Source organism: Amblyraja radiata, chromosome 38 (genome assembly GCF_010909765.2).
Source record: "Amblyraja radiata isolate CabotCenter1 chromosome 38, sAmbRad1.1.pri, whole genome shotgun sequence".
Taxonomy (NCBI): domain Eukaryota; kingdom Metazoa; phylum Chordata; class Chondrichthyes; order Rajiformes; family Rajidae; genus Amblyraja; species Amblyraja radiata.
Window position 1 is genome coordinate 655,529 of NC_045993.1, and position 121,065 is coordinate 776,593.

Below are 121,065 nucleotides of genomic sequence, written 5' to 3' on the forward strand. Positions count from 1 at the left end.
ACAGGAGAATCCACAATGTTTAAGAAATTTGTCAAACTCGTCCGGCTCTGACTCATCATCTGCCCCAGTGGCATTTTCCTGCGTCTTTGGAGGGAAAGTTCCTCGCAAACAGCTGGCCATCACATCAGTCAGCAGATGTTTCATGTTTTACCCTTCACACCATCTGGAGGAGATCCAGGGCCACAAGTCCCACCAAGTTGTTCCTCAACAGCTTCTCCAGCGCCAGGTGTGGAAGGTCACAGAGATCTTGGAGCAAGATTGGCCTTTGGGATCTTCAACTATGTGTCATTCCATCCATGGTGACCATCAAACTATGGTACCTGCTGTCTCGGAAACTGACCTGTTAAATGGAGTCTTGAAGGGTCACGATCCAAAACGGCGTCTGTCTATTCCCTCCACAGATGCTGCCTGACCCGCTGAGTTCCTCCAGCTCTTTTTCTTCTTATCGAGGAGATTGAACCTCACCGATCTCCGACAAGATCTCGGTCTGGAAGCACATCTCGGTCGCAGTCTCCCTCCCACGCCATCGTCTTCAAGGCTGCTCGCAGAGCGGTCCAGGGGCGCTGGATCTACTCGGAGCTAACCTGACCTGTAGATGTTTGCGCGGAGCTGGACTTGCGGGGACTTAGCGCCGGTGAGTGTAACCGTGAACACCATCAATGGAGCAGAATGACACAAGAAAGAGACTCCCCGCCCTCACCCCCCTTCATACTCACCCCTCGCTCCTCTGGACAGGGCGGGTAGGAAGGAAGGAAGGAGTGACCCCTGAGGGGATATTTTATTAAATTGGGGGAGAGGGGCGAATTCTTTGGCCTTGACCCTTGGTCGTGTCCGGAACGCAGACCCGGTCCGGCCGGTGAAGCCTCGTGGACCAGTGGATGACCAGGGCGATGGATTGTGTCTTGAAGGATCCCTGGCGGGAGCGCGCCGCTGTCCACTCGCCGTGGGGGCGCGCGTCGAGGTTCTTCTCCGGCCATCGCCCACGGACACTGCGGACGGCGGCTGGACAGCGCCGCCTTTTATAGATACCGCCATGTCCCGCCCCCCTCGCTGACCATTGGTCCGCGCTCCAGCCACGGCGTTCGGCCATGGGGTGGACAGACCATCCGATTGGCGGAGACCGCCGTCCGTCAAACCCGACAAACTTCAGCGCCAAATTTCAGCGCGTGAAGGACAGCTCGAGCCAAGCGATTGTCCGCTCGCTCCGGCCACGAGCCCCGCGTGACCCCCCCCCACACACACACACACACTGGCGCCAAGCCGGACACTGAGGGGAATGAGGGAGATGAGGGACACTTGAGGAATATTTTAATAACCATTGGTCACTTGAAGGACACTGAGGGTCATTTGGTCACTGAGGGACTTCCACACTGAGGGTCATTGAGGGATCACTGGACACTGACCGATGTTGAGGGACACTTGAGCGGATGAGGGACATTGAGGGGATGAGGGACATTGAGTGGATGAGGGACCATTGAGGGGATGAGGGACATTGAGTGGATGAGGGGACATTGAGGGGATGAGGGACATTGAGGGGATGAGGGACATTGAGGGGATGAGGGACATTGAGGGGATGAGGGACATTGAGGGGACATTGAGGGGATGAGGGACATTGAGGGGATGAGGGGACATTGAGTGGATGAGGGACCATTGAGGGGATGAGGGACATTGAGTGGATGAGGGACATTGAGGGGATGAGGGACATTGAGGGGATGAGGGACATTGAGGGGATGAGGGAGATTGAGGGGATGAGGGAGATTGAGGGGATGAGGGGACATTGAGGGGATGAGGGGACATTGAGGGGATGAGGGACATTGAGGGGACATTGAGGGGATGAGGGACATTGAGTGGATGAGGGACATTGAGGGGATGAGGGACATTGAGGGGATGAGGGGACATTGAGGGGATGAGGGACATTGAGGGGATGAGGGACATTGAGGGGACATTGAGGGGATGAGGGACATTGAGGGGATGAGGGACATTGAGGGGATGAGGGACATTGAGGGGATGAGGGACATTGAGGGGACATTAAGGGGATGAGGGACATTGAGGGGATGAGGGGACATTGAGGGGATGAGGGACATTGAGGGGATGAGGGACATTGAGGGGATGAGGGACATTGAGGGGACATTGAGGGGATGAGGGACATTGAGGGGATGAGGGACATTGAGGGGATGAGGGGACATTGAGGGGATGAGGGACATTGAGGGGATGAGGGACATTGAGGGGACATTGAGGGGATGAGGGACATTGAGGGGATGAGGGACATTGAGGGGACATTGAGGGGATGAGGGCCATTGAGGGGATGAGGGGACATTGAGGGGATGAGGGGACATTGAGGGGATGAGGGACATTGAGGGGATGAGGGGACATTGAGGGGATGAGGGGACATTGAGGGGATGAGGGGACATTGAGGGGATGAGGGGACATTGAGGGGATGAGGGGACATTGAGGGGATGAGGGGACATTGAGGGGATGAGGGACATTGAGGGGATGAGGGGACATTGAGGGGATGAGGGGACATTGAGGGGATGAGGGACATTGAGGGGATGAGGGACATTGAGGGGACATTGAGGGGATGAGGGACATTGAGGGGATGAGGGACCGCTGCTTATTGAGTGTCTGGTGGATGCTGAGGGAATGAGGACACTGAGGGAATGAGGCACGCTGAGGCGATGAGGGGCACCGAGGAACTGCGGGACAGACGATGCTGAGGGATTTAGGGACATTGGGGGGGTGGGGCCAACTCCCGAGGGTGACCCCTCGCACAAGGGAAGGTCCACTCTCCCAGGGGGCAACATGAGTTCAGGGGAAAAGGGAGATGTTGGTACTACTGCGTATAACACTAGCAATATTGGTTTATCCCCAAAGAACCGCAGATGCCAGTTTACAAAACAAGACACAAAGTACTGGAGTAACACAACCGGTCAATCTACAACAAAAGTGCAGAGTGAGAAGGGGTTGTAGCTCTGTCTGATGGTGCAGATTTCTGTACCTTTCGCCTCACAGCAGCAGCAGGGAGAAGAAGGAATGACCAGTCTGTTTGTTAAATTTGGTATGAAGGCCAACATGCCATTCGCTTTCTTCACTGCCTGCTGCTGTACCTATATTTTACTATGAATTTCCAGCTGTAGATGTCAAGTTGGGGTTGTTCAATTGTTGATGATGTTTGGAGATAATTAAGTGGTTAAATAAATCATAAGGCCACAGCTCCATTATTCTGTTTAAGAAGGATCTGCAGATGCTGGAAAATCGAAGGTAGACAAAAGTGCTGGAGGAACTCAGCGGGTGAGGCAGCATCTATGGAGAGGAGGAATGGGTGACGTTTTAGGGACGAAACGTTGCCTATTTCCTTCGCTCCATAGATGCTGCCTCACCCGCTGAGTTTCTCCAGCACTTTTGTCTACGATCCATTATTCTGTAGTGTTGCATTATATTCCCCACACACAAGCAAAGCTCCTTGAGCTAGTCTCAGTACAACCACAAACTGCCACACTAAAGTGCTTAGAGACAAAACATTTTTACCATTGACCAAACCTCAGACGTTTCATCTGTACACATCTATCTTCCTGCGGCAGCTGAGGAAGCACAATCTGCCACAGGCAATGATGGTCCAATACTACACAGCCATTGTAGAGTCTGTTCTCACCTTCTCCATCATGGTCTGGTTTGGCTCAGCCACCAAGCACGACATCCGGAGGCTGCAGCGAATCGTCCGATCAGCTGAGAAGGTTGTTGGCTGCAATCTTCCCTCCATTGATGAACTGTACACTGCAAGGGCCAGGAAGCGAGCGGGTAAGATCATCTCTGACCCCTCTCACCCTGGCCACAAACTCTTTGAATCACTTCCCTCTGGAAGGCGACTCCGGATTGTCAAAGCTGCCACAGCCAGACATTAAAATTGTTTTTTTCCACGAGTAGTTGCTCTACTCAACAGCCAACAATCTGTAGCCTCCCTTTGCTCTGGTAATTTATTTAATTCACATGTTTAATCAATAATGTTTTATTATTAATGTTTAATGTTTTATGCGCCATTCCTAACTATCACTGTATGTCGATAGAATTGATAGAATTTATTTGCCACACAACCAGGGTTGGTGGAATTTGGGTTGTCAGCAGCGATACAATAATAAAGAACACACAACCACAATAAAAATGTAACACAAACATCCACCACAGCATTCATCACTGTGGTGGAAGGCACAACATTTGGCCAGTCCTCCTCCATTTCCCCCCCGTGGTCAGGACCAGAGTCCAGAGTCAGTCCAGGATCGGCTCTTCCTCACCGGAGACCGCGGCTTTAAGTTGTTGTAGGCCGCAGGACGGTGGTCAAGATTTAAAGTCCCCGCCGCAGCCAGAAGCACCGTAGACTGCAGGGCCGGCGGTCGAAGCTCCACTCCAGGGGTGATGGTAAGTTCACGCTGGGCCCACGGTAGAAGTTGGCCGCGGGCCGGCAGTGATGGCTTCTTCTTCCCCCCCCCCGGGTCCCCCACGAGGGATCCCGGGCTGTAGACGCCGCACCAGCTGGAGCTCTGCAGACCGCGGCTTCAGGCTGCCGGCTGCCCCGGGCCAGCGAAACGGAGCGCTCCCCTCCAGCGAGCCCCAGCGAGGGCTCACCCGCTCCACAACGAGAGTCCGCGCTGCGCCGAGCGCGTCTCCAGGAAAGGCCGCGCCGATCCTTGATGTTAGGCCACGGGGGAGGCGACCTGGAAAAAGTCGCCTCTCCATGGAGGAGGCGACCGAAACGGTTTCCCCCTTACCCCCCCCCCACACCACCCCCCCCCCCCACACCACCCCCCCCACACCCCCCCCACCACCCCCCCACACCACCCCCCCACCCACACCACCCCCCCCCCACACCACCCCCCCCCCACACCACCCCCCTAAAACATACTAACGCGCTGCTGACATGGCTGCTGCCAGAGCAGCGCCCCCTACACGTTATGTCATGTCATGTCATGTTGTCACTTGCGGGCGGAGCATCAAGGCAAATTCCTTGTATGTGATACTTGGCCAATAAACTTATTCATTAATTCATCCTATATTAAGGTGCTCTAGAATATCACTCGACATGCACTTCACAGGAGATAGGAGTCAGTGGAAACCATTTGAAAGACATTATTAATTGTATCTACGGTACACTAGTTGTTGACATCAATCTATTCATGTTTAGTTTAGTTTAGTTTTGAGATACAGCGCAGAAACAGGCCCTTCAGCCCACCGAGTCCGCACCTACCAGCGATCCCCGCACATTAACACTAACCTACACAAACTAGGGACAATTCCTTACATTTATACCAAAGCCAATTATCCCACAAACATGCACGTCTTTGGAGTGTGGGAGGAAACCGGAGCACCCGGAGAAAACCCAGGCAGGTCACGTGGAGAACGTACAGACAGCACCCGTAGTCAAGATCGAACCCGGGTCTCTGGCGCTGTAAGGCAGCAGCTCTACCGCTGTGTCACCCTGACATGTTTTTTTTAAATGGGAGAACAATCTCCGAAGGATAAATTTATAACAGGAAGCTGTTCTCGTGTCCTCTGAGCTGCACATCTGCCCCAACTCAATGGGCCAACCAGGCTTCATTGTAAGGAGTCTCGACCTGAAACATCACCTATTCCTTTTCTCCAGAGATGCTGCCTGGCCCGCTGAGTTACTCCAGCATTCCGTGTCCATCTCTGGCGTAAACCAGCATGTGCAGTTCCTTCCTACACAGATCAGACTTCATTGTTCGTCCTACCCTTCCTCAGATCCCTGTCTCCAGACTGGTCTCTTGTTGAGTGGAATGGACAAGGATGTCGGGGTGGGATGGAGAGGTCTCGTGCCACAGTTGCCGATTCAGAGGGGAGTGGTGGGGTGAAGAGACAATAGACAATAGGCAATAGGTGCAGGAGGAGGCCATTCGGCCCTTCGAGCCAGCACCGCCATTCAATGTGATCATGGCTGATCATCCCCAATCAGTACCCCGTTCCTGCCTTCTCCCCATATCCCCTGACTGCGTTATTTTTAAGAGCCCTATCTAGCTCTCTCTTGAAAGTATCCAGAGAACCTGCCTCCACTAAGGCAGAGAATTCCACAGACTCACCGCTCTCTGTGAGAAAAAGTGTTTTCTCGTCTCCGTTCTAAATGGCTTACTCCTTATTCTTAAACTGTGTGGCCCTTGGTTCTGGACTCCCCCAACATCGGGAACATGTTTCCTGCCTCTACCGTGTCCAAGCCCTTAACAATCTTACATGTTTCAATGGGATCCCCTCTCATCCTTCTCAACTCCAGAGTGTACAAGCCCAGCTGCTTGACATGCACTCCACAAGGAGAGGTCAGCAGGCGGTGGGTCTAGAGGAGCAGATGATCATTGGCCATCTGATTCAATGGGTTGTGGAGGGAAGGGGATAGGTGTGAGCAGTTTCTTGGAGGTTTCACCACTTGTTCAGACAAATACTTTTCTCTCCCTCTCTCCCCCTCCCTCTCTCCCTCTGTCTCTCTCCCCTTCCTTCCTTCCCTCTCTGTCCCTCTCTCTCACTCAGAGGGTGGGGCTGCCAGAGGAAGCTACAGAAGTGGATGCAATTACAACTTATTAAAGAAATGATATAAGGACAGGAAAGGTTTTAGAGGGATATGGGCCAAATGCAAGCACATGGGACAAGGCCAATATGCCAAGTTGGTCAAAGTGGGCAAGGTGGGCCAGAGGGCCTGTTGTTCATCTCAATGACCCCATGACCAAATACCACAGTTATTCACACTGTTTGTTTTAAAGTCACAAACACAGAGGCTGGTGGCAAAGACACTGATTTAGTCAATTTAGAAATTATTTTTCAAGTAGATTCTGAAATCAGTGTAAAAGCTTTTTTAATAAAAGCCTTTATCATTGGTGGAACTGTGTGTTCCAGTGAGTCATTGCCTACGCCCCTTAAGTATAAGGATAGTACAGTTGTGAAAGGTTACAGCTGCTACATAGCCAGGCGTTTATACGGTAATATCACAGTACAGGCTGCAAATCTTGGTCCTGCATCTCAGCTCCCCCACAAGGAAGATACGTCTTGTTAATTCTGAGGCAATCTTTAAATGCCCCCTGTCCACCTTCCCCTCTCCTTTGTCCTCTACCACTCATTTCACTCCTCTTCTTCTCTCCTTATGGACAATAGACAATGGGTGCAGGAGTAGAGGCCATTCGGCCCTTCGAGCCAGCACCGCCATTCAATGTGATCATGGCTGATCATCCACAATCAGTACCCCGTTCCTGCCTTCTCCCCATATCCCCTGACTCCGCTATCTTTAAGAGCCCGGTCTAGCTCTCTCTTGAACGTTTTGGGTCGAGAATCTTCTTCACTTTCCTTCCTGTCCCACGACATCCAGGAGAAGCCTGTTGGCTGCGGGCGGGAGAGGTGTGGCTGTTTGCCGAACTGTGACTCACAGTATTGGAATGCATCAGTAAACACACGCCATATCACACACGCTGTACTGTAGCACACATATGTAGGAAGGAACTGCAGATGCTGGTTTAAACCGAAGATAGACATTAAATGTTTGTGGCTGCAGGAGTCAGTACTTTAGAAGCTATCCTAAGAAATCATATGTATAAATTCATATATGACTAAAAATGTAATTATTGTGGCCTTGTCAAATATAGACCGTAAGGTCTGAATGACAATAAAGGTATTCAATTCAATATAAGGTTTAGCACTACACGCTACGGATCCCAGTTGTGGAGAAACTGGTATCGTTGTCTCGTTGTAGGACATTGATCATTCTTTTATTCTGGATTTTAATTCATGTATTGTGTTCATTTTTTAATATATAATTTATGATGCTTTTATAAGTGATATACTAAGCTTTTACATGTATTTTATGATGTTTTTATATGCAATTAATTTTTATGTAATGTTGTTCCTTGTCTGGACCTTGAGTCTGAAATAAATTATATTATTATTATTATTATTATTATTATTATTATTATTATTATTATTATTATTATTATTATTATTATTATTATTATAATTATAATAAAAAGCTGGAGTAATTCAGCGGGACAGGCAGCATCTTTGGAGAGAAGGATCTCGACCTGAAACGTCACCTATCCATGTTCTCCACAGATGTTGCCTGACCCGCTGAGTTACTCCAGCACTGTCTTTGAGACACCGGTTATTCTGGATGCCAAACATTCGCCGGATTGTTGTCTTGTCTCCGTATCGCGAGGAGCAACAGGTTTGATGAGCTGGAGACCTCATTCCTAACATTACTGACCAGAGGTACCTGACAGACCAGACCTGCACACAGCACGGTAGCTGTGGAGAACATGGACAGGTGACATTTCAGGTCGGGATCCTTGTCCAGAATGATGGGGTAGAGGAGACAGCTGGAACAGAGAGGTGGGACTAGTGTAGATGTGATGGGTTGGTCGGTGTGGGCAAGTCTTGGTGAAGGGTCTGTTTACACACTGTATGACTCTATAAACTAAACTCAACTAAACTAAAGAGGGGAGAAGGAGGGGTTGGAGGGGGGGGGGGGATGGGTGGCCTGAGATGGGGGGACAGGAAAGAGAAAAGTGGGGGAGAAGAGGGGAGGATGGGGGGAGAAGGGAGTGGGGGGATGGGGGGAGAAGGGGAGAGAAGGGGGATGGGGAGAAGGGGGGGGGATGGGTGGCCCTGGGTTGGGGGACAGGAAAGAGAAAAGTGGGGGAGAAGGGGGGAGGAAGGGGGGGGGAGGGGGGGTGATGGGGGGAGAATGTAGTGGGGGGATGGGGGCGAGGAGAGGGGGTTGCTCTCTAACCAGTGGTATTTAATGTTGATACCGCTGGGCTGTGAGCTACCCAAGATCAGACACACACAGTGAGCTGTGAACATTAGCTGTTTAAGAAAGAACTGCAGATGCTGGAAAAATCGAAGGTTAGACAGAAATGCTGGAGAAACTCAGCGGACGAGGCAGCATCTATGGAGCGAAGGAAATAGGTGCCGCTGAGTTTCTCCGGCATTTTTATCTACCTTTGTAAACATTAGCTGGTGCCTCTACTGCAGACTTTAAGGTAGAGCCTTGCCCTGCCTCTCCCTCAGCTCAGCGTTTGGTGAAACCTGCCTCGCAAACGCGACCACACTCACCCAGCACCCACAGCACCCAGTACACACAGCACCCATTCCCTGGAGCACCCAATACCCGGGCATGGACACTACTCACCAATAGCAAGGTAGGAGCAAGGTACTTGCTCTGGACATTTATCGGTGACTTTAGTCGCGGCGACAGACGCGTTGTTGCTTTAAGGGCCTGTCCCACCAGAAGATGCCGCAGCGCGGAGACAAGTCTCCACTAACTCTGACACTAACAGGGCACGGGCAGTGGTGGCTGCTGGTGCAGCGGAGTGTACTTTAGTATACATTAGTGTAGTTTATTTTAGTTCTGCCAGGGTACAGGGGGACAGATCCTGACTACGGAGTTTGCTGTCTGTACGGAGTTTGCACGTTCTCCCCGTGACCGCGTGGGTTTTCTCCGAGATCTCCGGTTTACTCCCACACTCCAAAGACGTGCAGGTTTGTAGATTAATTGATTTGGTGTAATTGTAAATTGTCCCCAGTGTGTGTAGGATTGTGTTAATGTGCGGGGGTCGCTGGTCAGCATGGACCTGGTGGGCCGAAGGGCCTGTTTCCACGCTGTGTCTCTAAACTAAACGTTGTTCTGGTACCAGCCTCAACTACATCCTCTGGCAGCTTGTTCCACACACTCACCGCCCTTTGTGTGAAAATGTTGCCCCTCAAATTCCTATTAAATCTTATACCCCTCTCATCTCAAACAAAAGTCTTCTGGTTCGAAAGAAGGGTCTCGACCAGAAACGTCACCCATTCCTACTCCCCAGAGATGCTGCCTGTCCCGCTGAGTTACTCCAGCATTTTGTGTCTACCTTCGGTTTAAATCAGCATCTGCAGTTCCTTCCTACACTAGAGTGATCGACGTGTGTCCCAAACAGAACAATGATTCTTACTTTAGCAGCACAGCACAATATGTAACACATAGCTCTGTAAACAATATCATAAACGAGAGAATAAAAGTTCCAGCGATGTATAGATTCCGCGGCAAAGTAGTTTGTGCAGCGTTTGGATGCAAAGACGAAGAGTTCTGAAGCCTGATCCCGTTTTAGTCCAAGAATGATAAATAATGAACCAGTACTTTGTTAAATAATAAATAAATTATGGATAGAGTTTGGAAAGGCTTGGATAGAGTGGATGTGGAGAGGATGTTTCCACTAGTGGGAGAGTCTAGGACCAGAGGGCACAGCCTCAGAATTATAGGATGTACCTTTAGGAAGGAGATGAGGAGGAATTTCTTTAATCAGAGGGCGGTGAATCTGTGGAATTATTTGCCACAGACGGCTGTGGAGGCCACAAGTCTGTGGATATTTTTAAGGCAGAGATAGATAGATTCTTGATTAGTGCGGGTGTCAGGGGTTATGGGGAGAAAGCAGGAGAATGGGGTTGGGAGGGAGAGATAGATCAGCCATGGTTGAATGGTGGAGTGGACTTGATGGGCCGAATGGCCTGATTCTGCTCCTCTCACTTATGAAAGTTCCACTTATTCTAGGTGAGAGAGTCATGGCCGGCTGTCTTTGCTGAAAGTGTGTGCGGAGACAGAGACACAGAGTGACAGAGACACAGTGACAGAGACACAGAGACACAGAGACACAGAGACACAGAGTGACAGAGACACAGTGACAGAGACACAGAGACACAGAGACACAGAGACACAGAGTGACAGAGACAGAGAGACAGAAAGACACAGAGAGACACACAGAGACACAGAGTTACAGAGAGGTAGGGACACAGAGTGACAGAGACACAGAGTGACAGAGACACAGTCACAGAGAGACAGAAAGACACAGAGACACAGAGACACAGAGTGACAGAGACAGAGAGGTAGAGACACAGAGACACAGAGGCACAGAGACATAGAGACACAGAGACACAGAGACACAGAGGCACAGAGACACAGAGACACAGAGACACAGAGACACAGAGACACAGAGACACAGAGGCACAGAGACATAGGTGATAACATGTGTGTGTTACAGGAGAGGCTGTTAGTGGAGAGGAAGGAGGGAAGAGGGCATGATGTCGGTGGAGCAGCACTGCCCGCTGGTGAAGAAGCACAGCCAGAGTGACCTGGTCAGCAGACTGAAGAGCCGCAGGGTGCTCGGCATGGGCGTGAAGGCGGCGGACGGCGAATTCCACCGATCCAAGGTAAGGGCGATCCTCTAACCGTCGGCCCCAAGCCTGTCTTCACGAAACGTCACCTATCCATGTTCTCCACAGATGCTGCCTGACCCGCTGAGTTACTCCAGCACTCTGTGAAACGTCACCTATCCATGTTCTCCACAGATGCTGCCTGACCCGCTGAGTTACTCCAGCACTCTGTGATACGTCATAGAGTTGGGAATAGTTGGCAACCATTGCCCACTGGCCTGCCAGAGATCAGTCAATCAAATAATTTATTGTCATTCAAAAATACACCAACAAATGCAAGTCTGAATGAAATTCCGTTGCATCTGGCTCACCGTCCAACATAAAATAAGAAAAAGATAAAATGGATAAAAAGATAAAATAGATAATAGTGGCGGCACATTATATGGAATTCAAGAGTCTGATGGCTCGGGGGTAGAAGCTGTTGCAAAACCTGGCCGTTCTGCTCCTTATACTACGACACCTTTTGCCCGAGGGCAGCAGAGTGAACAGTCCATGATGGAGATGTGTGAGGTGGTTTATAATGCTGTTGGCCTTGGACAAGCAACGTTTGCACGCAATGTCCCAGATTGAAGGGAGAGAAGTCCCAATGATTTTTTCAGCCATCCTCACCACTCTCTGCACGGACTGCAGAGATATTTCACCCTTTCTCCCCATTTATCCACTCCTTCCAGCGCCCCAAACTCTTACAACTCAACCCCCAGCTCCGTGGATACATTTCCTCCCTCCCTCCCTCCCGCCATTCTGTACGGAGTTTGCACATACTCCCTGTGACCTGCGTGGGTTTTCTCCGGGTGCTCCGGTTTCCTTCCACACTCCAAAGATGTGCAGGTTTGTCGGTTAATTGGTGTCGGTAAATTGTACATTGTCCCTAGTGTGTGTGTGTGTGTAGGATAGTGCTAGTGTGCGGGGATCGCTGGTCGACTCGGTGGGCTGAGGGGACTGTTTCCGCGCTGTATCTCTAAACTAAACTAAACTAAAATTCTAAGAGTTGCGGTAAACTTGTGGTGAAGTTGAATTTTCCGTTCAGGAAGGCGTCTTTGCTGAACTGCAGAGGGTGCCCAGATGTGGTTGGGCAGATTCACGCAAAACATCCTCCTCCACCCTCCTGCCACAACTCCTCAACTTCCTGCAGTTGCCTCGCAAACCAAGAATCTAATATTGAAACCCACAAAGTGCTGGAGGAACTCAGCGGCTCAGGCAGCATCTGTGGAAGGGATGACCGGTGACCAGTCAAATCGGGACCCATCTGTGTCTTTATTCATCGAACCATGTTCCCCATTAATCTTGGTCTTAGTGGGAAAGTAGGCAAAGAGAAGGTGGAACAGTCCAGCACAGGAACAGGCCCTTCGGCCCGCAATGTCCGTGCTGGATATGATGCCAAATTAAATTCCATATCCCTCCATTCCCTGTGCATGTCCATGTGCCAGTATAAAAGCCTCTTAAACACCACTATCGTATCTGCCTCCACCACCACCCCTGGCAGCCCGTTCCAGGCACCCACCACCCTCTGTGTAAAAATACACCTCCTTTAAACCTTACCCCTCTCTAACATTTCCCCATTCACATTACAGATCAGTCAGATGCTGGGCAATGAATTCAAGTTTGCTTTCCACGAACCCTTCGGCCTCAGGTAATGGAGATGCCAGAGGTGAGAGAGGCGTCTGACAAGAGGTATCACCGTCAACAGCGCTGCACATCCCCAGTACCGCACCACAACTGTGCAGCCTCCCTGCACTCACAGAGATAGTCCACAGTGATGCACAGAGAACCTGCCCCTTACCTGATGTGTCCCTGACTTCCACTAGTGGGAGAGTCTAGGACCAGAGGGCACAGCCTCAGAAACAAAGGACGTACCTTGAGGGAGGAGATGGGGAGGAATTTCTTTATTCGGAGGGTGGTGAATCTGTGGGATTATTTGCCACAGACGGCGGTGGAGGCCAAGTCAAAGGCAGAGATTGACAGGTTCTTGATTAGTGCGGGTGTCAGGGGTTATGGGGAGAAGGCAGGAGAATGGGGCTGGGAGGGAGAGATAGATCAGCCATGATTGAACGGGGTAGACTTGATGGGCCGAATGGCCAAATTCTGCTCCTAGAACTTATGAACATTAACAGAAGTCCCACACGATTACGTCATAAAAGTCTGAAGAAGGGTCTCGACCCGAAACGTCGCCCATTCCTTCTCTCCAGAGATGCTGCCTGTCTGACCCGCTGAGTTACTCCAGCATTTTGTGTCTATCTTTACTACCGATTACTACCCAATGACTATATTATATAGAAGATAGACACAAAAAGCTGGAGTAACTCAGCGAGACAGGCAGCATCTCTGGAGAGAAGGAATGGGTGACATTTCGGGTCGAGACCCTTCTCTCCAGAGATGCTGCCTGTCCCGTTGAGTTACTGCAGCATTTTGTGTCTATCTTTGGTTTAAACCAGCATCTGCAGTTCCTTCCCACACACGAGTATATTATCCATATATATATCTAGATACGTGACTGTGTTTAGGTGCGCGTGGAGCTGCTGAAAGGAGGAATCACCCCTCTCTCTCTCCTCTCATTGCAGGTTCTGGCAGTTCATGTCCGCACTCACCTTCTCTGCCCTCGGGCTCCTGGTCAGTTCTCACTTCCAGCTGCCTCAATGTTCATAAACCGTGATCCTAAATACACGGGAACACCGTGAATATCCCGCTACACATGACAATAAACTAAACTAAACTAGTGGGGAGAGGGGGAGAGAAGGAGCTGGGGAGAGGAGGCGGGGGTGGAAGATGGGGGAGTGGGAGAGAGGGGGAGAGAAGGAGCTGGGGAGAGGAGGCGGGGGTGGAAGAGGGGGGAGTGGGAGAGGCAGGAGCAGGGTGCGGGGGACCTGTGTAACAGCGGGGGGAGGGGGTCAGTGAGAGGGGTCAGGGGGACCTGTGGTCAGTGATCGTGTGGTCAGGGAGGGGTCAGTGGCAGGGGTGAGTGTGTGGTCAGGCGGGGTTGTGGTCAGGGGGGGTTGTGGTCAGCGGGGGTTGTGGTCAGCGGGGGTTGTGGTCAGCGGGGGTTGTGGTTGGGGGGGTTGTGGTCAGGGGGGGGATGTGGTCAGGGGGGGGATGTGGTCAGTGAGGGGAGGTTGACGTGTCCTCTCCCCCACAGACTCTCACCTTTCCCCGGTCTCTCGGTGCTCGGCTGGACACGGACGACGGTGGGATCTGCGTCTCTGCCCTCAGGCTGCACGGCGCCGCCATGATCAGTACGTGACACACACACACTACCAAAGATCTTATAGCAAAATCAACTCAAACACTGCTTGTGAACCATTTAAAAATAAATGATTTAAAAAACATTAAAAAAGACAATTACCAGAATCAAATTTTATCGTTGACAAGAAGTATGAACTGACAGATTTATGAATCTAACCCACACAAACTGTTGCCCCACAACATTGATTACACTGCGATTCGGGTCAGGTCAGGTAGGCTCAGGTTACTAAAATGGGCGTGGAAAAATGCCCATGATCCCCTCCATAGCGTACTACACGTCAGCCCATTACATTTCGCAGGAGTTGCCTATCTTGCTCCGCTATAGGATCTTTGCACATTACACACACGGGTGGAGAGAGAGTGAGAGAGATGCAAGGATAGAGAGAGGCTGCTACCAGACATGCAGATGCATGCATGGATTGTGTACCGCCGAGTTCTCTACCTTGTGTTCCTGTCCCACCAACACCTGTCCCACCAACACCTGTCCCACCTATGATGTTGATGCTTCACCTGTCTTTGGTTACCTGTGCCGTGACCATTCTGTTTGTCCACCAATGCCCAGGTATCTCCCTCATCCTCTGGAGCGCCGTCTGGACAATGGAGAAGGTGATTATCCGCTGGACGCTCCTGTCTGAGACGTGCTACCTGGCCGTGGAGTTTCTAGGTGTGTTCGCCGGGGTCAGCTGTAGCCGGAGGTCATAAGGTCATGCGACAGGAGCAGAATTAGGCCGTTCAGCCCATCAAGTCGACCCCGCAATTCAATCATGGCTGATCATACATGTGTTAGCGGGGCCAATGTGGTCAGGATGGTCTTTAATATGCCGCCCTCTGACCTGTGACCCCATGCCCTCTAACCTGCGCCCTCTGCCTTTCGACCGTCTGACCTGTGACCCTTTGATCCGCAGCCCTCTGACCCGCTGACCTATGACCTGCCGCTCTCTGACCCGCTGCTCTCTTTGTTCCCTCAGTGACGCTGACCGCCAGTGCTGACCAGGATGTCTTTTCCAGAGTCGCGGCCGTCCAGCTGGTGGCCTTTGGCCTGTCCGCGCTCCTCTCGCTTTTCTACTACGTCCAGGTCGGCCGCAAACCCAGGAAAGTCTAGGATCAGCGAGAGTGGGCCCCGCATAGCAACGGGCCCCGCGTAGCAACGGGCCCCGCATAGCAACGGGCCCAGCAATGACAGCAAGACCTATCCCCCCCCAACATCGCCAATGTCAACGGGGAGAGGCTTGACCACCCCCCTCACCCCAACCCCCTCACCCCAACCCCCCCACCCCAACTTCCCCCACCCCAACTTCCCCCACCCCAACCTCCCCCACCCCCTCACCCCAACCCCACTCCTCCCCATCCCACCCACATCCCCTTCCCAGATTCAGTTATTTCTTTTAAATTACTTTGCCAAAACCTGTTTTTGTTTTTTTTATTCTGGGGTATTGTGTGTAGATTGATGACAAAATAAATAAATCTAATCCATTTTAGAATAAGGCTGTAACGTAACAAAATGTGGAAAAAGTGAAGGGGTGTGAATACTTTCTGAATGCACTGTATCCAACAGTATATTATAGATATACGCTATGATACACATAAACTATAATATAGATATAACATATCATAGAGAGCAACGTTGCATCATTGAATGAAGATTTTTAATTAGCCTTTCTTTGTGAATTAAAATGTTGCTGGTCTCTATCTGGTACATATTATATATTCACGTACATATATCGGTGTCAAACACTTAATCTGTCAGTTTATTGATTGAGAACAGATAACACAAAGGTGTGAGTTGTCGCCATGGATTCATGCATTACAACTACAGGGAGAAGGACAAACGTCCGGAACCTTCTGTGGCCACGTCCATCAGAACCCTGGCAGCCCCAAACGTGACGATCCCTGGTCATAGATCTCCCAGGTAACGTCACACACTATGGTCCCTAGAATCATAGTCGTACAACACGGAATCAGGCCCTTCGGCCCAACTCATCCATGCTGACCAAAAGGCCCCCCGCAAAGCTGACCCCCACATGCCCGCGTTTGGCCCAGATCCCGCAAACCTTTCTTATCCATGTACCTGTCCAAATGTCTTTTACAGTTTAAATGCTATAGAACCTGCCTCAACTACCTCCTCCGGCAGCTCATTCCAAACACCCACCACCCTCTGTGTGAAAAAGTTGCCCCTTAGGTTCCTATTAAATCTTTCCCCTCCACCTTAAACCTCTGTCATCTGGTTCTTGATTCCCCGAGTCTGTGTAATAGACCAGGACACAATCTATTCCTGCTCATTATTTTATACATCTCTATAAGATCATCCCTCATCCTCCAGCGCTCCAAGGAATAGAGTCCTAGCCGACCCCAACCTCACCCTGTAGCTCAGGCCCCTCGAGTCCTGGCAACATCCTCGTAAATCTTCTCTGCGCTCTTTCCCAGCTTGACGGCATCTCCCCGAGAACAGGGTGATTAAAGCGGGGCACAATACCCCAAGTGTGGCCTCATCAAGGTCTTGTACGACTCTAATGTAACATCCAAACCTCAAGAGTCAAGGGAGTTTTATTGTCACATGTCCCAGATAGGACAATAAAATGTTTATACTCCATATCCTGACTGATGAAGGACAGAGAATTCCACAGATTCACAACTCTCTGGGTAAAGCAGTTTTTCATCATCTCCATTCTAAATGGTCTACCCCTTATTCTTAAACGTAAATGCTATTCCCACTTTCTCATCCGCTCCGTACACACTTGGGGTAATTTACAGAGGGCCGATTAACCTACAAACCCGCACGTCTTTGGGATGTGGGAGGAGATGGGAGGCTAGCTCCACGCATGTGAAATCTGTCACATCCCCTTCTCTCATCCTGACAACCCTGCAAGTGCTTTTATCCTTCCGTGGAAGAGCCAGTTATAATTCTTTAAATTAAATCACAATGAAGACTGAAGTCAAGGTCCCACTCTCCCCTCCTCATGGTCTGGTAACTACTCTATAACGACAGTGCTTATACCTTTACATGGAGATCACAGTAACTGTGTTGCAACAAGCTCGGATTAAATTCTCTTTTGTTTAAAATAAATCAGAATTAAATGGACGGACTGCCAGACCTTGTGAACCCGTTCACTTTTAGGGCGGGTTAATATTGCACCAACACCGCTGAGATACTGGGGGCAGAACTCGAACGTTCTCATGCCCCCCTCCTTTACTGCAGCCTGGGCCAATACTGGGCCATCTCCTGGTCACCTCCAGGAACCTGCACAGGTACGGACACACCTGGCGAGATCAGACCTGCAGCAAAATATAAAATACACAGGTTAAAACTAACGACCACTGAAACGGAAACATGAGGGTCAGGTAGCATCTCTGGAGAGAAGGAATGGGTGGCGTTTCACAGAGTGCTGGAGTAACTCAGCGGGACAGGCAGCATCTCTGGAGAGAAGGAATGGGTGATGTTTCACAGAGTGCTGGAGTAACTCAGCGGGACAGGCAGCATCTCTGGAGAGAAGGAATGGGTGGCGTTTCACAGAGTGCTGGAGTAACTCAGCGGGACAGGCAGCATCTCTGGAGAGACGGAATGGGTGATATTTCGGGTCGAGACCCTTCTTCAGACCGACGTCAGGGGAGTGGGCGGGGCAGAGATAGAATGTAGTCGGAGACAGTAAGACTGGTGGGAGAACTGGGAAGGGGGAGGGGATGGAGAGAGAGGGAAAGCAAGGGCTACTTGAAGATAGAGAAGTCAATGTTCATATCGCTGGGGTGTAAGCTGCCCAAGTGAAATATGAGGTGCTGTTCCTCCAATTTGTGTTGAACCTCACTCTGACAATGGAGGAGGCCCAGGACAGAATGGTCAGATTGGGAATGGGAGGGGGAGTTAAAGTGCTGAGCCATCGGGAGATCAGGTAGGTTAAGGTGAACTGAGCGGAAGTGTTCAGCGAAACGATCGCCGAGCCTGCACTTGGTCTCGCCGATGTACAGGAGTTGACATCTGGAACAGTGGATACAGTAGACGAGGTTGGAGGAGGTGCAAGTGAACCTCTGCGTCACCTGAAAGGCCTGTCGGTGTCCTTGGATGGAGTCGAGGGAGGAGGTAAAGGGACTGCAGGTGTGTGGGACTCACCTGTGGAGGAAGCGCCTGTACAGGCCAGAGGCTGTGGGTTGAGGTGCGACTGCATATGGGGAGGGTTGTAGGCATCGTAGCTGTGCACAGACACTGCCGGGCTGGCTGGGATCATGCAGGAGTACGAGGATGCTTGGCTCGGTACAGGAGGCTGCAGGACAGAGCACATCAAAACACCTCCTGTAAAACCCAAACACACACGCCCAACACACACAGGTACTCGAGGAAAAACCTCTTCACCCAGAGACTTGTCACAGACAGGTACACAAGGAAAAAACTCTCCACTCAGAGACTCTAGTGAACCTGTGCAATTCTCCGCCACAGAAGACAGTGGAGGCCAATTCACTGGATGTTTTCGAGAGAGTTAGATTTAGCTCTTGGGGCTAACGGAATCAAGAGATATAGGGAGAAGGCAGGAACAGGGTACTGATTTTGGATGATCAGCCACGATCATATTGAATGGCAGTGCTGTTTGGGACGCAGCAATGTCATGTAAATTAAAGTAGTCATGTTTAGTATTTTGTTGCATATCCTTTGCATGCAATGACTGCTTGAAGTCTGCGATTCATGGACATCACTGTTTGCTGGGTGTCTTCTCTGATGTTGCTCTGCCAGGCCTGTATTGCAGCCATCTTCAGCTTATGCTTGTTTCAGGGACTAGTCCACTTTAGTTTTCGCTTCAGCATGTAAAAGGCATGCTCAATTGGGTTCAGATCGGGTGATTGACTTGGCCACTCAAGAATTGACAATTTTTTAGCTTTGAAAATCTCCTTTGTTGCTTTAGCAGTATGTTTGGGATCATTGTCTTGCTGTAGAATGAACGGCCAGCCAATGCGTTTTGAGGCATTTGTTTGAACTTGAGCAGATAGGATGTGTCTATACCTTCAGAATTCATTATGCTACTACCATCAGCAGTTGTATCATCAATGAAGATAAGTGAGCCAGTACCTTCAGCAGCCATACATGCCCAGGCCATAACATCCTCACCACCGTGTTTCACAGATGGGGTGGTATGCTTTGGATCTTGGGCAATTCCTACTCTCCTCCATACTTTGCTCTTGCCATCACTCTGATATAAGTTAATCTTCATCTCATCTGTCCACAAGTCCTTTTTACAGAACAGTGGTTGCTCTTTTAAGTAGTTCTTGACAATGTAACCTGGCCATCCTATTTTTTGTGGCTAACCAGTGATTTGCATCTTGCAGTGTGGCCTCTGTATTTCTGTTCATGAAGCCTTCTGCACACAGTGGTCATTGACAAATCCACACCTGACACCTGAAGAGTGTTTTTGATCTGCCGGACAGGTGTTTGGGGATTTTTCTTTATTATAGAGAGAATTCATCTGTCATCAGCTGTGGAGGTCTTCCTTGGCCTGCCAGTCCCCTTGCGATTAGTAAGCTCACCAGTGCTCTCTTTCTTCTTAATGATGTTCTAAACAGTTGATGTTGGTAAGCCTAAGGTTTGGCTGATGTCTCTAACAGTTTTATTCTTGTTTCACAGTCTCATAATGGCAAATTATTACAAATCTCAAATTGTGGAGTACAGAGGTAAATAAATAAATGATGGGTCTTTGTCCCAAACATTACGGAGGGCACTGTATGTTTGGTGTGACATTATCAGTACATAGTTTAGTTTAGTTTAGAGATACAGTGTGGAAACAGGCCCTTCAGCCCACCGGGTCTGCGCCGACCAGCGATCCCCGCACATTAACACTATCCTACACACACTAGGGACAATTTTTACATTTACCAAGCCAATTAGCCTACAAACCTGCACGTCTTTGGAGTGTGGGAGGAAACCGAAGATCTCGGAGAAAACCCATGCAGGTCACGGGGAGAACGTACAAACTCCGTACAGACAGCACCCATAGTCAGGATCGAACCCGGGTCTCTGGCGCTGTGAGGCAGCAACTCTACCCGCTGCACCACCGTGCCAGCCCCAAGCGGGAGTGAGGAAGTGTGAGTGTGCACTGAGGGAGTGTGAGTGTGTACTGGGAGTGTGAGCGTGTACTAGGAGTGTGAGTGAGCTGAGGGAGTGTGAATGTGTACTGAGGGAGTGTGAGTGTGTGCTGAGGGAGTGTGAGTGTGTACTGGGAGTGTGAGCTGAGGGAGTGTGAGTGTGTACTGAGTGTCGTCAGCAGACAGACATAAGCTTAGTTTAATCATATGTTCAAAGATTAGAACTTCTGCCAGTCTTTATTGGAGCACTGAGGTGCAGCCTAGACTGTACTCAATGTGGGTGTGGGAGATAGACCTCCATGCGTCTAGCTTGGTACGTGTTATATATGCTGTGTTTACATCCTTGTCATGCTGCTGCAGGTAAGAACGTTGCTGTTCGGTGGCCGCTACATATGAACATTAAACATTGTGTGTAGCAGATGCTGGTATAAATCAAAAACAGACACAAAATGCTGGAGTAACTCAGCGGGACAGGCAGCATCTCTGGAGAGAAGGATGGTGATGTTTTGGGTCTAGTCTGAGGAAACGTCACCCACTCCTTCTCTCCAGAGATGCTACCTGTCCCGCTGAGTTACTTCGGCATTTTGTGTCTATTGACAATTGTGGAACAACAGGGCGAGCTCGGATAGCCTGGTGAGTGTCACGTTGACCCGCTGGTACACCTCACCTGCAGGGGTAGGTTGTTTGTCATGGCAAAGGGTGGCATTGGGGGCAAGCCGCTGTAACTGTTTGTCATCGAGGCTTCATTCCTGCTCATCATTGGACCTACAGAGTGGAAAAATACCGTCAGTAATATCACTGCATGGTTGACTCAGCCAGAACAGATACTGGGATGCAGAGCAAAGCACCTTGAGCAAGACTTCCTGTCTGCCAGTCCTCTATCCTTGCTGTTCTTGCTATTGAGGGAGTGCAGCGTAGGTGCACCAGGTTAATTCCCGGGATGGCAGGACTGACATATGATGAAAGAATGGATCGACTGGGTTTGTATACTGCTGGAGTAACTCAGCGGGTCAGGCAGCATCTGTGGAGAACATGGATAGGTGACGTTTCACAGAGTGCTGGAGTAACTCAGCGGGTCAGGCAGCGTCTGTGGAGAACATGGATAGGTGACGTTTTACAGAGTGCTGGAGTAACTCAGCGGGTCAGGCAGCATCTGTGGAGAACTTGGATAGGTGACGTTTCACAGAGTGCTGGAGTAACTCAGCGGGACAAGCAGCATCTCTGCATAGAAGGAATGGGTGACGTTTCGGGTTGAGACCCTTCTTAAGACTCAGGTCAGACTTCAGAGTATGAAGAAGGGTCGAGACCCAAAATGTCACCTATTCATAAGGTCTCAGCCTTGCCTGCTGAGTTACTCCAGCACTCTGTGAAATGTCACCTATCCATGTTCTCCACAGATGCTGCCTGACCCGCTGAGTTATTCCAGCACTCTGTGAAACGTCACCTATCCATGTTCTCCACAGATGCTGCCGGGGATGAATATTCTGCAGCGTGACTTTAGAGAGCTCGGAAAAATGCTGAAAAGCAGGACCTCCAGGGTTGTTATCTCCGGTTTGCTTCCAGTTCCTCGTGCTGGCGAGAGCAGGAACAGGGAGATACGGGACCTGAACGTGTGGCTGAGGAACTGGTGCACGGGGCAGGGATTTAGATTCTTAGATCACTGGGATCTGTTTTGGGGTAAGGGGGAACTGTACAAAAGGGACGGATTGCATCTTAACAGGTGTGGGACCAGCATTCTGGCAGGCAGGTTTGCCACTGCTACACGGGTGGTTTTAAACGGAATAAGGGGGTTGGGGTGTCGAATGGGATAGTGGAGGATGGAGTTAAAGGGAAAGGGTTTCTTAAATGTGTGAGCGTAGAGACAGAGGGGTGTAAAATGAGGGTAGAAGCAATAGGTAGCAAGGTGAAAAGTAAAAGTGGCAGGCCGGAAAATCCAGGGCAAAAATCAAAAAGGGCCACTTTTCAACATAATTGTATAAGGGGTAAGAGTGTTGTAAAAACAAGCCTGAAGGCTTTGTGTCTCAATGCAAGGAGCATTCGTAATAAGGTGGATGAGTTGAATGTGCAGATAGCTATTAATGACTATGATATAGTTGGGATCACGGAGACATGGCTCCAGGGTGACCAAGGCTGGGAGCTGAACATCCAGGGATATTCAATATTCAGGAGGGATAGAGAGAAAGGAAAAGGAGGTGGGGTAGCGTTGCTGATTAGAGAGGAGATTAACGCAATGGAAAGGAAGGACATTAGTTTGGATGATGTGGAATCGGTATGGGTAGAGCTGCGAAACACTAAGGGGCAGAAAACGCTGGTGGGTGTTGTGTACAGGCCACCTAACAGTAGTAGTGAAGTTGGAGATGGTATCAAACAGGAAATTAGAAATGCGTGCGACAAAGGCAAAACCATTATAATGGGTGACTTCAATCTACATATAGATTGGGTGAATCAAATTGGCAGGGGTGCTGAGGAAGAGGATTTTTTGGAATGTATGCGGGATAGTTATCTAAATCAACATGTAGAGGAACCAACGAGAGAGCAGGCTATTTTAGACTGGGTATTGAGTAATGAGGAAGGGTTAGTTAGCAGTCTTGTTGTACGTACCCCCTTGGGCAAGAGTGACCATAATATGGTTGAGTTCTTCATTAGGATGGAGAGTGACATTGTTAATTCAGAAACAATGGTTCTGAACTTAAAGAAAGGTAACTTTGAGGGTATGAGACGTGAATTGGCCAAGATTGACTGGCAATTAATTCTAAAAGGGTTGACGGTGGATATGCAATGGAAGACATTTAAAGACTGCATGGATGAACTACAAAAATTGTTCATCCCAGTTTGGCAAAAGAATAAATCAGGGAAGGTAGTGCATCCGTGGATAACAAGGGAAATCAAGGATAGTATCAAAGCGAAGGATGATGCGTACAAATTAGCCAGAAAAAGCAGCATACCGGAGGACTGGGAGAAATTCAGAGACGAGCAGAGGAGGACAAAGGGCTTAATTAGGAAAGGAAAAATAGATTATGAAAGAAAACTGGCAGGGAACATAAAAACTGACTGCAAAAGTTTTTATAGATATGTGAAAAGAAAGAGATTAGTTAAAACAAATGTAGGTCCCTTGCAGTCAGAAACAGGTGAGTTGATCATGGGGAACAAGGATATGGCGGACCAATTGAATAACTACTTTGGTTCCGTCTTCACTAAGGAAGACATAAATAATCTGCCGGAAATAGCAGGGGACCGCGGGTCAAAGGAGTTGGAGGAATTGAGTGAAATCCAGGTCAGCCGGGAAGTGGTGTTGGGTAAATTGAATGGATTAAAGGCCGATAAATCCCCAGGGCCAGATAGGCTGCATCCCAGAGTACTTAAGGAAGTAGCTCCAGAAACAGTGGATGCATTAGTAATAATCTTTCAAAACTCTTTAGATTCTGGAGTAGTTCCTGAGGATTGGCGGGTAGCAAACGTAACCCCACTTTTTAAGAAGGGAGGGAGAGAGAAAACGGGGAATTACAGACCAGTTAGTCTAACATCGGTAGTGGGGAAACTGCTAGAGTCAGTTATTAAAGATGGGATAGCAGCACATTTGGAAAGTGGTGAAATCATTGGACAAAGTCAGCATGGATTTACAAAAGGTAAATCATGTCTGACGAATCTTATAGAATTCTTCGAGGATGTAACTAGTAGCGTGGATAGGGGAGAACCAGTGGATGTGGTGTATCTGGACTTCCAGAAGGCTTTCGACAAGGTCCCACATAAGAGATTAGTATACAAACTTAAAGCACACGGCATTGGGGGTTCAGTATTGATGTGGATAGAGAACTGGCTGGCAAACAAGAAGCAAAGAGTAGGAGTAAACGGGTCCTTTTCACAATGGCGGGCAGTGACTAGTGGGGTACCGCAAGGGTCAGTGCTGGGACCCCAGCTATTTACAATATATATTAATGATCTGGATGAGGGAATTGAAGGCAATATCTCCAAGTTTGCGGATGACACTAAGCTGGGGGGCAGTGTTAGCTGTGAGGAGGATGCTAGGAGACTGCAAGGTGACTTGGATAGGCTGGGTGAGTGGGCAAATGTTTGGCAGATGCAGTATAATGTGGATAAATGTGAGGTTATCCATTTTGGTGGCAAAAACAGGAAAGCAGACTATTATCTAAATGGTGGCCGACTAGGAAAAGGGGAGATGCAGCGAGACCTGGGTGTCATGGTACACCAGTCATTGAAAGTGGGCATGCAGGTGCAGCAGGCAGTGAAGAAACCGAATGGTATGTTAGCTTTCATAGCAAAAGGATTTGAGTATAGAAGCAGGGAGGTTCTACTGCAGTTGTACAGGGTCTTGGTGAGACCACACCTGGAGTATTGCGTACAGTTTTGGTCTCCAAATCTGAGGAAGGACATTATTGCCATAGAGGGAGTGCAGAGAAGGTTCACCAGACTGATTCCTGGGATGTCAGGACTGTCTTATGAAGAAAGACTGGATAGACTTGGTTTATATTCTCTAGAATTTAGGAGATTGAGAGGGGATCTTATAGAAACGTACAAAATTCTTAAGGGGTTGGACAGGCTAGATGCAGGAAGATTGCTCCCGATGTTGGGGAAGTCCAGGACAAGGGGTCACAGCTTAAGGATAAGGGGGAAATCCTTTAAAACCGAGATGAGAAGAACTTTTTTCACACAGAGAGTGGTGAATCTCTGGAACTCTCTGCCACAGAGGGTAGTCGAGGCCAGTTCATTGGCTATATTTAAGAGGGAGTTAGATGTGGCCCTTGTGGCTAAGGGGATCAGAGGGTATGGAGAGAAGGCAGGTACGGGATACTGAGTTGGATGATCAGCCATGATCATATTGAATGGCGGTGCAGGCTCGAAGGGCCGAATGGCCTACTCCTGCACCTAATTTCTATGTTTCTATGCCTGACCCGCTGAGTTACTCCAGCACTCTGTGTCTTGTTTTGTAAACCAATATCTGCAGTTCCTGGTGTCTACAGGTGACAGGACTCTGCTCGTCTTTAAGACTGGGCTTTAATGTCCATCTGATGGAGCAGATTGGGTCTTTGGTTTCGTATCTCATCCAGAGATGGATAAATATGTGTGGGAGGTGTTATACATACCAGTCGGGGTGGAAGTTCTCCTTTGTCCACTGCAGTTTCCCCTCCCTCCCTCTACTCATTCCCATTGCGACGACAGACTCCAGCATCAGTAGATGTGGAGATGTCCTTGTTTACTGACCTGAGGTGTTGTGCTGAGGCATGGACTGGTACAGCGAGGAAGAGAAGCTGCTGTTGATGGGGACGTGGCTCGGGCCGTTGCACGCCTGCTTGCGCTGGTTGCGAAGTTTCTCTTCCCTCCTCCACTTGGCACGGCGATTGGAAAACCACACCTGGAGGGTCAGAAATAGACAACAATAGCAGGCCCCAGTGGGGCAGTAAGTGTCGGGGACTGGACGGTGACAAGAGTCAAAGGTGTATTATTGTCATATGTCCCGGATGGGACAATGAAATTCTTACTTGCTGCAGCACAACACAATATGTAAATATGTAAACAAAATACATAACGAGGGAAGAGAAAAAAAAAGAAAAAGTTCAATAAATAACATATATAGTGCAATAATAATAGTCTTTTGCAGTTCAGACCTCAGAGCTTATTCTTTGTTGTGTTTAATAGCCTGATGGCTGTAGGGAAGAAGCTGTTCCTGAATATAATTCCTGAATATAATATGTTCACATATTCAGACATTCTAAGAGCAGAATTAGGCCATTCGGCCCATCGTCTACTCTGTCGATCATGACTGGTCTATCTTTCCTTCTCAACCCCATGCAATGGGCAGCATGATGGTGCAGTGGGTAGAGCTGCTGCCTCACAGCGCCAGGGACCCGGGTTCCATCCTGATTACGGCTTCCGTCTGTACGGAGTTGGTACATTCTCCCCGTGACCTGTGTGGGTTTTCTCTGGGTGCTCCGGTTTCCTCCCACACTCCAAAGTTGTACAGGTTTGTAGGTTAATTGGCTTGGTGTATGTGTAAATTGTACCTAGTGTGTGTAGGATAGTGTTAGTGTGCGGGGATCACTGGTCGGCACGGACCCGGTCGGCCGAATGGCCAGTTTCCGGGCTGTATCTCTAAACTAAACTACTGAAGTAGGAAGTCACTTACAGGGCATCCAATCTCATCCTGTGTCATCCCATCACATTCCCAATCCCAATTCCGCGCCAGGTATTCATCTGATCATCTTCATTTTATTGGATCTGAAGATAGTCCTCAGCAGCTTAGAGTTGGGATGTAAAGGGGATGTAAAGGGGACTCCATTGCATTGCTCAATGCTTACACTGACATGCATCCCCTCCCCAGTTACCTGTATTCTGGCTTCAGGTAAGTCGATTTTGGCTGCTAACCTCTCTCTGGCAAAGACATCTGGGTAGTGAGTGCGTTCAAATTCTTAGAAAACAAATATGAAGAATCAAGTTTACAACATGCTTGAAATCTGTTCACCATCACAAGAGAACTGTGACTGAAGTCATTTAGCCCTGGGACACAGAGTGCTGGAGTAACTCAGCGGGTCAGGAAGCATCTGTGGAGAACATGGATAGGTGACGTTTCACAGAGTGCTGGAGTAACTCAGCGGGTTAGGCAACATCTCTAGAGTGGCCATCTGGAGAAGGCTGCCAAGCTAAAACTTCACCTCAGTTACTTAATTAGTTAGTCAGATAGTTAGTTTATTGTGTAGCGAGGTACAATGAAAAGGTTTTGTTGCGTGCTATCCAGTCAATAGGAAGACTGATTACAATCCACAGTATTCAGGTACTGTGTTAATGTTTTAATGTGTTACTGTATTAATGTTTTATTATTATTAATGTTTAGTGTTTTCGGAGTCATTCGTAACTGTCACTGTATGTCATGTTGTTACTTGTGGGTGGAGCACCAAGGCAAATTCCTTGTATGTGAATACTTGGCCAATAAACTTATTTACTAGATAGTGGCCACAACGTTTAGTGCATGATAAAGTGTGATTGGCAATAGTGTGAGTGTGTGTAATGAGGTTGTTGTGAGGACAGATCCTCTCTCTAGTTGTCCTGTGTCTGTGGTCTGTTCATACCTTTCTCTAGAGCTTCGATCTGATCCTGCGTAAAGGATGTTCGGTTTCGCTGCAGTTTCCTCTTGAGCTGCAGACGGATCTGGGACTCATCGGAATCCTCTCCAATCACACCGAGTCCCCCACCACTCTCACCTCTGACCTCCGGCTGCTGGCAGCTGTCTGCTTTTGAACAAAAGGGCATAGAGTCAATGTGGTTTTAGTTTAGTTTCAGTTTAGAGATACAACACGGAAACAGGCCCTTCGGCCCACCGAGTCCACACCGACCAGCGATCCCCGCACACCAACACTATCCCACACACACACACACACTAGGGACAATTTACACTTATACCAAGCCAATTCACCTACAAACCTGTACATCTTTGGAGCGTGGGAGCAAACCGGAACACGCGGAGAAAATCCATGCTGGTCACGGGGAGAACGTGCAAACTCCGTAAAGACAGCGCCCGTAGTCAGGATAGATCCGGGGTCTCTGGCGCTGCGAGGCAGCAACTCTACCGCTGCGCCACCCTGCCGCCCCATAATGGCGGGAAACTCATTCAAACTTTAGGTTCAGTAAAGTGGGTCTCACAACTGCATTGAACCTTGGAGGAAAGAAGTTTAATTTAATTTATTATTTTGTTATTGTCACGTGTACTGCGGTACAGTGAAAAGCTCTTTGTTGCATGCTATCCAATCAGCAAAAAAACATGATTGCATAATTACAATCAGACCGTCCACAGTGTACAGATACCGGATAAAGGGAATAACATTGAGTGTAAAGTCCAGTAAAGGCAGCAGAGGACTTTGGATCATTCATGTCCATGTTTGCCCAGCCCAATGCCTCCTCCAGAATCAGTAAGGCTGCTGCCTCACAGCGCCAGAGACCTGGGTTCGACCCTGACTTTGGGTGCTGTCTGTGTGTATTTGCACGCTCCCCCCTAATCCTCCGGTTTCCTCCCACATCCCAAAGACGTGCGGGTTTGTAGGTCAATTGGCCCTGGACTGTGCAAAAGTGGTACAAGTGTGAATGGGCGATGGGTGGCTAGCACGGACTCGGTGGGCCAAAGGGCCTATTTACACTGCCGTATCTCTGAACGGGACCAGTGCAGACCCTTACCTGCAGCGGCCTGCCCTGCCGTGGAGCCTCCCTGGTACCAGCTCGACCGGGCGCCCCAGCTTCCCGGCTGCACGTTCAACATCCGCAGTTTGTCGTACATCCCGTCCGCTCCCATCGGATGTTCCTCGGTGGCCAGGGTCTGCAAGGATCCGCCTGCAGACAGCACCTAACACAGCGGCGGCAGCAAGGAGTTCAGTTTAGATTAGAGATACAGCACAGACACCGGCCCTTCAGTTCAGGGTTAGCACAGAGGGTTATCTGAGCCATCGACGGAATATGTTTGGAGCTGGTGCCATCTCTCCAGTGTGACATTGTCAGCTCATTGTGAGAATGTAAATATTGTCCATTCCACTTCAACAGGATCAACTGTTGTTTTGTGTTTAGTTTAGTGATACAGCACGGTAACAGGCCCTTCGGCCCACCGGATCCGTGCCGACCAGTGATCCCCGCACACTAACACCATCCAACACACACTGGGGACAATTTTACATTTATACCAAACCAATCAACCTACAAACCCGCACGGCTTTGGAGTGCGGGAGGAAACCGAAGATCTTGGAGAAAACCCACGCAGGTCACGGGGAGAACGTACAAACTCCGCACAGACAGCACCCGTAGTTGGGATGGAACCCGGGTCTCTGGCGCTGCAAGCGCTGTAAGGCAGCAACTGTACCGTTGAGCCACCGTGCCCGCTCGCAGTTCTGCCGTCAGTGTAGTCAATGCATCGTGGACACGGCACACACACAGACTGACAGACAGACAGACACACAGACAGACAGACAGGGGACACCGGGGACATGGAGCAGGTGTGTGCGCGCAACAAGGCGGAATGACTTACTGAATGCTCTTTGATTGAGGGGCATTTGTATAAAATTCCAGGTGCATTAGTGAGCTGTGGGTCGAGATATAATCAAGGGTTTGAAGCGGGGGTGGGTTTATTTTAGAAACAAGGAACTTCAGATGCTGGTTCACGAAAAATGACACAAAATGCTGGAGCGACTCAGCAGGTCAGGCAGCATTTCAGGAGAGCATGGATAGGTGGCGTTTTGGGTCTTCTTCAGACTGGGAGAAAGAAAGCTGGAAGAGAGGGGGGCAGGACAAAGCCTGCCATAAAATAGGTTGATACAGGGGGGGGGTGGGTTGCCAGTGGCCAGCACGGTGGCGCAGCGGGTAGAGTTATTGCCTCACAGCGCCAGAGACCCGGGTTCTATCCTGACTACGGGTGCTGTCTGTACGGAGTTTATACGTTTTTCCCGTAAACCACGTGGGTTTTCTCTGGGTGCTCCGGTTTCCTCCCACACTCCAAATACATACAGGTTTTATAGGTTAATTGGCTTCTGTAAAATTGCAAATTGTCCCTAGTGTGTGTAGGATAGTGTTAGCGTACGGGGTGATTCTGGTTGGCGCCGACTCGGTGGGTCAAAGGGCCTGATTCCACTCTGTATCTAAAGTCTAAAGATGGGCAGATGATTGGACAAAGGCCAGGGATGAAAAGGCAGAAGGTGCGAGATAAAAGGATTGAAGAGTTGCAAATTGTGAAGCTGGAGGAAGGAATGTAGGTGGAAGGGGAGGGGGAGGGGAGAGATGAACTCACCTCAGTCATGAGATCAGAGAGAAGAATCGTTGCACCCCAGAGATCTGGTGATTTAGGAATCTCGATGATTTCACCGTCAGTGGTCAGCCGACGGAGGGGAAGGTGAGGGACCTCCCGCCAATTTATGGCACCTCTCCTTGGTCACATCAGTGCGCAGAAGCTGGAACCGTGCAAGGTAAAGACAGGAGAACAGTTCCAATTAGTTAGTTTAATTTAGTTTAGCGATACGCCATGCATACAGGCCCCACAGCCCACCGAGTCTGCACAGACCATCGATCACCCGTTCACACTAGTTCTATGCTATCCCACTTTCTCATCCACTCCCTACACACTAGGGGGCAATTTACAGAGGGGCCGATCAATCTACAAATCCGCAGGTCTTTGGGATGTGGGAGGAAACCGGAGCACCCAGGGAGAACCCACGTGGTCACAGGGAGAACGTGCAAACTCCACACAGGCAGCACTCAAGATAAGGATTGAGCCTGGGTCTCTGATGCCGTGAGGAAGTGACTTTACCAAATGTACTATTGAGCCCCCCCCCCTTTTATTAATGATTATTTCAACCTATAATTTTCTTTTAAAAAAAACTGATAAACAAGTGAAAATACTTCTTTTAAAAAGAGTTGTCACTTTCCCCTTCTGCTTTTTTCTCTTGATTTTCATAACCTCCCAACATCTTACATAAGAAGCTTGTTTTAACACTTGATGGCTACAAGAATGTGGGAGCCATGACAGGAAACATGATCAGTGCGGGTGTCAGGGGTTAGGAGGCAGGAGAATGGGGTTAGGAGGGATAGATCAGCCATGTAGACTTGATGGGCCGAATGGCCTAATTCTGCTCCTATCACTTGTGACCTTATGACTTAAGGACGTTATCTGTCAGTTGCACAGTCAGACACTACGTGAAGAACTGTGACCAGTTCTGAACACACAGGCATACACTAACAGACTGATTCATACACTCACAAACAGAGGCGCACTGCATATGACAATAACCTTCAACTTGCTATCATTTTCTCCACTGCCTTGGAATATTAAATTCAAGTTTTATTCCAAAACGTAAACTAGAACCTAACCTGCCTCCCTACCACAGTAGTGAAAAACATTTATGCCTCTGCCTTTTGAATAAGACATGATCCTGGCTGTTCAGCTTCTTTTAAAGGTCAAACTATGCAAAGACCAAGGTTTAAAAATATCCCAACACCATAATATCCCAACGTGTGATCACCATCAACAACTTGATCACCACCAACAACTTGATGTTCAAGAAGGAACTGCAGATGCTGGAAAATCGAAGGTAGACAAAAATGCTGGAGAAACTCAGCGGGTGAGGCAGCATTTATGGAGCGAAGGAAATAGGCAAAGTTTCGGGCCGAAACCCTTCTTCAGTCTGACATGCTGCTGCACCCGCTGAGTTTCTCCATCAACAACTTGATCACCATCAACAACTTGATCACCATCAACAATTTGTGACTATTATCATCAATGAGATCACTATTATTAACTTGTGATCACCATCACCAACGTGTGACCACTGTCACTCAGGGAAAGGTTGTCCCAAAGGGCCATCAGCATTGGCCAGCCTGTCCCAGGTCATACACCATGCTTACACTGGACGTGTGGCAAGGAACTGCAGATGCTGGTTTAAGCCGATGATATACAAAAAATGCTGGAGTAACTCAGCGGGTCAGGCAGCATCTCTGGAGAGAAGAAATGGGTGACGTTTTGGGTCAAGACCCTTCTTCATCCATTCCTTCTCTCCAGAGATGCTGCCTTTATATACCTTCCGGCATTATATGTCACATTTACACTGGACATCCATCTGAAACTCTGGCACATGAGGAGACTTTGGTCTTGCCATACAAGCAGATATTCTGAACTTTAGGATGTTTTCTCTTAAATAATACACAAAACACTTTCTTTCACTTTTGTACATGTTACACAGTACCTGTAGTATAATATTTTTTCCAGTGAACTTGGTCAGTTTAAAGTGCTGGAAATACATAAGTTGCGTGGGCTCTGGCTCCAGCTACAAACCCGGGCCGGCACGGTGGCGCAGCGGTAGAGTTGCTGCCTCACAGCGTCAGAGACCCGGGTTCAAAATTGGTGCTGTCTGGTTTCCTCTGGGTGCTCCGGTTTCCTCCCACACTCCAAAGACGTACAGGTTTGTAGGTTAATTGGCTTTGTAAAATTATAAAATTATCCATAGTGTGTAGGATAGTGCTGGTGTACAGGGATCGCTGGTGAGCACGGACTCGGTGGGCCAAAGGGCCTGTTTCCATGTTGTATGTCTAAACTAAACTAAACATGTGGCTGTCCTGTGGTGTTCTGGACATCAACTCCAACTTTGCCTGCACATATTCCGGACTAATGAGTGAATCAGGTGCTAGGATTTACAAACAACAAAAGGGAGACACAAGGAACTGTTGACGCAGGAATCTTGAGGAATGTACAAATTGCTGGAGGAACTCAGCGGGCCGGGCAGCATCTGTGGAGGGAATGGGCAGGTGATGTTTCAGGTTGGGATCCTTCTGACGATTTCTGAGCAATTGGAGGCTGGATTGTGTGTACTGCCTGTCAATAAGGACTTTGGACATCTTTTGAACTTTTGTTTTTTTTAAAAATTATGTCATCCACTGAGTACTAATTCTTGATTAGTACGGGTGTCAGGGGTTATGGGGAGAAGGCTGGAGAATGGGGTTGAGAGGGAAAGATAGATCAGCCATGATTGAATGGTGGAGTAGACTTGATGGGCCGAATGGCCTAATTCTGCTCCTATCACTTAAGAATTTATTGTGAACATATGAGTCCTGTGTTTACAGATGTGTTATGCTCCAACATGGAAGACATTCACTGTTCTGTTTTGGAACATGTGCGAATATAACATTCTTGACTCTCGACACTCTGGGTTTAACATTCTCATGTCTTCCTCTTTAACTCCAGTATGCAAGCAAACTGCAACATGTCAATGTTAGACACAGAGTGCTGGAGTAACTCAGCGGGTCAGGCAGCATCTGTGGAGAACATGGATAGGTGACGTTTCACAGAGTGCTGGAGTAACTCAGCGGGTCAGGCAGCATCTGTGGAGAACATGGATAGGTGGCGTTTCACAGAGTGCTGGAGTAACTCAGCGGGCCAGGCAGCATCTCTGGTGATCAAGGCTAGGTGACGTTTCGGTTCGAGAATCTTCTTCGGAATGGCCTTCAGACATTGCAGTTACTTTTGCAACGTTTAAGAAACATTTAGACAGGTACATGGGTAGGACAGGTTTAGAGAGATATGGGCCAAACACAGGCAGGTGGGACTAGTGTAGTTGGGGCATGTTGGTTGGCGTGGGCAGGTGGGACTAGTGTAGATGGGGCATGTTGGTTGGCGTGGGCAGGTGGGACTTTTGTAGTTGGGACATGTTGGTTGGCATGGGTCAAGTTGGGCTGAAGGGCCTGATTCCATGTTTAGTTTAGTTTAGAGATACAAAACTCTATGACTTCAGTCATTGTTGCTCAGTAACAACTTCCAGAATTGAGTAGGAGATGACAAGGACAGAGATGTGTGTCCTTAGCTATCACTCGGTGAAAGCCTTCGCTGCTCGACTGCCTCTCCTGATCCGCCTGTGTTGCCAAGGCAACCTGTGTCCTGCTGTTGCCTCACAGGCGGTTCAGGCTGGAGTTGGAAGACCACACACTGTGACATTCTGAAATGTGATCGACAGTTTAGTTTGGTTTAGAGATACAGCGTGGAAACAGGCCCTTCAGGCCACCTAGTCCGCGCCGACCAGCGTTCCCCGCACACCAACACAATCCTACACACACTAGGGACAATTTACATTTACACCAAACTAATTAACCTGCAAACCTGTACGTCTTTGGAGTGTGGCAGGAAACCGAAGATCTCAAAGAAAACCCACGCAGGTCACGGGGAGAACATACAAACACCGTACAGACAGCACCCGTAGTCGGGATCGAACCCGGGTCTCCGGCGTTGGGAGGCAGCAACTTGACCGCTGCGCCAACGTGCTGCCACCGATACTACGAGTACAACTTTTACCAAGTACGAAAAAAAGAAAGTGTCATACAGCGTGGAAACAGGCCCTTCAGGCCAACTTGCCCACACTGACCAACATGCCCCATCTACACCAGTCCCACCTGCCCACACCGACCAACATGCCCCATCTACACTAGTCCCACCTGCCCACACCGACCAACATGCCCCATCTACACCAGTCCCACACCGACCAACATGCCCCATCTACAACAGTCCCACCTGCCCACACCGACCAACATGCCCCATCTACACTAGTCCCACCTGCCCACACTGACCAACATGCCCCATCTACAACAGTCCCACCTGCCCACACCGACCAACATGCCCCATCTACACTAGTCCCACCTGCCCACACCGACCAACATGCCCCATCTACACCAGTCCCACCTGCCCACACCGACCAACATGCCCCATCTACACTAGTCCCACCTGCCCACACTGACCAACATGCCCCATCTACACTAGTCCCACCTGCCTGCGTATGTTCTATATTGTACAAATGATCGGATAATGTATTTTTACTAGTGATAGTTCGGTTCTGGTTACCAGGATGATGGTTGGAGAATCTACTGCCTTTATCCCACATCAGCGAAGCAGCAATCAACTTTGCCGTGCTCGGTTTTAGACCTGGATGCCTTGGATGCTGGTGCCGTTGTGCCATCAACATTGGGAAACCAAACGCAGACACAGGTTGCTGCTTTGCAGAGAACATCCCTTCAGTCCACAGAGTGACCCTGAGCCTGCAGATGTTCACACCACTCTGGTCTGCTAGGCGGTTCCAATAAAGTTCAGTAAAATCTCAAGGAACAGCTGTTCGTCTTCTGACTTGGTGCATCGTCGCCTTCTGAACTCAACATCATGGAGCAGGACAGTAACAAGCCCTTCGGCCCACAATGTCTTTTTTTTTTTTTTTAAATAGGTGCAGGAGTAGGCCATTCGGCCCTTCGAGACTGCACCGCCATTCAATATGATCATGGCTGATCATCCAACTCAGTATCCCGTACCTGCATTCTCTGCATACCCCCTAAAAGATTTCCCCCTTATCCTTAAACTGGGACCCCTTGTTCTGGACTTCCCCAACATCGGGAACAATCTTCCTGCATCTAGCCTGTCCAACCCCTTAAGAATTTTGTACGTTTCTATAAGTCTGTGCCCAACATGATGCCAAGGGCAACTTCTATCTCCTTACACATAATCTATACCTGTCCATTCCCTGCATATCCATGTGCCGGTCACAAACTCTCTGAACTTGGACAAACAATCTGACACTCGCCTTGCTCTGACCTTGATATCAAAACTCAGCCACTCACTTCTTCTTGTATCACTTCTGTCGCTTCGAATTAGCACAACAACACGTTGCATGAAATTAGCTACACTCCACTTCGACCTCCTCAGAGCCATAGAAACAACCCATTCCTTACTAACCATTCAGGGCCACACCAAACTTTTCCATCAGCTTATCTGCAGGAAGGAACTACAGATGCTGCTTTAAACCGAAGATAGACACAAAATGCTGGAGTAACTTAGCGGGACAGGCAGCATCTTTGGAGAGAAGGAATGGGTGAAGAAGACCCCCTCTGAAGAATCTCAGGTTCCTATTATATATTTCCTCTCTCACTTTAAACCTATTACTAGTTAGTAAATTAACCAAATCTGAAGCATATGAAGAAGGGTCTCGACCCAAAACGTCACCTATTCCTTTTCTCCAGAGATGCTGCCTGACCCTCTGAGTTACTCCAGCTTTTTGTGTCTATCATCAATTTATCTGATGCCTTGCGAATTCCAGCAATGTTAATGATGAGGAATAGTAAACAATGCAACTATAGTGTGATTATGCTAACGGACTAGCAATTCAGAAACCTAGGTTTATAATCTGCAGACATGAGTTGAATTCCCACCGCAATGTCTGAAATATTTAAATGTTTAATTATTAATACTCTACACCATGAAACTTTGCACACTTTGAGGAATATGTCTGGGCTAAGTGCGGGTAATTGGGACGAGCTTAGAAGGGGCATCTTGGTCAAGTTGGGCCAAAGGGCTGGTTTCTGTCCTGTATAGGTCTGAGATGAGTCGGATCGGAATACAATGAAAAGCCATCCCGTTCACAAATATGTTTTAAGAAATATGCTGTCCTACTGACCTAAACAAGAATTCAAATGTTGATTAAACAGCTTAGCTCTTACAGATGTGGCCCCTTATTAAGTCCCAGCAATAAATACTAGCCTTAAGAGTAATCTCCCCTTCCTGTGTAACAATAAATCACCAACATTACTCACTCATTATGCACCCATTAAACAGCAGTAGAGTGCAGTCTCTTGTCTCAGCATCACGCACTTCAAGCTTAAATGAAGAGTCATTGTGTATGTGGCTATGAGTCTCTTGTATGCCTTTTGAGTCTGAAGATTTCCAACCCGAAACATCACCCATTTCTTCTCTCCAGAGATACTGCCTGGCCCGCTGAGTTACTCCAGCATTGTGTGTCTGTCTGAGACATAGGGTAAATCTCCGTCTAATTGCCTCAAACAGAGCTCCATGGCCCCAAACTCACAGGAATAGTCCTAACCCAACATGTTTGTTCTGATAGACACAAAAAGCTGGAGTAACTCAGCGGGACGAGCAGCATCTCTGGAGAGAAGGTATAGGTGACATTTCGAGTCGAGACCCTCCTTCAGGTTTAGGATAATTTACTAAGGAGTCAGTGGGAGAATAAGGAGAACATTTTAAACCTCGGTGGGACGTTATCATTCGGGAAAAGGGTGATGGAAGCAAATCCGGTCCGAATATCCAAAAGAATGAAATAAAGATGTGAAAGGAAAAAAGTACAGGGCTCTGGGAAGAGCAGGGAAGTGGGATTTATTGGAGAGCTCTTCCAAAGAACTGACACGGCTACAAGTTGCCTTTTGTACTGGGCTGGAGAACAGCAGCATCAGGCTGTCAAGGAAAATGGCACCCTCTGTATTTCACAGATGATTCTATTAGAGCTACAATACTTGGCTGCTCTTACCTAAAATATGCATTAGAAATATGTATATATGCATGAACATATGTATGTACATGCATATTTCTAATGCCCATTTTAGGTGTGTGTGTGTGTGTGTGTGTGTGTATAATGACAATACTTGGCTTAAATGTGCAATAGAAAAAAATATATATATATAATTTTATATATATATATAAATTTTATAAATTATATATATATATTGTATGTGTGTGCGTATATATATATATATATATATATATATATATATAATGTGTGTGTGTGTGTGTGTGTGTATATATATATATATATATATATATATATATACAGTATATTGACAATATTTGGCTTAAATGTGCATTAGAAATATATATATATAAATGCATGTATATGTGTATATACATGCATATTTCTTATAGACACACACATATATATATATACACACACATATATATACACACATACACACACACACATATACACAGTATATATAATGTGAAGTATTAAATAGTCATCATACATTTCTCTATGTTAGGGGTTTCTATGTAAATAGAAATAACAGCCCTTAATAAACAGAAATATTCTGAAATGTAATTTTAAAGATGGAACTTTGGAGATGTTTCATAAGGCAAACAACAAATAAAAGACAAGGATTGAGAAGAATATTTGCAGATAACGACAACAACCATTTCAGTCTCTTCCGAGCCATTGGTATACATTCATCTTCAATACAGTTTAAATCGTTCCTCCCATAAAAGAAAAGCAACGCCCCTTTCGACTTTCCTCAAGATAATTTTTAATCCATGTTTAAAATTGCAAATCTTATTCGCTCCCTGAATGAACGAAACGATGAATATCAAAACTCCAACACTCTATAATTAAACAAGCGGGTATGCGTACAATTGCGAGCAGCATTTTACGACATTTGTTGCCTGAATTCGCAGAGTGCAAGTTGGTCACTTCACAACGAATAATTAACTTTTCGGAGTTAAATTGGAACAAATTTTCAACGCAGCTGAAACACGGCCCCTGGTCTAAAGATATCTCCGAAACAGTGACGCGATCACTTCACGCTCCTTATCAGAAAGAAATCACAAGACTCGCCCTAATCTTCAAAAATAAAACATCTAGCTGTCCTCAATATTTGTATACACCAGCAATGATAAAACTCGTTGGAATTGAGTTATTTCATCAACAGTAAAATATTTACCAGTCAGAGAGACCATTTAAAAGGCAAAATCACTCATAGAAATATCCTTGGTACAAAATTCAACTCCAAACCCTTCATTGGTTGTTTTTTTTAAAAAGGAAACTCATTCTAACAACATCATAGCATTGCACTACAAGTTCCCTGAAAATGTTCAAAGATGTCTTAAAAACCCTCTTGCCACTGATTCTAATCTTTCACAACTTGTCAAAATGTGCAAAACAAGAAGCAATAAGAAAGACTTAGGTTTTTGATTCCAACATCGATGCTTCTTCGAGTTCTAGGTAAACATCATGCATACTCGCACCACCCTTTCCCCTCCTTATTTAAATAAACAAAAAAAACCTAAAGCCTTAAAGAAAAAACTCCATAAAATAAAAAATATAGGCATACTCAGCCTAGAGCTGGATGGCTAACTCCTGCGCCGATGGTCCGGGTGTAACTGATTCTAAATGTGGAACCCGTGTGAATAAATAAGTTCTTGAAAATGCAAACAAGAGGAGATGAATCTTTGTGACATTTGTTGGTAGCATTAACGTCAACTTTGAACTTAATTCCCCAGAATGGGCTGAAGGAGTCTAGAGGTATCATGTACGCTAGGCTGCCTGGAAAGATCACTGCAAACGTTCGTGGCAGCCTTGTCACTTCGTGTCAACGCCTTGTGTTCTTTACTTTAAAGTTGGCTGTTCGCCACAAAGCACCGGCATGATCGGAGGGGTCAAGCTGTCCATTTCTGTTCATCACACGGTGGAGGGAGAGAGAGGCGGGGGCAAAAACACAGCAGCCAGATCCTCTCTCAAGGCAATCTCAAGGAAGGGGGAAGAAGAGAAGAGAAAAGGCTGGGAGGAGAAGTCACAAGAGAGCCAGCAAACGAGCAGGGCCCTTCAGCCCACCACCTCAGCAGGGCAGGCAGCATCTCTGGAAAAAGGGTCTAATTAGTGATAGGAGACTAATCTATCACTAATTAGGCCATTCGATCATCAAGGGTTATGGGGAGAAGGCAGGAAAATGGGAACAGGAGGCAGAAATCAGCCATGATTGAATGGCAGAGTGGACTCGATGGGCCCAATGGCCTGATTCTACTCCTATAACTTGTGAAGTCTACTCCGCCATTCAATCATGGCTGATATATCTCTCCATCCTAACCTATTCTCCTGCCATCTCCCCACACCCGTACTAATCAAGAGTCTATCTGTCTCTGCCTTAAATATATCCATTGACTTGGCTTCCACAGCCGTCTATGAAAAATAATTCTACAGATTCACCACCCGACCCTAAACATCACCTATCCATGTTCTCCAGAAACGCTGCCTGACCTGCTGAGTGGCTCCAGTACTTTGTGTTCTATCGAGGGGAATAGACAGGGTGAACGCACAAACATAAGGAAATGGGACATCTTAGATTGGGGCATCTTGGTAAAGGACTCTACCAAGGGTAGGTTAATCAAGAATCAGAGGATATAGGTTTACGGTGAGAGGGGAAAGATAGGAACCCGAGGGTCAACATTTTCACTCAGAGAGTGGTCGGTATATGGAACGAGTTGCCAGAGAAGATAGTTGAGGCTGACACTATAACAACATTTAAAAGACACTTGGACAGGTACATGGATAGAAAGGTTTAGAGGGATGTGGGCCAAATGCGGTTAAATGGGATTGGCTTAGATGGGGCATCTTGGTTGACATAGACGAGTTGGGCCAAAGGGTCTGTTGCTGTGCTGTAGGACTCTATGACTCCATGATACAGATATTCATGGTACAGAAGCAATTCATTCACCCCACAGTGTCCATGCCAGTCTAGAAGTAACTATTGAAGCTAACCTCAACTCCCAGCTCTCTATACAAACCCAGGTAGGTCTGGGAATGTCCAGGCACACCTGAAACACAGTGTGGATGTCTGCCTCCACTATCCTTTCAGGCAAGAGCTCTTCACCCTCACCCTTTGGATGAACATTTGTTTTCTTCAAGTCCCTCCAATTCCGTCAGCAAGGTGGTGGAGCTGTAGAGCGACTGCCTCACATCGCCAGAGACTTGGGTTCGATCCAGACCACGGGTGCTGTCTGTACGGAGTTTGCACGTTCTCCCCGTGACCTGCGTGGGCTTTCTCCGAGATCTTCCGTTTCCTCCCACACTCCAAAGACGTCCAGGTTTGTAGGTTAATTGGCTTGGTATGAATGTAAAATTGTTCCTAGTGTGTGTGTGTGTGTAGAATAGTGTTAATGTGTGGGGACCACAGGTTGGTGCGGAGGGCCGAAAGGCCTGTTCTTCGCTGCATCTCTAAACTAAACTATCATAGAAACAGGAGGAGGTCATTCGGCCCTTTGAGCCAGCACCACCATTCATTGTGATCGTCCCCAATCAATAACCAGTGTCTGCCTTCTCCCCATATCCCTTGATTCCACTAGCCCCTAGAGCTCTATCTAACTCTCTCTTAAATCCTTTTACCAACTACCTTCAATCTATTATCCTAAATGTTGACCTATTTTCTGAAGGAAGTATATCTTGCGGGAATCTCAAAACGAAATGTACTTCAATTAAATCTTCTCAAAATGTCCTTTGTTTCAAAAAGAAACTCGCACACACTCATCTCCTAACGATCACTCTTAAATGGCAGTGGAGAACATGAGTTACCCGGGAAGAAGAATTAAGAACGAACGTGGAACTTGGAAAGAAAGGAACAGAGAAACAAGGAGTGGAAGATCAAGAAAGGAAGCGAAAGAGAAAATAAAGTAGAAAGAGAAAACAGATTAAAAAATGAAGGAGGCCATTGCCCTTTAGTAGGCCAGGTACATTTTCAGACGACTAGCTGTATAATTTATATACGGTTGACACATACAGCTTCATTTCAGACAACAGACACTAGATTCTTTCTGACAATCTCCCCATTTTCTCTTCATCTCTCCCTCTCTGTCACACATCTCCATGCCTGCTTTACGCCACAGGCAGCGACACGCGTCCATGCATGCCAGCTGAAGGGTTTTCGGCTGTGTGCAGCCAAGGAAGATCAAAAATTAAAACAACGTAACTGCAGGCTGAGTCCAGAAGGCACAGATTATTTTAATCAACTCAAGCACAATGTGACAAAGGACCACACAATCTTTATAGCGATGACAACGATTCCAGTTGGATTTCATGCTTTGCAGTTGCAAATTAATTGTATTTAGTGAAAGAACCTTATTTTGGTTTCCCAAAAGGTAAATTGTCTCCAATGCCTCCAAATGAAAATTGTTGTGCAATCTACTACAATGTATACTGAAACAGTAGAGAGTTGGAACTTTATTCAGGACCTATACATTATTGTATTTCAAAGCTAATTAAACAATAAAACCTCACTTGCTTTTCATAGAATACTTGCATCTCTCAATTTCTGAGGCATCTTTCAAAAGCTCAGGATCTGCCAAAGATTTTTCAGCTAAGGTAGGACTTTTGAGATCCAGTCACTGAGGAAATGATAGGAAGCCCTGCCACCAATTTGCCAAGTTCCTGTTAATTGCAACACGATTATGACCACAATAAAGACTAAAGCAGATAATACTCAGCAGCAAGACACAGAGTGCAGGGGGAACCCAACGGCTCAGGTAACAGCTGTGGAGGAAATGTTCAATCAACGGTTTGGGTCAGGACCCTTCTGAAACGTTTCATGTCTATTGCATCCACAGATGTTGCCTGATTCGCTGAGTTGCTCCAGCACTTTGTGTCGTGTTCAAGATTCCAACTTCTGCAGTTCCTTGTGTCACCAAATGCTTATTAGGTCAGTGGGAAGAGAAACAGTAAATCTTTCAGGTAAAAGCTAGTTATACTGGATGTTCAACTGGGTAATATCTTGCACTTGATAAAGGCAGTTGATATTCCAGCTTCTACATATTTCCAAGTAACATCGTGGGGCGGCACGGTGGTGCAGCGGTAGAGTTGCTGCCTTACAGCGCTTGGAGCGCCGGAGACTTGGGTTCGATCCCGAATACGGGTGCTATCTGTACGGAGTTTGTACGTTCTCCCCGTGGGTTTTCGCAGAGATCTTTTGCCATGTACCCAATCATACCTAAGGCAATGAGTTTCATTATCCGTATAACTGGTTATCACATTGACCACAGCCAACAATGGACCATTGTGGGCTCAACCTTTCCTTGATCATCGCTACTTTTTTGTATATCTTTCATTAATATGTTCTATATCTCTCTATATCACCGCTTATATCTTTCATTTCCCTTTCCCCTGGCTCTCTGTTTGAAGAAGGGTCTCAACCAGAAACATCACCTATTTATTTTCTCCAGAGATGCTGCCTGACCAGCTGAGTTACTCCAACTCTTGGTGTCTATCTTCAGTTTAAACCTGCATCTGCAGTTCCTTCCTACCCATAACAAATATTCAGACTGTTAAAAACAAATTTACTTCACTTTTTCATGGCTTTGATGGCCATCTGGGATGATGGGTCCAATTTGTGCAAACCTTTGGATATGCTACTGTAAATGACAAAATGTGTTCTCTCAATTACAGGCCATCTCTAAGGATTGGTACACACAAAATGCTGGAGTAACACAGGCATCATCTCTGGATAGAAGGAATGCATCTGGATAGAAAGACAGGCAGCATCTCTGGATAGAAGGGTCTCGACCCTTCTTCAGACTGAGCGTCAGGGAGAGGAAGACAGAGATATGGAAGGGTAAGGTGTGAAACCGAGTGATCAAAGGGGATGAAGGTTTAGTCGGACTGAGCGGAGGCATTGGAGATCCTCCTCAGCTAAAATAGCCACGTATGTAGCTCAAAGGTCATCTGTGTAAAACGTAATCAAGCTTGTACCTAGGGCAGAACACTACCAATGGAAATGCTCGTCAATAATAAGTGCCTTGGGACATGATACTATGGACAAAGGTGCTAAACAAATGCAAGTTGTTATTGTGGTAGCTGACCCTCAAAAAGACATCAGAATGAAGGAAGATTTTAAATTTGCATTTGAGGCAAGTCTTTTTTTTAACATGTCTACCGAACACAGAGATAAGTGAAATCTACTGTACTTCAGGTTAAATCTATTAAAAAAGCTACATGGATTGACTCATGTGTGAACACAGCCTCGGGCTACACTTCGTTATTGTCACAGTCAATACATCGGGGTTGAACTACAGAGCAAAGCCTAGTTTTCAACCCGATGCTTATGTTGTGGTTAGGAATGCGAATCAAAGTGTCTTGTTCATTTTGTGAAACAACAGCCCAGAACTGCTCCGGCCAGCATTAATAGGTATTTATGAGGGTGTAGAGTGAACACAGTGTAATTGCACTCCCAATATTGTTGCAAATACTGCATGAAGGATTCTGTGCGTTATATTTTGAACAAGCTTGTTCACGGTACAGTAGTTCTCTTGGCAAATTACTGTCAACAGCCTGAAAATGTTGGATGTGTTTGCTGCCTCTTTAGAACGATTTCTTCAAACTCACAAGGGGAAAAGAGTACTGCATGCTTCATGTAAAGACACACAGGAATTATTTGCCCAAAGCTTTAAAATCTGCGTGGGTTTTCTCAGAGATCTTCGGTTTCCTCCCACACTCCAAAGTTGCACAGGTTTGTAGGTTAATTAGCTTGGTATAAATGTAACAAGTGGCCCTAGTGTAGGATAGTGTTCATGCGCGGGGATCGCTGGTTGGTGCGGACTCGGTGGGCTGAAGGGCCTGTTCCCACGCTGTATCTCTAAAATGAAAAACTAAAACATCTCGTGCGTGGTTTTGATTGTATTAATTTATGGACTTTTTTACGGTAGCGTTTACGGCAGTTTTTTTTTTACCGTAACACAGATTACTGAGCAGAGGTGCAGGTAGGTTCACCTCTTTAGTCATACTACAGTTGCCTTTAATCTTCTCCTGCAGTCAAGACCTGTTCTTTGTAATGCTCTGCAACTGGATATCCAGGGAAACATGAAAATATTGGCCATGTGATGGGTTTTATAATCCTTAGACTCTACATCATCTCAATCTGTCTTAATTTTAAATATCACCTCTCAATCTTTGCTTTTCAAGACAGGTGTAACATTACATTTCCTACGTGTCTTGCTCTAGGATGCCCCAGGTGGCTTGATAATCTCTCCCTCATAACTAAAATGCTCTAACTCTGGCAACCTTTTCAAGAATGTCCTCCGCAAGTCCACTTTTTTCTAAAAAAAGATCTTCCTGTAATTCATTCAAAACAGAGGCACATTACTTTGTCTGTGTTCCGTGGTGTGGGCGGAATGGTAGAGTTGCTGCCTTACAGCCCAGCGATCAGGGTTCGATCCTGACTATGGGTACTGTTCGCACGGAGTTTGTACGTTCTCCCCGTGACCTGCGTGGGATTTCTCTGGGTGCTTCGGTTTCCTCCCACTTTCCTAAGACATGCAGGTTTGTAGGTTAATTGGCTTCTGTAAATTGTCCCAAGTGTGTGGGATAGAACCAGTGTACGAGGTGATGACTGGTCGGCATGGATTCGGTGGGCTATATCTCTAAACCAAAAAAAAGTAGATTTGTAAACTTCAAGCCTTGCTCTTATATTCCATGCGTCATTATATTGTGGCATGTTAATGAAAATCCAGTGAAAAGATATTCATTTCATTACCTGTGTCCACTCATTCCAGGAAAATTATTCAATGGTCTGCTTCAGCGAGATTTAACGATGTGGATAGCATCTTCCTTAACCTCAGGATGTTCCAAGTGCTTTATAATCCTGCACAATTAAACAAAAAAGTCTAATCAATTTGCAAACACTGCAGTGGTAATAACAAAAACAAATGTTTTAGTGATGTTAGTTGAGGAACAAATAGTGTGATCAGGACCCGAATCATGGCCCTCAATCTAATCATCGTCTAATTCAAAGGATACTTTTGTGGAACTTGCCCAGTCTTCATTCATGGAAAATTTCAACAGGGTGAAAAATGGAAACTCTCATTGTCGTCTGCTTCACCAGATTAGTGCATGGATGGTGCGGGTGAAAGTTCCTCTCAATGTTGTTAAAATAACCGTCAGGCATGAGAAATGAAGCTTCACTGTGCAGCCACTTGGAGATAGAGAAACGTCTCCATGGAATCAACACCAGTGGATCTGTCTGCCAGAAAAAGTTGGTCATTTTGGAGAACAAGTGAGAAAACTGGAAATTGTATGGGATATAAGTATATTGTGCTGTATAGGAAAGAACTGCAGATGCTGGTTTAAATCGAAGATAGACACAAAAAGCTGGAGTAACTCAGCGGGACAGGCAACATCTCTGGAGAGAAGGAATGGGTGATGTTTCGGGTCGAGACCCTTCTTCAAACTGTTGGGAGATGTGAAAGTTTTTTAGCAATTACACAGTCACATTTAGCACAGCAACACATCATTCTTCTGACTTTACAGAGAACAAGTATCTCCTTTTATATAAAGTGTCATCCACTGTCAGTTCAGAGTCAACTTCCTTTAAAAAAAAAATAACACATTTATTCCCCAGTACAACACCGTCGAAATTCACATTCAGAAAGACATCTGAGCAGTTTTATCGACAGAAAGAGACAATATTTCACAAACAATCAGGACTTTCTTCGGGTAGTCAGAAGACTGTCATCTCCAATATAGTTTAGTTTAGAATGGGATGACTATGCCACAACAAAACGAGAAATTATTAGAATGCAGAAATATTTTTTAGGTTTTCTTCATTGGCCCTAGTGTACTTTCCTATGCTCCTTGCTCCACCCATTTTTCCACCTAGTTCATTTTAGTCTCAAAAATATATGTTTAACCACCTTTACCTATAGACCTCAATCTGCAGGGTAGCACAGAGGTAGAGTTGCCTCAATATCCCCCTGCACTCACAACAACTGGGACTTGAAAATGGTGCCAAACTGGCGACTATGTCTCAGTGTACTACTTGTACTGTTTCCAAGATGCCTACTGTATCTAAGTGCTTATGTATGGTGATGACTTGTACCATACCATAAAAGGCACATGTTTTATACATTCTCTGGTTGATATAAGGAGGAAACAATACCGCTGGACAGATCGGCCTTTTTTCCCCGAACTGTTTCTACTCTCCTGTCACTGGTCACAAAATTCTTGCAGGATGCTGGAAGATACTCAATATCCAACAGGTCTTGTACTAGTCTAACTTAACCTGATGGTCCACTTTGTCCATGCCTATCTCACACACCTCTCAGCCTAAGTCCGAGACATTGACGGAGTCAGAAGTTGACAAGAAACATGGAGGATGAAACAGCTTGAGTGAAATCTCCTGGATCTACAAGGTTTGGAGACCTGAATCACTCCATCTCTTCCATTGAAGTTGAACCTGCAACATGTAATTGTTTGTAAAAATGACAGATATGATTTATTTGGCTGTCAAATATATATTTTACTATTTTATGGAATCAAGTCAAGCCTGTTTTTGATTATACTATGTGAGAAGAGGCTTCAGAGGACGAGAAGACAATTGCACTGTCTCATCCAATTCAGGCTGAGACAAATGATTGAAGGAGATGATTCTGCAAATTCTCCTCGACCCTAAGCTGTGGAATTGCTGGCTTAGAACTCTGTATCTCCCCACATATGTCTTCTCCTTTCAGATACTAAAAGAGGGTGGGTTTATAAATAGGGAAATATTGTTTTAATTGTACAGAGAATTGGTGAGGTCACATGTAGAACACTTTGCACAGTTTTGGTCCCCTGTATAAGGAAATATATATCAGCATTAGAGATCTACCTTTACCAGCCATTTTAACATATTTTCTACTGCTTCTGATTATTTTCCCATATATGGTGACAATTTTACCACATTTTATGTACTTTATAAATAGAAGATAGAGCATAGAGATGAGGTGGAATTTCTTTAGTCAGAGGGTGGTGAATTTGTGGGATTCATTGCCACAGAAGGCTGTGGAGGCCACGCCAATGGATATCTTTAAGGCAGAGATAGATAGATTCTTGATTAGTACAGTTGTTAGGGGTTATGGGGAGAAGGTAGGAGAATGGGGTTGGGAGGGAAAGATAGATCAGCCATGAATGAATGGCGGAGTAGACTTGATGGGCCTAATGCTGCGCCTATCACTTATGAACTTATAAAACAGCCATTCGTAAATTCCACAAGTGATTTGCCAGTTCTGAAACAAATTGAGTTATGACCTTACTCCCATTCCTCCTCACACCACACTTTGTAAAAACTGAAAATAACATTGATCGGCGTCTGCAATTGTTTTATGATCAGTTTTTTCCATGATCATGATTCCATGTATCATTGCTCCAATCTGCAACACGTCATCTTTCCACAACATTCAGTAATTAGTTACACCATAGGGTGCAAGCGAGTCACTTACCACAACAGCAGCAACATCCTCCTCCATCCCAAGGCTCATGGCTAACCGTGGATTCGGATAAGGCTAATTGTCTTTTTGGTAATAAATAATAAATGAGTTATAGATACCCACATGATTTCAACATTCATGCCCACACAATTTACGTGAAATATAAGATAGACACAAAATGCTGGAGTAACTCAGCGGGACAGGCAGCATCTCTGGAGAGAAGGAATGGGCGACGTTTCAGGTTGAGACCCTTCTTCAGACTATTCTTCAGATTATGTGAAATATAATTCTATTGTATATTTGTTAGAAAATGTTAAAATGGAAATAAAAAGAGTTTTTTGATCACCCTTATTTCTTGGCAATTGGCTTTAGTGCAGTCTCCGACATGGGGAAACAACCTACCTACACTAATGGGTACTGGGTGGGGTACTGCAGTTAGCACTTTGGGTGAGGTACTGCAGTTAGCACTGTCAAGGGGGCAGGAAAGACAATTAGTTATGAACTATAGTGTGACATTGTCACAGTTGAATGAAAACACAAAAATTCCATGTGTAGTTTTGAAGCTTTAATGTTCATCAACAACAAACATGAAGAATACATTCATAAATCTATTTACAAATAAATAATTTAAATGATTTTGCATGTTATGTTTCAATACTTTAAAATATCTAAATTATCTAGCACAAAATGATAACAATAAACAATATATTTATATATATATTACTTGCAAAGTAAAACTAATTTATAGCTAAAACAATTACTCAACATTTGGGAGGTAGTCTTGTTACGTACTAATTTTTGTTCAAAATAAAAATGTTGTAAAGATTATGACTAATTTTAACATTGTTTTATTTGTTTGTTTCTTTTCGGCTTCAGTAATAAATAAGTACACACGACCATTGAGCTATTATGCATGTTGTTATTCATTTGATGAGTAAAGGCTGCATAACTCGTCCAAGCCACCACATCTCAACAAAAATAATAAATTTACGGTCAAAACTTAAGGATGCTTAAGGCCCACATAAAGTTAAATGGGGGGGGGGGGGAGGGGGGGAGAACAGGGGAACTCACCACTAGAGCTTTCTGCCAGCAGCTGAACCTTAATCAATTAGAAATGGAGGAGAGAAAATCTCAGGCTTGAAAGGTGCTGATTAACAAAGAACAATAATTTTATTTGCAAATAAATATCAGGTGGTTTGTCATGGATCTGTTCATTCATCCAAAATTAATATTTTCCACTTTGCCTGCTCTTTACACCCATCAATGGACAGCAATGGCTACAGGTCAAAAAACCCATAAACATGTCTTTAGAAAGTGGCACCGCTAAATTTTAAACTTAACATCATTGTGTAAAAGAGGAGAGTAATAAATTAATGGCTGTGAAAAAGTGGTGTTCAGCTCTAAAGGCTCTTTATTAAAATTATTTTGATGTCTGAGGCATGCTGATGGTTTGACAATCCCAGTTATCAGCAGTGGGGTGGCTAAAATACTTGCATCTCTCACATGCCTTCATAGATAATGGCCTTAGTAATTTGCAAATTTTGAAGAATAGAAATGGTATACAGCAGGTAAGGATTAGCGTAACAGCTTGTGGATCAACAATGCTTTGTCTTTCAGTAACGTTTTCTTGCACACATTGTTGCATTGGACAAGGCTACAACCTCTGCTGTGCTGCAGGGTGGTAGAAAAAAAAGAGATTCAAAGTGTTCAAACAGTTCACCACAGGCAGCATAAAAGCAATGGCTTTCTCAAATACCCTTCTTGGAGAATAGTGTGAGGTGATGCATTGTCAGAAGCTCAGGAGTTGCCCAGATCTATTGGTTCTCAGCAAGACATTGCTGTGTGATCCTGAAGGTCCCCAACAGAAGAGAAACATCTATAATACATAACATTTACCTTGTACATCGCATTTTAGTACACAATTACATTACCAATTCCCCATCAGATAAGCTGCAGATCACTAAGGAGCTTGGAGGAGAATCTACTGTTACCTATATGCCAAAGACCATGCCATATAACATTTAACAATGGAGACACAGGAGACCATTTTGCATCTCTACTCATGTTCGAGTTCATTCTGTATATGTTCTACAACATTATTTGGCAACTGGAGTATTTTTCCAGATGTGCCAACTTCCATTCTGCACTAATGACAGAAAAGGTATTGATACATTTGGGTCCAGCTAAAAATGTAACCCAATGTTCCGTGTATTATATTTATAACTATTCCTATACCGCACAGAATGAAAAATAAGGTGCCATGCGGTGTTTTGTCCAACCAATTTAATTGACTCGAAAATCAGAAGCAGTATGAATTTATATCCAATGTTTGTACCTCTTGTTATCTTATCTTTCAATATCAGGATTTCTGTAATAATAAATTTCTGTGCATTAGGTACAACACACCCCTATTAAAAAGTATTAATACAATGACAATTAATACAGTACACTCATTATAATGTGCTTGTGTGTGACCTCAGCTAACAGCAGCAATTTCCAATGCTCATCTGTTAAGCAGCATAGTTTCAATCTGGAGGTAAAGTTGGTTTAACTGACTACGCGTACCATAAACACTGTATTTCCATCCTAGTGTAACATCTCCAAGGAGATTGTTTTTAAACCTGACAAGTAATGGATCATTTGTGGAATTTGGAATTTCTAATTGATCAAAGTATACATTTCTGGAATTGGAATCTGGCACCTGGGTTTTATCCATTTTAGTTTTTTCCACTTGAACATCCAACAACTTCAAGTCTGTACCTATACATGACTTCACAGCCACAATTAGCAACAGAGCTGTGTGCAAGCTAAAGCCTGTCTCCATAGAAAGGAAAGCAGGCTGAGGATCATGAGTTGGCAATACTTCATTCCCAAAGGTGGGGTGGCTTTGAGAATTTATGAAATGTTTTTGCCTTCTCATGGCTAAAATCAATTACAAATAATAAGCAGCTCATGGCCAGATTAGTACAAGATTGTGGATTATCATTTCAACTTGATCCAAGCAGTTCCTGAATCAAACTGTGGCACCAAGAGATATTATTTTAACTAGAATTAGTTTTACTCTTAGAAGCAAGTACATAAAATGCTATCTGAGTCAAATAAAATTCACTTTCAGTCAGGAAAAATAAGAACAAAATAAACATAGATTGCTTGATCTGACCATTGATTTCAGGAACATCTTTCACGTTAGTACGTTGCTGAAGGCATGAAGCATGATTTCTTTATGAAATTCAGCTTGGGCGTTCACCATATTGTACATGTTGTATGTTACTCCTTCATCCTCCTCAAGGCCACCTGTAGGACAGACACGAGACAGCATTTATTGACAGCTTAGTCCACAATATAGGTTTCAAACGATTGAAAAATGATTTTCAGTATCAGAAATCTATCAAAGAACATAAATTAGAGTACACATCATTATTATTAAACTCAAGGTCAACTTAGTTAAGAATCTTCACTGATTTAAACAGGAGAATTTCCTGATACTATTAGTTCATCAGATAGCAGGATTAACAAAGGGTGATATCCAGTCATTATCCTGGATTTATTTCAATGATCATACCCCCATGTTGATACACATTAATCCAGCCTCTACACATTGTCAGGCTCAGTAACCATTCTCTGTAAACATCATGAGAAGTTACTACTTCAACAAAACAAATCAACAAAATCAACAAGAACAATGGCAACTAAAGGCCAGAAAAGCCATTGTAAAAGTTGCTGAATTGCTTTAAATTCTGTTAGTTTTCCAATATCTTTTGCAACTGCAGTCTGTCATCTCTTTCAACCCTGGCTTGCAAATAACTCTTCCTGCTCAAGTAGTCTCACCAGCCTGTCATTGAAAGCAACTGTTACAAAGTTTAGTTTAGTTTAGAGATATAGCGCAGATACAAGCCCTTCGGCCCACCGTGTCGGCACCGACTAGCGATCCCTGCACATTAACACAAGCCTACACACACTAGGGACAATTTACACTTATACCAAGTATACAAACCCAAGCCAATTAACCTACAACGTCTTTGGAGTGCGGGAGGAAACCGAAGATCTCTGAGAAAACCCACGCGGTCACAGGGAGAACGTAAACTAAACTAAACGGGATGAGCCTATCTCACCACTCCTTCATCTATCTGTCTGCTGCAGATGCATCTGTCCATGACTCTATTGGTAGGAATGACTACCATCAGTCTTTGGAGAGACAAAGACCTGTATTCACACCAAGGATAGTCCACATCCTGTCAGGTAGCATTATTGTTATAGTAAATGAAAATATTGCAGATAGACGTGGCAGCTCAAATATATGTGGCACTGTTGACTACCACCTGCACCTGTACCCCATTTTAATCTGCATCTTCATGACCCATCATATGTTTCATTCTAAATTTAGGTTCAAAGCAAGTAATCAACACTGCTACAGTTCTGAATGCTTGTGGCTCCTGAAAACATAGTTTCCTTCGAGAATAGTGCTGAATGGCATAGGAATATGCAGGAATTGGAATTCTGCACATTTACAATATTCCTCCTGGCAACACTTAGGAAAGAAAATTCTTGACTCATTTCAGAAGGCCTTCCCAGCCACGTCATAGAAATACCGCTGGGGTCCTTTAGATTTCATTAGATGCCAATTGGCATGGACTAATAAGACTCTCATCTGAGTCAATCAAGTACTTCGACAGTCATATAGCACGGAAACAGGCCCTTCAGCCCAGTTCCTCCATGCCGACCAAGGTGCCCCATCCAAGCTAGTACCATTTGCCTGAATTTGGCCTAAATCCCTCTAAACTGTTCCTATCCATGTACTTATCCAAGTGTCTTTTAAATGCTGTTATAGTACCTTCCTTAATTACCTCCTCCTCCTTTATCCATGACCTTTTGAGTGAAAAAGTTGTCCCTCAGTCTCCTATTAAATTTTTCCTTTTGCCTTAAAACTATGTCCTCTGATTCTTGATTGCCCTGCCCTGGATAAAAGACTGTGAATTAACTGTCAATTCCTCGCATGGTTTTATACGCCTCTTCAAGATCACACCTAAGCCTCCAAGGAATAAAGTTCCAGCCTGCCCAATCTCTCCCTATAGCCTTGGGCACCAATCAAGCAGAAAAGGAACCCAGCCATTTTAACTACACACACCAATCTCACAGGGCAAGTTGAGTGAAAATTAGCACCAGGAGCAGGCCATTCGGCCCTCAAGCTGGCTTTAGAATTTAATAAGATCATGGTCAATCTTATTGTAACCTCAGTAATGTAGTGTTGATTAAAATAAGCATGAAGGTGGCGGAGAGGATATTATGTAAGTTAATTGGATGAATTCTTTCAGATATATTCCACTTGAGTGAAATAATTCAAAGAACCTTGCCATTTCTCCCTAACATGCACTTTATTAAGCCGATTGTCATAATTGCTATCATATTTTTCAGCTGTTTGTTTTAGGTAGAGAAAAGCTGCGAGCCTGCATTGGAAGGAGCTGGAACTGTCAGAATGCATTAATGTAATGGATAAAACTGGCTATTTTTATTCTCTATTTGTTGGAGGGTAGTGTCAGATGACATAGATTCAAGAATGGTACAACATTTCTGAAATTACCTAGGGGGAGAAGGATTTATTTTAATGCGAGATTAATAATCAGTTCACTTGCAGCGTTACTTGTTTTTCCAGTTAATGGTCATCTTCTGGGAAGAAACAAGAGTGAATATTTTTCTGGTGATGGGAGTATGAGAGGAGGAAGAGGGGAATATTGCAAAATTGGAAAATTGCCAAAGAAGTTTGTTTCATATTTTACCTGACCCTTTTTCACAATAAAAGAAAAACGATCAAACACCATGTTAAATATTCAAATTCCTTATCACCCATTCTGAGTTACTGTCCAAGATGCTCAGACCCAATAAGTCTTAGAAATATGAGATAAATTAGCGAGCAGATGGGAACAAACATGAACAGAATAAGCTAGAAAGAAAAAACTACTGAATAAAATTAAGATTTACATATCACTATTGCAAAAATTCCAATGCATATGAAACAAGACAGCTACAATTTTGCATAGGTTTATCAGTTTTCAATCAATTGCCATAATTTTCTATGACAATGTAAATAAGATTTGATTAGAACCTGTTTCAATGCTGTTATTAATTTATCTTCTTATACTGACTTCCCCACCCCCGTAACTTCAAACTGACAACCTTTCGTTAAAAGAACATTTGATTTGATTGATTTGGCATTTATGTTTGTTAGTCTGTGCCTGAGATCGGTAGTCAATGCCTGCAGCTAAACTTATGATGTCACAAGAGGCCATTCTCAGTAATCCGACTAATGATATAATGAAATGATACCTTTCACAAAATTAAACAGAGCACAGAAATAAGCTATTCAACCCAAGAGGTCCATGTCAAGCTTTTATGCTCCATATGGGCTTCATCCAATCCTATTTCATTTGACAATATCACATATTTTCTCCCCCCACCCTTCCCCCCAACTACATCTAACTTATCCTTAAACACACCTGTTATGTTACCATACCAATTCATCTTGTCAAAGAGCCGCATTTTAACCACCTTGAGAAAGCGAGCTGCATTTATATTGCTTACAATATTCAAATCTACTACTTACAGTAGGGGCGTCTCTCGTGTTACTTAGTGGTTGTGTTCTTAGATCTAACCTCAGTAATTTAGAAAGATATATAATAGACTTGAGCATTTTCCCTGTTGCTAATTTTAGTTTAGTTTGGTTTAGAGATACAGCACAGAAACATGCCCTTCGGCCCACCGAGTCCGCACCGACCAGCGATCCCCGCACATTAACACTATCCTACACAGACTAGGGACAATTTCCATTTACCAAGCCAATTAACCTGCAAACCTGTACATCTTTGGAGTGTGGGAGGAAACAGAAGATCTCGAAGTAAACCCACGGGGTCACGGGGAGAACGTACAAACTCCATACAGACAGCACCCGTAGTCAGGATCGAACCCGGGACTCTGGTGCTGTGAGGCAGCAGTTCTACCCTCTGTACCACCATGCCACCCGTAAGCATTCCTGTCAAATGTTATTTGCTAATGACTCATGAGAAGTGGCTTGGAATGTTCCAAGGTGCTACACAAATGCAGGCTGTTGTTGTTCGAGGCATGTGTAATATGGCGCAGCAAGCGCTGTAAAGCAGCAACTCTACCGCTGTGCCACCGTGCTGCCCTATATAAGTGAATACATTTTCTTGTGGGTTGTATACAAGTTAAATTTTGAAAACCACATTGCCTGGAGAATTCAGGTAGTGTACGACAAAATAACCTTATCTTGAACAAAAGAAATGACTGAGTAATGTCCAGACAATTTCCATTTGTTTCACTCTAAAAATGCTAATTTTGTCGTACCATACCTGAATTTTCTCAGTAATGTGGCTTTCAGATTTTAACTTGCGTACAACACACACAAAAGTTCCTTTTCTTCTTTCCAGAGATGCTCCTTTCCTTCCCTCCAGAGATGCTGCCTGTCCCGCTGAGTTACTCCAGCATTTTGTGTCTATCTTCGATTTAAACCAGCATCTGCAGCTCTTTCCTACACACAGGGAAGTTTATTCGCTTGTATCTTTCTAAATTACTGAGGTTAGATCGAAGAATGCAAACACTTGGTAGCACGGTGGTTGCCCGTACTAGGTTGCAGGTTTGTATATTTTACATTGCTTAGATTGATAATATACCAATATGTGTTTTTAAATTAGATTCACAAAATGTTTTTCGCTAGTTAGTAAAAATGTAACATAATTGTTGAACTCAAGACCAATGTTGGTGGAGAATTGTTTTTTAGTCAAAGACGATCACTGAACAAGTGTTCAGCAATTACAAACATGCCCCTCCCCCAATTACAATGTAACATCTTGAATTATCCATGATATAAAAAGTACAGGCCAATTAAATGTAAAAATAAAATGTACTCACTGAACATTAATGATTCAATCATGTCCATGGTAACTCGAGCAAAAACCTTCTCAATGGTCTGTAAAAAATTCCACCTGCTTTCACTGCTGGTTATAACCTTACAGATTCTGTGAACCATTTTAACAGTCCAGTCCATGCAGTATCCATCCTTTTCACATACCTAGACCAAAATGAAAGGGACTGCTGATGTTGATACTTTCTTAAAAGCACAAACACTACACTCTGCTAGAGATTCTCAGATGAAGTTCTGATAAGACGCCTTTAAGATAAATTGTTAACTGTTTTTTTTCTCATATATGCGCATCGTTTACTTGATAATTCTATCTTTTCTGTTTTTATTTCAGTCGTGTTCTCTCTAAGCATGACACCAATGTAATGTCAATGTTATTGATTTTGAACAATTCGGTGCTGTGCCTTCATTACCAAAAGTACAGTATTTGCGAACTAGATCCTTGTAATCAGCTTATAAAGAGCTAATTTTCTGCTATTAATTTAGTCATTTCCAAATTTAAGATTCAGTTGCAAAAGATGAATGTTCTTAACACATTAATTATGCAATATCTCATTTTTATAATGCTGGTGGACCTCAATGCCATGACGTCTCTTGAGAATCTTAGAAACACTTAATTTTCAGGATCTCTCCTTTCAGTTATCTGCTCACTACTTACAATTTTCTTATCAAGGCCCTTAATAAAGATTCAGATATTGAAAACATCAACTTTGTTTATCACCCATATACCTGAGCATATGAAGTACTCTTTCCCGGGATGATAATACCTGATTCAGTTCTATCCACTCACCAAAGATAGGAACACAATGAGTGTGGCAAGTTCGTTCAGCCTCCCATTTACAGCTTTATTGGCCAGAAATGTAAAGCACATGTTATTTCCACAACAGATCAGAAGACGAGCACTATTCTCCAGAAGCCATTCTTGGGGAAACCCTGGAATGAACAAAGACAATGCATCAGTACCCTTTAAATTGTTCCATATCCTTCCTCTGTTTTGCTTTGTCTCAAGGCATAAACATCTACACTTCACGCTGCCTCTGCATGGCCACCAGCATAATCAAGAACCAGTCTCTTGAAAGAGACCCTTTCGCTGTACCTCGGTACACGTGACAATAAACTAAACTAAAAAAAAGACAAACCCCTGAGTGAGTCCTTGATCCCTTCTTAATTCAGGCTATTCCCTTCTTAGTCCGAGCTTGCTGGGGTCAGCTCTAACATCCTAAACAATGCTTGAAAATAAGATCAACTCATTTGGAACATATAACTAAACAGGACCCACTCAGCCAAATGGATAGGCACTATTTTAATTGATATTTTAATGCACACAATTCAGAGCTGCAAATTCAAAAACTCTAACTGTCAGAGGGACAAACTGCAGAAAACTGTCAATGAATAATAAGAATGCTGCTAGCAACAACTACCCATGTTATGTTAGACAATGTATTTAAAAAAATAAACATCTGGTTAACAAAACGGTCTGATGATTAGAAAGAGATTTTCAGACAAGGATACTCCATGGAATATTATAGTCCTGCTGCTGGTGGGATTACCGAAATGCCAGCCATGAACCTAATCAAAAAGATCCCCTCAAGCTCTGTTCCTCATGCCATTCACTGTACTTCTCCTCAATAATTCTTCATTTTCCAGCATTCCTTGCCTCTTTATAGTATTTGTCAGTGCCCTTCTGAATTTACTTTCTTCTTTTTCAATACTGTAATCATTCAATTGTTATATCTTCCCAACATTCTATGACAATCTTGCACATTTTTAATTGTGTTAGGGAATAATTGTTCTTTCAGAAGACATTAAAATGTTGAAGCTAGGTACTTTACTCATTTATAATCTCTCATGATCTTTGAGAATGTTTAAACAGTTGTTACCTGCTAACTCTTCCAACAAGGTAAAAATGTCATCGGCTGTCCATTCCTTGGCATTTTCATGTAGCAACCTAACTGCTGCAGCAAGACCTTTTATACTCTCCTCGCCTGCAGGGATCTGGTTCATATGATGCCAATGGATTTGACCTGAACATTCAAAATAAGCAAACAAAATGTTGTATTTATAGAGCATTGTACAAATAATTCATTTCATACACTCTTAGAAAAACAGAAGAAATAGAAACGAGAATGGCAATTTGGCCCCTCATATGTGTTCCACCTTTCAATAACATCATGGTTGATTTTTCATCTCACCATTAGTTTCACTATTTTGTCAGAGTTTTCTGATATTGTAATTAGCAGAATAGAAATGGGCAAACCAGTTTTTATGATATATTAAAATGGGAGAAAAGTGCAACATTTATACGTTTGTTAGTGATATACGGCTAGGGGGTAGTGTGGGCTGTAAAGAAAATGTAAAAAGGCTTCATGGGGATACAGACAAGTTAAATAAACAGGCAAGGACATGCCAAATAGAACATAATGTAGAAAAATGTGAATGTATGAAAAGGAGAAAGATAGTGATTTTTAAATGGCGAGAGATTGATAGATCATTGCACAGGAATCATTGAAAGTTAGATGCAGGCACAGCAGGAAATTAATTTTCAAAAGGAAAGAAAAATCTTTAGTTAAATCTTGGAATTATTATTTCTGGGATATCACTATTGATAATGTTCATTTTCTGAAATCTAAATACTTTTGTATACATTTGGTTTAAAATGGACAATATTGGCGGTCTACTTTGTGACAGATTAGCCACATATTGTCCAAACCCTTACACGAGTGAGGTAATGACAGTTGTCAGTTGACAGATTCAGATTATATCAAAAAATAGTAGAGAACTTGTTTTTTTTTTTTTTTAAAGTACATGAAGGCTGAAACGTGTTCTAAACCTGCTCTTACCATCATTGATGGACATAGGGCCATAGAGCAAGTACAGCAGTCTAGCTTGGTTGACCATTGGCCAAGGCTTAAGGATGCGAGTTAGCCAGAAAGCGATATCGCTCTGATGTACCCAGTGATCTAGAAGAACCCGTCGGTAAAACAGACGAATCTGTAATTCCAGCTTTCTGGTCGCACCTAATTTGAAAGTAACACAAAAAATTATGTTAGGAATTGTATGAAACTTAAAACCATAATTTATAAGAATTGTATTGACTTTGTGTGATAGCTTCATATGTATTTTGTTTTATTGGGCAAATCAAGAGTTTGGGAATGGGAACTAAAGGCATGAAAAATATGAAATAGAAAGTTCATGCAAGGTATTACAATTTAATCTAGAAGATAATAATGAAACCCCTCTCCTTTCACCCAATCGTACTCTGGCACTCAGGATTTCATTTTGAACTCCAACTCAGAACAAATAATTAAGCATCATCTGTATGAACTAACGTATTTAAATAGGAGAAGAAAGTAATTATTTACCAGAGCTTACATTTTAAAAACATATAGATCGCACGAGACAGGAGCAGGGAAAAACAGAATATAAATTCCATAATTTTAGATTTTGATGATTAAAAAATTGCTAATATATCTGATGAGACAAATAACTGCACAGGGTAATAATATCAAACAGACATTGTCAATGTATTATTTGCACTTAAAATGACACATGAGCACAAAGAAACACTGAGCATGCAGAAACATCTTTAAAAATGCTAAACAAGAGTTGAGGGCCCTTGTGCTAGAAATCACTGATGGTTTCTTCTGTAAATTGAAAAGGACAGGCAAAATAATAAAAAGCTGCCACATCAAAACGCGTATAAAATATTGTACAAAACACAGGTACAGGTTCAGAACTGCATTCGCTACATGATGTACTGAATAGGTTTATGCCCTCTGCAACGGTCGTTTCCACAAAGTCTCTTTAACAAAAGTGCTATGTCAGTTATAGTGTTCTAATGTGCTTTGAAATAGTGATAATCTTATAGTAAGCACCTACACTTGTCCTGCAGTTATTTGATGATGAGCCATGCAGCCAGTGACAAATATGCAGAGCGGATAAAAGGCATTTCTCCTAGAGCCAGGTCAGAGATGGGAATCCTTGTTTTACTTGTAGTTGCCTCTTGTTTCAACCAGACCAAGAATGCCAATGGTAAAAGCTAAAGACCAAGTTATTTTGCCTTTCAACCATCAAGTGAGGAGTATGAAACTCACCAAACCAAGACGCACAAGAATATAGACACAAATCTCACCAGAACCGTGCACCACCATTCTAAAGAACTTTCAACTTCAGTTCTTCCAAACAATGTTTTCATCGGGCTGATAAACTTTACCCTCTAACAGGAGACCTTAAAACTGTTACTTCACTTGACAAAATAAATACAATTTTCATTATACCTCAGCAGCCTCTGGTGGCAAGATTAATCACTGCATCTGCAAAATTTATTCAAATAGGGCTAAGCCGAAGTTTACTGATCATTTATTTCCATTTGTTATAACTTATTTACATTGAGATTTCATGGGACCATTTATTTTATATCAATGAATCAAATCAATTCAGTGGTGAAGCTCCTTTCTAAATAGTTTATAAGGGCAGCATAGTCGCGCAGCTGATAGCTCCAGAGACCCAGGCTCGATCCTGACCTCAGGTTCTGTCAGCGTGGGGTTTGCACGTTCTCCTTGCGACCACATGGGTTTCCTCCAGTTGTCCTCCCACATCCTAAAAACGTACAGGTTTGTAGGTTAATTGGCCGTCGTAAAATTGCCCCTAATGAATGAATGAGAAAGTGGGATAAAACTAATGTGAACGGGTGCCGGATGGTCAACATGGACTCTGTGGGTCGAAGGGCCTCTTTCCCTGTCGTATTGTATATTTCATCATTCCATCCTCTGTAAAATGCATTATATAATTAAATGCGATTCATTGTAAATGTTCAGAAGTAAAATAATTATTATTTAGTTTAGTTTAGAGTATAAAAAAGGAGTTTTATAAATTTGCTTAAATTTAAATAGTTACGTAAGATTATGGAAGGAAATCAACATTCCTGTTTCCTTGAAGTTGTTGCACCTTGTTGGTGCTAGCCACAGTATGAAGAAGGGTTTCGGCCCGAAACGTTGCCTATTTCCTTCGCTCCATAGATGCTGCCGCACCCGCTGAGTTTCTCCAGCACTTTTGTCTACCACAGAAACTTTGTCTTTGCTGGGCTTTTTCATGCATGAATGTTGCTTGTAAGAGCCAGCACGTTATTCCAGCATATTAGGAAACTCCAGTCACCAGAAAACAATTGGAAGCAAGGACATGTTCTGTACAATCGAATGACAATGAAGTCAACTGTTGAATTAGCTGGAAATCAGTTCTTTCAATACAAAGAAGCAATCACATTTGTGACTTGCTGGTTGGAGAGGCTTAGTGTCATACCAAGATTTCACCTACTCACTGAATCATTACTGTCTGTACATATTAATTTTTATTCAAACAGTGATTGCTAATGATAGTCACTGAGGCTCGTGGCTGGAAAGAGTTGCTGAGTCTAGCATTGCATGGGTGCTGAAAAAACAGACAAGAGTTGGAATGACATGTTCACTGAAGCGAAATACTGTTAATGGCCATACAGTATCTTCAAATATTTCATCTAATTTCTATAACAATGTAGGGTTTAGTCACTTTTCCCTCAAACCATCCTTTGACCTAGCAATAGCAAAATTACTTTTATCATTCTGCATGTGTACAGAGTTTTCATATCATAGTTTTACAAGCTGAGCATGTCTGCTTCATTGCGATACTTGTTACCTGGTCTACTGCACACCACACTTTGCATTTTTCGAGGCAGATTTGCACTTTCATTCAGAAAGTTGAACACTCGGTGACATTCCAGCTCATCCCAGCCCGCTATAAGAGTCTGCAAGAAGAGACAAGAAAGTATTTATTGTAAGGCGAAAACAAAATGTACACTTCCTGTAACTCATAAAAATTCAGCACAGATGGTGGGGTCAAGGAAAGAGCGTTCACGTTGCGGCCTTGTTTCCACCAATCTTTCCACCACTACGTACAAGAAGCGCAAGACGCCATTGTAATGCAGATGCACTTTATCTGTTTATATATGTGTACATTGAACTGAACTGTTCTGTATTTATGCTTACAATACTCTGTTGTGCTGCAGCAAGCAAGAGTTTCATTGTCCTATCTGGGACACATGACAATAAACTCTCTTGACTCTTGACTTGACTTGATGCCGAGAGGTGTGTTCAGGTCTGGCTGAACAATTTCTGATCTTGCGATGTGGACTCAATAAGAAGAAGCACAGATGGTGGCCATTCAGTCCACTGTGTCCATTCTAGCCAAATATGAACTACTAAAACTATTGCTACTTCCCAACCTTTGGTTGACACTTTTGTAAGCTCTGCCACAACAAGTACTCCTTCCAGCACTTGTTAAATGTGGTGAGGGTTTCTGTTTCAGCTCCTTTTCAGGTGAGTGAACTCCAAACTCCTGACAATTTCCAACTCCTGCTGTCAGTAAATAGGACAATAAACAGGAGGTGGCAAGATGATTCACCAAATGTTCCCTTCCTTTCACGCTATGCCCTCACACAATACTTTAGGGAGAATTAGATCACTGGCAAAAACTGTATCAATTCAGCATTGTAAGGAAGTAATATAACTGCAGTTTGAGAAAGGGGAAGATATTCGTTGAGGCTTCACATCTCTGATTGCTAACTGTGTACAAAGCATGTTGGTAGCCCAATGCACTGATCCCTACACATTCCAAAACTGCAAAGGTAAGTTCATCGGGCACTGATGGTCTTTCATGTGTTTAGCACTAAGGACTAAATGTTTTCTTTATTTAGTGATATTGAGTTACAGCCCAATTGTCAGAAACTTTGTTCCAATGTGCTTCAACCAATAATAATAATGCCCTACATACTGATAAAATCAATTAAAAAATAAAGTAATGAAATAATAAAAATGCATTTTTCATCATGGAGGACAATTTTGATATATTTCACTTCATAAAAACCCAGGACTTTGTTTCAATATTATCCTTCTATGAAAAGTTAGTAGATTCCTACTGTAACTTGCCCAGCATGACTTCCAAGTTAGATGTTTTTCTGTGTATATCAAACAAATCTATTCTATCTCCATAACCTTCAACATCCTTTTAGATCACTATAAAATAACTGTACCTACTATATAAAGTGTTGCTTGAGCCTTACCTGTAATAACATCCCAAAACAAGCAAATCCTGAACACTGCACGACCATTGTACAGCCGCCCATCCTAAAACATGGATTCTGACAAAGGAGAAAATAAAAAAGATACTTTCATGAACAGCTTTAACACACAATATTCTTAATAAAAACACAGGATAATTGTTTGGTAGGATTCCTTTATGGCTATCCATCTCTGATGATGAGTCACATCACAAACATCACCCATCTCTTCCAGATGCTGAATGACTTGGGAAAACATTTGGCATGTTAATTTATTTCAAGGTGCAGTTTTTATGGTTATTTCTTTGATGTCAATAAAAATCTTGGATAAGAACCACGTAAACAGAAGAAACTAATCCAGAGGGACTAGTCTTCTGCCAGAGAAATTAATGAGCAATGTACAATTCTCCAGTCAGAAGCACCTTGAGTACTTGATTCTAAACGTTCAAGTGGTAGAGGTGGCACTCAGAGAGCCATTTTACTGATTTCTCAAGTCAAAGATCTGAGATAGAGGGAAGTCCAACAACCCAAGTTCAATCCTGACTGCTATTTCTGTTTGCCTGGTGTTTGCATGTTCCTTTGCGGTTGCATGGTTTATTCCGGATGCTCCAGTTTCCTCCCACATCCCAAAGACGTGTGAGTCAGTAGGTAAACTGGCCTCATAAATTGTCTCTGGCGTATAGGTAGGTGAACGGTCGATTCTGAGGAGAAAATGCAATTGGTGTAGGATTAATGTAAATGTGAACTTGATGTTGATGGAAACTCAGTATATCTTATATATGTGTCTATCTATCTATCTACCTATCAGGATAAGAAGGAGCTAAGAGCTAACATTGAAATACTACACAGAAGCTGGTCATGAGGTAAAACTGGTCTGGCCCAATGTCTGCGCTTCACACAAGACTTTCTCCACCCTACCATCATATTCTTTCAATTCCTTTCTCCTTTCAGACTTCAATTAGCTATCTCTTGAACGCATGCATAGTATTCACATTACCTGTACTATTTGGTGGCGAATTTAACATCCTGACTAATCCCTGGGTTTCTTTGAATTCTTTGCTGCTATATTTTGCTTGAGTTAGGGAAAGGAAAATAACAAGCCTGAAATAACAACTTCAACTAAATTGTGAGAATGTGGCAACAGAACATGAGATCAAACTAGCAAGAGGTATATTTACAACCAAGTGCATGATAAGTGTCATTAATGTTTAGGATAAAACAAAAGATAGAGCCAACAGGGGGAGAAATATACGCTAATCTTTTCAGTAAACATGCATAAGTTGGAGCTGTTTGTACAGTGGTTTCAAAGTGCAGTTCTATTGACTATAACTAAATCAAATTTTGAAATCAGAGTGCAATAAGTGGCTGCTATTATATTCCATGCTTTGTACCAGTGATCAAGGACACATTTCTATCCCAATTTTTTTGAATAATTGAAGAATTAAATGAGGAGATAATGGCAGCTTTCTGAATGGTTAAAGCATCACAATGATAATTATCTTGAGATGATTAGAATATCAGCAAATTCTTTTAATTTTGAGGCAAAGTTGCAATCCCAAAAGGAGCTGTTTTAAAATTCTGGTCACTGCCGTAATGTAGGAAACATGGCAGTAATTACTGCACAAAACATCCTGCAAACTTCAACAACGAGTGCCCAGGTAATCTGTTTCAGTTATATTGGTTAGACATTTCTGAAGGTACAAAGGCAACGTTTCTTTTATCCTCAGTTCAGCGTCAGACCCAAAAAGCACATTCTTGGCTAAGGCAGGAGAGATTAAAGGACACTTTTTTCAAGACTCACTTTGGGGACTGGTTGATCCATACGTTACCCATTTTAGAAATAAGCAATCAAAAGCTCACACAACTCAATCACAAGTTCAGTTATAAGATAAAAATCAGAGATAAATGTCATTTGTAAGACCTGATGCAATTTTGAGGCACAAATGATTGAAACGTGTACCATTTTCTTTGGTTTCCCTCAACATCAACAGTTGCAAAATATTTCCTTTCAAACGTTTTCTGAGATATTTATCAGAATGGAGCAAAAGACTATAATATTCGTTAAAGAAAAAAAGTACTAGTGTTGAAGAACACAAAATATAAAACTTAGCAATTAAACTAATTGGCATACAGGTTTCTTTTTCATATTTCTGTATTCCATATAGGCTATTTATTCCCCATCTTTGGGATATGAAAGTAAACTGGAGCACCCTGAAGAAACTCGCTCTCCCTTAAGGGAGAACATGCAAACTCTACAGACTGCACCAGAGATCATGTCAAACCCAGATTACTGTTGTACCAGAGCTGATTGTCTGAGGTAGCACGGAGCAGAAGGTGCTGTGAGAATCAGAGTCATACAGCACGTAAACAGGCCCTTCCACACAACTCGTCCATGCTGACCAAGATGCCCCATCTAAACTAGTCTCGTATGCCCGCAATTGTGCCATATCCCTGTGATCCTTTCACGTGCCTATCCAAAAATATTTTAAATGTTGTTATTGTGTCTCTCTCGACAACTTTGTCTGACAGCTCATTCCATATACCCACCACTGTGTGGATAAAGATGCCCCTCAGGTTACTATTTAATCTTTCCCCTTAAACCTATGCTCTCTGGTTCTTGATTCTCCTACCCGTGGAAAAAGACTCTACATTCACCCCATCTATTACCCTCATGACTTTATACACCTCTCCAAGATCTCCACTCCGCCTCCTACGTTCCAAGGAATTAAGTCCTAGCCTGCCCAATTTCTCCATGCAGCTCAGACTAGATGAGTTTCTATGGTGAGACTATTCTGGTTATCTATTTTATCTGTCAATGAACACCGGGTGGCGCCACCAGCAGTGGCAGCCTCGCCAACAGTCTGTCTGTCCTTTCTTCTTTTTTGTTATTTTTAGTATGTGTTAAAAAGTATGTTTTAGTGTTCCTTGGTTTGTTTTATGTGGGAGGAAGGGGGGGGGGGAGGGATGGGGGACACTTTTTTTTCAATCTCTTACCACACCGGATATGCGTTTTTTTCCCATATCGTATCTCCGTCCCCACTGCGGCCTAACATCGTGGAGTTGGCGGCATTTCCTGGAGACCGACGGGCGCCCCAAGCCATGGGAGTCTGCGGGACTTTAACATCGCGGAGCTTGCGATCCATTTGTCGGGGATCGAAGCTCCAACCGTGGGGCCTGTAGACTTAATATCATGATGCCCGCAGTTTCTGGTAAGAAGAGGCCGACTCGGGAGCTCCATGCCGCGGAGAGAGTTTCAACCGCCCTGACGCGGGAGTTTCGATCACCCCGATGGGGGGGGGGGGGGGGCTTCGATCATCAGCTGCGAGGGCTTTGATCGCCCCGACTGCGGATGGTTTGACTGCCCTGACCGCGTGGAACAAAGAGGAAGAAGTTTGAACTTTATTGCCTTCCATCATAGTTAGGAATGTGGAATCCGCTGTGGTGGATGTTTATGTTACCTTTTATGTGGATGTGTGGCTTGTTGCTTTTCACTTAGTATGGCTGTATGGTAACTCAAATTTCTCTGTACCTTAATCTGTGCATGTGACAACACACTGACCTTGAAAGATTCTTACTCTTTTGTATGCACCGCATTTGTTTTGCAAATACAATATCTTACCTTTAATAATTGATTATGCACAAATTTTAGTCTTTCCTTCGTGGGAAGCAGAAGCGTACATCTTTTAAACAGCAATCCTGAGTAAACAAAACCAAATGTTAGTTTATATAACATGGTGCTGCAGATAGATAAGGTCAATGATGGCAAAATGGATATTGCTAGATCTGGCCCAATCCTTCCTATGGTGCCCTGACCAGAACTGCGTGTAGTGCTGCAGCTGAGGTCTGACTAATGTATTATAAAGATGGAGCATAACCTTCCTGTTCCTATACTCGGTGCCCCAAATAATGAAAGCCAGTAACCCATATGCCTACCTAACCAAGTTATCTACCAGTGCTGGAACCTTTAAAGATGTTTGACCTTGCACACCAAGGTCCCTCTGCTACCAAATACGCCCCAACCTTATCTGTCATGGTGTATATCCTAGCCTCATTAGTACTCCCAAATGCATCACTCCAATTTACCAGGGTTAAACTCCATCTGCCATTTCTCAGGCCATTCACCAATATTCTCATAACATTCTGAAGCCTGACTACTCTCCACACCATCAACAACCCCACCAATCTCTGTCTCATCAACCAACTTACTAATCATACCTCCTACATCCATTTCCAAATCATGCATGTGATAAGATTATTAAATTTGTGGCCACATTAAGCCGAACAGCAAAAATACATTTCAGGAGAACCAGGTAGTATTGGGAAAGTAAAGGTATGGCAGGAACTGTTGTCAGGATGAGATAAAATAAAAATTGGGACAATCTCACGTTATGCATTAACAGCAGTTAGCCTAACTGGCCAAAAAGCCTTAATGTCTGCTATAAATGTTGCTCAATTGTTTGACACTCCTTAGCATAAGAGACAAGTTCCTGCTCTTTAATTGCATTTAATGGCCTTTCTGGGTATTCCAGATGCATTATTCTTTTTCTTTCAGTGATATTTAAAACCAAGGAAGTTGGGAAGCTGCTCAGAATTCTGTTCAGTGAGCTCTATGTGTCTGACTAATTGTGTACATGTCTATTTGTTGAGAGAGATAAGGTGAACTCTGCACTGTTGCCTATTCACTCCCCCAACTATTGTCAAAACTCGTGCCCTTTCAACCACATGCATGCATGTCACAGAATGACAAATATTTAAGCACAGGAGGAAACAACTTCTGCCGACTGTGCCTATGTCATGGTTAATATCAGCAAAGCACCGTCATGCCATTATGCAGCTTTTCTCCCAACCCTTTCATATTATTCTTTGTCATGTTCCCGTAACATTATAACTAAAACCAGCTTCAATAACCATCTGCACAAAACATTTAACCTTCAAATATTTTATTATGAAATACATTTCTGCTTCATAAAATACGCCAATGGAACAAAAGGCCAGTGGGTGGCTAATACCCATGGATCAGTACCCTAGCAAATTGATTTTCATGGACAGGCGAATTGGAATCTGCATGAATATTAATTTGTAAGCTTTATATCATGGCCTTAGGCTCCACTTTGTATGTCTTACTCTCCTTTAGAAAATTACCTAAAGATCTGTAGTGTTCCATTGCAACTGATTTCTTGGAAACATCAGTGGAATGGAAACCCTCCAATAGAAGCCGTCTTATTCCCGATGAAGTGGCAATATAACCCACAACCTGAGTGCCAACCACCTTTGATGCCATGCTCAGAACACTGATGTCTGTCACTGATAAAAACAGAAGACAAAATAAGGTACCACACCTGATTATTATCATAAAACTTGACTTAGGGACATGGTAGCATAGGTTGGGTTACTTGCAATCCAGAGGCCCACACTTAAGATCCACAGACATGAGCTGCGGAATTTACATGAATTAAAAATATGTCAAATAAAAAGCTTGTTCAACATCAGTAACAGTGAATTCATAACATTGATGGACTGTCATACAAAAATCTGGTTTATTAATTCTCGTAGAAGGAATTTTGTCTTTGTTATGTCCTGATCTATGTGGGATTGTATGCCCATGTGGGCTTCTGACAGCTCCATGGCACACCATTCATTAATTATTTTTTTAATCTTTCACCTCAAATCTTTCAAAATTACCATCTCATCCCAGACAGAGTCCGAATGACAATAATTAACCAATGAATTATTGGTTGAATGGAGTGACATATGTGTGAATGGAGAGACAACAGGTTTGAAAAACATCAATCTTGTTTTCAACAAAAATATCATCCACTTTCAGGGAAGGCTTTCAGGAATTTGTAAACTGAGGACAGAGCAATAATTGAACGTGAGACCTTATCGTTTATTTATCTCAGTGCCTCAGCACTAAATGATTTTATTTATAAAGATATAGTAAAACACAAATAATACCCCATGCTTATAATTTAGATTTGAGGAAAATATTACAATGGAAACCACTGTTTCACTAACATAATTCATCACCAATCATTAGCAAGGTAACTGGATTCATTGTCAGATAGTTAACCAGAATTGTCTCACCACAGAAACACATCTTGTTTGGTTAGAAATCTCAAGGATCCCAGGCACCATTACTAAGCTGTACTGAGTGTTATCATTGTAAGAAGGATATTGGGAAGGGAAAATTGAAAAAGCATCAACCTCTTTTGAAGGAAAGCTATTGTGTGCAGAATACTGAGAAAATGGGCTCAATAAGATACTCAGCCAGTTGGAGAAATGAGCTGTTGTCCGAATATTACTTTTCCCTCACGGACATGTCATTGTGATCAGACCATCATTTAATATTCATCCTTAAAAATGCCCTTGAACCTGTCAATTCAAAGGATATTTGGACAAATCTAGAGTCAATAGGGGTCAAGGCCACAGGTCTGTCTATTCACTAGTGAATCACATGGGTGTTTATAATGTCAAGTTGTTTAACGGTCACTGAAAAGAATGCCATTCACTTTTTTTAGACCAGATCAATTACATTTAAATTCCCTAAAAGGTGTGATGGGATTTGAATTCCTATCTCTGCTATACTAGTGAAAACCTCTGGATTGCTAGTCCAATAACACAACCACAATGCTTCAATATCTCATGACTTCCACGTGAATCAACATTTTCAGGAGAGACGGAGTGAAAATCACTCAACTAAAGAAATCAATACAAGGAGAAAAAAAATATTTACTTAAAAAATGTACTTATTGTGATATTGTACCTGAAAGGTAACACAACACTTTGTGAAAGATTTCAACTGGTATTAACTGGAAATAGCCACAGTTATACTGTATGTGGAAGTTTTCCAGTCTATCACCACCTTTCTTGGATTGTAGTTGTCTGCAACTTCTTCTGTATTTTTGAGTTGGAATGAGGGTGAAAGTGTTTATTCTCAGTGGTGCCTCATCTCTCTCCATAGGTTTCATCTATTATTTGCAAAACACACAGATTACCTTATTTTACATGTAAAAAAATGCATGCTTCAGATTACTTTCTTTATCTCTTTCCTTTGATTTCTGTTTAAGGCTTTATTGGTTAGGCAGAAGCATAATCTAAAGCTGTCCGTCACACCGGTGGTCACTCTTAACATTCAGCTTTAGAAAACCATTTGAAAGACAATTCAAAGCACAAAATCTGACTAACCTGATAGTTTTAAACTGTGTGCCAAAGTTAAAATAATGATAAAATTTAACACCATTTTAAAAATCGTTTCAGTATTTGCAGCACGAACATGCATCTGACAGAAAGTTCCTTTCCACTCTTGTGATATGGCATACAAACAGCTGAATAGAAGAGTCCTATTATAGGAATAATCTACTAAACTAATACTTATCCACACTTATATTATCCACAAAAGATCAAAGCAATATGTTTTTTCAGACACAATCCAGTACTTTGAAACAAGCTGGGAATTATTGCCATAATTTACACTCTTTACCACAGATATTCTCTTTTTTCCCTTAAGCCCATGACTATTTCAGTACACACATTTTCAGTCCTCATGAACTAGAGTATATTTTTACCAGATAATTGTGCTATGTGGTAATTGAGCTCAGTAGTCACATTAAAATGCCTGTCATATATAACCTATTATCACCATTTTATCTTATTTTAGAAAACAATGGGGCAAGCACTACACACAAACAGCTGAATAGAAGAGTCCTATTATAGGAATAATCTACTAAACTAATACTTGGGTTTGACTCCTAAAAATCTAATTTTAATAAATCTTCTCCCAAAAGTACAGCTAAGCAAAAGATTTCTTTGAAAATGCAGAGCTTAACTATAATTACACAACAAAGCAGATTCCCTGTACTGTAACCAGTTTCTAAAAGTTGACCTGAAATAAAGTCCCTGGCCATAATCTTACTTGGGTTTGCTGCTAACCTTCATGGAGTCTTCTTGCTTCTGTTTTTCTGATGATTTCATGAAGACTGCTCAATTGTCCTTGATCTCTCCAAGGTGCCTTTTCAAAATACTTTCAGCTTCCTCTGAAAAGGAAAGCAAATATGTACCTCTCAATTTGAGATACTCCTGTCAAGAATACACAAAATATGTTGAAACGCCCGTCTCACATTCTGTGATCCAGCATGTTTTGAATCCATAATTCAGATCTACTATGCTAGTTAGCTAATTCTGAGGTCCAAAATTAACTGAGGGAATTAACCAACCAGCGCAACTTTTGTGATCCCAATCGTCTGCATTATGGAAAGTTTGGGTGACAGACAGTTCTCGCAAAAGGCGTAAAAGACACTCTTGCAATAAAGGCCATTATAAACCCACAATTTAACTGCATCCTACAGTTATCCTTCTTTGTTCTTTCCAAACAAAGGTGTTCTTGTCAAAATGTTTGTTGAACAGCTTGATTCTTCCAAGGAATAAATTCATCAAACTTGGATCAGTTTATAGGCATAGCTGTAATTTTGCTCACACTCGAATAAAGCTTAAGCATTTTTATTCCAATTACTGGGAAGCTCACTTCTTCCAAAATAAATCTATGGCTCAAGAAGTCCCTATTCTTTGTAGTCATTTAGCACAAGAACAATGTTCTGATACAACATGTCTTTGTGATCATAAAGCTTTATGGCATATAGGGCACTGGTCAAAATTATATCTGTATTGGTATTGGGTTATTATTGTCATGTGTACCAAGATACAGTGGATCTGCCTCCTGGTAATGCAGCCCAAATTCCCATTCCTTCTCTCCAGAGATGCTGCCTGTCCCTGTCCCGCTGAGTTACTCCAGCATTTCGTGTCTATCTTCAGTGTAAACCAGTATCTGCGGTTCCTTCCTACACATTTCGTCTGCAGCCAAAACTGGATCAGGACCCAGAGCACCAAAGATGAGGAACATAGGTACATCTGCAACTGAAGCCAAGGTCTTGAGCACTAGTATATTTCTTGCTCATCACAATTTATTACATTATTGTGTAATTTGTAAAAAAATAATAATTATGTGTGTTTGGGTATGAATAGGAAGAAAATCCAATCTAGCACCACCAAAATTCTGAGGGTGTCAGATCATCAGTTTTACTGAATTCACTCTGCAAGAAAATCTTTTAGTTTGGCTTATTTCGTCAATCACCTTCATTCTGTTGGTACACAAAGATGCTGGAGAAACTCAGTCTGAAGAAGGGTTTCGGCCCGAAACGTTACCTATTTCCTTCGCTCCATAGATGCTGCTGCACCCGCTGAGTTTCTCCAGCATCTTTGTGTACCTTCGATTTTCCAGCATCTGCAGTTCCTTCTTGAACACCTTCATTCTGTTACTGGGCCCACTGTCAATGAGTCCATTTATCTCAGTTTACATCCTCTAAATTTTAAATACCACTATCTGATTTCTGACAACCTCCTCAATTCCAAGTAAAACGCAGTGCTGGATTAACTCAGCGGGTCAGGCAGCATTTCTGGAGAACATGGGATTGGTGAGGTTTTGGGGTCGGGACCCTTTCTTCAGACCGCTGAGCTACTCCAGCTCTTTGCGCCTACTTTTGTACACCAGCATCTGCAATTCCTTCTTCCTCCTCTTTCCAAGGAGCACAACCCCAATTTTTCCAGTCTACCAATGTACCTCAAGTCCCTCATTCCCATAATTTCAGTGAATCTCTATAGAGTGGCACAGCTGGTAGAGTTGCTGCCTCATAGCAAGAGACACAGGTTTTATCCTGACTTCGGGTGCTGTCTGTGAGGAATCTGCAAGTTCTCTTTGTGACCGCATGGGTTTCCTCCCACATCCCAGATTAGTTGGCCTCGATAAATTAAATTGCCCCTAATGTGTAGGGAGGGATTGGATGAGATTCAACAGGATAACATAGGGTGATCAATGGTCGGCTTGGACTCAATGGGCCAAAGGGCCTGTTTCTATGTTGTATCATTAAACCAAACTCTTAAGCATCTTTTTCAAAGCAATGGACACTTAAAATTTTTAAGCTAGAGGGGAAAATGGAAGAGAGATGGAAATAAAGTGATTGTTCTAATATGCCGTTAAGAGTTTTGGACTGATGTTTCCTGAAGTCTTGTTTGGTGCAGAAGCTGGGTGGTGAACCATTGAACCACATTAACCAAGCAAAAGAACTGGCTAAAGGTCATAAAACCCAAAACGTCGAAGCATTCTTTCTCTCTCTCCACAGACACTGCTTGACCTGCTGAGTAATTCCAGCATTTTGGGGTTTTTTCCCCCAAAGGCTTTAAGCAGCTGCAGTTTGATAGATATTTCCACCAGATTGACCTGCAGTCTCTCAGGACTTTGCTGCAAGGATTTGCATTGACTTTTAAAGGTTGGTTCAAGACAAGTCTTGGTTTCTTGGTCCTCCAAAATATTCCAAATGGAATTTAAACTGGAGGTCTCCCTCACCCACCCATTTCCGCAGGGTGCATGCAGCCTGGCACCAGCACAACACCCTTGGGTGCCTTGGGCTCTGGTTTTTTAAAAGAGATTTGCGGGCTTTTGACGGAAAAATCAGTCTTCATTGTTTCTTTTCCACCACAATTGTGTTGTTTTCACTCCTCACCTCCTTGTTTGGCGAGCTAGATATAGAGCAGCCACCTTGTCCTGTGTGGCTTTTAGTGTTGGTGCCTCCAGGCTGGTTTAGAGTTAATAGACAGACGATGGTTTGTTTGAGCTGCAGCGCCGCCTCCGGGCTCCGGCCTCGCGCCCGCCCGCCCGCCCGCACGCACACGAACAACTCGCCGCCGCCGCGCTCCCGCCCAAACCAGCCCGTCAATCACCGGGCGGGGGGGGGCGGGACCTCGCCGGCCTGTGATTGGCAGATCCTGGCAGGGAGCGGGACTTTGCCGGGACCCGGCGATCTGTGATTGGTCGACCCTGACATAGGGCGGGACTTTGCCGAGCCTTGGCTCACTGTGATTGGTTGACCCTGACATAGGGCGGGACCTCGCCGGGCCCCGGCGACCTGTGATTGGCCGAACCCTGATGTAGGGCGGGACTTTGTCGAGTCTTGGCGCACTGTGATTGGTCAATCCTGACAGGGAGCGGTACTTTAACCGAGTCTTGGCGCACTGTGATTGGTTGACACTGACAGAGGGCGGGACTTTGCCGAGTCTTGGCGCACTGTGATTGGTCGACACTGACAGAGGGCGGGTTAATCCCGCCCCCGTTCACTGACTGACACGTACATCGAACAAACGCCATTGGCAGGATGACATGTCCATCACTCGTGGAATCATCTTTAAGTCGTTTTAACTCGCTTTTCCTCTCCCTTTTGCTTTTAAAATCCCGGTCTTTTAACGTTGTTTAGCAAATGCTGGCCTTCTTCTTTCTTCACAGATACCATTTTAACTTTAAAAATAGGACGACTACAAGTACCAGAAGGCAATGCGCGCGACGCGCAGGCGCAGTGGTCGCTCCCCGTGTCAACGTGGCGGTTCCCAGCCAATGGGAAACCCGGGGCAGCTCGACCAATGGCAGGAGCCGTGACAAACGCGCTCGGCCAACGAGTCGGGAGAAAGGCTGGCGCTGATTGGAGGAGTTTACAATCCTCTCTCCGGCCGTGGTGAGTATTTATTCAGGGTCCAGGGCGTGATTATTGTAGCTTCTTATCACACTCATTGATAACCCCACTGGTAAGGCTAATCTTTTATTCTACTTTGATTTTGTGTGTGTGTGTGTTGTAGTAAAACATTTCAACTTTTATTACCCATAACCTTGGAGTTTCAATTTAATTTGTGCAAAAAAAGCTGAGTTCTAAAGTTTGCACATAACTCCTTTTCAGACTTTTATTGATCAGAATTATTATTATGCTTTGGTGCCTCGCGCTGTATCAAATTAATTAATTCAATAAAGAGATGTCAGGAGTTTTGTTTTGTAAACTGATAAAAGCTTCAGCACAATTCGATGTTATTTAAAACTTGTAAGGTGTAAAATGACAGTTTTGGGGGCGAGTTAAAACGCTAATTGGAGAGCTCTGGGAGAATTTTTAAATAATTACTGAAGATCGTGACGGATTTGTGATATCAAAGTAGAGCTGAGAATCTATAAATGCCGCTATGATGGTAATGGAAAGGTTCTACTTTGTATTGCAAATTCTGAACTTTGATTCTAGTTAATAAATATCCCATGCAGAGCTGATCAACCGGTTCTTGGGACCAGTCATAGTTCTTTAAGCTGGCAACAATTATCTGGCATTAAATTTGATGAATACCTTTTTGATTTGAGTAGGGTACAATAATTTTATCTTGCACATTAATAATGCTGAATATATCAATGTAGTAAACTTCCGAGATGATTTTATGTTAGTCTTAGTCTTAAGGAAGGAACTGCAGACAGACACAAAATGCTGGAGTAACTCAGCGTGACAGGCAGCATCTCTGGAGTGGAAAGGGTGAAGTTTCGGGTTGAGACCCTTATTCCTTCTCTCCTGAGATGCTGCCTGTCCCGCTGAGTTACTCGAGTAATGGGAAATCTGATGATTAATCTTGAGGGGAGTGTGATCTGCTTTTGCAGCATGTTCTCTGTCCCATAAATAATAAATTAATTGTTAATTCCTCAATATTACCTGCAATGGATTTAATTACATTTGCATGCCATGCTGTTTAAAATTTATATTCTACTGACATTTAATTCTTTTATCACTTTGAGAGGGGATTGTTTATCTGAAATAGTAATAAAAGTAGACAGATTTTAATTGTTGGTCCTGCAATAAAGTTTGTAATAAAGAGACAGGCTTTACGTTAGTCAAAAGGGCCACGTATAGGGGTAGAAAACTGAGGTTTCCTGTGCAAGCTGTAACCTGAAATGCCATGCCTGGAAGTAGTAACATTACAAAAATAATAATTTGTATTTAGTGCCCCCAATATTGGAAATGTCCTGTGGTGGTTCAAGAGAGAGTTCTTGATTGAATACATGACAATTGGTTAAAGCAGCATTAGTGGGACAAAGAACAGGGTGGCTGTGACTGATTTCACGCCAGGCTGTGGAGATTGGGGGAGTTTGTGCTGGGTTTTTCGCCTGCCCATGGCTCTCAGTCCCTGTGTCTGTACGTGTCTAAACGTGTGTGTGTGTGTGTGATTCCTGCAGTTGATGATGAGTCGGCGAAGCCTGCTGGGGTTGCTGGCCCTTTGTGCCTCCGTGGCATTCTGCAAACCCACCTCGGAGAAGAAGGAGCGCGTGCACCATTCCAAGGACCTGGATGAGCGGGATCCAATCGACCAGAACGGCTTCCAGTTCGATCATGATGCCTTCATGGGGAGAGAAGGCTCAAAGACCTTCGACCAACTCACTCCGGAGGAGAGCAAAGAGAGGCTGGGGTAGGCACCATGTCAATGCTAATGCTCTCCCTGATCTCAGCCTTGAAAATCAGCTACACTCACCTAAACTGTCCCCCACCCTGGTGGTCCAATACACCCCCTAAACTGTCCCCCACCCTGGTTGTCCAATACACCCCCTAAACTGTCCCCCACCCTGGTGGTCCAATACACCCCCTAAACTGTCCCCCACCCTGGTGGTCCAATACACCCCCTAAACTGTCCCCTACCCTGGTGGTCCAATACACCCCCTAAACTGTCCCCTACCCTGGTGGTCCAATACACCCCCTAAACTGTCCCCCACCCTGGTGGTCCAATACACCCCCTAAACTGTCCCCCACCCTGGTGGTCGAGTGCACCCCCTAAACTGCCCCCAACGTGACAGAAGATACACAAATAGCTGGAGTAACTCAGCGGGACAGGCAGCATCGCTGGAGAGAAGGAATGGGTGACGTTTGGGGTCGAGACCCTTCTTCAGACAGAGTCGGGGGGAAAAGGGGACACAGAGATAAGGAAGGGTAAGGAGTGAAAACAAGACCTCAAAAGTGATGGGATCAAGGACAGCCCTGGTGCACCCCCCTATTTTGACTCCCCTTAACCCCCCCCTACAACACTCTCGTGTACCCCTTCATTGCCCCTCATCCCCTTCACAACGACCCCCCCCCCTCATTCACTCCGCTGACACCAGCCAGCATTACACCAGCTAGCTGCCAAGTTGTCCCTGTTCTCTCGACCTTAATAGTTGTTGATAACATCTGTATGTCTGTTTTATTGGAAGGCCGTTTTATTTAACCGTTAGGCGATGAAGCTCCTGATAAACCTCTGCCCATTTGTGACGTTTCAGTGAACAACCCTGTACCGTTGGCATTTCCACACCACTAAACATTGTAGCTTCAATTTAATAATAATTTGACTTAATGTTGGCACTTTTCAATCCTTTAAACATTGTGCCTTCAACTTAATAATAATTTTAATTTAACTTAAAAGTTTTGAGACTCCCAGGCCACTAGACGTTCCAGCTACGAGCTGAATTCCTGATGCAATCTCTGACCGCGGGGATCCTGGTTTGTGTTTTCTGCGACAAGCTGGGAGTTTGGAATCTTTCTGAAGTTGTGCTATTTTGCTTTGTGCCTGGGATTGAAGACTCCAGCCTCTGCTTTCCCCCCCCCCCCCCCCCCCCCCCCCCACCACAGTTCCCTGACATGGCCGGCTGTTTCCTGAGCTGAGGTGGCAGTGAGAGGGTTCCCTTCCCCACCCCCACACCGGAGCGACTTGTCAATAGCAGCCGCACACGTGGCAGTGAACTGAGCCACTTCCACCCACTCAGCAATCCAACAGACAAGCCCCAACCAGTGATCTGTTACATATTTCCCCAAAACATTAAGCCGCTTCCAATGATGACTGTGCACACCCTCCATTACCCAGAGGCAGTTTGTAAAATCCTGCTGTTAGGGAACTGGGGGTGGAAGCTTTACAAGAGTGTTTAATATAGATACGAGGAACTGCAGATGCTGGTTTACAAAACAAGACACAGAGTGCTGGAGTAACTCAGTGGGTCAGGCAGCATCTGTGGAGAACATGGATAGGTGACGTTTCACAGAGTGCTGGAGTAACTCAGCGGGTCAGGCAGCATCTGTGGAGAACATGGATAGGTGACGTTTCACAGAGTGCTGGAGTAACTCAGCGGGTCAGGCAGCATCTGTGGAGAACATGGATAGATCACTTCTTGAGCCTCAAGAAGTTCCTCCAGGATATTGTTCTCCCATGATATTGCCTGACCTGCTGAGTTACTCCAACACTTTGTGCAGCAAGGAACTGCAGATGCTGGTTTAAACTGAAGATAGACACCAAATGCTGGAGTAACTCAGCGGATTAGGCAGCATCTCTGGAGAGAAGGAATGGGTGACGTTTTGGGTCGAGACCCTTGTTCAGACTGCAAAAAGTCTGAAGGAGAGTTTTGACCCGAAACGTCACCCATTCCTTCTCTCCAGAGACGCTGCCTGACCCGCTGAGTTACTCCAGCACTTTATGTGTGCCTGCAGTTCCTTGTTTCTACTCTTGAACCAGGTCTCTGGAGCTGCGAGGCTGTGGACCTGATCCGCTCGTGTCCTCTTGCCCCTTCCACTGACCTTCTGCCCATCTTGTTCGTTCGTTCTCTCACGCCCCCCCCTCCCCCCCCCCCCCTTTCCAGGAAAATTGTGGACCGCATTGACGATGACCAGGATGGCCTGGTGACTGCGGACGAGCTGACCTCGTGGATTAAGCGGGCTCAGAACCGGTACGTCGACGACAATGTCAAGAAGCATTGGAACGAATACGACACCAACCGGGACGGACAAATATCGTGGGAGGAGTACAGGAACGCCACGTACGGGTTCCACGTGGGTAAGGAGACACGGCAGGCGCACCTCCCCCCCCCCCCCCCCCCCCCCCCCCCCCCAGGCACCGCCTCCAAATCACAGCCAGTGCTGTGAAAATCGAAGGTAGACAAAAATGCTGGAGAAACTCAGCGGGTGCGGCAGCATCTATGGAGAGAAGGAAATGGGCAACGTTTCGGGCCGAAACCCTTCTTCAGACTGAGTCACTGGGTATTTTTAAAGTGGAGATCGACAGGTTCCTGATTTGTACGGGTGTCAAAGGTTACGGGAAGAAGGCAGGGGAATGGGGTTGAGAGGGAAAAATAAATCAGCCATGATTGAATGGCGGAGTAGACTCGATGGGCCGAATGGCCTAATTCTGCTTCTATCACTCGTGCAGGAGTTTGAGAACCGTAACCTCCAGGTTCAAGAACAGCTTCTTCCCAACAACCATCAGGCTCTTGAACACTGCACAACATTGACCACAGCCACAGCTCAGCCCCAAACCTCTGTGGTCTCTACTGCTCATGTTGGGGAGTTAACTTAATGTTGGGTTGCTCCGGGTGCCCTGGTGTTTTGCAATAACATGGTCTAGTTTATGGGAATGTCCAACTCATTTATTTTTGTTGTTATCACGTTTAGGTTCATTGACCCTCTGTATGTAGGGAGTGGATGAGCTAACATAGAACCGGTGTGAACAGCTGATCGATGGTTAGAATGGGCTCGATGGGCCGAAGGGACTGTTTTCATGCTGTGTCTCTAATCTAAAGTTAACTTGTCTACAAGGTTGCAGCCCGCGGGTAGAGCTGCTGCCTCACGGCGCCAGGGACACAGGTTCGATCCCAACCTCGGGTGCTGTCTATGTGGAGTTTGCAAGTTCTCCCTGTGACCGCGTGGGTTTCCTCCGGGTGTTCCTAGTGTGTAGGGAGTGGATGAGAAAGTGGGATAACATAGAACGAGTGTGATCGGGTGATCGATGGTCTGCGTGGACTCGATGGGCCGAAGGGCCCGTCTCCATGCTGTATCTCTAAACTAAACTGGCCACTGTAGGTTGTCGCTGGTGCAGAGGTGAGTGGTAAATCCCAGGAGGAGTTAATGAGAACGAGGGGGAAATGGAATGGGATTTGTTACAATGGACGCTTCATGGTTGGTGAAGACTCAATGAGCCAAAGCCTTATGACTCCATTACTGTAAATAACAATCTAATTGTTCCTGACCTTGCCCAGTGCATATGCCAAAAAAAACACTTGTAGAACAGTACAGAACAGGCCCTTCAGCCCACAATGTCCATGCTGTGCACAATGCCGTTAAACTGACCTCCTCTGCCTGCAGGTGATCCACACCTCTGGCAGCGTTCCAGGCCCCCACCACCCTCTGTGTAAAACAAAAAAGATGCCTTGGAGTGGCTGGAGTGGCTGCAGGGGGCTGGAGTGGCTGCAGGGGGCAGGAGTGGCTGCAGGGGGCAGGAGTGGCTGCAGGGGGCAGGAGTGGCTGCAGGGGGCAGGAGTGGCTGCAGGGGGCAGGAGTCTGTGCCCTGGGCTCACAGAAGGGAGGCGAGGTCGAAACACTCGCTATGTCCAGAACCAGCCCTTCTGCACCATGGCACAACACTGTCCTCTTGTGGCATGCATCCGCAACTGCAGCTGGTTGCATTTCACTTTGTATTGCGATATGATTTTTAAATCGGGTGTTCATTTATTTTATTTTTTTAAATACAGAGTGCTGGAGTAACTCAGCGGGTCAGGCAGCATCTGTGGAGAACATGGATAGGTGACGTTTTGGGTCGGCACCCTTCTTCATTTGCCTATCCATGTTCTCCAGTCATGATCACATTGAATGGCGATGCTGGCTCGAAGGGCCGAATGGCCTACTCCTGCACCTATTGTCTATGCCTGATCCACTGTCACTCTGGCATCTGCCATTTTGCAATGCCTGCCCTGCCTCATGCTGGAAGCTGCCCAGTTATTTACATTTCCTCATCTCCCCGACTTCCAGCCGAACTTTAATCTTTCACGATGAATGCTGCAATCACTTTTACTGCTGCTGTTGAACTCGCTGTAATAATTTTTCACAAGTTGTGTTCCTTCCTGTCATAAGTGATAGGAGTAAAATCAGGCCATTCGGCCCATCGAGTCCACTCTGCCAGTCAATCATGGCTGATCTATCTCTCCCTCCTAACGCCATTCTCCTGCCTTCTCCCCATAACCATTGACACCCGCACTAATCAAGACTCTGTCTATCTCTGCCATGAAAATATTTATTTAGTGGAGTTACGGGATATGGGGAGAAGGCAGGAACGGGGTACTGATTGGGGATGATCAGCCATGATCACATTGAATGGCGGTGCTGGCTCGAAGGGCCGAATGGCCTACTCCTGCACCTATTGTCTAAATGTTGTTATTGAACCTCAACTACCTCCTCTGGCAGCTCGTTCCAGACACCCATCACCCTGCCTGAGCCTGTGTCCTCTATCTCCCCCACACCCTGCCTGAGCCTGTGTCCTCTCTCCCCCCCCCCAGATGAGTCGTTCAGCGACGTGAGCAATGATGAGGACAAGGCCAGCTACAGGAAGATGCTGAAACGGGATGTGCGGAGGTTCGAGAAGGCGGACAAGGATGGGGACAAGGTGGCCACACGGGAGGAGTTCACCGCCTTCCTGCACCCAGAGGAGTTCGACTACATGAAGCCCATCGTAGTTCTGGTAACGGCCAGTGGGAGGCACCTGAGGGTTTAATGCGCATCCGAGGGGCAACTTTTTCACACAAAGGGGCGGTGGGTGTATGGAAGGAACTGCCGGAGGAGGTAGTTGAGGCTGGGACTATCACAATGTTTTAGAAACGGTTAGACAGGTATATGGATAGGACGGGTTTGGAGGGATATGGGCCAAATGCAGGTGGGACTGATGTAGATGGGGCATGTTGGTCGGCGTGGGCTGGTGGGACTAGTGTAGATGGGGCATGTTGGTCGGCGTGGGACTGGTGTAGATGGGGCATGTTGGTCGGCGTGGGCTGGTGGAGATGGGGCATGTTGGTCGGCGTGGGCTGGTGGAGATGGGGCATGTTGGTCGGCGTGGGCTGGTGAGACTGGTGTAGATGGGGCATGTTGGTCGGCGTGGGCTGGTGGAGATGGGGCATGTTGGTCGGCGTGGGCTGGTGAGACTGGTGTAGATGGGGCATGTTGGTCGGCGTGGGCCGGTGGGACTGGTGTAGATGGGGCATGTTGGTCGGCGTGGACTGGTGTAGACGGGGCATGTTGGTCGGCGTGGGCTGGTGGGACTGGTGTAGATGGGGCATGTTGGTCGGTGTGGGCTGGTGGGACTGGTGTAGATGGGGCATGTTGGTCGGTGTGGGCTGGTGGGACTGGTGTAGATGGGGCATGTTGGTCGGCGTGGGCTGGTGTAGATGGGGCATGTTGGTCGGCGTGGGCTGGTGGGACTGGTGTAGATGGGGCATGTTGGTCGGCTGGAGAATTAAAATCAACTCTGAACAGCGTATCTCTGCAAACCGTGTAAGATAGAGAATCTTAAAGATAGCGGAGTCAGGGGATACGGGGAGAAGGCAGGAACGGGGTACTGATTGGGGATGATCAGCCATGATCACATTCAATGGCGGTGCTGGCTCGAAGAGCTGAATGGCCTACTCCTGCACCTATTGTCTATTGAGTGATGGGAGTTTAATCTCTCTCTCTCTCTCCCTCTCCCCCCACAGGAAACCATTGAGGACATTGACAAGGACGGGGATGGCATGGTGGATGAGAAAGAATATGTCGGTAAGGCTGTCATTGAATGTAATTTTGGACCTGATTAAGACACTTTGGTGAGTTAAGTCTTGTACAATGTGACTGACAACGGGAAAATCTCCAGCAAATGGCCGGTGTTTACAATTGAAGTTAAGAGTGGCATTGTGCCCTTGTTGGTACATATGATCATTACACACTCGATAACTGGAAAGACTGAAGATAAACGTTTGACCGAGTTGATGTCTGCCTTCCATCCATGGCCCTCCCTGTATCCACCTCCCCCTCATCCGGCCCGCTGAGCCCCGAGCAGCGGCCGAGCTCCGGCTGTAACCGCATCCTGCACAAAGCCGCCGGCACGGCTGCGCACCTTCTGTGAACACGTTAAAGAAAGAGCTGCAGATGCTGGAACAATGGAAGGTAGACTAAAATGCTGGAGTAACTCAGCAGGTGAGACATGCAAGGATTGCATGAGGCTGCCTCACCTGCTGAGTTTCACCAGCATTTTTGTCCACCTTCTGTGAACACGTGATTTGATGCCTGTCATCTGGGGCGGGATCCATGTGTACACGTGATAGATGTGGCCTGCCATCCGCTCACAGACATGCGTCCTGGCCCCTATGGAGAACAAGGTTGCCAACCCCTGACTTAAGACCTTATGACCGGAAACGTGGGCCATTCCTTCTTTCCAGAGATGCTGCCTGTCCTGCTGAGTTACTCCAGCACTCTGTGAAACGTCACCTATCCATGTTCTCCACAGATGCTGCCTGACCCGCTGAGTTACTCCAGCACTCTGTGAAACGTCACCTATCCATGTTCTCCACAGATGCTGCCTGACCCGCTGAGTTACTCCAGCACTCTGTGAAACGTCACCTATCCATGTTCTCCACAGATGCTGCCTGACCCGTTGAGTTACTCCAGCACTCTGTGTGTGTCTCTCCACACAGGTGACACATTAACAATGACCCACCTCCAACAGGTGACACATTAACAATGACCCACCTCCAACAGGTGACACATTGACAATGACCACACCTCCAACAGGTGACACATTAACAATGACCCACCTCCAACAGGTGACACATTAACAATGACCACACCTCCAACAGGTGACACATTAACAATGACCCACCTCCAACAGGTGACATGTTTGTGGACACATTAACAATGACCCACCTCCAACAGGTGACACATTAACAATGACCACACCTCCAACAGGTGACACATTAACAATGACCACACCTCCAACAGGTGACATGTACTCCCCGGTGGACGGCGAGTCCGAACCAGACTGGGTGAAGAACGAGCAGGAACAGTTCAGACGGTTCCGAGACCTCAACAAGGATGGGAAGATGGACAAGGAGGAGGTGGAGCGCTGGATCCTGCCTGGTGACTATGACCACGCCATGGCAGAGGCCAAGCACCTGATCCACGAGTCCGATAAAGACGAGGTTGGTCTTCACAGTCCCTTCCCACTCGTTACTCTCCCCCCAGCTGCTTTATGTAACTTTATGCACTGACTTCCTGTCTCTACTGTGCATGTGCGCTGCCCAATCTGCCCCCTCGTGCCTTAGTGCAGCCTCCACCACTACCCCCGCCACCTCTGTTGCCCTGCACATCATTTTTTAAACTGCCCCACTCACCTTAAAACTCTGCCCTCTAGTCTTTCACACTTCCACCAGGGACAAAGTTGTGACCCTATCTATGCCTCTCATCATCTTATATACTTCTAGCATGTCGGTCCGTGACCAATCCCACCTTTCCCTGTAGCTGAAGCACACTTCCTACGTCCAGTCAGAATTGCAGGGCGTTTGGGGGGAAATGAATGAATACGTTTATTGGCCAAGTATTCACATACAAGAAATTTGCCTTGGTGCTCCGCCCACAAGTGACAACATGACATACAGTGACAGTTAGGAATGACACGTTAAACATTAATAGAAGGAAGAGCAAAGGTAGAAAGTGGGGCATTGTTTCAGATAGGCAGAGCTGGCAGACCCGGGGTGAGTGCGTTGCCCCTCTTGCAGTGAGGGACCAACTCTGCCACCATATTCAATGAGGTCCCCCTCTCAACCGTCTAAACTCCAGTGAGTACAGGCCCAGTGCCGTCAAACGCTCATCATATGCTAACCCACTCAATCCTGGGGTCATTCTTGTAAACCTCCTCTGGACCCTCCCCAGAGCCAGCACATCCTTGCTCAGATAATGAGGCCCAAATTTGTGGCCTGACCAGCGCCTTATAGAGCCTCAGCATTACATCTGGTTTTGTATTCCAGTTCCCTTGATATAAATGCTAGCATTGAATTTGCCTTCCTTACTACTGATTTGACTTGCAAATTAACTTTTTGGGAATCCTGCGCCAGCGCTCCCAAGTCCCATTCTCTCTCCATTTAGAAAATAATCTAGGCGTTTATTCTCAGTGTACCAGAATGCAGGACTGCACGCTTTGCTCCACTGAGTTTCATCTGCTCACACTAACCTTGTCTTGTCTTGTGCTGTGTGTTCACAGGACAGTAAACTGACAAAGCAGGAGATTGTAAACAACTGGAATATGTTTGTTGGCAGCCAAGTGACCAATTATGGGGAGGACCTGACCCGGAAACACGACGAATTCTGAGTCGCAAATCAATATTTCCAATCAATCAATCAATCAATCAATCAATCAGTCGATCGGCACCGATCCCACAGAAACGGCATCAAAACAGTTTGTTTCTTGTTAACCCAGGGCGTGAATAATTTGAAATGTGATCAGAAACATTAATTGTGTTCAATTGTTCTATTTCCTCTTTGACTGACTGAGTTTCCATTCAATGCCCCCTCCATCCTGCAGTGGGTGGGGCTCCAAGCTCTGGTGATGCTTTAGTCCGACTCCCCTCTGACCCAAGGAGCGGCCCCAGGCATGGACCCTCATCTCACCAGCAGAGATGTTGTAACTGGGTTAATTCATTTCAGATTTTGGCTTCCTCCATGAGTTCCCCACAGTTTGTGTACGTTTCATTGCAATTGCCTGCCTGGCTGGCTGGAGATTTTTTTAATTTTTATTTTTTACCCCAACCTCCATCTTCTGTAAAAGTTTGTGATGTTAATTTTGGGATGGTTATTGGCTCATCAGCAGATGGGCTGATGCTGCCACTGCTTGTGCGTGATCCTGGACTGTATGGGAACCGCCTCCTGCTTGTATCTTTGCCTGCCACGTCAGACTCCACTGTTGCGAGCCGCACCTGAGCCCCATCCCCAGCCACTGTGTGAGGTAGGAGGGGGGAGGATGTACGTGAAGCTGAACGGTGGTACGGTCACTAGGCTCGGACCTCCATCACAGTCGAGATTCAACTTGCTGCTCTGACAAACTGAGCTGAATTTTAAAATTGGCGAATCTTCTCCACAACGTTTCCCGGCTTTGGGATCGACATTGGCCCTGACACCGTGCCAAGTTCTTGCATTCGGCTCCTCATTTATTCCCACCAGTGACAGGCTCTTAGTGCCCAGTTAGTGCCGCTAATGACATTACCTCCCGCTCACCACTTGCATCAGGACAGAATCTGTCATTGACATTAACCCATTGCAACAAATGGAACCAAGGGTCCAGATTATTGGTTAATCCATGACTTGGATCCACACTATTGTGACCAGCTGTTGCAACATGTTACTGATAATTGCCTGTAAATGTATTTTGTTGGTTTTTTTTGGACTGTTCCGATTGTTTTTAAGTGAGTATGTGGCTTGTGCCCCTCGTCCGTGTCTAACCAACCCTTACTTCCCCGTCAGGATGGCAAACTCTCAAAGGAGGAATTCCTGGAGAACTACAACAGGTTCGTAGGAAGTGCTGTCACCAATTTCGGAGAGCTGTTGGACAATCACGATGAGTTTTAGTCACCACACGGTCTCTCTGTGATTCTGCACTCTGTTCTGCATCCTCCATTGCTTTTTGTAAAAGATTTATAAAGGATGGGGTGCTTAAATTGGCTGTGTGTACAAATGTAATTTGTTTATTTCAAGGGAGAGGGCTTGATTGTCCTTGACCCCCTGTGCTAGAATGTATTCTACGCTGGAATCTTCAGGGCCCAATTCCTCACCTCTCCTCCCTTGCAGTTTTGAACCAGATTCATGAGTTGAATGTTTGGACAGTCTCTTGACGACTGGAAGAGGAGAGAATTCCATATTCTTCTGTCTGATTTAGGGGTCAAAGCGCAGTATTGGCATTGGGGGAGTGTGGAGTGTGCAAACCAAATATCATGAGGGTGTAGCCAATACAAACTGTGCTGGGATCAGCAAGATGCCCAATGAAACGATGGATCTAAACTAAAACTCTACAGGCAGGCAAGGTGAGGAATTGGCCCCAACCATGTGTACAATGAAGCTCTCCCATCACTGATGGTGTTCTCACGCAGAGCTTGCTGATTCAGTATTCAGGAGCAGTGTGATCCAGCTGACCAGTATGACCACTCCCTGCCCTGCCACTTGACCATTACAGTCAACTCAAGCCTGTGTTAATGAGCTTGGAGAAATAAATGTAGCATCCCGACTTGAACCTGTCATCATTTCCTCTCTCAACTGCCTGTCCAAACAGTTTACCGTCTCCCCACCTGCCCTGCTCTCCACAGAAGCTGCCTGACCCGCTGAGTTACTCCAGCACTCGGTGAAACGTCACCTATCCATGTTCTCCACAGATGCTGCCTGACCCGCTGAGTTACTCCAGCACTCTGTGAAACGTCACCTATCCATGTTCTCCACAGATGCTGCCTGACCCGCTGAGTTACTCCAGCACTCTGTGAAACGTCACCTATCCATGTTCTCCACAGATGCTGCCTGACCCGCTGAGTTACTCCAGCACTCTGTGAAACGTCACCTATCCATGTTCTCCACAGATGCTGCCTGACCCGTTGAGTTACTCCAGCACTCTGTGTCTGCTCTTCACTATTGGTCTGGCTAGGGTCAGCAAAGGGCTTCCAGCCAACCACTGCCATTTACAACAGTTACTGCGATGTCTCCAGAGCCTACTGCTCGCTCCGGCACCAGACTCGCAGCTAACCAGGCAGCAGGAGGGGCTCCTTCATCCCCTCCTCCCGCCCACAGCTGAACTGAATGTAGTCTTGGCTCCTCGTCGATCACAAATCACAGCTTCCATCCACACCTCGGGTACAATCCACGTGCTGTTTACACATTCTCCCTGTAATTGCATGGGCTTTCCCTTCTTTACACCCCCCCCCCCCCATATTCTAAAGGCGTGGGATGGTAGGATACCTGGTCACTATTCTTTCTCTAGTGTGGTGAGTGAATGGTCACAACCGATGGGGTTGAATTCGCTAACTACCCACTGCCATTGCCTTGTAAACCAGGGGCAGTAATTAGTCAATGCAGGCCCTGGCTGTGATGTCCACGGCCACAGGTAGGCACAAAGAACTGGAGTAACTCAGTGGGACAGGCAGCATCTCTGGCGACAAGAAATGGGTGATGTTGCAGGTCGAGACCCTTCTCTCCAGAGATGCTGCCTGTCCCGCTGAGTTACTCCAGCTTTTTATGTCTGTCTTCAGTTTAAACCGGCATCTGCAATTCCTCCCTACACCATGTCCTCAGCCACACTGGCAGGTCCTGAGCTAGCTTGCACACGGCTAACCCTTGTTGCTCAAAGTCTCAGGTGTTCCCCACTCACTCCACACCAGCTAGTCCTACCAGTCCCAATGCTCTGTTATAGCACAGGCAAGGCCATTCAGCCTTTTGAGTGTGCAATCCCATCAGACCCACTCTTGTCCCACTGCCTTATAAACTGTCCTCCTCCCAGCCCTGAATTGTTCCCACAATTCCATCTAAATTGAGTTTTTCCCTCAGTCCCATTGTACTAAAGTGTTGGAATGAGACACTGTATCCTAACACCACCCTGCATCTCCCCTCTCCCAGCCTCCCTGATCCTGACCCTGCCCACTAACCCTTTGCTCCAAGGAGAAGAGGAATTGGCTATTTAGTCCACAACTCGCTTACAGCAGGAAAAAACAGGCCATTCGGCCCACCACATCATTGCTGAACAGTAGGCATCCACCCATAAAAATCCCATCTTTCAGCACTTGCCCATAGACGGTCTAGAGTATTCCAGTCATTCTAGTGCTGGCGGCTTGCTTTACCACCCACTGCTTTCTATATTTACCTAACCACTAACGTTCAATCTTGGAGAGAGAGCAAGGCATCTGCTGGCCGCGCGGGGGGGGGAGTAGAATGTCATTAATCTCTGCCCCCTTACACTGTGGCTGGGTGGAAAGTCTGGGGAGAGGTGGTGAGGCACTGTTACATTGTACAGAAGGTCCCTGAATTAACTTTGCATCATGTTCAGCATGGACATTGTGGGCCGAAGGGCCTGTTCTTGTGTTGTGCATTGTGACAGTCAGTGTTATTGATTTATACCTGGTGAGGTTCAGTATCTGACTGGAGAGGGGGGGGGGGGAATGACAAACAGATCTGAACGTCAGGAGTTTATCAAGATTGCGTGGCCTTGCTCATTACTGCTGGATTCCTTTGGCTGCGAGCTGAACATGGAGAGCATCTTGCATTGTGTTAATAGCACCCAGCTCTGTGCCTTTGACGAGAAACCTCAACTTGCCAATAAATCTTTAATATAATGCTGTGTTCTGTCTCTCATTTTTAAATAAGTTCTGTATTTCCATCCCCACTCTGCACGTCAGTCGCTGACTTTTACTGTAAGTGACTGGAATAGGGAGCAGGTACTTTCCTGCGACTCGGGTTCTTGAACCAACCTCTACAACAGTGATGTGGACGGCAGTGGTGCAGCGGGTAGAGCTGCTGCCTCGGCGCCACAGACCTCGGCTCAATCCTGACCGCTGGGAGCTGGAGTTTGAATGTTCTGCCTGGGACTACGTGGGTTTTTCTCCAGGTGCTCCTGTTTCCTCCCACATCCCGAGGACATGCGGGTTATTAGGTAGATCGGCTCTCTGTAAATTGACTTCTACGGTGTAGGGAGTGGGTGCGAAAGTGGGATAACATAGGATTAGCGTCAAGGGGTGATCGATGGTTGGCCTGGACTCGGTGAAGGGCCTGTCCCACCTTCACGACCTAATTCACGAGCTCTGCCGAGTTTGCCCTTGACTCGTACTCGCAGCATGGTCGTAGCAGGCGGTGATGCTGGTTGTAAGTACTCGTGGCATCAAGTAGGTCGGGGCGTTTTTCTAGCATGAAGAAAAATGTCCACGAGTAAAAAAAGTCGTAAAAGCGGGACCAGCACTTTGTGTTATATTCTTAGTAATGGTGACAGAGGATTAGTCACCCAGGAGAGCTGCCCTACCTTCATAACTGTGCCTCAAGATGTTGGATGTCCACCTATGCCTGACAGAAAGACATCATCTCTGACCGTGTAGTGATCTGTTGCTGGTTTTATTTCACCCCCCCCCCCCTTCTCTCCATAGATGCTGCCTCACCTGCCGAGTTTCTCCAGCATCTGCAGTTCCTTCTTAGACTAAACAATCTATTACTGCAAATCACTATGTAATGTTTCTGGGACTTTATTCTGACCAAACTCCTTTTTAGAAGGCAACCATTGTTTAATGATTTTATACACAAACAAAAATAATCTTGCATGCACTACCTTGCCCAGCAAGTGTTAGAAAGCCAAGTTTGCCCTCAAATCCCAATCGGACATGTACTCTGACAACAGGCAGTGGATATGCGTGAATGTGGCACTGTAACCTCCACAAGCAATTCCCCTTAATACCTCAGTTATATGTACCAACCCTTTATTGCAATAAAAACAGTAATAATAAAGACATTTACTTGTGGATGAATGATTAAAGGCGCATTTCAGTGGCAGTAGACGATAAACAAGGGAGTGCGGGTTTGTTTTAACTTGTTGCTGGGTTCCTGCTGGTACAGTGAGTATTTGACTCCACCTGCAGACTATGCCTGCATCACTGGCCGCGACTCCTTTGCTTCCAACTTGACGCCAGATCCCGCAAATCCAGTCCCACCCTGCATCCAAAACAACATCAGTCAGACGACATCCTAGAGTTGCTCCCAGTCACAGTGTTAAACTTGGAGTTTACTGAACAAAGGACAGTGCTTGAGTAACAGGCAGCATCTCTGGAGAACAAGGATGGGTGACGTTTTACGCCAGGACCCTTCTTCAGACTCTTGCAGTGGACTTTGTCAGGATAAACTGAAGGGGAGGGGGAAAGAAAGCTGGAGAGGAAGGGGAGGAGATGGGGGGGAATAAACATAGAAAATAGGTGCAGGAGTAGGCCATTCGGCGCTTCGAGCCTGCACCGCCATTCAATATGATCATGGCTGATCATCCAACTCAGTATCCCATCCCTGCCTTCTCTCCATACCCCCTGATCCCTTTAGCCACAAGGGCCACATCTAACTCCCTCTTAAATATAGCCAATGAACTGGCCTCAACTACCTTCTGTGGCAGAGAATTCGACAGATTCACCACTCTCTGTGTAAAAGCATGGAGAGTGATAGGTGGATACAAGTGAGCGGGTGTAGACTATCAGATGGGTGGAGTAAATGACAAAGGCTAGAGGTGAAGGAGACAAAAGGGTGTCAGATAAGGAAAGAGTGAATGGGGGGGGCGAGGCATATTGACTAATCGATTGATCAATTGAAGAATACAGCATGGAAACAGGACCACTGAGTCCATGCCGATCATCGATCATCTGTTAACACCAGTTCTATGTTATCCTACTTTCTCATCCCCTCCCTTCCCACTAAGAGCGATTTACAGAGGGCCAGTTAACCTACAAACCCACATGTCTTTTGGGATGTGGGAGGAAAACCCGAGCACCCAGAGGAAACCCACGCGGTCACAGGGAAAATGTACAAACTCCACACACACACACGCCACAGTCAGGATGGAACCTGGGTCCCTGGAGCGGTGAGGCAGCAGCTCTACCCGTTGCGGCAGGTGACGTTAACATTGAAGGTAGACAAAAATGCTGGAGAAACTCAGCGGGTGCAGCAGCATCTATGGAGCGAAGGAAATAGGCAACGTTTCGGCCCGAAACCCTTGAAGGAAATAGGCAATGTTTCGGGCCGAAACCCGGAAGGGTTTCGTCCCGAAACATTGCCTATTTCCTTCGCTCCATAGATGCTGCTGCACCCGCTGAGTTTCTCCAGCATTTTTGTCTACCTTCGATTTTCCAGCATCTGCATTTCCTTCTTAAAATACGTTAACATTGAGTCTTTCAGAGGCGAGTGCGGAGCTGAGAGGAAGACAAAGTATTTGTTCTCTCACCCTCTGGATGGCGATGATGTCCTTCTCTGCCAGTTTGGCCCCATTGATGGGATCGACCATGTCGTGTTTAATCAGTTTCTCCACGCACTCCATGGTGACCACAGCTCCCCTGCAAATCAGTGGAACAAGCACGTCACAAACCACAGATGGGCACAAAATGCTGGAGTAACTCGGCTGGGACAGGCAGCATCTCTGGAGAGAAGGAACGGAGACAACTCCACCACTGGCCAAGAGCACCAAGTGTACGGCCATGATAACCTCACTGATAATAATACTGTCCCTCTGTAGATAGTGAGGTGGCCCTCACTAACATTGGCTAACACGTAAAGCATTCATGCATAGTTTACAGGCCCTTCAGCCCACTGAGCCCACACTGTACACCAAGTGGAGGGTGGAGACCAGGTAATAATAATAATAATAAATTTTACTTATGGGCGCCTTTCAAGAGTCTCAAGGACACCACAGGTAGTGGTGCAGGGCGTGGGAGGAAGGTAGGGGGATGAGGAGTGGGCTGGTACTTACGATGGCCGCAGTACAGCACAGGGCACGGAGTTGCCCAGCGCGTCACGCGTCACGGCACAGATGTATCGCTCCTGCTTGGTGATCAGCTGCACACGCTCCAGTTTCTCATCCACCGGCAGAAACTTCACCGGGATCAGATCCTTCATCTTCAGCGGCCACCCACTCATGGGGCAGTAAACTGTCTTGTCCTGCAGGAAGGCAGCGGCATCACTGACCCACACCACCCTGGCCACACTCCGCACACTGCCCTGACCACACCGCCCTGACCCACTCCACACTGACCCACACCACCCTGGCCACACACCACACTGACCCACACCGCCCTGGCCACACTCCACACAGACACACACCGCCCTGACCCACTCCACACTGACCCACACCACCCTGGCCACAATCCCACTGACCCACTCCAGTGGCCACACCACACTGACCCACACCACCCTGACCACCCAATGACGCATACCACACTGACCCACTCCCACTGACCCACACCGCCCTGGCCACACTCCCACTAACCCACACTGCACTGACCCACACCGCCCTGACCCGCACCGCCCTGACCCACACCACACTGGCCACACACCACCCTAACCACCCAATGACGCATACCACCCTGGCCACACTCCCACTGACCCACTCCCACTGACCCACACTCTGTCTGGATCTTGCAGCTTGCAAACACAGCTATTTAGATGTGGCTCCTGTATAAGCTTCTCAGCCAGTGAGGGAGGACAAGGTTATGCACAAGAGAATGGATCAATTCTTCATTAGTACGGGTGTCAGGGTTTACGGGGGAGAAGGCAGGAGAATGGAGTTAGGAGAGGGAGATAGATCAGCCATAATTGAATAGCGGAGTAGACTTGATGGGCTGAATGGCCCAATTCTGCTCCTATCCCATACGACCTTATGATTTAAGAACAATGGTGATCAATGGGTAGCAAGAGGTTTGTGGAGGAAGCTGACCGGTTTGCTGAGGGTGGCTGCTTTAGCCTCTGGGGTGAGTGACGGGATCCAGAAGCTGGGCAACTGCTTATCGTGTTCCTGCTGGCTCGCTCGACTCGAGGGTCCAGCCTGGCTTTCACCTGGGGACGAGAGGGCAAGTTTAGTTGCATCAGAGGAAGGTGAACAGAGCATCATAAACAGCGTGAAGAAGGGTCCCGACCCAAAGCCTCACCTATCCATGTTCTCCACAGATGCTGCCTGGCCCGCGTGAGTTACTCCAGCACTTTGTGTCACAAACAGCCAGCTGGACAACCGGGCAGGGATTCAGCACAGCATGTTTAGATCAGTTTAGTTTAGAGATACACTATGGAAATAGGCCATTCGGCCCATGCCAATGGGTTCAATCCTGACCTTGGGTGCTGACTTTGTGGAGTTTGCACATTCTCCCCATGTTCGTGTGGGTTTCCTCCGGGTGTTCCAGTTTCCTCCCACATCCCAAAGACTTGTAGGTTAATTGGCCCTCTGTAAATTGCCTCCTAGTGTGGGAGTGGATGAGAAAATGGGATAACATAGAACTAGTGCGAACGGGTGATTGAAGGTGGGTGTGGATTTGATGGGCCAAATGGCCTGTTTCCATGCCTTATCTTTCAGTCAATCAATTATTTAGTTTAGTTTAGTGTTACAGCGCAGAAACAGGCCCTTCGACCCACCGAGTCCGTGCCGACCAGCGATCTCCGCACACTAACCCTACCCTCCACACACTAGGGACAATTTACAATTTTACAGAGGGCCAATTAACCTACAAACCTGCACGTGCGTGGGGTGTGGGAGGAAACTGGAGCACCCGGAGAAAACCCGTGCAGGTGACAGGGAGAACGTGCAAACTCCGCACAGGCAGCACAGACAGGCAGCAACTTTACCGCTGCGCCACCGTGCGTGATATTTCATGGGGTGGGCTTGGCCTCTATTTCTCTGTGTTTGCACGGGTGGTACAAGGCAGTACACCTCACCCCCTCTGGAGCTGAATGGATTCAGCGGCTTGCTCACGATGGTCATCTCCTTCTCCAGAAATGCCTTGATCTTGCTTTCCTTCTCTGCCTTTGCCAGCTCTGCCAGCTCCACCTTCTTGACGTTCTTCTGCTTCTCATAAGCCTGGGAAAGGGACAAGGGTTATAAAGGTGAGTGAGAGTGCAGGACATACTTTAATAACCTAACACACTAGTACTAAACTGAACGCACACACACACTGAACGTACACAAAAGATTTAATAGGAACTTGAGGGGCAACGTTTTCCACACAGAGGTTGGTGGATGGGATGATATGTAACGAGCTGCCAGAGGAGGTAGTTGAAGCAGGTTCTATAAGATTAAAAGATATTAAATGGACAGCTACATAGGTAAGAGAGGTTTAGAGGGAAATGCACCAAATGCTGGCAAATGGGACCAGCTTATATGGTCCATCGTGGTTGAAGTGGACACACTTTAGCCTGTCCAATACCCTCCACAGATGCGGCCTGACTTACTGAGTTACTCCAGCACTTTCTGTTTTGTCAAGGATTCTAGCATCTGCAGTTCCTTGTGTCTCCTTCAGACAGATCTTGTTGTTTCTTCAGCACCTCAGATCACAGGAGCCACCATCTGATGCAGTGCGTGTGAGATGCAGCAACATTGACCGTGGACAACATGAAAATCTATCTCTGCCTTAAAAATATTCACTGACGGCCTCCAACAGCCGTCTGTGGCAATGAATCCCACAGATTCACCACCCTCTGACTAAAGATGAACTGTTTGAATGAGATTGGTTGAGGGGGTGAGTAATGTTCAGGAACTAACAGCCACCTTGCAGATGAAGCTCTCGATGAGCCTGCCACAGAGAGTGGATGCAATAAGCTGGTGCAGAAAGTGACTCCTCTCCCTGGCCCTGTCACCTCACATTTTATTATTCCAGCTCCTCTGTAATGGGATGGGGTTGGGGAACAAAGCACAGCCGAGGATGCTGAGGAACCGCAGGTCAGACTGCCCACTTCTTTGAGCGACACCATTTTAACATTGGGAACGGATTATGTTGCACGGAAGCCGGTGATGGAGAGAGAGATTAAAGAGAGAAATCTACCTTCATTTTTTTGGCAATTTCGGTTTTCTGGTGCAAGATGTACTCAAGAATGGCTTCTTTTTCATATATATAACCATCCGGTCTGCAGGTCAGGAATAAAATACCCATTAGTGAGACAAACCTCTCCGACATGTGACACAGATGGGTGTATGGAACAAGCTGCCAGAGGAGGTAGATGAGGCAGGGACTATCCCAAAGTTTAAGAAACAGTTAGACAGGTACATGGATAGGACAGGTTTGGAGGGATATGGACCAAGCGCAGGCAAGTGGGACTAGTGTAGCTGGGACAACGTTGGCCGGTGTGGGCAAGTTGGGCCAAAGTGCTGTTTCCACACTGTATCGCTCTATGACTAACGTTGCACACAGATTAATTATTAACTTAGATCACCAAGGCACTGAGGCTTAGGACCAATATTGGCACAGAGGCTACATGATGGTTGGCATCCAACTCTGGTCTGTGAGTAGCAAAGCGATGGCTGGCATAACAGGGTGTCTGCAGTGTTCCCCCCTGCTAGTCCCACTCGGGGGGAGGGATCGGGTGTGGAGAAGTGACTGATTCCTGCTTCGGGGCAAGATGAGGGTAGGAGGACTCGAAGGGCCGAATGGCCTACTCCTGCAACTATTGTCTATTGAGGGGGGGGGGGGGGGTGGTGTGTGAGATTGAATCCCAGAGGCAGAGGGAGAAAGGGCAGAGGATGGACAAGTAATGGAGACTCACGTGATGATGGGATCTTTGCAGGGTTGCAGGGACAAACAGCAGCAATCAAAGTCCTTGATGGCATCCTTGCTGAGACGCAGAGACTGGGTGCCGTAGCCCGAGACAGCTGTGAGAGGGAGAGAGGAGATCCAGTCACTAGGGCCTCACTGCAGGCAGGCCAGCACTATCAACCGCACCATATCTCACGCATGTTCATCATCATCATTGATTCCTACACATCCTCTGTTCTGGACTTTATAAACTCCACCATCAATAGTGTCACCTCCCTCAAACAGGTGACCATAGTCCCGAATCAGAAGCCATGGATGAACAGCGAGGTCAGGCTACTGCTGAAAGCACGGGACACCGCTTTCAGGTCAGGCGATGCTCGAGCCTACAGTTCAGCCAGGGCTAACCTGAAGAGGGGCATCAAGAAGGCCAAGCACTGCCATAAGCTCAGGATTGAGGAGCACTTCAACAACAACTCCGACCCCCGACGCATGTGGCAAGGCATCCAGGCCATCACGGACTACAGACCCTCCAACACCACCCCCACATCCAGCGACGCCTCCTTCCTTGAGGAGCTTAACCACTTCTATGGCCGCTTCGACAGGGACAATCTAGAGACAGCCATCAAGGCTGTGCTACCTGCCGATCACCAACCCCTCACACTCACCCCCTACGACGTATTCGTGGCACTGAGTAGGACTAATGCACGTAAAGCTGCTGGCCCTGACGGCATCCCCGGGCGCGTGCTCAGGGCCTGTGCTGCGCAGCTGACAGACGTCTGGACTGACATCTTCAACCTGTCACTTGCCCAAGCAGTTGTCCCCACGTGCCTTAAAACCACCTCCATCGTGCCAGTGCCAAAACACTCCACTGCGGCAAGCCTCAACAACTTCCGCCCAGTTGCACTTACCCCCATCATCACCAAGTGCTTCGAGAGGCTGGTCCTGGCACACCTCAAAAGCTGCCTACCCCCCACACTGGATCCCTATCAGTTTGCCTACCGCAAGAACAGGAGTACGGAGGATGCCATCTCAACGGCACTTCACTCCGCCCTCTCCCACCTCGACAACAGAGACACTTACGTAAGAATGCTGTTCATCGATTACAGCTCAGCATTCAACACCATTATACCATCAAAACTGATCACCAAACTCGGTAACCTGGGCATCGACCCCTCCCTCTGCAACTGGATACTGGACTTTCTAACCAACAGACCCCAGTCTGTTAGGTTAGACAAGCACACCTCTTCAACCCTCACCCTGAACACCGGCGTTCCACAGGGCTGTGTGCTGAGCCCCCTCCTCTACTCCCTCTTCACCTATGACTGCACACCTGTACATGGTACTAACACCATCATCAAGTATGCAGATGATACAACGGTGATTGGCCTCATCAGCAACAACGATGAGTCGGCCTACAGGGAGGAGGTCCAGCACTTAGCAGCATGGTGCGCTGACAACAACCTGGCCCTTAACTCCAAGAAGACCAAGGAGCTCATTGTAGACTTCAGGAAGTCCAGGGGCGGCACGCACACCCCCATCCACATTAACGGGACGGAGGTGGAACGTGTTTCTAGCTTCAGGTTCCTGGGAGTCAACATCTCCGATGACCTCTCTTGGACCCACAATACCTCAACTCTGATCAAGAAGGCTCACCAGCGTCTCTTCTTCCTGAGGAGACTGAAGAAGGTCCATCTGTCTCCTCAGATCCTGGTGAACTTCTACCGCTGCACCATCGAGAGCATCCTTACCAACTGCATCACAGTATGGTATGGCAACTGCTCTGTCTCCGACCGGAAGACATTGCAGAGGGTGGTGAAAATTGCCCAACGCATCACCGGTTCCTCGCTCCCCTCCATTGAGTCTGTCCAAAGCAAGCGTTGTCTGCGGAGGGCGCTCAGCATCGCCAAGGACTGCTCTCACCCCAACCATGGACTGTTTACCCTCCTACCATCCGGGAGGCGCTACAGGTCTCTCCGTTGCCGAACCTGCAGGTCCAGGAACAGCTTCTTCCCGGCGGCTGTCACTCTACTCAACAACGTACCTCGGTGACTGCCAATCACCCCCCCACCCCCCGGACACTTATTATCACTTATTATTATTTATTCAAATCATTTGCTATGTCGCTCTTCCAGGGAGATGCTAAATGCATTTCGTTGTCTCTGTACTGTACACTGACAATGACAATTAAAATTGAATCTGAATCTGAATCATCATCGTTGAAACCATCAACAGGCACGGTGCCTTACAATGCCGTGTAAGACAGTGATCGCAACTTCTACTGAAGTGTGGATGGCCGGCCATTGGCTCGCTAGGAGCTCATCCGCCCTTTGACAGGCCTTGTTTTTGGTCCTGCTGGGGGTCCACAGCCCCGTCCTCACCTGGCAAACCAGGTGGGGGAGACAGTTTAGTCGCCGACTATCCAACCATGGAGCAGGTAGCACGGGATGACATGGTACCCGTGGCGGAGGGGATCACCCCCAGACCTGACCTCACGCATGTTGGGAACCCATAAATTGCCCCTAGTGTGTAGGGAGTTTCTTATAGAAACTTACAAAATTCTTAAGGGGTTGGACAGGCTAGATGCAGGAAGATTGCTCCCGATGTTAGGGAAGTCCAGGACAAGGGGTCACAGCTTAAGGATAAGGGGGAAATCCTTTAAAACCGAGATGAGAAGAACTTTTTTCACACAGAGAGTGGTGAATCTCTGGAACTCCCTGCCACAGAGGGTAGTCGAGGCCAGTTCATTGGCTATATTTAAGAGGGAGTTAGATGTGGCCCTTGTGGCTAAGGGGATCAGAGGGTATGGAGAGAAGGCAGGTACGGGATACTGAGTTGGATGATCAGCCATGATCATATTGAATCGAAGGGCCGAAGGGCCGAATGGCCTACTCCTGCACCTAATTTCTATGTTTCTATGTTTCTATGAGTGGATGTGAAAGTGGGGATAACGTAGAACTAGTGTGAACGGGTGATCGGTATGGACTCGGTGGGCCGAAGGGCCTGTTTCCATGCTGTACCTCTAAACCAACACCCACGTTGCTTTGATCCACAGCAGGTCAATGCGAACATGGTAGGCAACACAGAACAAAGAAAGGTACATCACAGGAACAGGCCGTTCGGCCCACAATGCCCTGAACATGATGCCAAGTTAAACTAATCTCCTCTGCCTGCACGTGATCTATATTCCTTCATCTGGAGTAACTCAGCAAGTTATGTTTCGGGTCGGGACCCTTCTTTAGACTGATTGTAGAGGGGGAGAAGGAAGCTAGAAAAGGGGAGAGGCAGGACAACGTGTGGCAGGTAATTGGTCGGCAGAAGTGTGGGGTGGGGGGGGGGGGTTTGATAAACAAATGGTTGGAACAAATTTAGTGAAAAAGCAGGAGTGATGCATGTAGATCGACACAAAATGCTGGAGTAACTCAGTGGGTCAGACAGCATCTCTGGAGAAAAAGAATAGGTGACATTTCAGGTCGGAACGCATCCTCAGCCTCGGTTTTGTCTGTGATCTGGACACGGACCTTGCAGGGCTTTGATGCGAATGTGTAAAAGACATTTGAACAGGTACACGGGTAGGAACAGTCGAGGGATTGAGCCAAACGTGCGGAAATTGGACCGCTGAGTTACTCCAGCACTTTGTGTCCTTTTTGTGTGTATTAACCAGCACTTGCAGCTGCTTGCTTCGACAAAACCTTAACTTCCCTCCCTCTCCTCCCCTCAATCCCTCCCTAACGTCTTACCTTCCCTCCCATAGAAACGTAGACAATAGGTGCAGGAGTAGGTCATTCGCCCCTTCGAGCCAGCACCGCCATTTAATATGATCATGGTTGATCATCCAAAATTAGTACCCCGTTCCTGCTTTCGCCCCAAATCCCTTGATTCTGCTAGCCATAAGAGCTAAATCTAACTCTCTCTTGAAAACATCCAGTGAATTGGCCTCCACTGCCTTCTGTAGCAGAGAATTCCACAGATCCACAACTCTCTGGGTAAAAGTCTCCCCTCCTCTCCCCCCTCCCTTCTATCCCTCCTCCCTCCCCCTCATTCCCCCTCTCCCTCCCTCCACCTCTCCCCCACCTACCTGTGTCCTTCTTCTTCTCATAGTAGGTGTAGACGGCCCCGGCCGTGCAGTTCTTCCCGTGCCGGGTCATGTTGCCACTCGCCGCCTACGGGGGGGGGGGGGGGGGGGGGGGGGGGGAGAAGCCGCATTAGTGAAGGCAAGGGGCAGCGGGTCCGGGGTCAGGGGCGGGCGCCATCCCACACGCGGGGTCCAGGGAGCGGCCGCTCGGCCTGTCGCCCCGCTGCTGGTACCGGTTACAACTCCTCCCCCCTCCCTCCGGTCTGGGGTTAATTTCCAGTCATAGATCGCCTCCCCGGGCGGCGGCGGGAGGAGGAGGAGGAGAGGAGGAGGAGGAGGAGGAGGAGAAGGGGGGAAGGAGAGAAGAAGAGGGGAAGAAGAGGAGGGGAGAGGAGGAGGGGGAGAGGGGAGGGGGGAGAGAGGAGTGGGAGGAGGAGAGTGGGGGAGGGAGGAGAGGGGGGGGGGAGGAGGGAGGAGGGGGGGAGGGAGAGAGGAGTGGGAGGAGGAGAGTGGGGGAGGGAGGACGAGGAGGGGGAGGGGGAGGAGGAGGAGGAGGGGGAGGGGAGAGGAGGAGGGAGGGAGGAGGGGGAGAGGAGAGGAGGGGGAGAGGGGGAGGGGGAGAGAGGACGAGGAGGAGGGAGAGGGAGAGAGAGGATGGGGAGAGAGGAGGGGGAGGGGGGGAGAGGAGGGGAGAGGGAGAGGAGGGGGAGGAGAGGGATGAGGGGGAGGGGGAGGGGGGGAGGAGGGGGGAGAGGAGGGAGAGAGGGAGAGGGGAGAGGGGAAGAGAGGAGAGGAGGAGGAGAGGAGGGAGAGGGAAGGGAAGATGGGGGTGAGGGGAGGGGAGGAGGAGAGGAAGAGGGAAGGGGATGAGGAGCGGGAAGGGGATGAGGAGAGGAGGGGGAGAAGAGGGAGAGGAGGTGGAGGGGAAGAGAGGAGGTGGAGGGGAAGAGAGGAGGGGGGGGGGAAGAGGGAGGGGAAGAGAGGAGAGGGGGAGGGGAGAGAGGAGGAAGAGGGAAGGGAAGATGGGGAGGGTGAGGGGGATGAGGGGGAGAGGAGGGAGTAGGGGAAGGTGGAGAGGAGGAGGGGAGGGGGAGCGAGGAGAGGAGAGGGGGGGGAGAGGGAGTAGGGGGAGAGGAGGGATGAGGGAGAGGGAGTAGGGGGGGGGGAAGAGAGGGGAGGGGGGGAAGGGATGTCGCCGCTTTAACCGGTTTCTTTGACGGGAGCCGTTGATGTTTCCAACCCGGGACTCACCCGCGCGCCGGAAGTGGTGTCGGACACACCGGAAGTGGGCCGTGGCGGCGGCGGGCGCGCATGCGCGGGGCCAGGCTGGGCCTAGTCGTTGCCCGTGGCAACGAGGCCTTCACTCTCCCCCCCCAGGGACGGTATGGGCAAGTTGGGCCGAAGGGCCTGTGCACTGTATCACTCTATGACACTTCATGTTTACCATCCACCACCACATGACTCTTGGCCAGGTTATTAACTATTGGGATTTGCTAGCAGATGGCAAGCATTCGAAGGGCCGAAGGGCGTACTCCTGCACCTATTTTCTATGTTTCTAAACATGTTTCGCTTCCACAGTTTTCCTGGTTAGATTTTTCCCAGGATTTGTTATTTCTCTGAAGTTCCATCAAATGCCCAGAAAGCAAAATATGTTCAGTGGGTCAGAGAACATTTATGAAGCGAGAAAAGCTTTCCAAGGTAGACACAGATGCTGTAGTAACTCAGTGGGACAGGCAGCATCTGTGGAGAGAAGGAATGGGTGACGTTTCGTGTCGAGACCCCTCTTCAGACTGAGAGTCAGGGGAGAGGGAGATACAGAGATAAGGAAGTGTAAGGTGTGTGTGGTGGATACAGGTGAGGGGGGAGCTGATTGGCAGGTGGATGGAATAAGTGACAGCTAGATATGAAAAGGAGACTAAAGGGTGTCGGAAGGAGAGAAGAGGTGTAAATCATGGGGCCAGAGGAAGGGATTTAGGTGGAAATGGGGGAGATGGAGTTGGGATAATGGGAGAAATGGGTGTTCATTCACGTAATGTGCAGGGAGGGGAAGGGAAGGGAAGGGAGGGGGGGAGAGAAAATAGATTGGAGGTGGTTTTTGATGAATTACCTAAAATTGGAGAATTCGATATTCATACCTTGACAATACCATACAATATCTTTCATTCTTTTTTCGTTATCTCTCCACATCACTGTCTATATCTCTTGTCTCCCTTAACCAGTATGAAGAAGGGTCTCGACCCGAAATGTCACCCATTCCTTCTCTCCAGAGATGCTGCCTGTCCCGCTGCGTTACTCCAGCTTTTTGGGTCTGTCTTTGATATTCATACCGTGGGGTTGTAAGCTATCCAAGCGGAATACGAGGTGCTGTTCCTCCGGTTTGTGTGTGGCTTCACTCTGACAATGGAGAAGGCCCAGGACAGAAAGGTCAGTGTGTGAATGGGAAGGGGAGTTAAAATGGTTGGCAACTGGCTGTTTTTAAATAAATTCATACGCTGGATATAGATATTGCTGGCAAAGTCTGTATGCTTTAACACAGTTGAGAAGATAATGATAAAATAATTAAGACTGATAGGTCAGGCAAAGTGTGTGGGGAGAGAAGGAGGCCATGATTCATAACAAAGGGATGGGATTGCAGACACAAGGATGCAGGAATCTAGAACAAAAAAAAAGCACAAGTGTTGGAGGAACTCAGTGGGTCAGGCAGCATCTGTGGTGGGAGATGAGCAGACAATATTTTTCGTGTCAGGAAACCTTTGTCTATAGTCCGAAACCAAAATATCGTCTCTGGAGAACGTGGGATAGATTGGGTTGGCACACTCAGCAATGGCGACTTGAAACGTCACCTATGCATGTTCTCCAGAGATGCTGTGTGTAGGTAGGAACTGCAGATGCTGGTTTACACCGAAGATAGACACACAAATGCTGGAGTAACTCAGCAGGTCAGGCAGCATCTCTGGGGAGAAGTTATGGGTGACGTTTCGGGTCGAGACCCTTCTTCAGACTGCAGTTCCTTGTAGACCCGTGTTCCAATGCTGGCACTGTGGGATTGATAGGATAGCAAGTGTGGACTCGATGGGCCGAATTCCCCTCTGTGTTGCAAGTGGGGGGCGGGGTGGGTAAGTGACAGCTTGCATTCTAAACGCTGATCAGGGGAGATGTGAATGGCTGCGGGGAGTTTGTGAGAAGTTTGTTTAGTTGTGAGTGTTGTGTAACTCCAGCCGCGGGCGGGCGGGCGGGACACACGGCGACTAGTGGGTGGCGAGGCTGAGAAGCGGCGCTGTGTGTGTGTACACCTCTCTCTCTGTCTCTGTGCCCTGGCCCTGCCTCCCATCCCATCCCCACCCCTGCACCTGAGCCTCCCCGAGCGGCAGAGCAGAGCAGAGGAGAACAGAGGAGAGAGCGACCTGGAGCGAGGAGCCGGGAACCTGCGCTGCCGGTGAGTTGGGGAGAGTTACTCTGGGCTTGTATCAGTTCCACGTTGATGTGACTAACAAATGCTACCGTTCTCCTCCGCCACTGACTGGATGCTGAGTTAAACAAATACAATGTAAACTGGCAGTTTCGCGTGTAACGAGGGGGGAGATAGGTCGGAGATGGGGTGTCGAGGAGACGACTCCAGACTTAAACCTGAATTTCAGGTTTTGCATTGAGAGCAACAATGTGTGTGTGAGTTGCGACACCGCGCTACCTACCAAAGATTATAGAGGCTCCTCTAGTATCTTTGCTACCTACCGGCTGTAGCCCGGCTGCCTTCCTTCATGTGTCCCTTACACAGGGAGGTAGTGATCTTCCCACAACAGCCACAGCCCTGTTTGTTTGTTTGTTCGCTACTCATCTGACAAAGGTTGTGGGGTTGTCCGGGTTTGTCTGCCGGAGATGGAGAGATATGGAGATAAAAGCAAGAGACACAGGGAAATGGAGAGATAAAGGGGGTAAAGGGAATGGGGGTGGGGAGAGAAGGGGAGGGGGTGGGGAGAGAAGGGGTAGGGAGAGAAGGGGTAGGGAGAGAAGGGGAAGGGGTAGGGAGAGAGAGGAGATGGGAGGGAGAGAGGGGAAGGGAGGGAGAGAGGGAATGGGAGGGAAGGAGATAGAGACAGCAGGCCCTGTGATTGCCACACGAACACGGCCTTGAGTTTCCATGGAGTGCCCAGCTGCTCCCTGCCTACCCCCCTCCTCTCCCGCCCACTGCCTTCCTGCCGAGCATTGTTTGTTTATCCATGGGATCCCAGTGGATTATGACTTTGGGGGGTTGGGAAGGGGTTAAATGAGTGAACTGTTGATGGAGGACACATTACTTTAACTGATGCCCACTAGCATTGTGAAAACCCTTCACCAGTTGTTGTGTTCAATTGTCCCGGAACAGTGGAGGGCTTTTGCCGCCCGCTGTACGAGGAAATTCAGGCCTCTGGCAGGCCTCTGGCTGTTGCAGGCTGTGCCTTATGCTTGGAGTTTAATGATAGTTTGGGCTCCTTTCCCCCCACATGTCTGCAGCCATGTGTTAAAGCAGACAGCAGTGTGTAGGTTGGGGGGGGGGGGGGGCCTGACTGTGGGTCACAGAGTAAACGTTCCCCAGTTAGATCGAAGTTTGACCACCTGGGCTCGTCGCTGGCCTGTGGCCCAGGACTAAGGGTGTGTTCCCTGTCAGCTGGGTGAGACTAGTCCCAGTTTCAGTTTGGTTTCTTGTCACGTGTACAGAGGTACAATGTAAATCTTTTGTTGCGTGCTAACTAGTCAGCGGAAAGACAGTCTGAAGAAGGGTCTCAACCCAAAACTTCACCTATTCCTTTTCTCCAGAGATGCTGCCTGACCCGCTGAGTTACTCCAGCTTTTTGTGTCATATCAGCAGAAAGACAATACATGATTACAATCGAGCCATTTGCAGTGTACAGATATATGACGAGGAAATAACGTTTAGTGCAAGGTAAAGCCAGTAAAATCCGATCAAGGATAGTCCGAGGGTCACCAAAGAGGTAGATAGTAGCTCAGGACTGCTCTTTCATTGTTGGTCAAATGGTTCAGTTGCCTGATAACAGCCGGGAAGAAACTGTCCCTGAATCTGGAGGTGTGCGTTTTCACACTTCGATACCTTTTGCCCGATGGGAGAGGGGAGAAGAGGGTGGCTCTCCACTGCTACAGAAGATCCCAGGGCTACTTTGTGGCCGAGGTTTGTTGCACTGTGACCACGTGGGTTTCCTCCGGGTGCTCCGGTTTCTTACCACATCCCAAAGACGCACGGGTTTGTAGGTTAATCAGCCCTCAGTAAATTGCCCCCTCGTGTGTGTGGAGAGGGAAAGTGGGAAATAACTAGTGTGTACAGTAATCGATGGTGGACATCGACTCGGTGGGCCGAAGGGCCTGTTTCCGTGCTATGTTTCCTCGCTCCACAAATGCTGCAAGTACCGCAGGCTTTGAAAAGCATTTTTAACCAGATTACCAAAGAGCACATCTGAAGCGTTGAACGCAGTTTTGGTCTCGCTAACAAAAGGTTATTTTACATCCTGAATCTTTCCTGATGACTAATAAGTGACTCAGTGAGTTTCAGTTCACCTGACTCGGTTCAAGTCCCGCTCCAGAGACTCGAGCACAAAGTCTGCGGTGACGCTCGAGTGCCGCGCTAAGCGAGCACCTTGTTGGTGAAGTGCCGTCTTCACTTGGGGCCTTAATCCTCAGCCCCATCACTTCCCAGCACGAGTCAAAGAGCAGGTGAGTTGCTGCTGATGTCTGACACTCAACATACACCTGTGGGTAGACACAACATACTGGAGGAACTCAGCGGGTGAGGCAGCATCTATGGATAGAAGGAATAGGAGACCCTTCTTCAGACTCTGAACTGCCTCGCCTTAAGAAGGGTCTCGACCTGAAACATCACCCATTCCTTCTTTCCATAGATGCTGCCTCACCCGGCAGTTCCTCCAGCATTTTGTGTCTACCTTCGATTTTACTTGCATCTGCAGTTCTTTCTTACACACCTGTGGGATCTTGCTGTGGTTTGCCACCTACCCTACTCGGTGAGAGTGGCTAGATGCCAAAAGTACTTGGCTATGGGCCACACTGAAGTCATGGGAAATGCTGCATAAACCTGAGCTTGGCAGGTTTGGGCTGTGAGTAGTAGGTGGTTCCTGGCACAGGAGTGTAACAGGGTGGATGTTACGCTTTCCTGACTTCTATTTTGTGATGCAGTTCCACATCCTGTTGGTTTATTGATTAGCCACGCCACATTATTTCCAGCCTCTCAAACTTGGGTCCCTTTTAATGTATTAAATGCTCGCCTTGTGCGGACTTCTGGAGTCCACAGGTTGGTTTAAGTGTTGAAAGCTTGCATTGGATGTTAGGGAGGTTTCGTGTAGCGCGGAAGCAGGCCCTTCGGCCCACTGAGTCTGTGCCAACCAGCGATCCCCGCACATGAACACTATCCTACACACCAGGGACAATTAACCTACAAACCTGTACGTGTTTTTTGAGGAAACCGGAGCACCCGGAGGGGCGTGAATGTACCGATGGGGCAGTCCCTTCTGTCACCAACTGTTTGATGTGGCACTCAGGGGAACTCTCACTTAAATCATTTGTAGTCTTGGGTCTCGCAGTAAAGTAGTGAGTGATGCCTGGTTGCAGAGCTCTGCAAGGAAGGAAGCGGCGGTGCAGTTCAATTTAAGTTGCGGTCCCAGTATTAGATTCCACTTGATGCGTATATATCACTCTGAGGGAACGGTATTCACACAACGAACCTGCACGCAGACTCATCCCTGGAGAGCAGGATGTCCCAAACAAGCTAGTCTCTGTTTTAGTTTAGTTTAGAGATACAGCGCAGAAACAGGCCCTTCGGCCCACCGAGTCCGTGCCGACCAGCGATCCCCGCACATTAACATGATCCTACACACACTAGGGACAATTTTACATTCATACCAAGCCAATTAACCTACAAACCTGTACGTCTTTGGAGTGTGGGAGGAAACCATAGATCTAGGAGAAAACCCACACAGGTCACGGGGAGAACCTACGAACTCCATACAGACAGCACCCGTAGTCAGGATGGAACCCGGGTCTCTGGTGCTGTGAGGTAGCAACTCTACCCGCTGCTCCACCGTGCCGCATATTTGCCCAAATCCCACAAAACCCTTCCTATCCATATACCTGTTAAATGTATTGTTATTGTACCTGTCTCAACTACCTCACTGAGCAGCTCTTAGAGCAGCACAGGAATAGTCCCTTCAGCCCATAATGTCTGTGCTGGAGATGACGTCAGCACTGTCTTGTCTGCCTGCACGTGATCCCTCCATTCCCTGCATATCCATATGCCTATCCAAAAGTCTCTTAAATGCCACTGTTGCATCTCCACAGATGCTGCCTGACCCGCTGAGTTACTCCAGCACTCTGTGAAACGTCACCTATCCATGTTCTCCACGGATGCTGCCTGACCCGCTGAGTTACTCCAGCACTCTGTGAAACGTCACCTATCCATGTTCTCCACAGATGCTGCCTGACCCGCTGAGTTACTAAATTCAAAAATACAATAAATAATTCTGGGCTCATCAAAGGTGCCCTAAAAAGTGGATTAAGTTTATCCTCTCAGCTATGCCTCTCATTAGAACATATAAAAGTACAGTGTGGAAACGGGTCCTCTAGCCCACAATATCCGTGCTGACCAACGATCCCCATACGCTAGTTCCACCTCACTCATGAGGGGCAAATTAACCTACAGACCTGCACATCTTTCGGATGTGGGAGGAAACCGGAGCACCCAGAGAAAACCCACGCGGTCATAGTGAGAACGTACAAACTGTACAGACAACACCCGTAGTCAGGATTGAACCAGGGTCTGTGGCGCTGTGGTGAGAGGTGGGGTGGAGGTGGCGTTGTGTCAGGCCGGGAGTGACTGGGTTCTTGTTGTTTGTCTACAGGGGGAAGTCTGTTCCACTGTCAGCCTCGTGGCACCGGACGCCAGCATGGTGCCCAGCAGCCTAGGGTTCGTCCTGCTCGTGGTGTGGGCATTGGCCAGTCCTCGCTGTGCCGACGCACGGGCACTGACCCAGCGGGGAGATGCCGCAGGGGAAGGTGAGTGTGCCATCTCACCAGCTTCCAATTAAAGCTTTCTGGAAACGCAAGCAGCTGCAATCCTCAGCAAAACACAAAGTGCTGGAGGAACTCGTGGTCAAGCAGTATCTGTGGAGGGAATGGGTAGTCAACGTTTTGGATCTGGACACTTTAGACTTTAGAGATACAGCGCGGAAACAGGCACTTCAGCAAGTCAGCGCCGACCAGCGATTACCGCATTAACGCCATCTTACACATAATTTACAATATTTTTACCAAAGCTAATTAATCTACAAACCTGTACGTCTTTGGAGTGAGGGAGGAAACTGGAGCACCCGGGGGAAACCCACGCAGGTCACGGGGAGAACGTACAGAGAGACTGATTGTGGTCGGGGGCGGGGGGAGAAATCTGGGAAAGGGGTGGTGGCTTGGCAAGCTGATTGACCCGCTGAGTTCTTCCAGCACTTTGTGATTTGCAAATAATGCACACATTACTATTTACAAACACAATTATCCCCGCATGCACAGACACTATTGCACACCGCATCAAATGCAGGTTGATGCACAGATACTCTCTCCATCACACACGCATACACCATGCAGGGGAGGTGCACATAAAACTTCTACGTCCCACTCTCTCTTTTTCTGTCTTTTTCTCTCTCTACACACATCTGTACAATTAGTGGATTATTATCCCGTGTAGGAAAGAACTGCAAATGCTGGTTTAAATCGAAGGTAGACAAAATGCTGGAGTAACTCAGCAGGACAGGCAGTATCTCCAGAGAGAAGGAATGGGTGATATCTGGGGATGTACAAAGATTGGGGAGGGGTCAGTCTACCCCACGACAGAAGGGGGAGGAGTTGTACAGTTTGATAGCCACAGGGAAGAAGCAAACATCACCCATTCCTTCTCTCCAGAGATGCTGCCTGTCCCGCTGAGTTACTCCAGCATTTTGTGTCTGTGTCTGCAGCACAGCAGAATATGTAGACTAATTGTAATAAACAGAATGTAATCTCTGCTCCTCTGACCTCTGGCCGGTTGACGGTTTCTGGTTGTGTTTAGTTTTCCTGGATGAAGATGAAGCTGCACTCTTCCTGGGCCGGAGGCTGCTCTACAATAGTTGGGATTTTGAGTTCATCACTCCGGGGGATATTGAGCGTGAATGCTACGAGGAGGTGTGCAACTTTGAGGAGGCACACGAGGTGTTCGAGAACAACGAGCAGGCGGTGAGTATTGCCCCAGAGACGACAGTCTGGTCTGCTTCATCCTTGCAACAACAACAACACTAGCGGCTGGTTGCTCCACCTCCACATTACTGGGATAGCAGGCCTGTCTCTCTCTCTGTCTGTCTCTCTCTCTGTCTGTCTCTCTCTCTCCCTCTAATTAACACCCTATAATCCAGGCAGCATTTTAGCACAGCTCCCGTTTTCATTTTGGTGTTTAGTTTGGAGATACAGCGTGGAAATAGGTCCTTCGGCCCGCCGAGTCTGCGCCGACCAGCGATCACCCGTTCACACTAGTTACGATACGATAGAACTTTATTTACCCCAGGAGGGAAATTCTTCTGCCAGCAGTCACAAAACACAAGATACATGGAACGTGAAATTAAAGTGAAGAGTGGAAAGTCACAAGTTCACGTTGTAGGAGTCGAATTAGGCCATTCGGCCCATCGAGTCCACTCCGCCATTCAATCATGGCTGATCTCTGCCTCCTAATCCCATTTTCCTGCCTTCTCCCCATAACCCTGGTCCCGTTCAGGGTTGGGGATGTGCAAAGATTGGGGAGGGGGTGAGGGGGGGTGGGAGAGTCAGCCTCATCTACCCCACGACACAAGGGGGAGGAGTTGTACAGTTTGAGAGCCACAGGGAAGAAGGATCTCCTGTGGCGTTCTGTGCTGCATCTTGGTGGAACCAGTCTGTTGCTGAAGGTGCTCCTCAGGTTGACCAGTGTGTCACGGAGGGGGTGAGGGGGAAGGAGGGAAAGGGTGGGGGGGGGGGGGGAGGGAGAGAGGAATGTTCTTTGATGTGAGGTGCTGCTTCCTGGATGCACTCCTGACCCGTCTCGCGATACCCTGAGTGACATTATTATTCTGAGTGCCTCCGTGTCTGACCCTTTCTTGCAGCTGGCGTTCTGGAACAAGTACAAGGAGAGCCAGCAGCCAGGTAAGTGTTGGTTGGGGAGTTGTGTAGCGGCGTTTGTTCTCCGTGCTCTCCTCCCATGTTGTAGCCGTGCTGTGACTCCCCTAGTCACAGACTGTGATGTTACATTGGATGTTCACGGCAGAAACTGGCCGTTCAGCCCAACCTGTCCACTCTTGCCCTTGTCTTCCATTGGAATCTTAAACAGGCCCTTCGGCCCAACGAGTCCGCGCCGACCAGCGATCCCCGCACACTAACTATCCTACACACATTGGGGATAATCACCAGACTGATTCCTGGGATGTCAGGACTGTCTTATGAAGAAAGACTGGATAGACTTGGTTTATACTCTCTAGAATTTAGGAGATTGAGAGGGGATCTTATAGAAACTTACAAAATTCTTAAGGGGTTGGACAGGCTAGATGCAGGAAGATTGCTCCCGATGTTGGGGAAGTCCAGGACAAGGGGTCACAGCTTAAGGATAAGGGGGAAATCCTTTAAAACCGAGATGAGAAGAACTTTTTTCACACAGAGAGTGGTGAATCTCTGGAACTCTCTGCCACAGAGGGTAGTCGAGGCCAGTTCATTGGCTATATTTAAGAGGGAGTTAGATGTGGCCCTTGTGGCTAAGGGGATCAGAGGGTATGGAGAGAAGGTAGGTATGGGATACTGAGTTGGATGATCAGCCATGATCATATTGAATGGCGGTGCAGGCTCGAAGGGCCGAATGGCCTACTCCTGCACCTAGTTTCTCCCTTGTGGCTAAGGGGATCAGAGGGTATGGAGAGAAGGCAGGTATGGGATACTGAGTTGGATGATCAGCCATGATCATATTGAATGGCGGTGCAGGCTCGAAGGGCCGAATGGCCTACTCCTGCACCTAATTTCTGTGTTTCTATGTTTCTATTTACAATTTTACTGAAGCTAATTAACCTACAAACCTGTACATCTCTGGAGTGTAGGAGAAAACCAGAGCACCCGGAGAAAACCCATGTGGTCACGGGAGAACGTGCAAACTCCACACATACAGCACCCATAGTCAGGATTGAACGCAGGTCTCTGGCGCTGTGAGGCAGCAGCTCTACAGACTGGTGTAGATGGGGCATCTTGGTCATCGCGGGCCAGCTGGGTGGAAGGGTGTGTTTTGGTGCGGTACAGCTCATGGCTCTGCGGTCTCTTGTCCACCAACACACAGGAAGCCCCACTGCCCACAGGTTTGATGTGGCCGGTCTGGTGGCCGGACTGATTGGCGGCTTCATCGTGCTCATCCTGGCCGGGCTCCTCGTCGTCTACTTCTGCAAACGCGACGGCAAGCGCACAGACAGGTGCGTACCAGCTGGCGTATACGTCCGATACACCTACAGACAAGCTCAGTGACAAGCTGCAGATAGACACGGAGGCTGGTGCTGTTTGCCCCCGTCTCTCCCGGCCAGAGGTGTCGGGGGGGGGCCAAGGGGTGCCAATCAGAAATGTGACGGGGGAAGAGGAGCAGGCTAGTGTTTTATACCTTGGAGCGCAGGAGGATGAGGGGGTGATCTTATAAAGATATACGGAATCATGAGGGGAATAGATCGGGTAGAGGCACAGAGTCTCTTGCTCAGAGTAGGGGAATCGAGGACCAGAGGACATAGGTTTATGGAACGAGCTGCCAGAGGAGGTAGTTAATGCAGGGACTATTGAAACATTTAAGAAACATTTAGACAGGTACACGGATAGGACAGGGTTAGAGTGATATGGGGCAAACAGGGGCAGGTTGGACTAGTGTAGATGGGGCATGTTGGTTGGCATGTGCAGGTGGGACTAGTGTAGATGGGACATGTTGGTCGGCGTGGGCAGGTGGGACATGTTGGTTGGTGTGGGCAGGTGGGAGTAGTGTTGATGGGACATGTTGGTTGGCATGTGCAGGTGGGACTAGTGTAGATGGGGCATGTTGGTTGGCATGTGCAGGTGGGACATGTTGGTTGGTGTGGGCAGGTGGGACTAGTGTAGATGGGACATGTTGGTCGGCGTGGGCAGGTGGGACATGTTGGTTGGTGTGGGCAGGTGGGACTAGTGTAGATGGGACATGTTGGTTGGCATGTGCAGGTGGGACATGTTGGTTGGTGTGGGCAGGTGGGACTGGTGTAGATGGGGCATGTTGGTTGGCATGTGCAGGTGGGACTAGTGTAGATGGGACATGTTGGTTGGTGTGGGCAGGTGGGACTAGTGTAGATGGGGCATGTTGGTTGGCATGTGCAGGTGGGACTAGTGTAGATGGGGCACGTTAGTCGGCGTGGGCAGGTGGGACATGTTGGTTGGTGTGGGCAGGTGGGACTAGTGTAGATGGGGCATGTTGGTTGGTGTGGGCAGGTGGGACTAGTGTAGATGGGGCATGTTGGTTGGCGTGGGCAGGTGGGACATGTTGGTTGGTGTGGGCAGGTGGGACTAGTGTAGATGGGGCATGTTGGTTGGCGTGGGCAGGTGGGACATGTTGGTTGGTGTGGGCAGGTGGGACTAGTGTAGATGGGGCATGTTGGTTGGCGTGGGCAGGTGGGGCATGTTGGTTGGTGTGGGCAGGTGGGACTAGTGTAGATGGGGCATGTTGGTTGGCATGGGCAAGGGGCCTGTTTCCGCACTGTACGACACTATGACTCGCTTCGTTTGTAAGTCGCCTCGCTGTTTATCACCTCCAGACCTCCGACCTACCGCGGGCAAGCCCAGGACATGAGCCGGCCACCTGCCGAGGGGCCAGGGGAGGAGGTGCCCCTCGCCACTCTGGGTGACGATGCACCGGCACTGCCCTCCTACGAGGATGCTCTCCGGAGAGCGGGCCATCACGACGCCTCGCCACCTCCCTACGCAAGGTCTGTACGTCAGCTCATCTCTCCACACCTCCCCTGATAGTTGAGAGATACAGTGCCGAAACAGATCCTTCGGCCCGCCGAGTCCGTGCTGCCCAGCGATCCACGCACATTAACACTATCCTACTACACACCAGGGACAATGGACAATTTTTGACCAAAGGCAGTTAAACTGCAAACCTGCACGCCTTTGGAGTGTGGGAGGAAACCGGAGAAAACCCACACTGACACAGGGAGAACGTGCAAACTCCGTACAGACAGCACCCGCGATCAGGACAGAACCCGGGTCTCTGGCGCTGCGCGGCAGCAACTTGCTGCTGCACCACATCTGTGAAGCGAGCCTGGAGAAAGATGCATGGGTCCTTGTCACGTCTCGTTCCGAATAGCTCCGTGACAAGAGGACTCTGTGATTTACGGACTGTTCCCGGGGACACGTTCAGAGACTGACATCGAGTGCTGCTGGAGGGTCATCTACTTTGGTCTGATGCTCTTTGGTCTGCCCGAGCGTTGTTGACCACCCAGCAGAGCGAGATGTCCGTCGGGGAATGTTGCCGACTGGCCCGCTGCAGACTGCAGGAGTACGTGCTGAGGAACTCACTGAAGCTTGGTGCAGCCAACGCCAAGGCCCGGTGGGGTGGGGGGGGGGGGGGGGCAGAGTCCGGTGGGAACACCCCTCAAACAAGGGAAGGGAGAGCACCCCAGGGGGCCACATGAGTGGCAAGGGTTGTTTAAAGACAGGTGCAAACACTACTGAGTATGATTCTAATGGATGAATAGATGATGAGAATGTGTTCCAACATGCCAGAGAACTCCCATCAGCCTATAGGGAAAGGAATGCGTCATCGCCCAGGTTAGTTTTGAGATACAGCGCGGAAACAGGTCCTTCGGCCCACCGAGTCCGCGCCGACCAGCGATCCCCGCACACTAACACTATCCTACACACACTAGGGACAATTTACATTTATACCAAGTGATTAACCAACAAACCTGTACCTCTTTTTGGAGTGGGAAGAAACCAAAGATCTGGGAGAAAACCGACGCGGTCACGGGGAGAACGTACAAACTCCGTACAGACAGCGCCCATAGTCGGGATCGAACCCGGGTCTCTGGCGCTGTGAGGCAGCAGCTCTACCCGCTGCGCCACCGTGCCTCCCTGGATGGGATTGTGTTTCTATCCCCGATTTGGATCCTTTCATAAAGTGCACTGAGTGAAGATAATTAAACAGAGTTCCTGTTTCGTTGTTGAGTGACCTTTCCTGACCTTTGGTCACTTCTGGATCAACAACTCCAATATTTCTCCCCAAAACATAATCTATCAATTTCTCTCCTCAAATGCTGCCTGACCCATTGAGTTCCTCCAGCACTTTGTGTGTTTCTGCTTCTGCAGAATCTGTGCCGTGATTAACCAGGAAGTTGAGCTCGGTAGCCACACACGGGATTTGTGCCTCTCTGGCCGTTTGGCTCCGGTTGTGTGGGTGCCTTCCTCTCCTGTGGACTCAGCGGTTCAGGCAGCATCTCTGGAGAGAAGGAATGGGTGACGTTTCGGGTCGAGACCCTTCTTCAGACTGGTTAAGGATAAGGGAAACGAGAGATATAGACGGTGATGTGGAGAGATAAAGAACAATGAACGAAAGATATGCAAAAAAGTAATGATGATAAAGGCAACAGGCCATAGGAGGTCAATATTCATTCCACTGGGCTGTAAGCTTCCCAAGCGAAATATGAGATGTTGTTCCTCCAATTTGCATTTAGCCTCACTCTGACAATGGAGGAGACCTAGGACAGAAAGGTCAGTGTGGGAATGGGAAGGAGAATGAAAGTGTTTGGCAACAGGGAGATCAGGTTGGTTCAGGCGGACTGAGCAAAGGTGTTCAGCGAAACGATGGCCCAGTCTACGTTTGGTCTCGCCGATGTAGAAGAGTCCACATCTTGAACAACGGATGCAATAGATGAGGTTGGGGTGGAGAGGGAGAGGGAGGGGGTAGAGAGGGGGGGGTTGGGGGTTGTCACGGGAGGGCTGGTTCCCGAACACAATACTCCACCATTCACCCATAGGTCCCAATATTAACCACTCCCTGGAGTGGGGGGGGGGGGGGGGGGGGCGGAGAGGAACGGGAGCAGAGAGGAAGAGGGGGCAGGAAGTTGGTCTCCGCTCATCAGGACATTCAAGTTATTTAAAGAGGAACAAGCTCCATGTTTGAAAGATCAGGGATTTTACACGGAACTGGAGCATAGAACATAAAGCAGAACTGCAGAAGAACAGGCCCTTCGGCCCACACTGTCTGTGCTAGGTCATTATCCATGTCTGCCCATTCCCTGCATATCTAAAAGCCTTTTAAACATTGTATCTGCCTTCACATCACCACCCACAGCATGTTCCAGGCACCCACCACCCTCTGAGTAAAAAATCTCTGTTAAACCTTGCTCTTTTCACCTGCAATCTATGCCCTCTGGCAAACCAACACAAAGTGCTGGAGTAACTCAGTGTATCAGGCAAACATCTCTGAAGAAAATGGATATGTGACGTTTCAGGTCTTCACACTAGTATTTGAGTTGTCCACATTGGGCAGAAGGTTCTGACTATTGACCCTATCTGGCAGTGGAGGAGATGAGGCCAGCGGCAGATTGGCCATGGTGATATTGAAGGGTGGGCTGGGCTGGGCTCGAGGGGCCGAGCGGCCTGTTTCCTGGCGTTCTAACGTGCGCTCTTGTTCTCTGCAGTGGGTCTACGCGGGAGCATCAGCCCAGCTGAAACATGGACTTCCATCCCGACTCCACTCCTGGTTTCCACAGAATCCCAGTGGGAAGAGGCGAAGCTGGCCAGTGTTTCAAGCATCACGGGACATGATGGGGGGTGGGATTGGGGGAGGTGGTGGGAGATGCTGGAATAATGAGGCCCAGGACTAATCCTGGACAAACTGCAGGGTGCAGCGAGCCCTTCCTCCCTCCCTCGCACACACTCCTGCCCCTCCTCTCTGTGAATATTCCTCACTTCAAGCTGATCGTCCTGTGATCTCTCTCTCTCTCTCCCCCCCCCCCCCCCTCTCCCCCTCTCCCCTTTACCCATGGCCGGGACAGCCAACTGCTCTGCTGCAGTGTAGGCGGCACGGTGGTGCAGCGGGTGGAGCCGCTGCCTCACGGCGCCAGAGACCCGGGATCGATCCTGACCTCGAGTGCTGTCTGTGCGGAGTTTGCAAGCATCTCCTTGTGACCTCGTGAGTTTCCATCCGAGTGCTCCGGTTTCCTCCCGAATCCCAAAGACGTACAGGTTTGTAGGTTCATTGGCTTCTGCAAATTGCCCCTAGGATGTGGGATAGAACTAGTGCACAGATGTTTGCTGGTCGGCGTGGACTCGATGGGCCAAAGGGCCTGTTTTCTCGCGGTTCAATCATGCTCAAGAATACTCTGCCTGGATTTATTTCCATGGGCTTCTAGTGTCCACTAGTGTGGCAGAATGATTCCTCACATCCTCCCCCCCATCCCACACCTTCCCTGCCCCCCCATCCCCCACTGCTGGATCCAGGTGAGAGGGGTAGTCTCCGAGAATTTGCAATCAGGATATCTCTGTGAATCTGTGCGTACTTACTTTCAAGAACGAGTCCACGTAATTGTACCGTGCATTATAAACACTCCGAGACTTCCATCTTGTTGGTGGGAGTTTCCATGGTTACCGGGCCTAGTCCGTGACTGCTCCGATCCTGGGCCTAGCCTGAATGATGGGCAACAAGGCTTTTCTAATTAACAAAACAAAAAATAATCCAAAGGTTGGCAGTTGGAGAGGGAAAAGTCAAAAGACAATAGGTGCAGGAGTAGGCCATTCAGCCCCTCGAGCCAGCACCACCATTCACTGTGATCATGGCTGATCATCCACAATCAGTACCCCGTTCCTGCCTTCTCCCCATATCCCCTAACTCCACTATCTTTAAGAGCTCTATCTAACTCTCTCTTGAAAGCATCCAGAGAATCGGCCTCTGCCACCCTCTGAGGCAGAGAATTCCACAATCGCAACTCTATGGATGAAAAAGTTTTTCCTCGTCTCCGTTCACCCCTTATTCTTAAACTGCGGCCCCTGGTTATGGACTCCCCCAACACCGAGAACGTGTTTCCTGCCTCTGGCGTGTCCAAACCCTTAATATGTTTCAATAAGATCACCTCTCATCCATCTAAATTCCAGAGTATACAAGCCCAGCAGCTCCATTCTATCAACATATGACAGTCCCACCATCCCGGGAATTAACCTGGTGAACCTACGCTGCACTCGGGGGGAGGGGGGGGATAATTTTAACCAAACTTTGGGGGGAGCTGATTGCCACGGCTGCTTATGATCCCAGCCTGACATGTATCCTCCGCTGATGATGTCCATGTAACGTCACCATCTCCTTGGGCAGAAGGGGAGGGGAATTGGGAAGGTGGGGGAAGGATAGGTCGATGGGGTTGTGTAGAAAATGATCAAAGTCTCGGACAGACAGGAGAAACCGATTCACTGTGCCTTGCATCTGATGTTAATATTTTACATAGATTAAAATAAGTGTATAGTAACTCCTTTGTAATAAACTGGCTTGTAGCTCAAGTTCTTTTGTTTTTAATAAATCTTTGAATAAATATCCCTGTTGTAGACTGTGATCTACAGTCAAGTTACTCTGAAATTAATTTGCTCGGTCTAAAGGTTCCTCGTAAACTGACCAAAGAGTCAGTCCAAAGCTGGACACAAAACGTTGGAGTAACTCAGCGGGGACAGGCAGCATCTGTGGAGAGAAGGAATGGGCCGAGACCCTTCTTCAAACTCTGAGGAAGAGCTTCGACTGGAAACGTCACCCATTCCTTCTCTACAGAAATGCTGCCTGTCCCGCTGAGTTACTCCAGCTTTTTGTGTCTAGCTTCTATTTAAAGTCATAGAGTGATACAGCATGGAAACAGGCCCTTCGGCCCAACTTGCCCACACTGGCCAACATGTCCCAGCTACACTAGTCCCACCTGCCAGCATTTGGTCCATATCCCTCCAAACCTGTCCTATCCATGTACCTGTCTAACTGTGTCTTAAACGTTGGGATAGTTCCAGCCTCAACTACCTCCTCTGGCAGCTTGTTCCATACACCCACCACCCTCTGTGTGAAAAAGTTACCCCTCAGATTCCTATTAAATAATTTCCCCTTCACCTTAAACCTAGTCCTCTGGTCCTGGATTCATCATTGTTTAAGCCAGCATCTGCAGTTGCTTCCTACACAAAGAGTCAGTCGACTTGTCTCAGTATCTCTTACTGCTGTGTGGCTGAGGTGACCCAGTGGCTATTGAGATTCTTGGTTATGTGTAGTGCAGGGGATGTACAGACCAGCGGCAATTCTGGTATTAAAGGGTGCCCATTGAGGCCAAGTTAGTGGATATTTTTAAGGCAAAAATAGATACATAGATTCTTGATTAGTGCGGGTGTCAGGGGTTATGTGGAGAAGGCAGGAGAATGGGGTTAGGAGGGAGAGATAGATCAGCTATGATTGAATGGTGGAGTAGACCTGATTGGCCGAATGGCCTAATTCTTCTATCACTTATGAGCTCATGAACTGTTGTGTTAGCCCTCCAGTTTAACGTTTGTTTTTATTCTCGTTGATTCCCTAACTTAGCCAATTGAGAGGTTGTTTTGGTCAGAGGAACATTGACACGGAATGTGTCGGTAGGAACTGCAGATGCTGGATAACACCAAATATAGACACAAAATGCTGGAGTAACTCAGCGGGTCAGTCAGCATCTGTGGAGAACATGGATAGGTGACATTTCACAGAGTGCTGGAGTAACTCAGCGGGTCAGGCAGCATCTGTGGAGAGAAGGAATAGGTGCCCCTCAACAGTGTTGGTATTAAAGGAAGCACCTTCCAGAATGGAGATGAGGAGAGATTTCTTTAGCCAGAGGGTGGTGAATCTGTGGAATTCATTGCACAGTGGGTAGAGATGCTGCCTTAAGGTGCCAGAGATCCGGGTTTGATTCTGACCACGGGTGCTGTCTGTATGGAGTTTGTCCGTTCTCCCCATGACCTGCGTGGGTTTTCTCCGGGTGCTCCGGTTTCCCCCCAGTTCAGTTTAGAGATACAGCATGGATACAGGCCCTTCGGCCCACTGAATCTATGCCGACCTATCAGCCGTTCACACTAGTTCTATGTTATCCCCATTTTCTCATCCGCTCCCTACACACTAGAGGCAATTTACAGAGGGCCAATTAACCTACATACTACATGGGTCTTGTTCTATTTAAATCTCATTGCTTTAATTACTTGGGGTGATTTGTCCTTGCCGAGCTGGGATTCGAACTTGCGTCTTTATGGGTGGTTCTGAACTCTTCGCTGCTCCAATAACTTCACCGTGTTACCGCCATGGTGGCATGGTGCCACACTCCGAGCCTTCTCTTCCTCTCCCCCTCTCACATCACGGTGGTGCAGCGGGTAGAGCTGCTGCCTCACAGCGCCAGAGACCCGGGTTCCATCCTGACTACGGGTGCTGTCTGTACGGAGTTTGTACGTTCGCCCCGTGACCTGCGTGGGTTTTCCCCGGGCGCTCCGGTTTTCTTCCCACACTCCAAAGACGTGCGGGTTTGTAGGCTAATTGGCTTCGGTAAAAATTGTAAATTGTCCCGTGTGTGTGTGTGTGTGTGTGTAGGATAGTGCTGGTGTACGGGGATTGCAGGTCGGCACGGACTCGGTGGGCCGAACGGCCTGTTTCCGTGCTGTATTTCTAAAGTCTAAAGTAAAGTCTCCCAGTCCGGACCCAACCCCAGAATTCATGTACAAAGATTGTGTCTACACCACTGCGACATCTCAAGGTGTGCCCAGTATGAACAAGTTCTCCTCTCTCTGGCAGCAGTTCTGTGAGACGCTGTACAATATGCCAACTTGGTACTGAATGGACAAGCTGGGCCGAAGTTCCCGCTTCAATGCTGTACATCCCGATAACTCTTGGAAGTGTAATCACTGCTGTTTAGTTTAGAGATACAGCGCGGAAACAGGCCATTCGGCCCACCGACCCCCGTATCTCTGCACACTAACACTATCCTACACACACTGGAGACAATTTACAATTTATACCAAGTCAATACATAGATACATAGAAAATAGGTGCAGGAGTAGGCCATTCGGCCCTTCGAGCCTGCACCGCCATTCAATATGATCATGGCTGATCATCCAACTCAGTATCCTGTACCTGCCTTCTCTCCATATCCCCTGATCCCTTTAGCCACAAGGGCCACATCTAACTCCCTCTTAAATATAGCCAATGAACTGGCCTCAACTACCCTCTGTGGCAGAGAGTTCCAGAGATTCACCACTCTCTGTGTGAAAAAGTTTCTTCTCATCTCGGTCCTAAAGGATTTCCCCCTTATCCTTAAGCTGTGACCCCTTGTCCTGGACTTCCCCAATAAAGTCTGAAGAAGCAAGGGAGTTTAATTGTCCGATGAACCAGGAATGAAACAATGAAATAATGACTTGCTGCGGCTTTACAGGACGCCAACACGGAAACACACTGATAAATATAGTCGATAAATTAATAATCAGTAGCAGGAAATCAGACCATAACAGTGCATTGTGCAAAGTCAAAGCCCAAAGATCACAGTTGAGGTTAATGTTGTACAGTTGTCAACAACCTGATGGTTTGGTTTAGTTCCGAGATACAGCATTGAAACAGGCCCTTCGGCCCATCAAGTCCATACCGACCATTGATCACCCGTTCACACTAGTTCGATGTTATCCCACTTTCACACGAGGGGCAATTTACAAGAGTCAAGTGAGTTTTATTGTCATGTGTCCCAGATAGGACAATGAAATTCTTACTTGCTGCAGCACGATAGAATATGTAAACATAATACATAGCAGGGGGGAAAAAGTTCAGTGTGTATATATACACATGCACACATACTCAATAAATAAACAAATACAGTGCAATAATAATTAAAGTCAGAGGGTATTTGTTGTCATGTTTAATAGCCAGATGGCTGTAGGGAAGAAGCTGTTCCTGAACCAGGAGGGACAATCAACCTTACAAACCCACACGTCTTTAGGATGTGGGAGGAAACCGGAGCATGCGGTCACATGGAGGAACGTGCAAACTCCACGCAGACAGTGCCTGACGTCAGGTCTCTGGCGCTGTGAGGCAGAAGCTCTACTGGAGTGTTGAACAACTAGAGAAATTCCCTAGGCGGGAGTGGAACAAACGTGCCCGGGGAAATCCCTTTCAGAAATCCCCTCCCAAGAGGGGTTCAAAAACAAT

General features: G+C 46.9%; 6 protein-coding genes across 21 annotated transcripts; 3 read left to right on the plus strand and 3 right to left on the minus strand.

Moving 5' to 3' along the window:
* The first annotated feature begins 7,484 nt into the window (after positions 1-7,484).
* On the plus strand, positions 7,485-15,696 carry LOC116966961 (tumor protein p53-inducible protein 11-like). Of its 10 annotated transcripts, XM_033013353.1 has the most exons (8): positions 8,994-9,179; positions 11,052-11,220; positions 12,795-12,853; positions 13,782-13,830; positions 14,354-14,450; positions 15,023-15,124; positions 15,429-15,572; positions 15,609-15,696. In XM_033013353.1, exons 2-7 carry the CDS (start codon positions 11,089-11,091, stop codon positions 15,560-15,562), a joined length of 573 nt encoding a protein of 190 aa, XP_032869244.1. In that variant the 5' UTR covers positions 8,994-9,179; positions 11,052-11,088; the 3' UTR covers positions 15,563-15,572; positions 15,609-15,696. The 10 variants fall into 10 exon arrangements, with proteins under 10 accessions (XP_032869248.1, XP_032869246.1, XP_032869242.1 ...); XM_033013355.1 differs by lacking the exon at positions 8,994-9,179 and adding an exon at positions 7,492-7,539 and having other exon boundaries at positions 15,429-15,653; XM_033013351.1 differs by lacking the exon at positions 8,994-9,179 and adding an exon at positions 8,134-8,367 and having other exon boundaries at positions 15,429-15,653.
* Positions 15,697-17,496: 1,800 nt separating this feature from the next.
* LOC116966978 (paired box protein Pax-6-like) lies at positions 17,497-28,854 on the minus strand. The gene is made up of 7 exons (XM_033013387.1): positions 28,702-28,854; positions 27,603-27,761; positions 26,862-26,944; positions 25,741-25,891; positions 21,188-21,285; positions 18,563-18,713; positions 17,497-17,733 (listed from the first exon to the last, which is right to left on the minus strand). The coding sequence occupies exons 1-7, from the start codon at positions 28,814-28,816 to the stop codon at positions 17,648-17,650; spliced, it is 843 nt and encodes a 280-aa protein (XP_032869278.1). The 5' UTR covers positions 28,817-28,854; the 3' UTR covers positions 17,497-17,647.
* A 19,724-nt stretch (positions 28,855-48,578) lies between these two features.
* Positions 48,579-73,458, minus strand: fbxo47 (F-box protein 47). Its single transcript, XM_033013302.1, has 12 exons — positions 73,377-73,458; positions 70,736-70,856; positions 69,587-69,791; positions 67,966-68,127; positions 66,443-66,519; positions 62,827-62,904; positions 61,404-61,512; positions 58,574-58,750; positions 57,614-57,757; positions 56,524-56,666; positions 55,724-55,883; positions 48,579-51,097 (listed from the first exon to the last, which is right to left on the minus strand). Exons 3-12 carry the CDS (start codon positions 69,789-69,791, stop codon positions 50,985-50,987), a joined length of 1,368 nt encoding a protein of 455 aa, XP_032869193.1. The 5' UTR covers positions 70,736-70,856; positions 73,377-73,458; the 3' UTR covers positions 48,579-50,984.
* An 867-nt stretch (positions 73,459-74,325) lies between these two features.
* LOC116966918 (reticulocalbin-1-like) lies at positions 74,326-86,859 on the plus strand. 3 transcript variants are annotated; one of them, XM_033013294.1, is made up of 7 exons: positions 74,326-74,448; positions 75,902-76,131; positions 78,320-78,513; positions 81,005-81,186; positions 82,193-82,253; positions 83,472-83,671; positions 84,730-85,250. In XM_033013294.1, exons 2-7 carry the CDS (start codon positions 75,905-75,907, stop codon positions 84,835-84,837), a joined length of 972 nt encoding a protein of 323 aa, XP_032869185.1. In that variant the 5' UTR covers positions 74,326-74,448; positions 75,902-75,904; the 3' UTR covers positions 84,838-85,250. The 3 variants fall into 3 exon arrangements, with proteins under 3 accessions (XP_032869185.1, XP_032869184.1, XP_032869183.1); XM_033013293.1 differs by lacking the exons at positions 74,326-74,448; positions 84,730-85,250 and adding exons at positions 74,857-74,877; positions 85,986-86,859; XM_033013292.1 differs by lacking the exon at positions 74,326-74,448 and adding an exon at positions 74,857-74,877.
* Positions 86,860-89,743: 2,884 nt separating this feature from the next.
* On the minus strand, positions 89,744-101,102 carry LOC116966920 (nitric oxide synthase interacting protein). Of its 3 annotated transcripts, none has more exons than XM_033013295.1 (9): positions 101,064-101,084; positions 99,816-99,899; positions 95,751-95,856; positions 95,033-95,114; positions 93,930-94,071; positions 92,941-93,059; positions 91,978-92,165; positions 91,456-91,564; positions 89,744-90,188 (listed from the first exon to the last, which is right to left on the minus strand). In XM_033013295.1, the coding sequence occupies exons 2-9, from the start codon at positions 99,883-99,885 to the stop codon at positions 90,117-90,119; spliced, it is 888 nt and encodes a 295-aa protein (XP_032869186.1). In that variant the 5' UTR covers positions 99,886-99,899; positions 101,064-101,084; the 3' UTR covers positions 89,744-90,116. The 3 variants fall into 3 exon arrangements, with proteins under 3 accessions (XP_032869186.1, XP_032869187.1, XP_032869189.1); XM_033013296.1 differs by lacking the exon at positions 101,064-101,084 and adding an exon at positions 101,018-101,059 and having other exon boundaries at positions 99,816-99,900; XM_033013298.1 differs by lacking the exon at positions 91,456-91,564 and having other exon boundaries at positions 99,816-99,900; positions 101,064-101,102.
* A 1,928-nt stretch (positions 101,103-103,030) lies between these two features.
* Positions 103,031-116,567, plus strand: prrg2 (proline rich and Gla domain 2). 3 transcript variants are annotated; one of them, XM_033013300.1, is made up of 8 exons: positions 103,031-103,248; positions 105,375-105,515; positions 107,711-107,864; positions 108,907-109,070; positions 109,967-110,006; positions 111,178-111,307; positions 112,655-112,825; positions 115,544-116,567. In XM_033013300.1, exons 3-8 carry the CDS (start codon positions 107,756-107,758, stop codon positions 115,572-115,574), a joined length of 645 nt encoding a protein of 214 aa, XP_032869191.1. In that variant the 5' UTR covers positions 103,031-103,248; positions 105,375-105,515; positions 107,711-107,755; the 3' UTR covers positions 115,575-116,567. The 3 variants fall into 3 exon arrangements, with proteins under 3 accessions (XP_032869191.1, XP_032869192.1, XP_032869190.1); XM_033013301.1 differs by having other exon boundaries at positions 105,386-105,515; XM_033013299.1 differs by lacking the exon at positions 105,375-105,515 and having other exon boundaries at positions 103,032-103,248.
* Positions 116,568-121,065: the final 4,498 nt, after the last annotated feature.

What these genes read in the sequence shown, in the direction of transcription:
- fbxo47 (XM_033013302.1), bottom strand. Translation starts at nt 69,791, where the DNA reads ATGAAACCTATGGAGAGAGATGAGGCACCACTGAGAATAAACACTTTC. An exon ending in AGTGTTGTGTTACCTTTCAG is followed by an intron (nt 68,128 to 69,586) that starts GTACAATATCAC and finishes TGTTTTTATCAG; the next exon opens with TGACAGACATCAGTGTTCTG. An exon ending in TGTGGTGTGCAGTAGACCAG is followed by an intron (nt 58,751 to 61,403) that starts GTAACAAGTATC and finishes CTTTCAAATTAG; the next exon opens with GTGCGACCAGAAAGCTGGAA.
- LOC116966961 (XM_033013355.1), top strand. Translation starts at nt 11,089, where the DNA reads ATGATGTCGGTGGAGCAGCACTGCCCGCTGGTGAAGAAGCACAGCCAG. An exon ending in GCGAATTCCACCGATCCAAG is followed by an intron (nt 11,221 to 12,794) that starts GTAAGGGCGATC and finishes TTCACATTACAG; the next exon opens with ATCAGTCAGATGCTGGGCAA. An exon ending in CACGAACCCTTCGGCCTCAG is followed by an intron (nt 12,854 to 13,781) that starts GTAATGGAGATG and finishes CTCTCATTGCAG; the next exon opens with GTTCTGGCAGTTCATGTCCG.
- LOC116966920 (XM_033013295.1), bottom strand. Translation starts at nt 99,885, where the DNA reads ATGACCCGGCACGGGAAGAACTGCACGGCCGGGGCCGTCTACACCTAC. An exon ending in TGAGAAGAAGAAGGACACAG is followed by an intron (nt 95,857 to 99,815) that starts GTAGGTGGGGGA and finishes TCCCTCTCACAG; the next exon opens with CTGTCTCGGGCTACGGCACC. An exon ending in CAGCCACCCTCAGCAAACCG is followed by an intron (nt 92,166 to 92,940) that starts GTCAGCTTCCTC and finishes GCCTTCCTGCAG; the next exon opens with GACAAGACAGTTTACTGCCC.
- prrg2 (XM_033013300.1), top strand. Translation starts at nt 107,756, where the DNA reads ATGGTGCCCAGCAGCCTAGGGTTCGTCCTGCTCGTGGTGTGGGCATTG. An exon ending in CAAGGAGAGCCAGCAGCCAG is followed by an intron (nt 110,007 to 111,177) that starts GTAAGTGTTGGT and finishes ACCAACACACAG; the next exon opens with GAAGCCCCACTGCCCACAGG. An exon ending in TCGCCACCTCCCTACGCAAG is followed by an intron (nt 112,826 to 115,543) that starts GTCTGTACGTCA and finishes TGTTCTCTGCAG; the next exon opens with TGGGTCTACGCGGGAGCATC.
- LOC116966918 (XM_033013292.1), top strand. An exon ending in CACGTACGGGTTCCACGTGG is followed by an intron (nt 78,514 to 81,004) that starts GTAAGGAGACAC and finishes CCCCCCCCCCAG; the next exon opens with ATGAGTCGTTCAGCGACGTG. An exon ending in GGATGAGAAAGAATATGTCG is followed by an intron (nt 82,254 to 83,471) that starts GTAAGGCTGTCA and finishes CACCTCCAACAG; the next exon opens with GTGACATGTACTCCCCGGTG.
- LOC116966978 (XM_033013387.1), bottom strand. Translation starts at nt 28,816, where the DNA reads ATGGGAGCGGACGGGATGTACGACAAACTGCGGATGTTGAACGTGCAG. An exon ending in TACCTGAAGCCAGAATACAG is followed by an intron (nt 25,892 to 26,861) that starts GTAACTGGGGAG and finishes CTGACCCTCCAG; the next exon opens with GTGTGGTTTTCCAATCGCCG. An exon ending in GCCTCAGCACAACACCTCAG is followed by an intron (nt 21,286 to 25,740) that starts GTCAGTAAACAA and finishes TCCACTCTGTAG; the next exon opens with GTCCAATGATGAGCAGGAAT.